This window comes from Gopherus evgoodei, chromosome 7 (assembly GCF_007399415.2).
Source record: "Gopherus evgoodei ecotype Sinaloan lineage chromosome 7, rGopEvg1_v1.p, whole genome shotgun sequence".
NCBI classification, from domain to species: Eukaryota; Metazoa; Chordata; order Testudines; family Testudinidae; genus Gopherus; species Gopherus evgoodei.
Window position 1 is genome coordinate 4,979,819 of NC_044328.1, and position 101,562 is coordinate 5,081,380.

The 101,562-nt window shown below is 42.4% G+C and overlaps 1 protein-coding gene and 1 non-coding gene across 7 annotated transcripts; one reads left to right on the forward strand and one right to left on the reverse strand.

Moving 5' to 3' along the window:
• Positions 1-372: 372 nt before the first annotated feature.
• On the reverse strand, positions 373-89,335 carry NT5C2 (5'-nucleotidase, cytosolic II). Of its 6 annotated transcripts, XM_030569494.1 has the most exons (18): positions 89,286-89,335; positions 61,915-62,035; positions 48,024-48,097; positions 23,037-23,154; positions 20,578-20,673; positions 16,879-16,970; positions 16,565-16,622; positions 14,413-14,506; positions 13,339-13,392; positions 12,012-12,095; positions 11,149-11,190; positions 7,925-8,032; positions 7,469-7,535; positions 6,481-6,651; positions 4,764-4,815; positions 4,316-4,376; positions 3,357-3,533; positions 373-2,393 (listed from the first exon to the last, which is right to left on the reverse strand). In XM_030569494.1, the coding sequence occupies exons 2-18, from the start codon at positions 62,013-62,015 to the stop codon at positions 2,151-2,153; spliced, it is 1,692 nt and encodes a 563-aa protein (XP_030425354.1). In that variant the 5' UTR covers positions 62,016-62,035; positions 89,286-89,335; the 3' UTR covers positions 373-2,150. The 6 variants fall into 6 exon arrangements, with proteins under 6 accessions (XP_030425354.1, XP_030425355.1, XP_030425356.1 ...); XM_030569495.1 differs by lacking the exons at positions 61,915-62,035; positions 89,286-89,335 and adding an exon at positions 54,301-54,431; XM_030569496.1 differs by lacking the exons at positions 61,915-62,035; positions 89,286-89,335 and adding an exon at positions 49,529-49,673.
• On the forward strand, positions 64,544-64,615 carry TRNAQ-CUG. The gene has a single exon. It is a non-coding gene; the product is annotated as a tRNA-Gln (tRNA).
• Positions 89,336-101,562: the final 12,227 nt, after the last annotated feature.

Below are 101,562 nucleotides of genomic sequence, written 5' to 3' on the forward strand. Positions count from 1 at the left end.
CAATGGTGGATGAGGCCAGAATCCATCCCTTTGTATGCAAGGACTTGCTCCCAGCTTACACTCTAGGGTCTGAAAAAATATAATTAAACCAAAACTCATTTCCCACCTCTTTGGGGCCCTTTAATCAATCAAGTTACCATCTTACTTCCCTGAACATGTCTTCTGAGTCTCTTTCAGGAGGAGGCTGGATACTGTCCTCCTTATAACTTAGTGACAAAAGTGCTGGACAACATCTCTGAAAACCCAAACACTCTGATGGTTTCCTGGCTCGCCAACACAGTACCTAGCAAAATCTCTCCCCTTCACCCTGTTCAGCTGTGATGTGACAAGGACACCTTCCAACAACGATGCATAAACAAAGGGATAGGCCAATAATACTAGAACCATCATGGTTTATTGACTTGCAGGCCTGCCCTCCCAGCAATAGCACCTCCTGCTGATTTGTTTTTCACTGTATGTTACACTGACATAAGATCAAATGCAATTATGAGATTGAACCAAAAGGTCTAATTCTTTAAAATCAGGCCCCCTGTTCTGTACCTTTCACAAATGAATGGCAGTTTGGAATAAGCTACACCGTACCCATGACAGGTAGTAAATGGCACTGCACAGTTAACACAGCTGTACTGCACACCACACCTTACAGGGAATTGTAACATACAAGGGATTTGCGTTCAAGTTAACACCAGGTGGAGGTCCAAAGGGCACAGACAGGACACGGAGAACTGTTTGCAGGACAAATGAAGCAGCACCATATTCATTTCTGAAATGGAGGTACAGCCTGCAGCAACTGCGGGTGCCAGCACAGGAACCTGGAGACTACAGCTATCTTGAGCCAAATCTCTTCCTCTTGGCTAAAGATGAAGCATGCATGTTGGGTCTCTATGTGCTACAGCTCCATGTGAAAGATGGGGCAGCTGCCAACTGTATTGTGAAACTGTATGGGTCACACAATTGGACCACCCATGCAATGTGTGTGTGTACACACACACACACCTGTCAGGGACGGTCTAAATAATACTTAATCCTGCCATGAGTGCAAGGGACTGGACTAGGTGACCTCTGAAGGTCCATTCCGGTCCCATGATTCTATAGTATGGGCCAAGTTCAAGCTAGGATGGGTGGCCCACGCACACACTTCCACTCCAAATGCTGTTTGGCTTTTCTATCTTTGGGATATTTTCATGCTTTCCTTTCCTTTCCTAAAGCAGAGCAGAGAAAAAGATATCAGAAATTAGGGAAAAAATAACTAACATTCAATGTAAAGATACAATTTCAAGCTCCTTTGCTAATAATACTGGTTGAAAATATAGGGGGATTTGAGCAGGGGGGATAGATGAGCGCATGGCACAAGAGTCACTTGTTTTATAAATGTAACAGAAATCATGCATTACATGCCAATGATGAAAGAATTAAGTCTTTATCCACCAAGGGGAGGACAACAGACTTTCTGACAAACTCAAAACTACTGAATGCTAGTAAGTACCGCAATCCCACTGAAATCAGATATTGCCAGAGTAATGTAGAACATTAAACCGCGCTTATAAGGGGAAACTTGTGCTTAGCAGAGGGTAAATTCAATGCTGGAAGCCATAACGTTTCCCTGGATACAATACAGTATTTGGTAGGGGGAGAATTTGTATCCAAAAAAGCTGAGAGTTAAGAACAGTGGCACAACTCGCAGTAGGAGGATTCATCAGACCGTTTTGTCTGTTATAGGGCACATTGCATCCTTCCTTCTCTGTGGAGACTGTACAAATTCCAAACCGTTCATAAGACACCGTTCAATGAAAACCAAATGAATTGCACCAATGGGAAGAAAAAGAGAAAAACCATGCAGCATCCCTAATATGTAACATGGGAGGCATTATAGACAACACTTGTGTGCAGTCCAGTCTGAATACACTGTTAGACTCTCCCGTAGTGCAGAATCCATTGGCATTTTGAACTGTCTGCAAAGAGCAGATTCGCAAAATTAAAAACAAGGGGCTCCTTCTGATTAGGTAATTTTAAAAAGTTTTTAGAAACTTTCAAAATGTGCCTTTGAAAGAATCACACCCATTCCCCCTGGAACCGAAAATGGGAATCCACTCCCGCTTATCACTGCCACAATCATGTTTTGTCTTCAGAGAGGCTTCCATTTCTCCTTCCTATTCCTCTTCTTCCTCCTCTTCCTCTTCTTCATCATCATCCTCATCATGGCAATGTGTGATTTCCTGAGGAGTCTGGGGGAAGAGGTTAGGGGGTTTAATCTCACTGACTGACCGGGTCAGTTGATGCCGTTTGTAGTCGGAATCTTTGAAATCCACCGAGGTGCGGTTGCGTGTAGCCAGAGGTGACTCCTTTTCATTAATGTCAACATGAATGTGCTCCACCGTCGATTCATGTGGCATCTATACAAAAACGAGAGGGAGGATTGGACCTGTCTTAACTGTCCCAGGAGAAATGCGTCTGTAACAGATGCTCTCATTATTTCTCCAATATATGCAGATACTAGTGAAAAGCAAAGCATCTGAAGTTTGTTAAGTATGCTGTACTGACATGGAACCCCTGTGAGTGTGACCAGAGAGACAGGCCCCACCATCCTGTGCTTGTAGCATTACAGAACTAATACAAAAATGCAGGCATGCATGGGGGCTTTGGGCTGAAGCTGACCCTAGAGAAATAGTTTTCACTACTCTTTGAAGCACATAACTCCTTACAGAAGAAGATCGATGACTTTTCATGCTATCCATTCAAAACAAATTGGCCTGTTATCACCTGAAGCTTCCTGAGATAGCACAAGCCGGTGACATTGACATCAATATTAACATCAACATCAGTACTGAGGGCCAATAATTAGTCCCATTACAGCTTATGGGACTCCCCCATAGGAAAGCCAGTGTGGAGGACAGCAAAACTGGTAACTAGATCCAGTGTTATCCCTCTGTATGTCTTCTCGCATCACTGCATGCATCCCCAACTCTGTGCTGTTCCAGATGTGATTCTGAGGATGAGCCCCATGTCCTTTATTCTAAGCACCAGTATTTTTCTTTTATAATTCCTCCTATCCCCACTGAGCAGCCATCATTACTGTCTCTGGCTGCGAAGGTGGACAGCTTCTAGGGGCGGCCAATGTCATCCTAGCAAGAGTCCATCACCCTCCACTAAAAAGCTTAGACACCTCCATAACGAGCTTAAGCGCCTCCAAGCCATAATAGGAGAATGTGAGTTTCCTCTCTCTTCTGCACTACAGTAATGATATCCCCGAGTCCTTAACAGTGTTTCTCTGGTTCTGCCAACACCACTCACTAAACAGTTCTAATGGCATTTGCCTGTCAGGACCGCTGCTGGTTTCTCAGTGGGTTACAACTCACCAATACGTGGGCAGCTCTGAAGAGGTAGCTGAACGGATAGTACAGGAGGTTGATGAAAGATGCTGCATAGAGATCTGCATAACGCATCACCTGGCTGGCAAAGAGGGTCTGTCGTGAGCCGCTACGGAACAGGCTTCCCATCATCCCGTAGCACATGTCCATGTCGTGAGTCACTTTCTACAAGCAAAAGGCAGATTAAATGCTCTGGCTGGACAGAGAGCAATGCAAACTCAAACAGAGAGACTGGGAAAAGATTGTCACGTAACTGGGACATTCTGAGTTCCTGGGCTGCTCAGATTCTGCAGGGGTTCAGAATAGAGAGGCACTTAACAGGCTGTGTGTGTTCTAATAGCGAGACCCCACAGAGTCCATATTCATATCTAATGCGGGGGAAGCTGTACTGGAATCAATGACATTTCGTCATAGCTGCAGCCATCCTACCAGGCTGTGATGTCATCTGAACAGGGTTTGCCTGATCAGTAGATGGGAAACTTCCAGGGGACACCAAGAATGCTGCAGGAAGTGGTGACAGAAAGCCAGTAGGTGGCCCATCTGAATCAATATGGAATCAATGCCCCAGAATGGTACCAAGGGGCACTATGCTTCTGCAAGTGCCACCTTTAGATCAGGCATAAAACCAAGGTCTTGACCATGGCATTCTTCCCAACAGTGCACATGCTACCCCAATGTCCTGGCCAAATTCCAACTGGGGTAATAACCTTCTGTCTACCTAAAGCTCCTTTTTAATTTCAGTTGAGTGGGATATACTTTACTTCCCTGCTTAAGAAAGCTATTGTGTAATGCTGCTGTGAGGTAAGCATGCTGTAAGCTGCTGCATTCCACCCCAAAGGTGGCTGCATTTTAGTGCTGAGGAAAGTGATCCCAGTATATGGTTGTGTATCAGACTGTAAAGCACTTTGGGATCCTTCAGTGTGGAAAGGTGTTTTTATAATTGATACCTTAATACGTCTCTGGATGGAACTGATGTCAGGCCGTTCGTTGCTGCTACTGTCCAAATGTCTGATTATAGAAGAAAAATTACACAACATTGTTTGAAAATGTTTAGGAAACTACGAGACTTAGGGGTGTGGTATTTTTTGGTTAGGAAGAAATAGAGGAAAGAAGGCTAGCTTTGTGGGTAGAACCCAGGATTATTAAGATCCAGGACTCCTGAGATCAACGCCTGATTGTAACACAGACTCATTGTGTGACCTTGAATAAGTCATAGCCATTGCATGCCTCAGTTTCCCCATGTGTAAAAAGGGGATACTGCTTACTTAACTTACAGGGGATTTGTTGGGATTCATTATCTAATATTTGCAAAAGTGCATTAAGATCCTCAAATGGCAGCTGCTATGTGGTGTAGGGAAACTATTATTATTATTATATGAACGTTGGAATACTCACTTGTACAGCTCCGCCAAGAAAATGTCCAGACTCTGCAGCTCTTCAAAAAGGGCTGAATAATTCCAGAAGAGAGAAGAAAGAGGGTTAGAGTGCTAAAACTGAAGAAGTGCCAAAAGCAAAAGCATCACATTTCCAGCTCTTCTCATAGGAGGCAGCTGTGGCCAGGAATGGAAAATAAAGCAGAGTGCACAGCTGCTAGGGCTGACGTGCTGAGAAACAGGTGTTTCAGATAAAGAGATGGTTCAGATAAAGAGTTGAATGCACACTGTGGAGGCCAGGCAGGGACCAAGACTTGTTTTCTGGGACTGATCCCTCTTGCTTTAGGGCCCAGACCTCCATGTTTTATATAAGTTCTTTGACATCAGTGGGCAATTTGGTGAGTAGGGCTGCAGGACTGGGCCATTAAAGTGGTTCTACACTGAAGGCAGTTTGGTCCTGTGTTGTGATTCCTGCCACTGTCTGCAGCTGAATGGAACGAAGCTGGGTCTCAAATAAATGAAGTGAAAAATAGAAAAACAAATGAACAAACAAGCTAAATGAAATGAAAACTGGAATGCTGTGAAGGCTGACAGCAGAGGGAGGTGACCCCACTAGTCCAATACTGCAATTAATGCCACGCTAATTCCTCTATAATACTGGTGAGCTGCTGTGTTCCAGCATGGGAGAATCTTTGGCTTATCCTAGGGATTAAACATGGGAGCTACTTTCACCTCAGACATCCCCCTGCTCTGACCTCACACCCCACCTATCACCTGCCTTCCCTGTCCTCATCTGCCCTGCAACTTTACATCATGAATAAGTACACTAAGTCTCTTAAGCTTTTTAGAGCACAGCTGTTCTGCTGTTACTCTGCAGTGACACAATTAAACACAACAAATGAGATCCTCATTGCTACTGCCCTACAAGCAGCTCACCAGCGAAGGGGCTAGCCCAGTGACAGGGGAGATCTGTTAGTGCTCGAGCCTCAGGATGGGATTCAGGCATCACTTTGACACAGATGCCAATGGAGGAAGAGACGTGCATGAGGAAGTGAGCTGCAGAAAGCAGCCCTCACTCTTAATTAACTGGAACTCCCTACAGAGAGGGACCACATCAGTGGATCAGACACCATGATAAGAAGAATATAATCTGCTAACATACTTTTTAATGAATAACAAGCCATCTTCTAACAGGGCTTTTGAGAAGTGACTGTGTGATGGAGGGACGTACTGATCCAGTCAGTGAAAGAGGTATGGCTTATTAGGAAAAAATTACATGGGTTTGGAACACTTTACCCCATCAGATCGCAGCTTCTATCTATGCCATGTAGAGCTTATTTTAATATACAATGCAGCTGGAAATCACTGTGTCCAAATGCAAAAGGCCTAGATCCATCCTCGCTAAGAGATGACAGTGTTACCAACAGTCAGGACTGTGGTCTGAAAGGCTGAGCAAGTATTCCAATCCTTTCCCTCGGGTAACAGGACTGCATCAGCCCCTAACACAGATCCCAAAAGCAAGGGGAAGATCTCAGGAAAAAAAACAAACAAAAGCAGATGCACACTGTCACAGAGCCCCTCCAAACCTTGCCCCAGCTTTTCCCCTTGACAACATACAAACAATACAACCTTGAAAAAACAGCGCTAAAATCTCCCCCCAGTTACACCTGACCAGCCCCAGTGAGGTCAATGTTGCTGCACCAGTGAAGTGACAGCAAAGTGGTTGCCTAGTTTCATACAGCTTTTGTCAGTCCAGACATGCAGCTCCTGGGCTAGTTCGGGAATCACCAGGAAGGTCCTCCAACCCTGACGTTTCTTGGACTTTAGGATGTCTCCAAAGATGTGGTCTCCAATGTATAAAATGTCTTTGCCCTTAGCCCCCAGCAAGTCACAGATTGTATCTGAGGAACCTGCGAGGGAATAAAAACAGGGTGGGTCAGCAATTGTGATCCGCAGGGGAAGATTTCTCACATTTCAGACACTCACAACTCAGGCACATGCCTGTCACTGCAGTGCAAAAACAAGTGTCCAGTAATTGCAGCTACTCACAGAGCATACACTGACAGCCAAGACACAGGGAGCTGTGGGCTACAGACACAGCAAGTTGGCTCTCTCTTCCCAGAAACCATCTTTGCCAAATGTATTGTCTCTGCTGGGCCAGAAAGCAGCATTCTTCAGGGGTCTCCCCAAAGCCCCAGTCTGCTCCATATTAGCACATCACAACAGTAGCCAAGCACTTGCAACTATTTGCACCACAGGAATGCCTGCACAAAGTGCTCTGTGCTGTGGGCAGTATGTGGGGTGGTCAGTAGGGGCTCTCATCTTCCCCTGAAGTGAATGAGCCAGATCCTTTTCATGTGTCAGAAGAGCTGCGTAAGCCATCACCCTCATTCCCATTGCCCTTCCTTTGAAGCAACATGTGAATGGGAGCAGAGGATTTGGGGTGCACCTGGCAAGTGGCTGAGCCTGGCATTGCAGTATGAAAACAGCTGAGAACTCCTGGCCAAGTCCCAAGTGTGTTAAACCAGCCACAGCTCTGCCATGCCCTTTAAAATCCTTGCACAACACTGGATGATGAGCAGATCCACCAGGTTACACTGAAGGACTTGCCTATCAGAAACACTACCACCGATTAACCTGACAACCCCCGATTATGCCAGTAGGGTGAGAAGCTAAATCTCTGTTTAGGCTCGTTATACAATACACATGAGATTGCTCTTGCTTTACCACCAGAATAGACGATGCCATGCTGCAGAGGCCCTGTGTAGGTACCAATCTTCAACTTGCCAGTAACCTGTCCAGAAGAGGAAAGAAATAACTTTAGTGACAGGCAACTGGTGTAGTGGATCTTTTCTGTCCAGTTTTTCCTAATTCTTCCTTCTCTTGGACCCCTGCCTCTCCCTGGGAGACTGGAGGCAGCTTTCACTCACATGGAGGGGTTTTGTGTTTCACTCTTCTCAAAATACACTTGGTTGTATTCTAATTTAGCCAGGAAGGACTAAGTTCTGCCCGTGACACACACAACTCTGATAGCAATGTGGCTGACCGAGTGTAACGAAAAGCAAACTCCAGCCCAATGCCTTCCATGAATTTCAGTGCAGAGTCCAATCTAGAAAAGTTCCAGTTCCAGTTCCTGTTCCAAGCTGCCTAAAGAAACCATGTGGGTAAGTGTGCAGTACTTACAGTGTCCACTTGACGCAATACTGTGCCTTCTCCAAAGAAGAGGGGTTTTCGTGCATCCACGAGGATTAGATCAAAGTATGACTGCCACGGCTGATGAGAGCTCCCAGGCTAGGGAAGGAAGAAACAAGAACCATAAAAGCATCAGCTGCCTTCAGCCTCTTCTTCTCAAATCACTTATACATTTTATGATACAAGGTCCTACATTTATTGCACCTTTCATTCTGAAGGATCCCAGAACACTTTCATAAACTATATATCGAGGAATCACTTCACACACTGCAGAAATGCAGCCACCTCTGGGTCCAACATGACAGCAATTTAACATCATCAAGAAACACTACAGTTTAGAGGAGAAAGCAAAAAATACTGCATCCAAGAGAAATTCCACTGCAGAGGAATTTAGGAAAGCAGATTATAAATAAACCACAGTGGAATCTGACTGGGGCTGATACTGATAATCCTGCAAGAAGTGCAATGGAATAGTTCCTGAAAAGGAATCTATATATTTTTTGTCAAATGGGTAAATCCAATAGGATAGTGCCCTTAGCACCATTCTGTGGTAATGGTTCAGAAGGGAAAGTACTGAATTACCAGCACCACTTCCTGAAGCATTTTACTTTCCTTGGAGGTTTCCATCCAGTACTGACTAAGTCCAGCCTGGTTTGGGAGACTGATGACATAGGCTGAGATGGAATGACTGCACTGAACATGTAAGATAATAGATCAGCTGTTGCAGTGAAGGATACTGTAAATTACATAGCTGCCAGTTTGCATATAAAGGTGACATCCTGCATAGATCCATGCTCACTGGATTATTCTGAGGAAGAGCTCTGTGAAGCTCAAAAGCTTGTCTCTTCCACCAACTGAAGTTGGTCCAATAAAAAAGACATTATCTCACTCACATGGTCTCTCATATCTTAGGACCAACACAACTACAGCCACACTGCACACACTGGATTCTTGTGAAGTCAGTATCTGGCTTTGTGAACATTCTCAAAGATGGTAGGAAACAGCCTGGACTCCTACCCACATGTAACCGCTCTGTACCAAAGCCACGCATCAGAGGCACAAGCACCCATCAGCATTTATCTATGCTGCACACCTTTCTCTGAAGTTTGCTGAAATCAGCCGGGAGGGTGGGATGTAGGCAGGGGTTACCGACAGTCCCTAGCTGGTATTCTCAAGGATGGGAAGTATTTTTAGTGAGTGAAGGGTGCTCGTTATGAAAATAACCCCTGCTTGAATTTATCGACCTTCACAGCACGGCGCAAAGGCACATATTATGAGTCAAAAGATTTTTCTGACTATAGATCGTCACTGAGGAGGTGGCAGCAGTTCAGAGATGAGGCTGTTTGTTTCATTTACTGTGGGGAGTTTAATTTAGCAAATTGGTTTTCAGTTGTGACATGTGCTCAGGTGCAGTGTTGACAGGCACATGAAAATAATTAAGTAACTCCATGAAACAGGAGCTGAGCCATGCATTGTGTGACTGACAAAGTAATCAATTAAGCTGAATGTACTAAGCAGACAAAGGTTTGGAGCTCCTAACTGTTTTACATTTAAACATTTCAGGGCCTACCTCTGCCCTCACTTGTACCAGTGTAAATCAGGACTAACATGACTGAAGTCAGTTGAGTCACACCAGTGGGATCAGTATTAGGCCCTAGATATTCCTTTCCATTTACAAAGCCTTTTTGTGCTCCAATAAGATTTCTTATTGGCATCTAAACTTTGTCAGTTTCATACTGATCTTGACTGCAAAATGCAACATTATTAGATTATGTTATTATTAAGGATTTTTGTTTTAAAACAGCTGACATCATCTCTCTCTAAATGTTCTATTTCTATTTGAATTTGATCCTATGTTAATAAGGAAACTAAGCAGCAACTAGAACAGGAATACTTGTAGCACCTTAGTGATTAACAAATTTATTTGAGCATAAACTTTCGTGGGCTACAGCCCACTTCATCGGATGCATGCAGTGGAAAATACAGTAGGAAGATATATATATATATACACACAGAGAACATGAAACAATGGGTGTTGCCATACACACTCTAATGAGAGTGATCAGTTAAGGTGAGCTATCACTCTCGTTAGAGTGTGTATGGTAACACCCATTGTTTCATGTTCTGTGTGTGTACCTATCTAGCCAGCTAGCTATCTTCCTACTGTATTTTCCACTGCATGCATCCGATGAAGTGGACTGTAACCCACGAAAGCTTATGCTCAAATAAATCTGTTAGGGTTTGGCTACACTTGCAGGTGTACAGTGCTGGGAGTTAAAGCTGTCTTCGTACAGCTGTGTAGGGAAAGCGCTGCAGTGTGACCACACTGACAGCTACCAGCACTGCAGTGTGGCCACATTTGCAGCAGTGTTGGGAATGGTGCATTATGGGCAGCTATCCCAGCATTCAAGTGGCTGCAACGTGCTTTTCAAAAGACAGGGGTGGGGTGGAGTGTGACAAGGAGTGTGGGGGAGAGTGGATTTTTGGAGCCGACACTGTGTCAGCAGCTGCCTTGCAAATTCCGACCACTTCCCCCACCCCTCTCTCATTCACTCTTAAATGCAAATAGCCTTCAGACCAGATAAGCAGCTACTCCTACGGACTCCCTCCCACCCGCAGTGCTGTTTCTCTGCTCAAGCAAACACTAGCTGTGGACATTCCCTGCCTGCCTCTGCTTGAGCAAACAATTGCTGTGTTTGTTTTTTAGATAAGTAGCTCTGGGAGCCCGAGTTCACAACAAAACAAAGAGAGGCATCATAACAAAACAAAGAGAGTTCTTTAGTTAAAAGCATTATGGGAAAATTCCGGAGGTCAGTTACAGCGTAGTAAGATTAATCACTGTTTACTCTGGCACTCCGTTCTCTTTATTCCTCTCGTCCATGTGGAGTACAACCAGCGCTGTAGCCAGGGAGATACAGAGCTGTATGTGCCTTGCCAGTGTGGACGGGGAGTAAGTTGCAGCGCTGTAAAGCCATTACCAGCACTGCAACTCTCCAGTGTAGCCAAGGCCTTAGTCTCTAAGGTGCCACAAGTACTCCTGTTCTTTTTGTGGATACAGACTAACACAGCTGCTACTCTGTAAATAGCAACTGTGTTTTAACTATACCTGCTAATCCTCATGCAGTCTATGAACCAGGATTACAATCCAATAATGCTACACAGAGATAATTATGTGCATTGATTTCTAGTAAAACAGCAGTCCTGGAGTCACATACCTTTGGTCCATGTGAAAAATCAAACAAATAAGTCATAATTTTCTGAAAGACAAAATTAGAAATGATTTACAGGACTTTAAAATATACATTTGTGTAGTTTATAACAACATACTTCTCAGTCTCCACCTTTTCAGACTACAGAACTTTTTTAGTTTCACAATTTACTGCCAGTTTTGGCATTAGATTTATTGCAATTTGGGAACAAAATTAATAAAACATCAGTTGGAGTTAAAACAGTAATTTTTCTAATCAAAGAATAGATTTGCCCTCAAAATCTGCACACTACTTCAAATATATTTTTGAGATCTTTACAATGATCTGTAAGCTTTCTATGCATAATAATGCTGTGATATCTTGCGATTTCCCAGGACTTTCAACAAACGCCTTGCACCACTAAAAAGAGGTAATTTCCAGCTTCTCTCCACTCGGATAAAGCACCAATTTCTAGCCCTCTAGCCTTGATGGTTCAAAAGTTATTGGACTGTCACTTGATCCCAGATTCAGGATTGTCTGATGCCTTCATGTATGCATCAGAACAGTTTGATTATAGGGAAAGTTTTGCATTTTCGGAGCGACTGGTTTTAAAAATAACAATACTTTGCATTTATTCAGCACTTTTCATGTGCTGAGAGACTGAGACACAGATGAGGTAACTGACTTGTCCCAGGTCATGCCATAAATTAGTATCAGAGTTTTAAAGCCCAGTCCTCTGCTTTAATCCCTAAATCATACTACCTCTCACTCAGGAAGTATATATAATACACTCAACGTTGTCATAGTGAAACCAGAAAACGTATGAAAATGAATATCCATTTTTTCTTCGTTAAATTCTACGCAAATCCAAGTATTTCAGCAGCACTTACATCTGTGTATTTATAGTCACTGTTTGTGGCAAGAAACACCTTTCCAACCTCATTCATGCGGCTCAGCAATAATGGCATTTTCCCCTAAAACGACATACAAGGATTACAGACACTTTACCACTGGAAAAAACAAGGCTCAGTTAAAATCATGCTTGCAAGACAACACATTTTAAACTGGCAACAGCATCAGGAAAACTTCCTTGCATGTGGAAATGAAAAGAGTGGAACAAATGTAAATAGGAATCACGAACTGTGTCCACGGGTGCTAGCGGACCCTGAGCTCCCCATGAGGATATTAAATAGTTTAGTGGCACTTCATACACTGTAGCATGCTCACCCACTACCAGCTCCACTTCAGACAGCCTAGATGTGGCCCCGTGGGCTCCTGGTAAATTACCAAAATGAGCCCTTTGGTAGAAGGTTTGAACACCCACGTCTACAGGTAGGGATGTGTCATAATTCAAACACCAAAGTTAGAGTGAGTTTGAGGCTGGAGCTGTTTTTATTAACAAGTTATAAATCCTAATTCAGCCTAATCCTACCCCAAAACAGAAGTTTCCAAAGCAGTTTGCAGACAGGTAACTAGACTGGTTAATTACTTTAAAATGAAACATTGCAGGCAGGCAATAAGTCCATAATGTGGACTGGCTGGTATCAGTACTTTAAACCAAATGACATTCAGATAAGTTTTACTATACATGGGGCCTACTCATGGAGACTGACTGCGGAATGCTCACTTGCAGCTCACACGCTTCCTTCAAAGGCAGTCCCAAAGTAGGAAGGAATGCACAGTTTCAGCTTTCCTAGGTCAGACATTGCACTCACTTTGGAGGGATGTCTGGAGAGATTGGAAGGTTTCTTGAAATTTCCCCTCCCCCTCATGCCTCTTTCAATGGCTGGCTATATCAATACTTCTGTCTGGAAAAGATGTCAGCCTCTTCTGAAGCTGAGGTCAAGAGAGCCGCATCACTGTGGTTTATGATGCTAACAGAACAGCCAGGTAAAAGAAACAGTCCCCTTCCCCACCAGTAGAGTCTGCATGTGCCTCACCAACACCATCACCACCATAATGTGTTAAATTCTCCTCTAGCTTTTATAATCTGTTTAATAGATGTGTGGATGAAAACTAAGCCATGTGGATTACTGGGTTGGGACACAGGCCGGGTCTGAACTTCCCACTTTGTCTTTGGTTATTACAGGAGAAACCACGCTTATCAGTTTTCTAATTCAGTAAAACAAATCAACAGGTTTACTCCTTCCCCCTCCTTCCTGCCTGTGTTCTCAGTACAGTATGTCGCACAGCACAGCAAAGTAACTCCACACTTACATCTTTCACCACATACTTCTCCAGGTTCTCAAGTGTCTTTTCCTTGAGGGTTCCCTGAAATAGAAATAACAGAACTCCATGAGATGCTGGGCTTAACAATCTAACACACATCAGATTATCTCCAACTTCCATGCTGTCAAAGCCCTGTAAAAATACAAACCAGTAATGAATCTGAACAGGTGACTCAGAGAGAGAGCATGAGCTATCACAAATCCTATGAGCCATGCAGTCCCCTACTCTGGTGGTAATTTTAGAGGTGAATATTCCACTTTAAGACCATTTCAACCCTTTCAGGAAAGAATGTGATAGAAACAGAAACTAATATAGGTTGCCATACCAGGTCAGACCATTGATCTCCTACTGAAGCTCTATGGTCACTGCTGGAGACAGAAGGCAAAACCACCACAAAGCACCTGGTCAATTGTGCAAAACTCTATATGAAAAATTCCCTTCTGAATCTTGTAGAAACCAGATGACAACCTGAAGCATAAAATGTGATCAAATAATATGAAAGTGCTCCATCCTACTCATTATGGGACTCTTCCTGGGGTTAAGGGGAGCAGAATCAGGCCTTCAGCTGCCATATTTACAAACGTTATTGATCAGGAAATCAAAATAGCATAGGTATATATGTTTGTGCATATAAAATCGGGTTGCCCGACTATGAAATTCTCCAACCTGCACAAACAGATTCCTAACAGCATGAAGCAATTAATACTCTAGAGTAGATATACACTAAAATCAATATTGCAAAAATTAATAGTCTACAACTTCAATACATGGTATAAAATGCAAATACAGTTCATGGGCAATCTTTAAATCACTCGTTAATTATAGCTAAGGAAAATGAGGATTGGATGAGATAGGACTGAAGGACTCTCCTGTCTAATGAGAGAGATAATCATTGTCCCAAAGGGTATAGTCCTGCACCATTCACATATCTGGTCACTAAATGGCAAAACAAGTTTCTTTTACAGGGATATAGTCACATGTTAACTGCTTCCATTTCAAAGAGTTAAAGACAGGTGTAGCTCAATTAATGACCAATAAAAAATCCCAAGGAGTTCCAATCACCTGGTAATGAACCCAGTCAACAGCATCTCTGACATCCTGGAACATACTCCTGAAGGACATAAAGAGATCTCCATCTTTAAACCCCTTTTCACAGCTATGAGGAGAAAGAAGGGAGATCAGATATGTTAGATAAAGAACAGCAGCCAGTAAGAAGTGTGCATGTGCCACAGGACCCCTGTGACTAAGGAGCAACCAGGGAGACAAGATAGTGCAATATATCTGACAGACAAAGCTCGTATTACCAACTTGTATTCATTGTTTCCTCTTTTATTCCTTCATGTGTGCTGGAATTGAGAGAATGCCCCGTAAATAGTTTCCAGTTAACAGGGTCTATTTGAACAGACCTGGTATATATAGCAGCATGAGAGGTGTTTGTTACGCAAACGTGCTATTCATTCAGAACTTCAGGAAGCAGATTCCTGTCTCTGGATCATGCACCAGCAATGTGGTATTTCAGGTTTTTGTGACTGGGACTCTAGTCTCTCCCTCCTGACACTAATGGAATGGTAAGTACATAATGATTAAGGACGTGGAAAGATTTCCATTTTAGGAGTGATTGATAGACTGGGACTATGGTTTAAACAGCTGATAAATGAGAGGACAGGATAGAGGTATACAAAAAGATGAACGTAATAAGATAAATTAAGTGTTCTTTCATAACCCAAGAAAAAGGAGATATTCAATGAAATTCAAAGTCAACACGTTTAACACTGTTAAAAAGGTAATGTTGCTTTTTTATATCACAGTGCATAATTATCCTGTGGAACTCACCACCACAATATACCACTGAGGCCAAGATTTTACATAAGATAGATTCAAAAAAGAATTTTATACTATATATAAAACTTCATGCCTTGGGGCATAAACCAATCATTAACAGATGCGGATTAAGAAGAAACTCTATTATGGGCAAATTAGTCCATAATTGTCCATTAAAGGGTACTGGCCATTTTCAGAGATAGGATACTGGACACTGATCTGATCTAGAATGGCAATTTCTGTGTCCCTAGGCAAAACTGTATATGTGTTTAACCTTTACTTTCCAAGAGGGTAATATCTGGTATCACTTCATAGCATGTGAATCATTCATGCAGCTGCATCCAGGTTAAAGTTTAAAATGTAACCTATCATTTTAAACATACACCTCTTTGCAAGCCCATGTAAATATTGATATTCTAGCCCCCCAAAATCCCATATGTCTCAACGTTCCTTTTCTAAACCAAAAAGCATTGACAGCACAGCACTCATGGGCAACTCCACGGTAACAGGTGCTGATGCACATACATGATGGAGGAAAAAGAAAACAAGTACATTTCCTGCCTCAAAAAGCTTGCTATGAAAAGTAAATAAAAAATTACTATAAAAATTTGGGAAATGTATCCTTTAAAAGTTATTAAAACCATACTTAGTATTTTAGACAATTCTCTCATTAAATGAATCTGTTGTTTTTTTTAAATCAAACCCATGTCATTAGCATATTTCACTTTTGAGTGAACGAGGTTCTTAACCATGAAAATGTTAAAACTACTATAAGGGGAACCTAAGTGGCTCTGGTAATTGGCCTTGGGAGTTTTGCCTCTAGGTTACTGGTTCAAATAAAAGTCTAACTGATAGACATTGAAAATAGACATCTGAGGGCTGTTTGGTGGCCACTGTGTTTGTAGTAAGTTTGTGGTCTCAGATCACAAACTTCCATGACATCAAATCTCCAACTCATTTGGCATTATTTGTTGGAGTCTTAGCTGAGGCGCCAAGAACAGAGTGGAAATGGAAACTAACCATTCACTCGGTTTGTATCTAGAGGTTGTTTCTCCACAGCAAAGTTGTGGCAACCAGTGCATTGAGACAGGTACACAGTATGGGGGAAGAGCTGCATTGCCAATGTCTTTACTGCATCCAATTGGTCTAAGCCTTCAGTCTCCAGAGATGTTAATAGACACTTCACATCAGCACGGAATTCACTTTTATATTAAACAGCTGAAGAGGATTGATCTTAGCCCCAGTGATGTCAATGGAAAGATTCACATTGACATTAGTGGGAGATTGGGCCTCGGTAGAGCAGCTTTGTGCTGTACCCTGCATCCATTATTTAAAACATATATTCAAGACTGCACTATACCATTAGTTTTATAAAATCAGGCAGCAACCTTACCTAGAATACCTGTCACAGTTAGTAAAGAAATCTACTAGGCAAGCCAACAGGTAGGTCTCTGCAAAGAAACAAAACAGAAATTTAAAACAAGAGAAACATCATAAATTAAAATAACTTTTGGGGTAGGAGTCTGGAGGAAGAGAGGTGTTCATGTAACTCAAAGCACACCAGCGTAGGTCCCAATCTGCTGTCAGGAACTCAATGGCAAAACCCTCATTCATTTCCATGATGAAGGATCAAGCCCTACAGTAGCTAACTACAGGTTTCAGAGTAGCAGCCGTGTTAGTCTGTATCCGCAAAAAGAACAGGAGTACCTGGTAGATTGAACAGCGTGTTCAGAATGTAAAATCTCTCTGTGTCATCCCTTTGAATAAATTTATTTGGGTACTGCTCCCGAGTTTCTGGCCTGAAAAACAAGACAGTAAAGGGAAAAACTGAATAGAACAATAGCATACTCTATAGTTCTTAGAATCTGATCATTAAAGGGCCAGTTAACTCAAGATTCCCTCAAGCCTTAAACAACACCTAGTTTTACCATGCTGAAGGGGAAATTAACAGTGTGTTGGTGACACAAAAGTAAAAACAGAATCCACTTCACATTCCATAGCTGTGTTGGCTCTAGCAGGGCAAAAATATCCATGGTTGGTCAGTAAAGTGAACAAATCTGACACAGGGAAGCAGAATAGTTGAGACCACAGCCTTACCTTAATCCCTGAGCTGATAGCCAGGGGATACTTAAATCCACTGCATTTTCATTGTTTGTTTAAACTAATTAAACTTTCCCCTAGTTTTCATGTGTTTTTTTTAAACACCAACATGGAGCTTTCATCAGCAATGTGCAAGGCTGTTATGCTGCAGGCTACAGTGAGGCTCTTTGCAATTAAACAGCAGGGTGGCAATGTTAAAAAAAGTAATTATTCTCATTCTCTTAAAAGATACTTTTTAAGTGATCGCTGCCAGAATCATGCTATTTGCATTCAAAGCATCCATTATATACATAGCAGGACCAAACTCAGGGCACATTTACACCTATCCAACTCCACTGGAGTCTGTGAAGACTACATAAACGTATGAAAGCTTTGAGCACACATTTGATCTTTCATTTTTTAAGGTTTCTACTTCCTACTGCAGAGACTTGCTAGCTGAGATGAATTTATGAGAAGGCCTGTCTGATGGCCTCTGGGATTCCTGTTCAGTTGCTACTGAACTTAACTGTTCCTCCATTCCATCAACTCTAGCCTCATATTATGGATTTGAGAATTTATTTGGTCAAATTTTGCATCTAGCACTGCACTCCCCCATTTTCTTATTTAAATTTTCTACTCATAGAGGTAAGAAGAATGCTAACAGCTAATGGGGACTGCAGAAAATTACACACAGCTTTACTATTAGAATCATAGAAGATTACGGTTGGAAGAGACCTCAGGAGGTCATCTAGTCCAACCCCCTGCTCAAAGCAGAACCAACACTAAGGTAAATCATCCCAGCCAGGGCTTTGTCAAGCCTGACCTTAAAAACCTCTAAGGAAGGAGATTTCACCACCTCCCTAGGTAACTCATTCCAGTGCTTCACCACCCTCCTAGTGAAATAGTTTTTTCTAATATCCAACCTAGACCTCCCCCATTGCAACTTGAGACCATTACTCCTTGTTCTGTCATCTGGTACCACTGAGAACAGACGAGCTCCATCCTCTTTGGAACCCCCCTTCAGGTTGTTGAAGTCTGCTATCAAATCCCCTCTCACCTCTTCTCTTTTCCAGACTAAATAATCTCAGTTCCCTCAGCCTCTCCTCATAAATCATGTGCTCCAGCCTCCTAATCATTTTTGTTGCCCTCCACTGGACACCTTCCAATTTGTCCACCTCCTTTCTGTAGTGGAGGGCCCAAAACTGGACACAATACTCCAGATGTGGCCTCACCAGTGCCAATAAACGGGAATAATCACTTCCCTCCATCGGCTGACAATGCTCCTACTAACTAATGCAGCCAGATATGCTGTTAGCTTTCTTGGCAACAAGTGCACACTGTTGATTCATATCCAGCTTCTCGTCCACTGTAATCCCCAGGTCCTTTTCTGCAGAACTGACGCTTACCCAGTCAGTCCCCAGCCTGTAGCAATGCATAGGATTTTTCCGCCCTAAGGGCAGGACTCTGGACTTTTCCTCATTGAACCTCATCAGATTTCTTTTGGCCCAATCCTCCAATTTGTCTAGGTCACTCTGGACCCTATCCCTACCCTCCAGCATATCTACCTCTCCCCCCAGCTTAGTGTCATCCGCAAACTTGTTGAGAGTGCAATCCATCCCATTCTCCAGATCATTAATAAAGAAGTTGAACAAAACTGGCTCCAGGACTGACCCCTGGGGCATTCCACTTGATACCATCTGCCAATAGACATCGAGCCATTGATCACAAGCCGTTGAGCCCTATGATCTAGCCAGCTTTCTATCCAACTTATAGTCCATTCATCCAGCCCATACTACTTTAACTTGCTGACAAGAATGCCGTGGGAGACCATATCAAAAGCTTTGCTAAAGTTAAGGTATATCATGTCCACCGCTTTCCTCATATCCACAGAGCCAGTTATTTCATCATAGAAGGCAATCTGGCTTGTCAGGCATGACTTGTCCTTGGTGAATCCATGTTGACTGTTCCTGATCACCTTCCTCTCCCCCAAGTGCTTCAAAACGGATTCCTTGAGGACCTGCTCCATGATTTTTCCAGGGACTGAAGTTAGGCTGACTGGTCTATAATTCTCTGGATTCTCCTTTTTCCCTTTTTTAAAGATGGGCTCTATATTTGCCTTTTTCCAATTGTCCGGGATCTCCCCCAATTGCCACGAGTTTTCAGAGATAATGGCCAATGGCTCTGCAATCACATCAGCCAACTCCCTCAGCACCCTCGGATGCATTGCATCTGGCCCCATGGACTTGTGCATGTCCAGCTTTTCTAAATAGTCCTTAACCTGTTCTCTCATCACTGAGGGCTGCTGACCTCCTCCCCAAAACGGGCTGCCCAGTGCAGCAGTCTGGGAGTGACTTTGCTGCAAAGACTGAGGCAAAAAAAGCATTTAGTACATCAGCTTTTCCCACATCATCTGTCACTAGGTTGCCTCCCCAATTCAATAAGGGTCCCACACTTTCCCTGACCCCCTTCTTGTTGCTAACATACCTGTATACATACCTTCCTGATTACAGTCCTGCATGCTCACGCAATATTTTTATATTCCTCCCTAGTCATCTGTCTGAGTTTCCACTTCTTGTAAACTTCCTTTTTGTGTTTAAGCTCACTGAAGATTTCTCTGTTAAGCCAAGCTGGTCACCTGCCATATTTGCTAGTCTTTCTGCACATCGGGATGGTTTGTTCCTGGCCCCTCAATAAGGCTTCTTTAAAATACAGCCAGCTCTCCAGGACTCCTTTCCCCCTCATATTAGCCTCCCAGGGGATCCTGCCCATCAGTTCCCTGAGGGAGTCAAGGTCTGCTTTTCTGAAGTCCAAGGTCCATATTCTGCTGCTCTGCTTTCTTCCCATTGACCTAAACCATAAGCTACAATAATTCAGCTCCTAGGCTACTTCAATCCTTCACCTCTCTCAAGCAAAGACTGATGAGCAGAACCATATGCAGTTGTTCATGCGATGCAGATTTCTGCCTGTTCCAGAAAGGGCTGACACAATTGAATTATTTTACCTGATGACAGGATGCTGAAACTGAACTATGCCAGCACACGTAAAAAGCCCCACACACTGCTCTGTAGACTCTTCCCCATACCATGTCCTATCTTATTTCCAGTGCTCTAGAAAATATAGGCCTCTGTACTGCACTGATTTTTCCCTAGACTTTGAAATATCATTAACTTCAGAACACTCACAATTTCTTATATATAAACAGACCCTATAAAAATATAAAAGCAGCATCTCTTTATAAACCAATTGTCTGCTATTCCGTATGGTTTATTAAGCCATTTGTCAAGCCAGAACCAATGACCAGTGAATGGCCAGGTTGTCAGTACTCACCCTCTCACAAAGTTAAAGCCATGTGTACACACTAGGAGGTTCCCATAGGCATCGACTTTCAACAGGTTTCCATAAAGTGTATCAAACACCAGACCTCTGTCAAGGAAGGAATTTAAGATGTGAAATCAGAAACATACTGAGGAGTGACCAAATATACCACACGCAGAGCAGGAATCAAAAATCAGCTTGAGTGTGCTTATTTGAAGTAGAATGTTTGAGCCAATTCTTATGTCCCATCCAAAACAGATGTGAACACTGGGGGTGAGGTTGTGCTGATCCAGTCCTAATCTATCCTTCTGTCTGGCTGTGGGACCACCCTCCCCACCCCCAGCACTGCAAGGTTGAAATGTATAATTGACCTGCTCTCTATGGATCTTAAAACAGGATCATTTTACTTAGAAAGCTTAGCTATACGTTCATCAGGAAAGATGTGTAGCTTTCTACACAAGGTCAAGAATTTGGCTCTCGCCTGCCCTAGTGATTCCCTGAGAATTCTACTGGGCTGCAATGGGGAGCTGATTGAGGGAAGCAACTTCTCCAGTACTGTGCATCTCTCTGTTGCATTTAGGCAAGCCAGACATAGCATGTCACAGCTGCAAAAAATGCTGTGCCATTCCCCACTACCGATTTAAGGGCTCTCTCTTTCCTGCCAAAACCACATTACATGTTTCTGCTCATTTATCTAGTCACTAGCCTTTAGGAAAAGGAGATGCCATGACTGCTGAAAACAGTGAGATTCTTCAAGACTGATTGGTAGTAAGGCTGCTGTCAGTTGTCCTCACATGGGCAACCCTTCTTGGTCCTCCCCATGAAGGAGGAGTGAATTCACTGAACATGCTCAACGTAACCTTCCTGACAGCTTCATTACAGGCCATCTTCCTATTATGAAAAAAGAACAGGAGTACTTGTGGCACCTTAGAGACTAACAAATTTATTTGAGCATAAGCTTTTGTGGGCTAAAACCCACTTCATCAGATGCATGCAGTGGAAGATACAGTAGGAAAATATATATACACAGAGAACATGAAAAAATGGGTGCTGCCATGCCAACTGTAACGAGGGTAATTAATTAAGGTGAGCTATTATCAGCAGAAGAAAAAAAAAACTTTTGTAGTGATAATCAGGATGGCCCATTCCAACCATTCTGCAGAGTTGGAATTAATTTGCAAACTAGACACCATTAAATTATGCTTGAATAAAGACTGGCAGTGGATGGGTCATTACACAAAGTAAAACTGGTTTCCCATGTTAATCTTTCCTCCCTACTGTTACTCACACCTTCTTGTCAACTGTTGGAAATGGGCATCCTGATTATCACTACAAAAGTTTTTTTTCTTATGCTGATAACAGCTCACCTAATAGCTCACCTTAATTAATTATCCTTGTTACAGTTGGCATGGCAGCACCCATTTTTTCATGTTCTCTGTGTATATATATTTTCCTACTGTATTTTCCACTGCATGCATCCGATGAAGTGGGTTTTAGCCCACGAAAGCTTATGCTCAAATAAATGTGTTAGTCTCTAAGGTGCCACATGTACTCCTCATTCTTTTTGCTGATACAGACTAACACGGCTACCACTCTGAAACCTTCCTGTTATGGACATGGGAATGTGTGGCAGCAGGCTCGGTGCAGCTCAAGGCAGGAGGAATGAAAGGAAAGGAGCTGCCAGACTGACAACTGGAGCTCATCAGCCACAGTCCCACTGCCTACATTTTGATAAACAATCCATAGAAACTGCCACAGAAGCCAGTAAGACTAGGTCCAGCAAAGGCATGAATGGAAACAACTTTAAAGGTTTTAGGGACACATCAGATTAAAAACCGCCAATCAAACACAAACTTCCATATCTCTGCTACTAAGAGACTCTGAAAAGTGTCAGAATTTTAGAAATTAAATGTACTTTGCACCAATATTTGCAGGCATATTTTCTGCATTTCATTCAGTTTGGACAATTAAACTTAACTAGTCCAGTTTTATTTTTCTTCACAGTCAGTTTCACTTTCAGGACATCTCTTGTGCATGAGGACATTGCTGCAATGTTTGAGTTTCCAACACCATGCAGGAATACTTTATTTCAAAATAATTAAAATATAATAATTTATGCAACATTCCTGCAGGCTCATATTCTGTAAAAATTCATTCTCACAAAACCTAGATTTTAAGTAAAATTTCACATGTTGCTTTAATGTTCTTGCTTTATAGATATTTTGAACAACTTTTTCAGCAGGCCTCTTTTACATCACTCTCATTCTTTGCTGGCATGTCTGTTTGTGCAAAAATTGTGCACAAGTGAAGTCAGTCACTGCAAGTCAATTGGGTATGTTTACCCAAGTTCTGTGCACAACTGCAGGCTTAAAAGGTGCCCTCTGAAAACTTGAAATGTCATGCCTATGAACTTCACAGAACAAACATTCAAAGCCACAAGTAGACTGGATCAGTATCTCTTAGTTATTTACCTGGTAGGGAAAGAAGGATCATAGACAAAACTGAGTAGCTCCTGAGGGTATCCAATGGAAACCAGTCTTTCTACGGTCAGGTCAAATCCAAGAGATTCATACTCAGGGGACTTATACACTGTACCAAGATAAGATTCCAGTTAGAAAATACAAAAATAGCTCATAGTTAAACAAGGCAGTTAAAAATAATTTTTCCATTCTCCCTCCTCCCTCTTCCACACTACAACACTCAGTTCTGTCATTATTTTCCTTCTCTATTTCAAGTTCACTTGCTCCACTGCTTACAGTGATCATGGAATTAGATCATGCTAGAGGCCTTTTGCAGAATGGAAGTGCAGTTCATATTTCAGCAGCAGAAGGCACCAGATGAAATATAAAAGTCAGCACATCAGAGCTCTTTGCCTCAGAGGAAATATATTCCAAACAGCATCTCCCTCTCCTCCCCCACCCCCCGTACACACCTCTTAGAGGCAGAGAATCTGAAATTCTTTACTGCTGTTACACCTGTTACTCTGGGCACAATTCCATAGCCTAATATTAGTGTCAGAAATTCAGCTAGGAAGTATTTATAAGTGCTGTGGGCTATGATGGCTTCCACAGAAGATACAGTAATCAGGTCAGCATATACTTCGTTAATAAAACTATATGGTACTGTAGAAATCTGTCAGATGTTACCTTCTTGCATCAAAATATTATTCTTTTAAACCAGTTTATTATTTTAATATTTCATTTATAAAATATACCTTAGCTCAATACAGGGAAAATGTACTTATTTAACAATTTCATTCAATGATCGTTTGATGGCTTCACTGTATTTCTGTGAACCGTATGTTGAGGTTTGCTGCATGGAAACTGTCACTCTCACAGAATCTGGCCCCAAGATGCACTGAGGTCAAATAATTCCCATCACAGCTGAGATGTATATTTATGTGGGTCCCACTGTACTAATGATTTGGAGGCTGCAAATGTGTGTGTCATACATACGTGCTATTTGCATGGTAAGCTCTTCAGAACACATACATGCTTTTCTGTGAGATGCCTAGCACCTCTGTGGGAGTCATAAAAAAATGCTAAAAATAAATATATTTACAATCCCCAAAAAATTAGTACAGGTAAGAAAATATGCTGTGGAAAAGAGAGACCAAGTCAGAGAGGAGAAAACTTATATGTGAAACTACTGAAAAAAGGTGGAAGAGGAGGAAGATCATGAAGGAAAATCAGGGTGTCAGACAGGACAGATTATAGATTATTGTGACTCATGAGAAATCACATATGTAGAACTGAGCAACATGATTTTTGGTTTCCAGGGGGAAAAAACTGGTCACTTTCTAACCGAAAATGAATTTTTTTTCCTCGACTAAATGAAAAACCAAAAAAAAATTGTTCTGGTCAAATTAAATGCTAATTCAAACTGACATTTTCAAAATAAAATGTGGAGTGGATCTGACATTTTCAAAATGAGTTATGATATTTCCAAAATTTCTGTTTTCAGGTTTTACTTGGCCAAAACTATTGCCAAATTTGACCCAAATTCACAAATAGTTTCAGTTCCCCCCGAAAACTGCATTTGTCAGTGAATTTACTATTTGCCAAAAAGATTTGCCCAGCTCTATAGTAACATATGTCACCCCAAGTATTATCTGACTGACAGAAATCTAAGGGTTCACTATTATTTTTAACAAAGGCCTATTATCACTTAGAAAAGCAACAATTCATTGTAAGTTGAACACACTTATAATACCAACTTACTTAGTAGTAAAGGATACCTAAAAGTAATAATGTAGTTAACAAAATCTTCAAGCTTTTACTATACTAATGGTAAACATATAATAAAGTTATATGACATTTGCTGCATGGGGCCTTCTCAGTGCAATAGAAACAGAAAGGTTGATTGTGTTGTGGGTGAGAATGAGGGGCAGAAATAACTAATATAAATAAGAGAGCACAGGATTGTGCAGGAAATCCTAGGGCGTGATCTAGAGTGCTAGTGAGCAAAAGGAGGTCAGAATAGAAAGAGCACAGTAAAGATCATGAAAGATCAGAGTCTAGAAAAAATGAATTCCCTTGAGGAAGAGCTGCTAAAGGCAAATTACTGAAGGAAACCTAAGAAATATACCTTCATGTATTGTAGATGGGTAAGACAGATGCCCCGAGTTCCCGTTTATTAAAGCAGCATGGGATAAGGACATGCTGAGTTATTCACAGGGGCAGTACTTGAGGGGGTTTGTGGGGGCTATAGTCATCCCAAAATTTGCCTTAGCCCCCACCCAGTAGCCGCCTCTCCCAGTTGCTGGCTGTGGTGGTTCCTTCAGAGTTGGGCACCCAGCCAACAGCCGCTGCGCTCCGGCCGCCCAGCTTTGAAGGCACAGCGGAAAGAGCTGTGGCTGCTGGCCAGGCTCCCAGCAGCAGACACACTCACTTCTTCCCCAGATTCACTCGCTCTCACTTCTCCCTGTTTAGCGCAGCCTGCAAACAGCAACAGCCAGCGGAAACAGACTGGTACCTGAAGACCTCACACACACCTGATCTGCAGAGAGGAGGCTTTAGCCATTGGGCTAGACCGGAGGAAAATCATCATCATCTTCCATTCGGTCCCTTTGTGCTCAGGGATCCCCTGAAAGATTTACAGCCCTGGCTGTGCTGCAGAGATTAGCACAGTCAACTCCTTCGCTGATGCTAGCCTTGGCCAGAGATGTACAGCAGGCAGTACAGAGGCTGTGAGCCCCATTTTTATACTTAAGTCTCTCCATTTTGGGGAAGCTGATCGACGGCTGGCGGGACGCAGGGAGAGCTTGCCTGATGCTAGAGGTGGCCGTGCCTGAGTAGGTCTCCACTGAGCTGGGGTGGGGGGACAGGGAGCCTGTTTGCTGGTGTCTCTGGCTCAGACGTGGGAGTTGCTACTGCACTGAACAAGCATCAGGCTCCTGAATGCTCAGCTTAGAGACAGCGTGATGACACACTCACTCATGAACGTGCAGTCTCTCACACACACTCCCAACACACACCCACAGTCTCCCACGCACTCCCCCCAACGCACACATGCGCACAGTCTCTCTCACACACTACTCCACCAAATACACTCTCCCAACACACACAGTTTCACTCAGTCTCCCGTGCATGCGCGCGCGCACACACACACACACAAATTGTAAAATTATAATGTGGTATGAAACTTGGGTTGGGAAGCACCTCCCGAAATAGCACTCCTGAGGTGGTTGCTGACTGGTGGTGAGGCTTGCCAGAGCATTGTTCGGCTGCAGCCAGCCAGCCCTGGGGAGCAAGCTCAGATCTGCGATGTTCAGCTTGCCTTGTGGGGCTGGATTTATCTGATGAGTCAAGGGCCTTCCTCCCTGCCTGGTTCGCATCCCTAGCATGCAGCTCCCTGCCACAGTGCCTGCTGCAGCTGCACATGCAGGACAGGGCGGGGTCTGGGTAACACTTCCCAGTGCTTAGTTAACCCTCTCTAGCACTGAGGCCCCCTGCTCCAGACTGACCACAGTATCAGTTGTTGTATTACGGCTCTGAGTCTCCAAATCTTCCAAATCTCCTACTTTGCTTATTTCACAGGCTAGACGAAGTTTCAAACCGATGTGTCTGTATATATTTTTATTGCTCTTTGAGGATAACAGATAAATCACACATTTAAGTGCGTATTGTTAAAAAATAAATGTGTGCGCCCACAAGATGTATAGCGCAGCCTCCCCCACATTTTCTATCTACCCCACCTCAGCTCCCTCCCTGCCCCCACCCCCACCAGGAAGAAGCTGGAGCCCTCCTAGTTCTTCGCATAGACCATATAAATTTTTTTTTTTTTTTTTTCACACTGCTGTGCAATTTCTCCTTGGTAATCTGGCCAAATTCCCAAGGAAACTGATTTCTTTCTCTATACAGAACTTTACCATTCCCTTCTTCTAAAAACCCTGTTGCATTATGTTGCTGCTATCAGAACAGTTTGTTAAAAGCCTCTCTCTCTCACCAACAGAAGTTGGTCCAATAAAAGATATCACCTCACCAACTTTGTGTCTCTAGTATCCTGAGACCGATACGGCTATAATAGCACTTCAGACATGAGCAGTTGTCATTTCTGGAGCCCAGAGATGACTGTAGTGACCCCTACATACACATGTACAATCTGAAGAGTACTCTGGGATCCCTTTTAGATAAACAGAAAGGATTTACAATCAATCCCAGTGGTACACTACCAAGAAAGCATGGCTGTAGCTAATACAATGCTGTCTTTCAAATAACACCTTTATTTTTCTAACAATCTTTCAGGGGAAAGGGCAGTGGATTCATATTTTCTATGTGCATCATACAATCCATAAAACACCCTTATTCCATTTTATTATACACTGCACTCCCCTCTCCAATCTACGTCCATCACTAAGACCTCCCTTCTAGCCTAGGAAAGCAGCTGAAAAACCAAAAAGAAAGGCTGTTGCAAAGGACTATATGGTATTCTCAGGCCATGCCAATACAAGGAATCAAATCCAGATCTCTGATTAGGTGGCACGACCACAAGGCTGTCCCTGAACATTTTTAAAATTCACATTCTCACCTATAAACTTTGGACTTTGCTTGCCTCCTTGACCCAGCCTTGTTTAAAACGTAAGCCACAAGCTCATTCAAAGATTTTGTTTGGATGTCATCACTAAAGACATCTGGAAAATAAGAGTCTTCTTCCTAGTGTAAGAAATCAACAGATACACTTGAAATCAGACTCTTGGAGGATGAAAATGGACTATATATAGTGTTCTCCAGTTACTGTGACATTATCCAGGATATACTTTCCTTTAATTAGACAACTGGGAATGGATTCAGAGTTCACCATGCCCACACCCCATTTTGACAACACACTACACCACGGTATGGAGTATATCATCAGTATGAGCTACAAGCTACTGACATTTTCGCACAAGCTGTGCAAATGCTCATTTCAGTTACATGAGCTTCAGGCAAGTGATCCACCTACTTGAGATAAACAGTGTGAACAGGATTGTGATGCTGCAACTGCCGTATCACAACATTGGAAAACACCCACATTATATAATCTCTATCTATATACATATGTGACAAACTGGGAATTTTCGATGATATTTTAATAAAACCTCTCTGTGCCTCAGTTTCCCTCTGCACTTGATATCGGTACCCAGTGGAGGGAAAAGTGTTAAGTCTGCTCATGGAGGCAGGACTGGACATGAGGTTCGGGTGTCACCTTGTGGTTGGGCCATAGTGAATAGGATCATTAAGGAACTGGCTCGAATCCGCTGAAAGCAATCCCACGACAGTGCAGAATCCAAAGAAAGCCCAATGACCAGAACATTGACACCTAGCACACAATGACCAAGAGGAAGGAGCCTCCACCTCCTCTCACCCCAGGAGGGAAGCTAAGCAGAGACCCCAGCTCAAGAACAAAGGACAGACATGATCAGCAGAGGATAAAGTGTGGGATGCTGGAGGAAGCTGGCTGCTCTCTCCCCTGGGACTGACAGAGATAGACAGAGAGCCTAAAATGGAATCCACTACAGCTCTGGCTTGACCAGAATGGGCTATGCTTTAATTTTTATTTCTCTATGCTAACCTAAGGACTTCCAGTGCTGTGTTCCAGTTGACTAATAAATCCTACTCTGCTCTGAAAAGCGTGTTTGGTGTCTCTGCAAATACTTGCTCAGTTGGTTTTCACACCTCAACTGCTAGAACAGGGCCTCATCCTCCCTGATTGAACTGACCTCATTATCTCTAGCTTGCTTATATATATAGCTTATATATATAGCATATATATACCTGCCCCTGGAAATTTCCACTACATGCACCTGACGAAGTGGGTATTCACCTACGAAAGCTCGTGCTCCAAAACGTCTGTTAGTCTATAAGGTGCCACAGGATTCTTTGCTGCTTTTACAGATCCAGACTAACACGGCTACCCCTCTGATACTTGCTCAGTTGCGTTAATCTCTGCAGGGTGGATAAGTCTCTAACTAGGAGTCTGTCTCAATGGGACTTGCTGGACAGAGCTCACGGTGTGAAGCCAAGAGTGCTGGAGCCCAGAGGTTCAGCCTAGGAGGCAGTGAGGCTGGGAGGCCTACCCTTAAGCTGAAGAGTGGGGCTCCTTGGTGCTCTGCCACACTCAAGGGGTTCCTCCAAGAGGCTGTTTAAAAGTTAGGGCATAGTGCCGATCCTATGGAAATGTGGCAATATATTAGTGTACTCAGGGCTGATGTGTTTTTATATCTTGTTCTGCTCAGTCATCTGTGCAGGAATTTAGCAGTAAGGAGAGATCTACAGCTGGATGACTAAAAAAAGAAAAAAGTAATGAAATACTTTCCCCCCAAAGCCCTAGCCACTGTGGCCACAGCTATAGACTTTGTGTAGGATACAGTGGATGTCAAAGATTTAGATGCTTGCCATGCAGAATCCGTTGTACTGTGAACTCCCACACAGTTGACAGTGCCCCCACCTCAAAGCACCCACAAGTGTGTGACAGGTGAAATATGCACAGCCACAAACACACAACCATTCAATTCTCAGTATGTTTTTGTTGGTCTTTTAGCTCTACTTATAACATAGTTACAACAAATATAAGCACATTACAACTTTTTCAAAAAAAATTTTTTTAGTTGACCCCCATCCCTCCACAAACATGTCAGTCCCAAATGACAAAAGGACAAGTTATTTTAAAGGTCTGTGTTCTGCAACAGGCAAATGCTTCAGCAGCTCAGGGCAGTCAGTACATAGTGTTCTGGGGTTATGTAACTCTGGATTGCAAAAGAACCACCAAAGCTTTGAAAACAGAAGCCAGCTGACAGCACTTACAGCTTCCCCTTAACATCATAATTTGCCATCAAATTACATTGTGGAGAGTTAAAAAGCAGTACCACATAAGTGAATGTTGCAGGCTCTAAGTCCGTGATGACTTCCACGGTATGTGTTAGAATGAGCAGGAGTTGTACAGTAAGGTATGGAATTCTCATGCACTTTACTGTGGATTTTGGGTGGTTGGGGTATTTTTGTTTTTTTTCTTTTTTACCTTTGCTGCCAAGACACATACGGTAGCAATTTTATAGCCTTCCTGAAAAAGAAAAAAAAAATCTCTACAGAGGCTCCAGCTTGTGCAAAATGCTGCTGCCAGGATTTTAACTCACATGAGGCAGATGCAGATGCAGAGTGTCACTCCAGTCTTGAAGGAGTTACACTGGGCTCCCCTGTTAAAAAAAAAAATCAAACTGTTTTTAAAACCGCGACAGCGCTGCACCACTTGGGACTTGCGTGTTTGCTGGAGCTGCTGCCGCCGAAGAGATCGAAAGGTAGTCTGCTGGCTATTCCACAATACCGCTCAAAACTGATTTACAGAGGAGGCATGGTTAGTAGTTGTACATCCTATAGGCAAAATTCTGGCCTTAACTTCACAAACCAGTCTCAGATCAATTCAGCAATATTTTGTTGGCATGACAAACTACCCAAGTGTTGCCAAAGTGTTTGAGAGACAGATCCCTCAAGTTTCTATCAGAAGTAGGTATAATCTACTCAGGAACAGCCTTCACACCGTGTTTAGGGTTCTGTCATTAGTGACCATACCTGATCCGGTGGCAGGTTACTATGTAGCCTAATGCCTTTTCTTTTCATTCAAGATATTCCATTCCCTTCACACCCACCACACGTCATCAGGGAAGAATATATGTCAAGAGCCACTGTGTGGCTATGAGAACAAAATTTTGCCCTGAATCTGGAATCTCCTCCCATAGAGAACCTAAAATACAGAGTCTGACTCATGTACATCAAAGCTTAAATCTTACTCTTTACACCTAGGCTTATCTAGCAAGTTTGGGCTTTTCTGTGCAAAGCTTTTTGTTCATGAAAGGTGCCATGCAACCTTACATGGCATTGTACAGTACTGGTTAACGAGCACAGATGGTAAAGAGAATGAGAACTATTCTGCAACTTACAAATATGCACAAAAGAATGAGAAACAACTTGTAAAGAAATTCAAAACAAACACTAAGCTGAATGCTTTTGAACAGGTTTCAAAGAGGGCCCGAGGGTCCAGAGCAGTAAAGTACATACCATTACCAGTAATGCTTTTTTAAAATAATCTTTAAATAACCATTTTGCATGGTTAAGAAAGTTTGATGTGTTATTGGATTTGGTTTGGGGGAGGAGGAGAAAGCTCTTCAAGACCTGCACATTTCCTTCTTTATTCCCCCTGTTGCAGTCTCAGAGGTTCCATGTTGAGACCAAGGTATTCTTTCATTGAAGGTGTGACATGGCTTCTGCCAGAGTCTATCAACACTCCTTATGGGTTGGTCAGAGATGATCATGTGAGAACAGGGAAAAAATGCTTTCTTCCTTGCCTGTGCATAACCTCCACGTTTTGTGCCACTCCATGTGTGCCATATTCTGAAAATTATTTACTGAATTAATTTGCATATTTGTAAACAATTTGTGTTTAACCATAAAGTTCTGTTTTAAAATGATTGTGAGAGAGTTTAGTGCTGGTAAAAGGTGTTGTACTAACAACAGTGACGACAAGTCCTTGATTTCCTATACAGGGTTCTCTGGAGCAGTGGGAACAGTTGCAAGGAAGAAGGTCCTTATTCCTCACACCCTCAGAATAGGAGTGTATGGCTTATGGGGAGCCAAAGGCATCTCTGAGCGAACTCAGGAGTAAGTGTGGGAGCCTGAGGATAGTGCAATTGCTGAACTGCTATGAAGAAAAGAGCCAGGGACTACTGAAGTGAATGATGAGGCGCGGTTACTATGTTGTGGCATTAAACTTTGATCACTCATCCCCAGTGCTCCATGTTGGCGGGGAACTCTCAGGGGAAGTAGAGAGCGGACAGCAGAAGAGGCAGAGTGGTCCCAGGCTGCCTGCTCAGCAGGTGCCACAGCAGCCCCCACCAGGAATATCACCTGCAGCTCAAGCACTCTTGCTTCCTAGAACTCAGCTGAATGCATGACATTCAAATCAGGCTGTGGGAGTGTAAGAAAGGGTGCTGGTTCTGCATGCGAGATGCATTACAATTGACAAGTTTTTTAAACATGCTTGGCTCAGGTGTACCTCCTGCTGAAGTCAATGGGGCTACAGGGCAAAATTGGCCTTCTGACTGCACATTAAGATATGCTTGAAATATGTAGCCCAACAGGCCAAGACTCTGCAACAGGTGACTGTGGAAGGGAGAAGAGCTCTTATGTGGAAACATTAATGCAAGGATCTGGGCTTTAACTTGAATAAATCACTACAATATCAGCTGAAGAGAAACCAGTAGCAAATAAAATAAAACAATAATAATAAATTAAAAATTAGCAGAGTAAATGACTTGTGTGTTTGCATGTGTGGGCCTTCAGTGAAGAATATCAATATAAACTCACTTGCAGCCTAATCCATATTTAGGCACCTAAAAATGGGCCTGATTTTCAGAGGTGCTGAGCACCCAAAAATCCTGCTGAAGCAGTGGATGCTCAGAACCTTTGAAAATCAGGCTGCTCTCATTTAAGGACACAATTCAGCAAAGCACTTACCAAGTGTTTATGTACATACCTATTCAGCAAAGCATAATATCTTAACCAGCTTAACCCTAAGCACATTCTTCAATCTAATTTTTTAAAATTAGGCACATGTTTAAGGACCCTACTGAATCAGGGCCTAAATGATTTGTCCAAGGTCACACAGGGAGTCTGAGGAAAAGTCAGGGGTAGAACCCTGTTCTCTTGACTCTTAGTTTTCCATCTTAACCACAAAACCATAATAATCCTTATTTTATTACTCACATGAAGCTGTACAGAGCAGGATCTCTCATATTTCAGCCTACATCAAATCTGGTTCTCAGAATCCTAAACATCTTCAAATGAGTAATGAAATCAGGTTTTGTTTTATTTTTTTCTTTAACTCCCTGTATTTTCATTCCCAAATGAGAAGAAACTGCAGGGTTATTTATCAATCACTTTCTTTCTTTAACAGGGAAGAAACCTTTTTGCACAGTGCAGTCAGCCAATAAGTGACAAAAGGTCTGTTAAGTATATTTCACCTTATTGCTTTCTATGTACCTTTATTTTCCTCTAGGGAGTATACATTTTTATCCATTAGCAAACAGGCCTTCCGCTGAATCACACGGTGCTTTCTAATACCCACATACATGCCTCTTTGCCATGCAGGAATAGGCAAATCTTGTACCAACCCTCCCTATCCATTAAGAAGCAATGTGGTAACATATACACAGCAGGGCTTTGTATTGTTCCATGTCTATATTGTTTGAGTGCTGTGCATTTCTACTTAACAAAACCCCACCAAAACAATGTTCTTGCAAAGTGTTTTGTCCCAACACTCCTTCCCCAATTATTTTAGGGAAATTCTATGGTCTGTGATATACAGGTTAGTCAGACTATACAATCATAATGGCCCCTTCTGGCCTCTGAATCAAAGAATCTATTAAAGTAATCTTGGTAATGGTCCTATCAAAGGACCTAATGTCACTGAGTTTTGTTTGCTTTAGGCCTGATAAAGGTTTGGGCTTCCTGGCTATGTCTCGCCAGTGTCAGAGCTTGGTAACAGACTCAGCACTTTAAGGTGAAAAGACTTCTCCTCCTGAATAAAAATGTCAGGCTTGAGCTTACATCAGTAATAATAAAGTCTAAATATGTACAGATTTGCATATGGGCAAAAGCCACTTCTTAGTGGCTGCTACTCTGTGGCACCTCTGCATTTCTAGTGAATCCTTCTTTTAACTGGTCATTTTAACAGTCTGAGGAGCATTTCTTAGAACTGGAATAATTTTTATCACTTTCAAAGATTCAAATTAATATATATTCACCTTGGCTTTTATGAGTGTTTGTGTTTATTCCGACATCATGGAAACATTTTGTGTTTAACTGCAGACCTTCCTAACAAACCATCCTACCCAGCTGCAGCCTACTGAGAATCATACTCCTAAACTGGAAACCTCACAGCGTATCCATGGAAACAAACCACCCTACTAAAGTATGGGCTTAGTTCTTCAATAAGGAGTTAAGCAGGGGGAAGAAATGATTGCACAGAAGGCTCATGTTCAAACGCAACTCAATAATATCCAAAAAGAGCAAGGAAAACAATTTAAGATGTAACTGCCTTCCAAATCCAATACCCTACGGCACCATTCATATGCGTTAGCACCTGAACAATTGCAATTTGTTATTTTCCCCACTATTCCTCTGCCCCCTTGAGGCATTGCTCAATCTGTTTCTGGACACAGATTTTAAATTGGATGGAAACAAACGTCTAGTTGGTAATATACAGGAAAGTAAACTAGGAGTTCTAGGTTCTACGCCTGGCTCTGTTAGATTCATCATTTGATGTGGGGCAACTAACTTAGAGCTTGATTTTCACAACTGCATGTGCGCAAACACATGCCTTTGTGTGTGTACAATCAGCACAATTGCACATACAAATCAGAAATCTGCACATGTTGATAAGCAGTTACATATACACCTCTACCCTGCTCTAATGCGGTCGTGGGGAGCCAAAAATCCCTACCGCGTTATAGCTGAAACTCCATTATAGCGAGGTAGGGGTGGCAGGGCTCTGGCAGTGATTTAAAGAGCTCTGGGCTCCAGCCGCTGCGGGTAGCCCTGGACCCTTTAAATCGCCAGCAAGCCCCGCTGCCGCAGCCCCCGGGTAGCAGCAGGGCTCCACCAGGATTTAAAGAGCCCGGGGCTTCCCGCAGCAGCCAGAGCCCTGGACCCTTAAAAGCGTTGCCAGAGCCCCACTGCTACACGCGAACCCGTGTTATATCAGGTCACGTTACAGCTGGGTAGAGGTGTATAACTGGTCAACTGTCTGCTAAAATAAGTGATTTACAAAGCATAATCAGGGAAATTGTGTGTGTACAGTTGTGAAAGTCAAGCCTTCAGTATACTTGGGCCTCTGGCTTCTCTAATTTACAAATGACAATACGCTCCCTATACCACAGTGTGTTAGAAGCATAATTAATGCTTGTAAAGTGCTTTAAGATCCCTGGATAAAAGGCTCTATTACAAGCGGAAAGTATTATCATCATAATTTCTACCAGTCCAGCAAGAATAAGATCCTAACTATTTGGATATTGAGAAGCTGCTGATCAATGTAGGTCTTCAGCTATATTGAGACTGTCAGAACAAAGACCAAAATATTGCAACTTTTTAACCACGTCTTGTACTTTGTGAAGTGCTACCCTTTCAATAGTTTCAGTCTAACATTTGCTTTCCCTTGTTGACCAGAACATAGTGGATGGGTATGAATCGCCCTACACAATATTCTGGATATTAGCCTCTCTCTAATCAACAGAACAGCATTAACTCACCCCCCTCCTACAGTCTCTTTCACTCCTTCCCTTTCCTCCACGTTTTTTCTTTCAGTCTCACCCTCCCTCCCTTTCCCTGGGGTGGGCTGTCTCCCTTATCCCCCTTTCCAATTTCTCCCCTTCTTCCTTCTCTCACTTCCCCACTCTGCTGTACTCCTGATGCCCTCTTCACACCCAGTACCAACCATGCTCTCGCACGTATAATCAAGGCTAAGATTCTGTCATGGTTACTTTTAATAAAAGTCATGGGTAATTAAAAAAACAGTCTGATTCTTGAAGAAATGACACCTTGCAGATTAGCACTTCGTCAGTTGGTGACAAGCAACATGTGCTTTTCCCATGCCTCATTCTCAGTGCCAACACATTACAATCCACAGCTTCAAAGCCCATTGTGCTGTTTTACGCAACTTTCAGTGGTCAACTCTTAAAAGCAGCAATGGAAACAACGCTGACAAAATGGCTATTGTAATGCTACCTGTATTCAACCAACCATCCCAAAGTAGACTAGAAACAGCTTTGAACTGCTTCTAGTTTTAAATCACTAATTGCTAAATTATTAAAATTAGCCTCAAAACCTGTGCCTGCCAAACTGCACGTGCACCAGTGTGAATGCACAAACAGGTAGCACACGTACAATTACCTGATTACATGCACACAATAAATATTAATCTGATTTTGCAGATGCAATTTTGGGAGCACGTTTGCCAGATTAGTTTCAACTGTATCAGTCAGTCTCCCTAGCAACCCCCGTTTCTTTTCCAATATTAATAATTATAATTATATAATCTCTGAAAAAAATCCAGGTAGAACAACCCTGAAATGAAGTTGTACATACCTGTAGAGAGCTGGGTACAAAAACCAATGAAAGGAACTGAACACCACCACAAAACAACTTCACTATTTTCAACTGTTACATCATGATGAACAACAGGGAAACCATCAACGTAAATATCACACTTTTGTCTGAATATTTTTGCTTATGATTGTTATACACACCACCTAAAATTACAATATTTGGAAGAGATTAGAGGAAAAAATATTTGTCTGTAACTCTTTTGTTTAGTATGCATACTCAGCAGCACATTGTAACTAGTCAGTTCACTGTCTTCCCTATGTAATAGCAACACCATACAGCTCTTATATATCAGTTTTCATCTGTAGATCTCAAAGCACTTTACCAAAGAGGAAAGTATCATTAGTCCCATTTTATAGATGGGGAAACTGCAGCAGAGTGGTGATGTGACTTGGCTACAGTTAAGAATTTAGGTCGGCAGCAGAGCCAGGAATATAACACAGTGTCCTAAGTTGCAATCCAGCACCATATACACTGGACCACATTGTATAATGAACCAGTTTCTTCATTTGTATGGGTCTTTGACATAGCCAACATGGGAGAGAAAAGCATTTAAAATATAAGATGTAATTGTAAAACCACAAAAAGTTGAAAGGGAATCTGGGGTAGGTGTAGAACTTAACATTATTTTAAAATGAATTGAAAGTAAACAGATTTCAAACTGGCTGAGGGCAGCATTTTCAAAAGTGCCTAAGTGACTTAGGAGCCAAAGTCGCATTAACAGTCAACATTCTTGGGCTCTTAAATTACTTAGATGCTTTTGAAGGTTTTATCTGGTGTCCCTTACAAACAGATTGGGACCTTTTATGCTATACTGTTAATGGAGTTTCTCTCTAGAAGTAGGTTCTCCTGCATGTAAAAAATCTTTATTCTGGGTATTTACATACCGTATATACTCATTCATAAACCAAATTTCTTTTTTAGTAAAAAAGGGAAGCACCAGAAAAGGAGGTCATCTTATGAACAGGTATAGATAGGGAGAGATGGAACACAGCTCCTCCCCTCAACAGAGGCAGCAAGGAGAGGCAGCACAGCCAGAAGGGAAGAGGCAGGGCCAGAGTCTCTCCACTGTTGGCCACGCTGCTCTCCCCCCAGCCTCCAAAGCAGCTGCAGCTCCGGGGCTGGCTGGCTGCAGCTGTGACGCCCAGCCCTGCCCCCCAGAGCACACTGCGGCCGTGCTGCCCAGCCAGCCCGCCCGGCCAAGCCCGCTACAGTCGTGCCGTCCGGCCCGGCCCACTGAAACATGCTGCGACTGTGCCGCCTGGTCTGGCCCGCCAGAGCAGGCTGTGGCCGCGCTGCCGAGCCTGCCAGAGCAGCTCCAGCCAGGCCAGAGACATCCTCCCCTGGCCCTCCCCAGATAAGGTGGGAAAGGATGGGATGGGGAGAGCGTGGAGGTCCCGGACTATGGGTGGGGTCATGTGGGGTCTGGTCACAGGAGTTACTCCCCTAATCCCCAGCGTCTCTCCCAAAAAAGGTTTCCCCACCAGTTGCTGTCACGGCCCATCAGGGTAAGCACCAGGACACTTTGTTTACTTAGGTTTACCTCCCCTCAAGGTAAACAAACCATCTCGGCCCACCAGCAGCTTATCCTGATGACCCGGGAGCCAAAGTTTGCTGACCCCTGAATTATAGGGTCAACTTATGAACAAGTTAAGTAAAAATGAGAAAAATTTTATATCCATCTTGGGGGGGTCAGCCTACAAATGAACCGCCTTATGATCAAGTATATATGGTATATTAAATATACAACCAGACAGTTTCCTTTCTCCACCGTTCCAGCTTACTGTGTAATATTATAGTTTGAATGTATTTATAAAAAACATGATCAAAGTTCATTGGAAAACTCTATCCTACATGTGTACACAGAAGATGTTTGTAAAACTCCATTAATTTTAATGTATTTTGGAAGTGGGTTTGGAATTGCTCATCTGTGCATACCCCAGTTGCATATTAACTTAAACAACAAATTCAATTTAACTGAGTTACATAAATGTAAAAAAAAAGGGAAAAAAATAGACAGCTTTATGTGTAATGCAACGAGAGTTTGATTTAAACATATGAAACTTTACAGAACATTAGCCTATTATGTAAGTGAGACCCATCAGAGGGTCTTCATCAGAGGGTGTGTGAGTGTGTGTGTGAGATTTAACCTGCTTTAAATCAGATACATACTGTACCAGCTGGTGCAAATTGGCTGTGAGTGCCCCTTTTTGCATTCCCACTCTCAGTTGCTACCAGTCTTCACTGCTTGTGACATTTTAAAAGACAAGTTCATTCAAATGACTAAGTCTCCAATCCATGGGCTAGCCCAGGGACTGGACTATGTTTAGAGTTTTGTCGGCACAGCTATATCAGTTAGGTGTTTGAACAAATCACTCCCCTAACTGATATTGTCATGTTGGCAAAAGCCGCACTGTAGCTGCAGTTATGCCAGCCAAACAGTCCTTCTGCTGGTACAGCATATTTTGTTCAGGAAACTGGTATAAGCTACATCAGCAAAATAATTCTTGTGCTGAAGAGGCAGCACAGTCAGTCTTACACAGAGAACAGAAAGTTGCTATCACCACCTGGTGGGTGTAGATGGGCTCCATAGGAATTCATACCCAGTAAAGAGGCCATTGCTCTGATGTGCCAATTCCAGAGTGGTTGATGGGTGATCAAATGGGAAAGATCTGACATCAAGTATTCACCCTGTAGGAGTTTTATACTGCAAATTCACAAGCTCCAGGGAAAATCAATATCCCATAGGAAACTGTCCCACACTAACCTGAAACACCGCATCCTGTTAACAGGAGTTGATCTTGCTGGTAAAGGGTTAAATGGGGCTCCTGATTTGCTGAGTCAGGAGGCTCACTACTGCAACTGGATATCAGGAAAGTAGAAATAGCTCTCTAGATCTGTAAGTTAAACAATCCTGATGAAGGACTTCATTAATTTTAATGCTTTGTTAATAAAGCCTAAGCCTAGGAAAGGAGTAAGTACCAACGCTACACATAATTGTGTTTTACAGCAGGTTGGGAAAGGCAACTTCTCACAACAACCAAAGAAGTCTCTTCCATCTCTAACATCTGTGGTGCTATGAGAATGGAAGTGTTGATATACCTAACAACTTACAGTGTGAGAACCCCTCTGTAACTACTCTGCAATATAACAAATCTTAGCATTTACTTTTAAGCTTGTAATGCTTCTGGGACACAATCTTAATTCCATCACGGTAATACAGTATTAATTCTTTTCAGCATACTGCACAAATAATGATTTAAAAGTCTCATTTACCATTCAATTTTCTCACTGAAACCAGTTTCACTATTGATGGCAACTTGCTTATCAATTCCCACCCAATACAGAGGCAAGAGTGACTTCAGTACAGGGACAGTTTTCCCAAATGAAACCATCTTGCCTACTATATAATTTATCTCACAGGTATGATAAAACTTTCAACAAGATTAACTATTGAGAGTAAGGTTAGCGACTGAGTAACTGGTCTTTACTAATTCCCTCTCCATCTGCCAATGACTTGGTATGAAATTACAGTCTGTTTAAAACCTTACTTGTTTACCTAAAGTTCTAGCAAGGGACACTTTTCTGTAACCTCATCATGCAACCTGCCCTGTTTAAAATCTAGGGATGCCAAGGCTTCCTGGATTACTTGGATCCAGATCTGACAATATTGCTCAAATGTTTAGCTCACCCTGAGAAGAAAACAGCCAAGTAAAGTTTTGCCTGTCTCAAATTTGCTCTCTCTCACATTTCTAAGTGTCCTTCACAATACTATGTAGGCTCATTTAAATGCCATGCTAATGAAAGTCTGGCAATCTATTTGCAGCTGCTCTTTTATAGGACAGGTCTGATTTTCAGAAGCCGCGGTAGAGAAAGGGTTGTGCATCTTTGGCTTAGACCACCAACTAGGGCAGTGGTTCCCAACCTTTTCGAGGCCAGTAGCACATTCATGTTATCAGAAGAGTGTGGTGGGCGCCAACAATTTTTCAAGGCTTATTTTGTATTTGTACATGAAATAATACAAAAAATCATTTTTAATATTACATAATGTATGAATCCAGAGAGAAGAGAGAAGCCGCGAGGACAGAGAAAACCGGCGCCCACAGCCTGCAGCCCCGGAGTTCTCTGTCCCTGGCAGGCGCAGGGCCGCAGCTTGTCTCCCCTGCTGGGCACTAGGTGGGCCCCGCAACTGCCAGGAACAGAGAACACCGCACCTGCAGCCTGAGTTCTCTGTCCCCGTCAGGGGCGGGGCACGGCTTCTCTCCCCTGCTTGGCACTAGGTGGGAGCGCATAAACGCCCCAGCAGGTTCTGTGGCGCCCGCGGGCACCACGTTGGGGACCACTGACCTAGGGTGTCCAGATGTCATGATTTTATAGGGACAATCCCGATTTTTGGGTCTTTTTCTTATATAGGCTTCTATTACCCCCCACCCCCGTTCCGATTTTTCACACTTGCCGTCTGGTCACCCTACCACCAACAGCATTTTTATTAACCACAGATAGAGATGGTTTTGACACTGCTAAACAAACAGGAAAGAAGGCAGGAACAGAGTAACATTACTACTTATTAGTGTTCTTCTACTAGAGCTGGACTGGATAAGCAGAGATTAATCATTAAAATGGATAAAAGAAACTAATTTACAAAACAAAAAGGAGCTACAAACATAAATCCCCAATTTCCCTAATTTAAGGATTTAAACATAAAGATCTTGCAAAATTACTAGTTTTTGCACCATGTGCTCTCATTGAATGGCTGCCTTTCAAGTCTATTTGGAGATACTAGATCCTGACACTTGTGTAATGTTATCTCTTTGTTAGGAAGGTCGCAAATATAAGAGTTTCTATTGCAGAATTCAGAAACAGTGCCCTAGGATCCCTACTGAGATTCAGAAAGGTCAGAAGGAAAAACTAGTGATTTCTGGGGGGCCGATTACATAACTGATCACAGGGACTTCTGTTAATCTTCTCTAGAAGTAACCACTGAAATTACCCATAGCTCATGCTTGGCCCAAACCCATCAAAGCTTCCAAAAGCTGCTACTTGACCCCTATGCTATATACACAAGCCACAATAAAAACACACTATTGTCCCTGACGCTTAGGAATTTATTCCAAACACACACTCTCTAGCCTGACAAAAGCCGCCTGCTGCATATTATAATGCAGTTCATCAATACAAGCAAAAACTAATGCATAATTCCCTGCAGTGAAAGGAACTGTATATAAATAACCTGTACAGTTAGAATCCTACACAGACATGTGCTCCTGGATACTCCATGGTCGCATGCATATGAACTTAGCAAGATTCTCTGAGTTTCCAGAAATGTGGGAACCCTCCATCTTAGCATGTGAGAGTACTACAGTGATCCTCAGTGGGCAAGAAAGAGTTATAAGTGCACCAACAGTTATTTTGTTTTGATTTACACTCCTGGCAGGCAAATTAACTCTAGTCATAAACACAGTGACCACACATTTTTGAGACGAGAAGGGAAGGCAAATGTACAGTTTCATGTATGATAGCACCAGTTTTTTCTCTGTGGTGAAGGCTGAAATCATCAGGCATCTTGCCTGAAGGAAGGAAAATGTTATTTGCCCATGCAGCCCCTTAGAGAACACAGTGGGTGGAATCATATTTTAGTATAATGTGGCATGATGATATCATGATTATTGGTGACAAATATGTGTCAATCACAGTCATCTCTCAAGTGTTGTTCCTGATAAGGCAATCTTCCTGGTTAGGGAACACATGCTCTCTGCAGTGTAAGTATATTGCAACAGCTACTACAAACTGAAATGGAAGTGCTGTGTTCCCAGTAAAATGAGCTGTATCCCAATCATTAAACTGTACACTGTGCATAGGTGCATGTTCTTGACATTCATAGTTGGAGTAAAGGAGCCGGCCACAGACACGCTATTTTGAACTTGATGGCAAAGCTGTTTAAATAACTAAATTCAAAATGGGTTAAGCTCTCCTATCTTTTTTGGCACTAAGAAGCATCTTGCCTAAAGTCCTCTTTCCTCACTTTGGTGGCACAGGCTCAAAGCCATTGCTTTTGGAGAAGGAAAGAAGAAAATAGTGCGTAGAGTTCTTTCTGCTGCTAATACTGCCTCCTCCCCTTCACAAGATGGACAATCTGGAGGTGTTCTAAAAAAAGAACTCTATTCTCTGGCTGAACAATCCTGAGTTCTCAGCTATCAAAGGCAATGATTGCCAGCCAGGAATGAATGTCATCAATTTACTTCGGACATTGTGGTCCTCAAGGATACAGAATGGAAAAAGGACTCTGCAATCAGTACACCTTGCAGAATCAAGGTTTGAGCATGAGTATAGGCTTTCAGTGCCTCAGTGTCATCTAACACACTGATGAGGGTGTTTGGGATTTTTTTAAGCAACTTTAATTATAAAAGGTAGCTTAACAAGGCCTGTGGTCTCTTCTGGAACTGAAGAGACAGAAGACTAGATGAGTGGCTGATGGACCTGGAGGTGCCACACTCTTCTCCTTCACTTTGGTCAATTTCTTTCCCTGTACAGGCTTTGAAGATGCACAAATTGGGATTCTGGTCAGGAGCCAGCGTACTGGCATGAGGATGTAATTTACTGATGCTGAATCTCAACTAAAACCAAACTTTTTACATTCTCTCTCTCTAGATACAAAGCAGAAGCTGGTGATTGCTTCCAAGTCCATGTGAAGGGGCATGGATTTATGCAAGTGGCTAACTTTTCTTAGCAGGAATACATTAGTTCCTAGAAAAAAGAACAGGAGTACTTGTGGCACCTTAGAAACTAACCAATTTCCTAGGCTATGCACAACAAAATGTTAATATAACCCCCCAAAAATGCAACATCAGTTAACAACAAATGCATCATTTAAAGCTTCTGCCGCAAACAAATAACTAAGTCTACTTATGTGTCATAAGCTGGATAGTGGCGTTCACTGTTTATTGCAAGTAATAGTTAAACAACATTTACGCATGTAGGGAACAAAGGATGATGCTGAAATACAAAAAGATGAATGGATGATATTAGTTTGTCTGCCTGAGTTAAGGAAAGAGGAGTAAAATACTATTTAGAAATTGCCATTCATCACACTTTTCATCATCAAAGTTGTTTACAAACATTAATTAGATTCTCACAATACCCATATAACGGAGGTAAGTAAGGATTATCATCCACTTTGTATAGTTGGAGAAAATGCAGCAGAGTGACTTGCCTAAAGCCACAGAGGGGGCCATGATCAATGTCAAATTTGAAATAAAAATGTCTCTGGTTCCCAGTCCTCTGCTCAGACCATACTTCTCTGTTTTCCATACTACATAGTATCACATCCATTCCAGCTGCACTAGACATAGCATGCTGAAAGTGTCCTTATATCCTGGTTTTGCTAGAATAGTTTCAGTTTTTCATATCGTGTCCCTGAAAATCCTTTGAGGACATTTAAAATGTTCATATTTTTCATTTCATCAATCAAAACTTCATTTTTAAATAACTACATGCTCATTCAAGTCATTTTGCTATGCCAAGTACGATTTGCCCTGCACTTACCAGGAACAGCCCAGTGGAATGAATGTTCTGCGGGATAAACAGTGTTTAGAGTGACCAGTTGAAGGAGCATAGACCCTATCAAAATTGTTCTTTTTGTTCACCATAAATGCTAACAACACTCATTCAATGTTTCACACTAACCTTATTCAGAACACCTGAGTTGGTGGAAAAATCCTCCACACTGAGAAATATCTATCTGTTGCTACTGAGACAAACTGGCAAAAGTGGCACCCACAAACTTTTTTGGAGGGAAAAAAAACTATTTGTTTTTTTAATGACTATTTTTAATTCTAAAAAACACTGCCACAATTTTTTTATTTTGAAGATATGATCACCTTAAGCATGTGACACTCAAGGATTATGGCCAGACTCAACATAAATTATCCAGGAGCCTCTGGAGGCTTTCCTGACCTCAATTTGGCTGCTGGCCTTTGGCTTCTCCAATCCTCAGTGCTGTCCCTGAGGCCTTCCTTGCCACACTACTCATCTGCTGATACTGTAAAAAACGGTTACCCACCTGCTCTGTAACTAATGTTCTTTGAGATGTGTGGCACATGTCTATTTCATTTCAGGTTTGTGTGTGTGCTCAGTTGTCAGATTCAATCTGAGCGATACCTGTCAGGGCGGCATGTGCACACTCCTGCTTCACACCACAACGCAAAGCCACCTTCAACCCCCGTAAGTTCTTTCTTACTGGAAGACTCTGACAGAGAGGGGAAGAAGAGTGGGTCATGGAATGAACATGTGCAACACATCTTGAAGAGCGGGATAGTAACCATTTTTAATTCTTCAAATGATTGCATGTCTATTCCATTTCAGGTGACTCAAAAGCAGTTCAGTCTGGAAGCTAGAATCTATCTGAATAATGACTGAAGGATCACACATCCAAATCTGGCATAATCTCTAGTTTGCCCAGAGATGGCATAATGGGAGGCAAAAGTATACACTGAAGATCAAGTTGCCACTTTGCAAATGTCCAAAAGAGTCAGCTTGGCCAGAAAAGCCACAAAGACTGCGTGAGATCTGATCAAATGCACTAGCACTCAATTCAGTGGCAATACATCAGCCCTGCAGTAGCACAAATGAATACAACAGGAGATCCACAAGGAGATCCTTTGAGGAGAGACGGGAAGAGACTCTGTCTGCAATTGCTACGAACAATGAAGATGATGACCTAAATGGTTTAGTCCTCTCCAGGTAAAATGCTAAGAATTAGGAAAGGAAGTTGATCAATATATTGCCTGATTGATGTGGACGTGAGATACCACCTTAGTGAGAAACTTCGGATGAGGGTGTGGGAATACCCTGTCCTTGCAAGAGACCATATACAGAGGTCCAGAATCTAGTGCTTCTAATTCGCCCACTCTCCTAGCTGAGGTAATTGCGACCAAAAAGTCTGTCTTTATGGAAAGATGGAGCAATAAACAGGTTGCCAATGGTTCAGAGGAGGACCCACTAGCTTTGTTAACACCATATTTAAGTCCCAGGAGTGACCAGAATCTTGTCCTTGGGGGTACATCCGGTCCAAAGCCTTCAGAAATCTAACTGGCATAGGATTGGAGAAAAATTATCACCACTTGGTGGGTGGGAAAGCTAAGATAGCTGTTAGATGGACCTTGATGGAACTAATGGTAAGACCTCGCTGTTTTGGGTATAACTAATAGTCCAATACACGATGGATTGAAGCGTGGGGGTAGGGGAGGGGGCACTTTTTTGCTGAGGCAAAATGGAGACTCCCACTTTGCAATGTAAGTAAACCTAATAGAAGGCATTCTACTATTTACAAATGCACCTGGAACCCCCTTTGAACAAACCTCATGAAGCCTTAGCCATGGAGCATCCAGGCAATCAGAAGGAGAGCCTCAGATTGGGGTTGGAGGGCGACCATGGTCCTGAGAGAAGAGGTCTGCATCCCACAGTAGTGGCAATGGAACTGTGTATGAGAGGATCAGCAGAGTGGAAAACTAATATTGCTGAGGCCATTTTGGAGCTAGGAGTACGACTCTCAGATCCTGGGCTGCAGCATAAGCCTCCAGAGTAAATGGTACTAGGATAGTCTCCTCTACTGTTAACTAAATGGAGCCACTTCAGGGGCTGGTCTCAATTATGCCAATGCCAATGCCAGAGTCAACAGTCCCTCCTGATTAGATGATTGCCTCAGAGACCTCCTCAGCCTCATGCACACTCTTGTATCCTTGTCCACATGCTTGCTGGACTTTGGTGCCAGGGACCCTGATCTATCGGATACTAATCCCTTAGATGCCATCTTTCAGTGCCTCTCCCTCTGTAGCGGGGAGGGTGACCAGGCCTGAGGGTCGGTCAAAAAACAGAGGAGCACTTCTGATGGACGCTGATGTGCTCAGTACCTTCTCTGAGTGGAAAGTCTCCAAGGGGGAATGCAGGACCATCTCCAGCAGAAGAAACTTAAGCCCAGCCTCCCTTTCTTGCTTCTTGGCTTAAAGTTATTGCAAATTTGACACCAATACTTGACATGAGTCTCCCTGCAACACTTCAGGCAGCTGGGGTGCAGGTCACTCACTGACATTGGCTTCTTGCAGGAATGGCAGGGATTGAAACCCAGTGACCAAGACATGCCCCGCCACCAGTACCCAGCAACAGGAACTGAAGTGTTTAAAAACACTTTAAAATACAACTTATTTCTATAACTAACAAATAGTCTAAGGCATTAAAACTTCTGAAACAAGTACCAACTATCTACAAATATGAAGGGGGGGAATATTTCAGTAGCTAGATCACATGTTCCATCCACCATCACAGGCAGTAAGAAGGAACTGAGGGAGGGCAAGGGTCGGCTCTGCCTTTCATATTTTCAAGCTATGGTGCAAGGCAGCAGAGGGTGCATGTGCCACCCTGACAGGTACCACTCAGGGGAAAATCTCCAACAACTGTGCACAAGGCAGGCGCACACCTGAAATGGAATGGACATGTGCAATCACTCGAATAACTAAATTACCAGACTTGACCTCCTGCACTGACCCATTTATCAACCAACCTTGACATTTTAGCTTCCATTTCTCATCTTGAACAGGAGTATAGATAGCAATTATGAATTAAAGTACCCAGTGTAGTAGAAACGCTATCATATACCTTATATCAATGACACTGATGGTGGTGGGAAGAGAGGATAGAAATTTGTGCAGTGCCTATTATTACAATATATACACTGCAATACAAACCTGGGAAATGAGCAATGGACTTTTTATCTTTATCTTGCATAACAGGAAGGTAATATATTATATATGTATTTGACAAACAGTTTTATTTCCCATCCTCCACGTTGAGTTTCAGATCATTTGCATTCCTTGTACTTGGGCAATGGAGAAGTAAAGCATGAAAAATGTTAAAAGCTAAAAGGTATTTAATAGCCCCTGCACAAGATACATCTGTACAGAGACGTACAAAGCTTTCTAACTAGCTTGTTCAACGGAAACATAAAATATTCCCTATGCTTTGACCTTTATTACACAGGCTCAGCCAACTGAGGAGTGAGAGATAAGGAAACTTAGTCACAATTTAATTAAGATCTCTTTGATGGTGATTCTCACAGGAATATTCTCCCGCCATGCTGGGTGATTGTACAGTCTTATCTTCACAGCATAAAAAACAAAATCAGTTTACCACTTACAGTCAGGTTCACATCATGGTGTACTTTTAAGCAAACAGGCATTTAGGACAATGGCTCTCAGTCTTTCCAGAATACTATACCCCATTCAGGGGTCTGATTTGTCTTGCGTACCCCAAGTTTCACCTCACTTAAAAACTACTTGCTTACTACATCAGACATAAAAATATAAAAGTGTCACAGCACATTATTAATGAAAAATTGCTTACTTTCTCATTTTTACCATATAAATTATAAATCAATTTAAACATAAATATTGTAATTACATTTCTGTGCAAATATCTAGATGAGCTGATGTATCCCCTGGAAGACCTCTCCATACCCCCAAGGATATGCATATCCCTGGTTGAGAACCACTGATCTAAGACACCAGTTACATCCAGTGTAAGCTTTGCTCTTTCTGAGACCCCAGATCATTTGAAATTGCACTAGGGCAACATATTTTGGGACCAAATATGGTTTCAAGATAGTTGATCTAACTGAAACATCTGAAATGAAAATACTCTGAATAGGTGGCACTTCAGCCTACTGAGCAAGCACCTCCTAGCTAGAGTGGCAGCAACCAATTTCTATTTTTCTCTTAACAAGTGAGACACAAAGCACTGATCAGAATCAGTTATAAAAATCAAGAAGGAACTCACCAGCAAGTGTGTAATCCATATCAAAACCAAAGCACTTTATCTTTTCCATTGCTAAACTTCTGTTCACGAAGACCCTATAAAGAAGAGAGGAAATAAATCCATAGGGATAAGCATTTCTGGAATAAACTTATTTGGGAGTAAACTTATTTCTCTTATTATCAAGTGACATGTGATCTACCATACCCAAACTATCCTAAATATGTAAAAATCAGAACTCACCTGAAAAATGAATGCACAGATCAGCTTTACCTGTCAGTATGCTTCCAACAAAGCCATGACTTTTCATGGTTATTCTCAAAATTAGTGTGTGTATAAACATACACACACCCTAGTACAAGTCCTGTAAAAATTCCTAAACACAGGAATGCAAGATTTCTTGAACCCAGGCTCACACACAAGAGGAAACTGGATGAGGAGGAATGATGAAGTTTGCCTGATTAAAATAAAATATGACAGAAAGGCAAGAAGAGAGGGAATGAGATTAGCAGTTTCCTGGATAAACATTTACTATTTGACCCGCTTTGAATGAATCTGAAAACTCAAGGAAAATTTAAAATGACTTCTCACTGAAATCTGACCAATACTATTATTAATCACTTAATATAACACCACAAAACACACAGTAAAATACATTCTCATCCCGAAGAGCATAGGGGAAGTTTTTACATTATTTGTAACAGTGTTATTTTCCAGTTTTTATTTTTATTATCAAAATCTTGTTGCAATGAGAATCTATTCTGTATATTGCTCGATACTTCGATTTCAATGCACTGCATTCATTTAATCCAAAAAACAAAACAAACAAACAAACAAACCCACCCAAGATGATAAAATAGGTCAGAAAACACAAAAGAAACTGCATTCTGCTTCAGCTATTACATTAACTAATCCAGTTAAATTTCCCACATAATTTCCACCATATAACTGATCTGTCGTTCCTCCTGATTTCTAGCCAGGGTTGGTCTCATCTGAGAACTAAAAATTAGAGTTGCAAACAGCAAAGCCAAGGATTCCACTGTAGGGAGAAATCTTAGCTTGTCGTCAACAAGGCTGATGTTGGCCAGAAATTCCAAGTATTGCTAGAGATATCATGCCAAGAAAAAAAAACTGCCTAGAAATGTCTGCGAAAGGGTAATAGTACCCAAGCATTCGGCTGCACTCTGGACTCAGTAAGGTTATGTCTGGATACAAGCACACTGCCCTCAGCAGGATGCCAACATAATTAGCCTTCTCTGAGGCTAATTCAGAAACACTTCTTTGTGAAGGTAACGTAATGGGGAGAAGGATACCATAAACAGTGACAATGGTAAGTGCAAAAACAAACAGACACCAATTCCGTGAAGCTTCTAGTTTCAGAAGATCCTGAGATTCTTCTTCAGACTTATGGCCTGTCAGGCAGCCTACATAACATGCCAGTTTAACTGTGTGTCAATTTACTGAATCTAAAATTTAAACAGCAAACTTGTCAAGATCAAACTACCACACTTCCATGCCAGCAGCCTTACCTCATCTCTCATAGATGTTCTTCTTGCAAAGTGTGTAGCAGTCTGATTCATATACTCATCTGAATCACATTACGCAAGTCCTTACAGGCTTCTCTATGACAAATGCAGTTTTGCTTGAATCTGATTTTACTTTAGAACATCATTATATCTGAACCAAGCCCTAAGATACCGTATGTCTTCTTGAATAGTGCTAGGGAAAACACATCTGTGGCTAACTTAACTAGTCATTGGATATCATTGTTGTTCCACACAGATCCACTTGGAATAGAGTTTCTTTGGCACTAGTATAACTTTATCCCTAACCTTCCATGCTCGCTCTGGGACTCATAATTTCCTGGCAAACTGCCCACCTCTGACAATGAGGCATGTAATGGGACTGAGGAGTTAACAATGACATTCTTTGCTGACAGAAGTATGTAATATCTAAACAATGATATATTCAGGAAAAAAAACTATGAATAGAAATCCCTCTTGAAAATATCAGAGGAGATCATAAACTTACTCAAGCTTCACTCTTGAAATAAAGAAATCAGCTCTCTCAGCTGTGGTGAGACAAAGTGTCCAAATCAGCAGCATGAACCATGGGTGTTTTTTAAAAAGAAATTTAGATATCTCAGATTTAGAACAGGCCAATGCTAGATACTACATGAAGAAAGAAGCCTTTGTGTGAAGGAGATGCTACGTTCTATTGCTTCTGATACCAAGAAATGCTTCTAAATATCTAATTCAAGTACATTGGTAAGCAGAAAATATTTCTGATCTTAAGTTTGTTCAGTTTGCTTTCTAAACAAGGAGGAAGAGATGTGCAGAGGGGATAACACATTTCTGGGAAAAGTCAGAAATAGTTTTTGCCCAAGCGTGACTGGCCCTGCAAGAGCTGAATTGAGCCAGATGGGCTAATTAGCTAATTAGGCTTCAAGCAGGGAAGCTTTAGTCTAGAGGCAGCTAGTTAGAGAGAAGTTCAACTGCAAGGGACAGACAGGACTTCTACAAAAGACAAGAAAACTGGAAGAAGAGGGGACTGCAAGGAAGCAGTCTGTGGTAACTCTCTGTGAAGAGGGAGGTGTGTTTGGGGGACTGCAGAGCTGAGTTGCCTAAAGTTATTCCCTGGAAGGGAGGAGTAAGGAGACTGGCACGCCCAGAGGAGTGGGGAGGGCATAGATATGGAAGCAGCTCAGGGAAAGGCAGCAAGGTGCAGGAAATGGACTTGGGCTGCTGTGTAGAGGGTCACTGACCAGAACCCAGAGTAGCAGCGGGCCCAGGTTCCGCTGCCAGCCACTGCGGGAAAGGCACATTGAGAAAGTGAAGCAAAAGACTGCCTGAGACAGTTGGACAGCAGGAACTTTGATACTCCCGTTCCCAGAAGGGGAAACCACAATAGTGATTTGGCTGAAGGGCTGAGTCACAGAGAATGCTGGGGCTCCTGAGAGCGAGAGAGGGGCAGCAGAGGAGAAACTGGACAGGTGTAATGACAGCTGGAAAAGGCATCAGCCTCACCAAGCTAATCCCCAGGACTGCCAGAAAGCAGTGCCATCCAATGGTGAGTGGGGCAACCCCGTCACACCAAGTAACAGGGCTTGATTTTGTACATTCTTTGAGCCTCATTCCCTGGAGGAGAGTTTGCCTGCTAAGAGGACTGAATGTCTGCCACATTGACGAGGAGGGAAGGGTTATGAAGAAAAATTAGAAGAGCCTCACAATTCTGAAGAGGGTTTCAATTATGGTTACAATGGAATTGACCAGAAAAGATGGAAAGTTCCTTTTAGCCTTCAACATTCTTTTCATTAATCTGCTTAAGAATGCTCAACAAAATATTAACAAACAGCACAGTGGGTTTAAGATAAAACCTCATGTTGGTACTGGAGATAAAGCATGTTTTTTCTAGCGGCAATTACCAACACTGGCCAGGAAACCAGAATTAATAACTCTATTCTTGTGAAAGCCACTAATGACCTTTAATGACTCTACAAATGTTCAAGACCTTTGTTTTAAATCCCAATTAAAACATAACATCTCCCGTCCATGGTGCCCACCTATATACCATAGAATCATAGGACTGAGAGGGACCCTCAAGAGGTCATCTAAGCCAGTCCCCTGCACTCATGGCAGGACTAAGTATTATCTAGCGCAATACTTCTCAAAGTTTGGCCGCCGCTTGTTCAGGGAAAGCCCCTGGCGGTCCGGGCCAGTTTGTTTACCTGCCACATCCGCAGGTTCATCCTATTGCGGCTCCCACTGGCTGCAGTTCACCGCTCCAGGCCAATGGGGGCTGCGGGAAGGGCGGCCAGCACATCCCTCGGCCTGCACTGCTTCCCGCAGCCCCCCATTGGCCTGGGATGGCAAATCGTGGCCAGTGGGAGCCGCGATCAGCTGAAGCTGCAGACATGGCAGGTAAACAAACCGGCCCAGATCGCCAAGAGCTTTCCCTGAACAAGCAGCGGACTGGCTTTGAGAAGCACTGATCTAGACCATTTCTGACAGGTGTTTGTCTAACCTGCTCTTAAAAATCCCCAATGATGGAGATTCCACAATCTCCCTAGACAATTTATTCCAGTGCTTAACCATCCTGACAGTTAGGAAGTTTTTCTTAATGTCCAACCTAAACCACTCTTGCTACAATTTAAGCCCATTGCTCTTGTCTTATCCTCAGCAGTTAAGAAGAACAATTTTTCTCCCGCCTCCTGTTAACAACCTTTTATGTACTTGAAAACTGTTATGTTCCCTCTCAGTCTTCTCTTTTACAAACTAAATAAACTCAGTTCTTTCAGCCTTTCTTCATAGGTCATGTTTTCTAGACCTTTAATCATTTTTGTTGCTCTTCTCTGAACTTTGTCCACATCCTTCCTGAAATGTGGCGCCCAGAACTGGACACAATACTCCAGTTGAGGCCTAATCAGCGCGGAGTAGAGTGGAAGAATTACTTTTCACATCCTGCTTAACAACACTCCCGCTAATACATCCCAGAATGATGTCTGCTTTTTCTGCAACAGTGTTACACTGTTCACTCATATTTAGCCTGTGGTTCACTATGACTCCCAGATCCCTTTCCACAGTACTCTTTCCTAGGCAGTCATTCCCCATTTTGTATGTGTGCAACTGACTGTTCCTTCCTAAGTAGAGTACTTTGCATATGTCCTTATTGAATTTAATCCTATTTACTTCAGACCATTTCTCCAGTTTGTCCAGATCAATTTGAATTTTAATCCTATCCTCCAAAGCGCCTGCAAGCCCTCCCAGCTTGATATCATCCACAAAGTTTATAAGCATACTCTCTGCCATTAGCTAAATCATTGATGAAGGTATTGAACAGAACTGGACGCAGAACTGATCCCTGTGGGACCCCACTCGTTATGCCCTTCCAGCATGACTGCGAACCACAGATACCTACTCTCTAGGAATGGTTTTCCAACCAGTTATGCACCCACCTTATAGTAGCTCTGTGATAAAGAAAGTGGGGAGATAGCTCCATTTGATGTACTCCCAGCCAGCCAGTTAGCTGTAAAATCCCTCTTGGTAGCTGTACTTTACTTCCTTTACTTGTAAAGGGTTAAAAAGTCCCCCAGGTAAAGAAAAAAAAGTGAGCACCTGACCAGAAGAGCCAATGGAAAGGTAGAACTTTTTAAAATTGAGAAAGAAACTTGGCCTTTGTCTTTTGTTCTCTGGGCTGGAGGGTCAGAGCTGCCATGCTATAAGAAGCTAAGCCAGGTATGATTATAAGTCATCTGATCATGCCTAGAACTACTTATCTGACTCCAAATGTGTAAGTAGATCAGAATGTTTAGCTAGACACAATTAGGGTTCTTTTATTTCTTATTGGCTTGTGTACTCCTCTGCGCTAACCCCAGATGCTTTTGTTTGCCTGTAACCTTTAAGCTGAACCCCCAAGAAAGCTATTTTGGGTGCTTGATTTTTGGAATTGCTCTTTTAAAATCTAGCAAAAGCCTAAGTTCCAAATGTATTTTCTTTCTGTTTCTAATAATAAAATTTAACTTTTTAAAGAACAGGATTGGATTTTTGGTGTCCTAAGAGGTTTGTGCATATTGTTTAATTAGCTGGTAGCCACAGCTAATTTCCTTTGTTTTCTCTCTCAGCTCTTCTGGGGGGAAGGGGTGTGTGAGAAAGGGCTTGAGGGTACTCCACAGGGAGGAATTCCCAAGTGCTCCCTCCTGGGTTCAAAGGGGTTTTTTTGCATTTGGGTGGTGGCAGCATTTACCAAGCCATGGTTAGAGAAAAGCTGTAACCTTGGGAGTTTAATACAAGCTTGGAGTGGCAAGTATTACTTTTTAAAATCCTTGCAGGCCCCACTTCTGCACTCAGAGTGGCAGAGTTGGGAAATCAGCTTTAACAATCTCCACAACCCAGACAAAAATAAACACCATAACTGGCCCCCCCCTTTGGCTTGTCAGCATGGGGGAAGGCGCATGCAACAGTCTCTGATGGCAGTGGATGTCGACACTGACCCACAGGCTGGATGGCCCGCTGAGGTGACACCCCCCACAGTTTGAAACCCTCTAGTTTAAACAGTCAAGAAGTAAGTCTGAAAATAAACTCACTGAAAACTTTTTCATGCCAAGAGATCGGAGCTTGTAACAAACACCTTTCTTCTTCCTCAAATCAGACAGAAAATCTTGATTTCACCTCCATCAATTTTGGCCTTTTCCATTAAGCAAATGATGTTTTGTTGTTTTTTTACCAGAGTACTGGTGTTAAAAATCAATAAGATATGGAAGCGTAATAACACGGAGTAACAAAACAAATCAGATCGTACTCACAGCATATAAACATCTTCTGTACCAGAGCAGCAACAACTGAAAATCATTCTCTGAGTTGACTTGCAGGGGTTATTATTATTGACTCCTTAGCTCCACCTCTCCACTCTAGGAGTGCATTTTCATAAATATAACCCTCTTGTCTTACTTCTTTCCTTTCCCCAGGGATATAACTGTGAAGGTTTTCTGTAGTTTTGCATGCCCTGAAGGGAGTAGGCCAAATGTGCCCACCTGTCTTGTAGGATGATGGTGTCCCCATCACTTTAAATAGCCCCCAGTCTTCAATGTTCTCCTTTTAAAGGACATTAACATGAGGAGCTTATCTTCCTTTCTCTGTAATAAGATAGCAGCAATAGAGAAAATGATGATTGGAACTGAGCTCCCGTCAACCACTGTTTCCACTCTCTTCTCAAATGCTCAGCTTCCTCACGTGATGGAAGGTCTAATAGTCAAGGCCACCTTTTCTGGTGATACATTGAGGTGTCAAGGAACGGAAAAGAGAGAGGAAATTAAATGCACTTAACCCTTCTTTATACATATTAAAGTGTTTACTTCTACTAGATGACAGTACAGAATCAGCTAATTGCCCTGATCCTCTTGAGAACTGTAGGTCATTTGCCAGAGCACAAAGACATAAGGGCCCCGCAAGTCCTGTAACAGCACTTAACTGGAAACCACCATCTGAGCTACTTGGTTTCTGAGCTACTAGTGTTTGAAAGATGGGCCACAGCAGAGAAGAAACTGAAGCCTATAACTGTTTCAGGCAACAGACTGCGAAATGCTTGCCTAGCTTAGAAAAGGGGGCTCAGAATGAGCTGGAGGCTGTTGTAAAAAACAAAAGGGAAAAATTGCTAGCCAGAAAACACAGGAGGCGCAAATTTACCCTGAAGTTTTGTTACAGTAGAATATCCTTTAAAACAGTGACCATACTGCTTGTTTCCCTTTTAAGCTCTAAAATTTACCCTGGGTAACAGAAAAATACACTACATAGTAGGGGAGAAAGGAACCACTGTACATGAAGGTGAATCTACAATGACCTCACTTTCATCATAGCACATTTCACAGCAATTCGCTGTGCTGTAAACCATTACAAAGGAGGTGATCTTGTTTTTGCAACAAATTAATGATTTTTGAGTAATGTGTCTGAATACAAACTCTCATATCATAATAGAAGAGCAGCTCTGCTTACTAGAAAGGAAATTCAGAATTGGCCTCATTACACTAGAAAAGGAATGCCTAGACAACTAAGAAGAATCCTGTTTATTTTATTTAACCAAAAGCTCAGAAGCAATCATGAAATAAACATGAAGCATTCCTGTACCATGACCAGTGAAATATACATGTATTGCACAATTGAGAAGGGAACTTGGCATGTCGTCCAATGCCTAGGAGCAACAAAAGAGAATAACACAGTGGGGGCAGGGAGGTAGTCTACTTGCATAACCTTATTTTTAAACCATGTCAGAAAATGAGCAAAGTGAAGGATAAATATTCTTTTTAAGCAATGTTTATTTAAAGTAGTGATTTTACTGGGATTACACTTGTGGCGAGTGGTGGCAGGGGAGGGACATTTTATATTTCTACTTTAAAAAAAGACTGTAGTGATTAGTTTTGGCTCAACACATCCCAGAAACAGGGGCTAGCCAGAAAATTTGGATCTGGATTTCAATTTCCTCAAAGTTTGGATACATCTTTATTTTAAATACAAATATCTTCAATGATCAGCAGAAGTGGCGAGAAAAGTTAAGGAGAGACAAGCAGCAGCTGAATGGATTTGTCTTTTTCAGTGTATCAAGCCTAACAGCTTCCCCCTCGCTGGCTTAAAAGGGGTGACGACACTGATAAAATTAGTGCCTGCTGTACCATTGCTTTTTTGTGACCTTGGTGTACTTTTATTGCTGGAAAGCTAGTCCCGTGGTATCTTGTGGCTGGTGGAGACATAGAAATGATGCATGCTGCTGTCAGAAGTTACCAAACAGCATTTTGTCTCAGCAAAAACAGCGACCTCCAGAAGCTACAGTGAAACTAGATTAACCTGTGACTGAGGTCAGACATATTTAATGGAAATATGCAGGTTCCCCAAAAACATTTATGTGAACCAGCCTGTCTTTTCTTTGGCATGCTGGATGCCTTGGCACCTGCCTTAAAAGGATTAATGCAAAACTTTAAAACTACTAATGTCAGTGGAGAGACAAGGTAGGTGAGGTAATATCCTTTATTGGACCAACTTCTGTTGGTGACAGAGAAAAGCTTTCGAGATTACACAGAGCGCTTCTTCAGCTCTGTGTAAGCTTGAAAGCTTTTCTCTGTCACCAACAGAAGTTGGTCCAATAAAGGATATTACCTCACCCCACCTTGCCTCTCTAATATCCTGGGACCACCATGTCTACAACAACACTGCATAAAAATCAGTGGAGTCGTACTGGGTTTTGCTGGCTCTTGTCCTTTTTGGCAGGTATTGACCATTCCACACATCAAGGAACTTATTTTCTTACATTTAACTTTCTTCTTTTGGCACACTTAAATTAGCAGAGTTCTATTTTATTCCATCTTCAGCCTAACAAAGCCTTTATAACTGGTTTCCATGTTTTTAATAATTTCTTCTGGAGATGGTGTTTGGACTTGGGTCAGGTTTAGGCGGAGGTAAGGGGTCAGATAAGGGGCTGACGAACAAGTCAAACTGGACAACACCAAAATCTCACAACCTATTCTCACAACATTTCCAATATCCGGGTTTGAAATCTCAGAGAGCTGACTGTTGTTGCAAACTGGAAAATTTGGATCCCAATTGAATCCAAATCCTGGTAGGTCATAGCAAGGGCAAGGTTAAGAGCCAGAAATATGAATATGAACTCTTTCCTCTGAAATTCAAAGGAATTCAGAGTCAAGATTCTAGTTTTGTCAATTTTTATTCCCATTGTTTCGGTTTTCTTCCTAAGTGACAGCTAGATGCTGAGCAGCTAACATATGACTTCAATCCCAAAATAACATCCATCTGTTCCATGGAACTATTAAAGCTGGGCATCATGGAACATTTTCAAATTGAGTTTCTTTCTTATTATTAATTTGGCAGTTGCACTGTTTTGTCATATTAATATGATATACTACTTTCTAGTTGAGGATCTCAAAGTGTGTTACCAGCATAAATGATTTAGTTCAGTGGTTTTCAATCTTTTTTCATTTGTGGACACACCAAAATTTTTTGAATGGAGGTGGGGACCCCTTTGGAAATCTTAGATATAGTTTGTGGACCCCTAGGGGTCTGCAGACCACAGGATGAGAACCACGGATTTAACTCATATGACTTCTGTGACATATTATACAGGTAAACTGAGGCAAAGAACTATGAAGTGACTTGTCTAAGATCATATTGTAAGTCAGTGGCAGAAGTAGGATGTAGAATTCAGAAATCTTGGCTGCCAGTTCCCAGCCCTAACCACTAATTTAAAATAAACTAACTATACTCTGGCTGACAACTTTCAAAACTAATGACAACCCAGTGTGATTCAATATCTTTTGCCATTTTGAACTCCCAACATCTGTATTTCTAATGAAAGAGCCACCTCAGTCTTACTGCTCAGGTAAACCACAGCCAAAATTACGTAAAATAAAACAGTAGCAAATACCTGACTGCTGTTTCTTGGTAACTATCAGTGACAAGAGTGGGTGAAACCCCAATTTTTTCCATTATTCAACTTCAGCCAGTTGTGGACATTGTTGAAAACTCCAAAGAACTATATGTGGAAATCCAGAAGTGTTCGCTCCAAGTTTAAAAAAAAAAAAAAAAAAAAAGACACTAGGGCAATTTGGTGGCTCACGGTCACTCAATCTAGTTGTTGTCTAATTGCAATCACGCTAAATGACAGTACTCAAACAGAGGGATTGGCCTAGAGGTTATTCTCAATCTGGATAAGTCACCAAATACTGGATAGGGAAGGAGGCCTTAAATGTGCACACATTGAAAGAGAGCTTCCTGGTACTGACACATCAATTTTATTTTCACATTCAAACTTATGGTACCAATACCAGCTTACAGTAATGCAGCATATTCTCAGTCAGAAGCTAGATGTAATTCTGTCTCTATGTTAATTCATTTTAAGGCATCACTTATTAACAGGCTCCCACAACATCATATAACAAGGCTTGTAATTGATATTAACACTAACAAAGGTGTTTAATCGGAAGATGAAGAGCCACTATTGGCTTTGATAGTTCCTTATGTTGCTGTTTTATAGCATTCTTGTGGACTTTTATGAGTGCTGAGAATGAGAGAGTACCTGATGTCTTAGATACAACCATCTATGAAACTAAAGACAACATTTCATGCAGATTCCTCATATTTTGACTAAGACTCAGAGGTGGGGGGGCGGGAGTATTTTCCTTCAGGTTCCCTTAGGGTTTAATGTTTTCAAGCTTTTCTCAGTTTACTCCAGGGTTCCCCACTAACAAGTGGTGTTATCGAGAGGTGTCACCACCGAATTTCTGTGGCATTTCGGCAGCGATGCCTTTCGATGATGCCACTTGCTACCGACAAGCGACGTCATCGAGAGGCGTCACCGCTGAAATGCCGCAGAAATTAGGTGGCATTATGGCGGATGCTCCACCACCGCCACGGTCCTTCGTCTAGCGCCCGCCAGACGAAAAGGTTGGGGACCACTGGTGTATTCTGTAAAAATTATGTGGTAACGTCATCCAGAGGACTGGAATTCCTTGAACAGCTGTACAGATCAATTTAATAACTAAGCAAACTTTTTTTTGGGGGGGGGAAGGATGGCGGGGGTGTAGCCAAGTTTGATTTTTGAGCATTCTTATCTGTGGAATTTAGGCCCACAATCTTCTAGTCATCAGGCTCTTAGTCATATATACTGCACCAATTAAACCAGTCTCAAGAGTGGAATTTCTGTCAATATTAAATATCATCAATCAGAGAGTGATATAACCCAAAAAGTGCAGCATCTGAAATAGTTGATTCCAAATGTTATGGTAAGATAGAATTTAAAAGGGATAACTTCAAGTTACAATGAAAATGTAGGCTTAAATTTAAAAACTAATTTTTATGAAGTCCAATATTAATAAAAAAAATTCATTTTTATGTCAATGATTTTGTTTGCGCTGGAATGTTTGAAGTCAAATATTGCAGCTTCATCCTAGTTCATGAGAACCAGAAAGCGTACCTGGTCTATTTCTTTTGTCCTAGATGGATGAAATGCATGAAGTAAACAAACAATATAAGTGGTGATATGCAAATTTGATTTTTAACATTCTTTCAGATTTAATAAAATCAGGTATTATTGGTAACAGGTTAAAAAAACAGAGTTGTTTTTATTGTTGTTTTTTTATGAGTGTACTTTTAACCCAATATGGAGCCTTCATGCTGTATCAAAACTTAGTATCAGTTATCATACTGAGCTCCAAGCTGGCAGGCTTGTCACATTTATAGTATTACCAACCTCAAACATTCAAAAATCATAAGTCAGACCCCCGAAAAATCAGGAGAATCAGTTAAAAATAATAAAATTTAAAAAAAAAAAAATTTTGGGATTTTTTTTATTTTCCTTCTGGCATTCTCTCTTTTAGTATTCATGTTTTAAAGCTTTTCTCTGCAACAACGGGGGCTAGAAACTTACTTTTAAAAAAAAGAAAATCTCAGCTCTTTCTATCTGCCACATCTCTCAAGCAACTGGGTCTTTACAAGAAACACCAAATATCACAAGATTCACAATAAAATTGTGAGATTTGCTACAATGCATTTAAAAAGGAATGAAGAACTTAAGGATTCATATTTTATTCTTGATATTTAACTTTTAGGAAATTGCCAATAATACTGATGTTTTTCAAGAGTCAAAAGCAAAGTAGATCAATGCTAAAATAATTTTAAACAACTGGAAGTAAAAATGGAAGCAACAACATGGCAAACAATTGTGATAAATACACTTCATTTATACAGCAAACAAACCACCAGAAAAATATACAGTAAAGCCAGTGGGTGAAATCCTGGCCCCACTGAAGCCAATGTCAAAACTCCCAGTGATTTCAACAGGGCCAGGATTTCAACCCATAAAGTTATGCAGTTACAAACCTGGTGAAAAGGAACACCAGGCCCTAGAGCTATATTTGCACCATCATGATTTAGTTACATTTATTAGAAAAGTTTGATTATGATATAGTGATTTCCTACTGTCCATAGGAACCCCAGAAGACAGTCCCTCACATCTTGACCTACCAGCTTGCACAGGGAGTCCTAACTAAATTCTAATGCCTCTGACTCAGCCAGAAACCAAAATATATTTAATAGTAAAATGCAGTGTTTCAGAAATTCACCTTGGGCTTCACGATTTTGCCTTTACATGTCTCACCTAGCAAACTTTCATAGCACAGTAAGGTATTTTCCTCCATTTAGAGAATAAAAGATGTATAACCTGTAAAACACCTTCTAGGAAGTCACACCCTACATGAATCACAAATGAAACATGACATTCAAGTATAAAATATCAATTGGGATACTTGGTATTTGCATTTCCTTTATCAGCCCTATATCTCCCTCCAAGACACTGTCACAACATTTGTTTTATTTTCAAATTCTGATTCCTTTACTAGAATTTTAAAAAACAACTGATTTCACTCGTGCAAAAAAGGGGTACATATAGTCTCTTTGAATATGATAAAATAATTACATGACTGATTAAAATTACAGTTAAAATTTTTACACATACCTCCCTCAAACAACAAAATTTGTCACAGTCATTACATTAAAAAAAAACCACACTATAATTCTACTTCTATCCAGTTAAGTCTTTTATTAGCACACAGAATGCATCTTCCTCTAGAAAGGAAAGATGATCTTGAGGTCAAGGCACTGAACTGTGCCTCAGAAGATCAGGATTCAATTCTTAGCTCTGCCAGACATCCAGTGTGATCTTGGGAAAGTCACCTAATCTCTCTGTGTCTCAGTTCCCCATCTGCAAAACGGGGATAATATTTCCTTTATTTCATTGTCTTCTTTAGTTAGAGTATAAACTCGTCGGGGCAGAGGCTGTCTCTTTCTGTGTTTGTACAGTGTCTATCACAATGTGTCTACCTGATCTGAGTTTGGGCTTCTAGGTGCTACTGTAACAAGGATACTAATATTATAAGATATAATACTAAAATAAATAACCTCTGTTTTTGTATTTCACTTCCCCCATACTTATATTTATAACCTTCAATGTCTAAATAGTGTCTATTCTTTCCCACTTTGCATTGGACTAATATGGAAGAATTGGAACAATTACTATGACATTTTTGCTATTGGCTATTTATCAACTTGAAAAAAAATGAATGGTAGTTTCCACTGCAAAATTTGGCCTGAGATTAACCTTTCCACTGCAGTAATAAGGGTTTACCATTTGTATCTCAACTGTTTCATCTGTAAATTCTTGCAAGTAGGAATCATGTTGACCTATATGTTGTATACCAATAGCATTCTATTGGTGCTCAGTAAATAACTCGAGAATGGGTGAGGGGAAGTCATTTTCAAGTCTCTGCCAGTGAACAAGATGCAATCAGAAATTTGTTTTACATTTTATTTCCCAAACCCTACAAAATATGGGCACAGTTTACATTATGTGAAAAACATACCGGTGATAGGCTTCCCGACGGTACTTTTTCAGAGCATGCCTATCCATGTTCGCAGGAAGATCTGCTGCATTCTGGAGTCTGTCACTCCATGAGGTTGTCATTTTTAAATGATCACTTAATTCTGGAAGAGAAAAAAAGAGAAATGTGCTTAACCTGCAACATGTTTCAGGAGAGTATTGTATAGCAGGGGTCTCAAACACGCGGCCCGCAAGGTTATTTTCTGCGGCCAGTGAGCTCCTTGCGGCCCCCCTACCCTCCACCAGTTCCCCGTTCCAGGCCAATGGGAGATGCTGGGGGCGGTACCTGAAGCAACGGCAACACATACACCCCTGTGCCCCTGTTCCCCATATTCCAGCCGCTTCCCGAAGCAGCACAGGGGCAGGGCAGACAGGCGGGGAGCCTGCCCTGCCCCCGGTGCGCGCTGGGCCAGAGCCCAGCCCCCGAGCCCCCCCTGCAGTTGAACCCCCTGCCCTGAGTCCCTTGCCATACCCTGCACCCCGACCCCCTGCTACACCCCTCCTGCACCCCAACCCACTGCCCTGAACCCCCTGCTACACCCGACCCCCTGCTGCATCCCGCATCCCTCCTGCACCCCAACCCCCTCCCCTGAGCCACCTGCTGCACCCCGCACCCCTCCTGCACCCCAACCCACTGCCCTGAGCCCCGTTGCACCCCTCCTGCACCCCATCCCCTGCCAACCCCCTGCCACACCCCATCCCCTGCCACACCCCACACCCCAACCCACTGCCCTGAGCCCCCTGCCGCACCCCTCCTGCACCCCAATCCCTTGCCCTGACCCCTTGCCACACCCCTCATCCCTCCTGTACCTCACCCCAACTCCTTGCCCTGTGCCCCTGCCACACCCCACACCCCTCCTGCACCCCTTGGGGGCAGGGAGGGGCGGAGTTGGGGTGGGGATTTCAGGGAAGGGGTTGGAAGAGGCAGGGCAGAGACAAGGCTTCATGGAAGGGGTGGAGTAGGGGTGGGCCTGAGGGAGGGAGGTGTCAGTAATGCGGCCCTCGGGCCAATGTACTAGTCCTCATGTGGCCCTCCTGGTCATTTGAGTTAAAGAGCCCTGGTATAGCTGTTTCCTGATTACAAAAGGATCTTAGAGTACTAAGAAAATTCGACATGATGCATACTGTAACTACTTGTGTTTATAGGTCGAACTTGTAAAGGAAGTGACTGGAGATGTCTAAGTTCTTATGTGTTTGCACTTCCAGTCATATGAATCCTAGAAAATACACTTTGCTCTGGATGCTATCACCAAACACAAACTAAAAATATCAAGCCCAATGTCTGCTCCAAATGTCTTTGAAATACCAATTTAACTTTACCATATATCTCATCTTGCATACAAACTGCACCCCAAAATGTTTTCCCAGAGTTAAATAATGCGGTTTCAGATGTCAATAATAAATATTAGCAGATGGAGAGAGAAGCTGAGACATCTGGGGAAGGGAGAAAAGAGATGTTTTTAGCTGAGATTTCAAATGAGATGCAGTCAGTAAAGCAGACAAATGCAGTGTGGCAACTCCAGAGGGCCGAAATTCCAGAGGTTTTCCATACATGCATTTAGAAACAGGCCTTGTTTTTGCTGCTAAAAAAACAAACAGACAGTATTTTTTTACCTCAGGGTAATTAACACACAAACTATCACAGGGTAAAAACACACAATAGACAAGGCACTGTAGTTTTACAGAGAGGTAAATGAGGTGAGGTCAACCCCAGGTGGTGGTCTGGTGCTGATCTTGCCCAGAAGTTTTATCTTGTGTTTATACCTTGGGATAGGCACACACTTCAGTTACCCCAAAGCATAAATACACTTTTTAACAATGAAAACAAGGCCACAGAAAAGAGGGGCACTGTGCAAGTAGAGGGAATGGGAGAGGAGTAGAAAGAAATGACTGTAATAATTTACACTGGTATCATTTTTCAACTTCACTCAGGTAATATATGGGGCACATTTGCAATATTAATGAGTCAAATATTAACCATCTCAACTCTCCAGTAAAGTAGGTATTTACTGCCCTCCCCTTATAGCTAGGAAGCTAACACACAGAGAAGTTAAATGACTTTCACAAAGTCACAAACAGGGGTGATCATCAGAGCTAGGTTTAGAACTTCAGGCTTTGGTTCCCACTTCTGGGCTCAAACCCCTACACCAAAATCTATAGATAGTTTTAAAAGGGAAGAGGACAGTTTTTATTGTGACAGTCTGTGTGTGTTTATCTAGATTTTATTTGATTGCCATGAAATAAACAATATAAAAATCAAACCAAGGACAAACAATTTGGTTACAAAAATATGTCCCACACTCAGCACTCTGTGATCACTTTCCAATTACTAAAAAGCAAGATTTAACAAATGAATTTGCACCACATTCTGAACGCCACCAGGCTTTGGCAGACAGCCTGAAGAAAAGCATTCCAGAGCTGAGAGCTCTCTACCAAGAATTCCCTGCTACGCATCCAAGAGGTCAAACTCTGAGGAGCAGACAGCAAGAACATTCCAGTCAACTGCAACTTCCACAACAAGGCACATACGGGGAAAGTGTTTCTGCCATAGCCCATTCCCAGGCCATTTAGGGCTTTATAAATAATTACCAACAACTTCAACTGCACCAGCAGGTTCCATGGTGTAATGGTTAGCACTCTGGACTCTGAATCCAGTGATCTGAGTTTGAATCTCAGTCGGACCCAAAGGCAAATGGATGGCAGTGCACAACACAGGGCATTCAATTACCAACCCGGCCTGCTTAAAAGGCAATGCACTTTGCACTAGCTGAAGCTGAGTAATCACAAGCAGAGAGCATTGCATGTCTTGGGCTCATAGGCACTATGGTAATACAAATAATCAACAACAATCATAATTGTAATAGTCCAGGAAAGAGGAGGCAAACATGTCTGTGGAGAGAAAGGAAGGATCAAGAACTCCAGGTCAGGTGATGTTTAGAAGGTGCTTTGGGACCTTAGAAGTAGTGATGGATCGAATTAAGACCCCGAGACTGCAAACCACAAAGACTAAGGGCGGACATGCGGTCAGCAGATGGAACAGTCACAATTCCTCAAGAGCAGGGGTTCTCAAACTGGGGGTCAGAACCCCTCAGGGGGTCATGAGGTTATTACATGGGGGGTTGCAAGCTGTCAGCCTCCATCCCAAGCCCCACTTTGCCTCCAGCATTTATAATGGTGTTTAAAAACACTTTTGTATCTATTTATGTGTAAGGGGGGGGGGGGTCGCACTCAGAGGCTCTCTGTGTGAAAGGGGTCACCACTACAGAAGTCTGAGAACCCTTGTTCATGAGGCTTCAACATACCTAACGTACCAACATCACCTCTGTCTTTCCTGGCTTCATCTTCAAGCAGCTATCTTTCATCTATGGATTAGGACTCTGCAGGAAATAAATATGGCCACTAAGTGGTAATGATCACTCAAAAAGATCTCATGGCCACTGGGGCTCTGTGAAAGCAACGTCATAAAGGAGAGCATTTGGATTCCTTTTCCACATGAAGGCAGTCTGAATCCATCAACCTGCCAACCATTCTGAACATTTTCACTCGTCTACCTTTTCAGATGTCTCCATCACAACACAAAGACATAAAAAACGATAGGCCACAATCAAAGTTAGAAGACTTTTTCCATTACTTTAGCCTCATCTTGTCACTTCAACTGCCTCATGCCATTTTTGTGCCATCTTGAAAAAAAGATGATGATACAGTGGAAAGATGCATCTGAGTAGGAGTGCATTACAAAGGCCAGCAATCCCATGGTCCAAAAGTTGGATAGTATCATTTCGAAAAGAATTCCAGAACACAGTGGATCCATTTGTTTCTCAGATGGTGGGAGTATTTTAACTGTTCTCCTTTAATCGCAACCTTACATGAATGAGGAGCCAATGGAGGTGGTTGAGGTCCTGGGAGATGTGTCTGGTTTTGTAACAACATGTGAGAAAGCAGTCAGCATCATTCTGTGCATGTTGGAGTTTGAAAAGCTGAGATTTGGAGGAGCTACAGAAATCAGAGCTGCAACAACCAAGGCAAAAGGAAATAAAGGCATAAAGTAGGAGGAATTTTCATTAATTTTATTTAGAAAACATTGCATGATGATAAATCCTACCAATGCAGCAATGTTTGATAATCATGTAAACGCTAACAGGCACTTCACCAGTTAAGTAGGTATTGCTCATATAGCAATGTACCTGCTTTGAGATAAAATATTAGGAACAGATAAAAGACACAAGGATTGCAAATTTGTGGCCCCAATCCTGAAAGCCTTATTCACACAAACACCCCCACCTGACTTCAATGGATCTACTCTGGTAAATTGGAGTAGTGGATTCAGATTACTTGTGCGAATAAGAGTGAAAAGATCTCACTCTAGGTTTTCATTTTTTTTCTTTTCTGAACACAAGATCCTCTTTAAATTGATGCCAAGGATAGTGACTAAAAATATGATGGGCTAAACTACTCCATCCATTTGTAAGTTACTGGGATAAATATCTATCTGAGTGGGCAGGTGGCCACTCAAGACTTTCAATTCTGAGCAAATGAAATATGATGCATCTTTCTTTAGTTACAAATCTATTTTTGAGATTTATCATCTGTACATAACTCCACAAAAAATAGAAACTTTTGCCTAGATAAGATGCTTTAGAAATATCTCCCTATGATTTATTACAATTGTGTTCCTGTTAATGCAGTCATAATTAAGCGCCTTAGTGTTTCTGATACAGAGCTAATTTCGGAGATGTATTTTAAAAAGCTTGCTGTGAAACTCTGATCCAGGCTAGCACATGACACACAAGAGTGTCTGGAAAAGAACAATGGGATTTTTAACACAAATTTTGAAATAAACTGATTTCCTTCTTTGTTAGATAATGCCTTATTTAGAGGATTATCCATCGAAAAGTTTTGCAAATGTTGGCAAAACATAGAATGGCATGCCATTGACATTCTCCCCTTCAGGGGGACTTTTACTGGCTATTTTTCTTTCATTTTTCAGCAAATGGTTAGAAAATTCTGCATCCCAGATTAATACATATATATTTGGCTTCAGTACACTATCCTTAGTTCAGCTGATTTTGTTTTTAATACTTTGACCAAGTCAGTTCATAGGATTACATGCCAAAAAAGTACAAATAAACAACAGCAGTGACAATCCCACTTGTCTAGTACATTCTCAGAGAGTTTACACAACAGAAAACAAAACCCGCACTACACCTCTGTGTTTTAAGATACTCACAAGAAGTTTACCAAGCACAGTTTGTCTGTTTGGGGCTCATGTATTCAGTTTTGATATCCCTAACATAATTGTCAATACTGCTGTTAGGCATTCACACCATGGACAGAATCATAATACTTTACCTTGATTCTCTTTAGCACCTGGCATCACAGGCTCTCAAAGCCCTTTACAAACCTTAATTCTCATAACACCCTTGAGACAATTGGTGTTGTTATCCCCATTTCACAGATTGGAGACCTTGGGGCACAGAGAGGTGAGCCACATGTCACTGAAGTTAACTGAGGTCATAAAACAACTCAACAGCAGAGGTGGCACCTGAAGCCAGGAGTCCTGACTCCCAGTCCTTTGCACTAATCATTATATTGCACTCCCACTGTGAGTGTTGTAATACCCAAAGTGGGGCTAAACATCTCTCATATAATTGTGTGACATTATAATGTGTGTTCAAGGGTGCATGAGATATTTTAATATGTATTCAAGCACACATGTATTCTGATTTTAATATTTAGCATTGGTTGTATTGTATGGAAGTTCAATTCTGTTAAAAAAGTGACAGATTTATTTAATACAATCTCAAACTTCTATAGCTATGGAGTGCTGCTTGCCAAAATAATATTTAGATTGACTCAATCTTAGCAGGTTCATTAACAAGGCATCTTGTAATCGCCACACAACTCCAGCGCTCCCTACTTTTCTTCCCTTTTCAAACTCTGCACTGACCTTTAGTTATCCCCTATGTTCCAACAGCGCTCCCAGCCTTTCCTACTTGTTTGCCAGCTTCAATCATCTCAGTCCCTTCTTCAATGCAGAGTGTGGTACCACTACAATGAACTCATCCACACTGAAGTCCTCTTTAAAGGCCCACCTCTGCAGCACTGCTTACTGTGACTCAAGATAACTTATACATATTGGGTACCTCTACATACTGCAGCTAAACACCAATGGCTGGCCTGTGTCATCTGATGGGCTCTCAGGGCTCAGGCTGCAGCAGTGTAGATGCTGCAGCCTGAGCCCAAATGTCTACACCACAATTAAACAGCCCCTCAGTCCAAGTCAGTTGACACAGACCAGTCACTGGTATTTAATTACAATGTAGATATACCCAAAATGCCTATTGTTATTCCATGTTCCCTAATTTCTATATCTAGATTGCTAGTTCCTTACAGCAGGAAGCACTATTTTTAAATATTTGGGATGCACCTAACAGGTGCTACTGTAAATAAATAAATAAAGATATTAGGACCACTGACAATCACCTGGATCACTGGTCCGAAACCTTTTTCATCACTGTTTTGGAAGGATTGCACTAATTCCCTTAACTCTTCATTTACACATTTCTTGGGTTTTTTTGTCTAACTGTAGGGTGCCAATTCAAATCATTCTCAGCTTATCAGCCAATAATTTTGTTTATCAGCCAATCACAAAATCATTTCTGAAGGGCGTTTTAATTACTGCTACTTTTGAAAAAATAGAACATCAATTACTTTAAAACTCTAAAAAGCAACAGAGTCCCGTGGCACCTTATAGACTAACAGCATTCACCCACGAAAGCTTATGCTCCAATAAGTCTGTTAGTCTATAAGGTGCCACGGGACTCTTTGTAGCTTTTTACAGATCCAGACTAACACAGCTACCTCTCTGATATTTAAAACTCTAGCAATTTTGTGAAAGCCCACAATTTCCAAACGTAAGCATAGAAGACTGTAAATGACCTAAACCTGAAGAACGCAGTGTAGTTTGAAAGCTTGTCTCTCTCACCAACAGAAGGTGGTCCAATAAAAGATACCACCTCACCCACCTTTCTCTAAACCAGAAAATTGTTATTTTGGTATTTTCCCTGCCTTGTGCCTTGAGTAAATTCCTCATTTTAAATCATTTTTCTCCTAGAAGGCTGCCTCTTTGAGAGTATTTCTTAACTCTTTTGATGACAGCAAATAAGATCCTCTTCCTGGAACAATAATTATTTTCAAGGGATACAGTTAGCACAATCTCAACTTATGGCAATTAGTTAATGTTTTTAGATGGCTCTGAGCATGAAAAATGCAATATAACGGCTAAACAGTATTAACGGGCAGGAATTCTTGTTCATGCTAACTGGAGATGTGCATGAATTGAATTGAAAATACGCCCTGCAGTTTGCAAGTTATAGTAAAAGATATGATTGGATTCATAATACTGCACCTGCGCCCCATTAATTGCACTGGCTTCACATCCATTTCTTGGTGTCATTTAAGATCTATAAAGACCTATATGGTTTGGGTCATGTCTGCCACAGGGCCTCTCTCTCTTTCTCTCCCTGTGCACCACTGCAATGGCTGAGATGTTTTTTGCCAACAGTCCACAGGGAGCTGGTCAAACATTTCTTGTTCATGCATTTATTTGTTATACTTTGGTTCACAGACTATAGTCTCCAACGGGTTATTTCTAGATAGGTGTGGTAGTAGAAGGAGAAGGCTGTTTACAGGGTCTATTATGGACAGTGATTTAATTTCTGGCCAAATAGCCTCTGTGTAGTCCACACAGGTGCTATAGTAATTGCTGCATAATTAACTATTAATTAAACAAACCAGTTTTTGTTAATTTGGATGTCTTTTCTAGACACAATGTGTATTGACACTCTTATGCAAAGTATTATTAATTATTTGTATCACTACAGTCATGAACCAATATCCACTGTGCTAGGAATGTACAGACCCAGGAAAAAAGACAGATCCTCCCTCAAAGTGCTTACAATCTAAGTGTCAGAAAAGAGACAACAGATGGAAACAGCAACAGGGGAGTACAATGAAATAAGGAGACAACATTGATCAGCATGACAGGCAATGGTCTCAGCACACCAGAAGCATAACCCCTTGTCAGGTTTTTTCATTCATCGTGGGAAAGGAGAGTTTTGAGGCGGGATTTGCAGGAAGATAATGAGGAAGCTTTGCAGATGTTTAAAAGGACCTCTTCCTAGGCTTGAGGAGCAACATGGGAGTTGCATTTTAAAACAAGCAACAGGTGGGAGATGATGGCTGGCTTCACTGACAGAGGCAGGTGAGAGAGGGGTGGAGGAGAAGGTGTTGAAACATAAGCTTCTTGTCTTCACTTTTATGTGATTGAGGAGGAGCTGCCAGTGGATGGATGCAAAAAGAGGAGTGACATGGTCAAAGCTATAGGCTAAGAACATAAACCATTCAGAATGTATCTGGAAAGACTGCGTGATGCAAGACTGTATTTATCAAAGCCAGAGAAAAGGGCATTGCAGTAATAGAGACACAAGATGAGGAGAATGTGGACAACATTTTTAGCAGTGTGGATGGCTAGAAAAGGCCGTATCTTAGAGAGGTTATGCAGAAAGAATCAGCAAGATCAAGACATGGTCCTCTCTCTAGGTCCTCACATTCAGGCTGAGTAAAAGATGATAAATGGGTTACACCCCTGAGTGACAGGCAGGACAGTGGTGTTGACCACAGTGATCAAAAAAGGAAGGAAGGGGGAGAGCTTGTGAGAGGAAGATTAAAAGCTCTGTTTTAGCCATATTGAGTTTGAGCTGATGGCTAGATATCCACAAGGAGATATCAGAGAGACCAGCTGAAATTTTACTTGGATCAGAATGAGAGGGGTCTGGAGTAGGGAGTTAGATCTGTGAGTTGTCAGCACAGAGTTGGTAGCTGAATTGGTGTTTGTGGGTGAGATTACCTGGAGATAAGGTGTACAGGGCAAAGAGAAGGGGATCAGTGACAGAGTTCTGTGGAATCCCTGCAGGAAGTTGGAGGGGAGATGAGGAGAAGCCAATATTAACATTTTTACCATCACATTTTATATTCTTCTGTCACCCATAGAAGTTAAGCAATTTGCATAGGGTCAAAGTGCAAAACGTGTCTCAGTTGGGATTAAAATTCAGGAGTTCCTTGTTCCTAAAGTGAGTGTTCAGTCCTCTAGATCCTGCAGCTTCATAGACTGCCTTGGTTCTCTCCATCAGCACCAGCTATAGCATTTTTTATTGTTTAGATATACTGTTGGTAGTCCATCACTGATGATGACAATATTGTCACAGTTCTCGCCTATGGCTACACATAGGACTCCTAAGTCCTGATGCACAGAGTCAGCCGCACTGAGGGCATGAGAAGTCTGTATCTATGATGTTTGATGGTGCAGCTCTTTCACATGGCGCCTTTCACGTGAAGCATGGAGATGATTTTGTCAATCCTGCTCAAAACTGTTACATGCTGATCTTTTCAGAGACCACCAGTGAGCCATTTGCTCAAGTTCTTTGGGACTGATTCCAGCCCACTGGAGACTGCTCTTCAGATTATCTTTGAAGCACTTATATGGATGACTCTTCTTTCTTTTGCCCTGACTCAGCTCCCATGCAAGATCTGCTTCGGGAGACAGTGGTCCTCCATTCTGATGACATGTCCGATCCACCCAAGTTGTCTTCTCCGTAACATTTCCTCAATGCTGGTTGTGCTTGCTCTCTCAGGGACCTTAATATTGGTCACACACCCTGCCAATGAATGCTCACTATTGAGCGGTAAGAGCACATGTAACATTGCTCGAGCAGTTTAATGTGATGTCTATAAAGAGTCCACATCTCTTTCCATACAGGAAAGATGTTAGAACCACTGCACTGTAGAGCTTCAGTTTGGTGGAGAGACAAATTTTGTGTAGGTTAAGGACTTTTGTTCAGAGTCAGCCAAAGGTCTGGCTGGCTTTGCTAATTCTGGAGGAAATTTCCTTATCAAGGGAACTGTCACTCAAGATAGTGCTGCCCAAATATTTGAACTAATCCACATTTTTCAGCTGTGTGCCTTGGATGAAAATGGCTGGCACTGGGGCATTGGAATGAGGTGCTGGTTGGAACAAGACCTCTGTCTTCCTGAGACAATGGTGAGGCCAAAGAGCTGAGATGCTTCAGAAAATCTATCAATGATGATGATATAAAGTAATATAGGACCAGTACACCATACATCTGACCAGCCAGCGATGGTGCTTCTAACAGTACCACCGGCAAAGCCATTAAGAATAGGTGATCTGGTCACAGAAAAGGATGAAGTCTTATGGAGACCCTACATGATTTATGAATAAGGCCCCATAAACACAGGGCCAGCCTTGCAACCATATGCAGCCTTTAAAATGGGTATCATGGAACTCCAACCTGGGGAAAATAAGAAAATTAGAGGCGAGCTGCCACGTATTGCTGAGCCAAACAAAAGTCGATACATCTGTACCAACACACACAATTATTTTTTGTAATTAATCTCTACAACACAAAGTGCTGTGAGGCTTGATTAATTAATGTCCATAATGTGTGCCGAGATCCTCACAGAGAAGGCACTATAAGCAGAGTATTAATAACATCCATAGCTACCAGTTATAACAACATTCTGGCATATTTTTAATAAATGCTACTTGTGTTTCTTTTATGTTACCTTTGTGGAGATAATTAATTCTTCATAGCATCAAAGATATCAATTAAATCAAAGGGTTTATTATTAACCTAAGACATTTTGATTTTTTTAATACTACATATGATGCATGGATAAAAACTAACATTCTTTGCTTGCTAATAATAATATAGTAACTCCTCACTTAAATTCACATTTTTCAAGAACATAACTACAACGTTAAGTGAATCCAATTTCCCCATAAGGATTAATGTAAATAGGGGTGGTTAGGTTCCAGGGCAGCTTCCCCTACTCTGCAAGCACCAGGGGCGGGAGGCTAAACCCTCAGCCCGCCCACTCCACCCCTTCCCCCAAACCCCCACCACCCTTGACTCACCTCTTCTCCCCAACTCCTCTCCCTTTACTTTGCACTGCATCCTGGCTCCTCCCCCCTCCCTCCCCTCCCTTCTAAATTCCGCAAGCCAGCTGATTGCCATGTTCGGGAGGGAGGGAGGAGGTGCACAGAGTCTTCCCCCGTCCCTCCTGCCCAGGGAAATCTGCTGGCTTGCCACGTTCTGGAGGCAGGGGAGAGAGGGGGAGCCTGCGTGCCAAGTCCTTGCTCCTCCTCCTTCCCTCTTGCCTCCAAAACACCCCAAGCCAGCTGATTGCCGCTAGCAGGAGGAGGAGGGAGAAGGCGCTGATCCAGAGGGTCTGCTGACGGGTGGGAGGCGCTGTGAGGGAGCACAGGGAGGCCGCCAGCTGTGGAGAAGGCAGGCAGCCAAACAACATAAGAGTGGAACATTACACAACTTTAAATGAGTATGTTCCCTAACTGATCAGCAACATAACGAAACAACGTTAAGCGGAGGAGTTACTGTATTTAGCATTTCTTTAGCAATGCCTAACCAAGGAACTTTCATTAATTAAGGCTCCCAACAGTCCTGTGGAGTAGGCATGTATTTTATCTCCATTCTACAGATATGGAAAATGAGGCAGAAAGACACAAAGTGATAAATGTGAGGTCACAGCATGACTCAATGCTTCCAGCCAGGAAAAGAAATCAGATCTCCTGGCCCTGTGCCTGAACCACAAGACCACCCATACTCCCTCAGATAGTTGTCACATCTTTGTCTGTCTTGAAACAGGAGCCGTGAGCCCTCTAATAAGTTAATTCACATATTTTCCAGTCTTCATAGAGCTTCTACATCTCCATATCCTCTGCAGAATTGCTGTACTCTAACATCAATGCTGGCTTTATCATTCTCAGCTGACAAACTTATGCCTCTTACCCCCAGTGTACTGTTAATGTAACACTAATTTTCTGCTCTCTCTACCATGCGTGCACAGTACTGTCATACATCTAGAAACAAAGAATACAGGTCATACTTGCAAGATGGGAGACTCTATTCTGGGAAGCAGTGACTCTGAGAAGGCCTCGCAGGTCATGATGGCTAAGTGTGATGGTGTGGCCAAAAGGGTAAATATGATCCTGGGCTGTATAAACAGAGGAATATAAATTATATTTCTTTTGTAATTTGCACTGGTGCAGCCACTACTGGAATACTGTGTCTAGTTCTGGTCTCCACAATTCAAGAAAAATGTTGATAAACCAGAGAGGGTTCAGAGAAAAAACACAAAAATGATTAAAGGATTGGAAAACATACCTCATAATGAAAAATGTAGGAAGCTCAATCTGTTTATCATAACAAAGAAAAGGTTAAGGGGTGACTTGATCACAATCCAAATGTACCTACATGGGGAACAGAAATCTGATAACAGAGGGCTCTTCAGTCTACAAGACAATGGTATAATAAGATTCAATGGCTGAAAGCTGAAGCAAAACAAATTCAGACTAGAAATAAGGTGCAAATTTCTAATAATGAGGGCAATTAACCACTGGAACAACTTACCACAGGTTGTGGTGGACCCTCCATCACTGGAATTTTGTTACTCAAGACTGGATGTTTTTCTAAAGATATGCTTTAGTTCAAATAGGAATAAAATAGGGAAGTGTTATGACCTGTGTTAATCAGGCTAATTGATCACAATGGTCCCTTCTGGCTTTCTAATCTATTAATAATGGGAACTCCTGCCCTCTACAATGATACTAATTGACCACAAAACTAAGGCAATGCTTTGAAGTTGTTAATACAATGTCAGTGTATGGACAAAAGGTTGCTTTTGGGAACCTCAAAGTGCACAAAAACCTTCCACTCACTGTAAATGAATGGTTACAGTACAATACAAGACTTAGTCAGAGCCCTCAATACTGCACCTATTCTACTCACTCAATTAAGAGCTAATGCAATCCTGGGATGCATAAACAAGGGAACCCTGAGTAAGAGTAGAGACGTTATTTTACTTCTCTATTAGGCCCCAGTGTGACCATTACTGGAATAAGGTGTCCAGTTCCAGTGTCCACAACTCAAGAAGGATGTTGATAAACTGGAGAGGGTTCAGAGAAGAGCCTCAAGAACAACTAAAGGATTAGAAAACATGTCTTATAGTGATAGACTCAAGGAGCTCAATCTATTTAGCGTAACAAAGAAAAGGTCAAGGGGTGACTTGATTACAGTTTATAAGAATCTATATAGGGAACAAATATTTGATAATAGGTTCTTCAATCTAGCAGAGAAAGGTATAACACAATCCAGTGAGTGTAAGTTGAAGCTAAAAAAATTCAGACTGGAAATCAGGTGTAAATTTTTAAATGATGAGAGTAATTAACCACTGGAACAATTTGCTAAGGGTTGCTGTGGATTCTCCATCACTGACTATTTTTAAAACATGACTAGAAGTTTTTCTAAAATATATGCTCTAGGCAAGGTGGATAAAAATCAATGCTTTTTTTTTTTAATCAAAGAAATTCAGATTTTTATTTAAAACAGATTTTTTAATAAAAAAAATTTTCTTCAAAAAGCAATCTAAAGAGTTTTAATTAAGATACATTATAGCTCAAAGATATCTCAACATGGAATAGGGATTATAAATTCTAATTCTTTAGTATGAGACAAATATATTCATGTAATGTCTAAGAAAAGTTTTGTAAATGAGTTCCAACAGTTCATGGATTAGGGACCCAATCTTATAGGGCTCCAGGGACTTCTGTATAGATCATTTAGGTTAATCTTTCCATCTACCCATTGGGACTCACTGCTCAGTCTAGAAAATACCATGCTTAGTTTTGCAGTTCTCAAACTATGGACGTGTGTCTCCAGAGATAACATGCTTGTTAACAGCAAAAATATTTTAAAATAAATAATATATAGAGGTAAGAAATAACAGACCTCAACCCTACTGTCCCTCTGCAAATTTGTGTACACAGAGTCAATCCCTTAACTCTCTCTAAAACTGCAAAGTTTCAAAAAGTTCAATGAATAGAAGAGGGAGCGGAATAGATCTGGACAAGAAGAAGTAGTCTGGAGATAAATGTGAGAAGGGCGGGACAGCCAGCAGAAACATTCTCTCACTAGAAGGGAAAACCTATGATGGCAGCAGGCCATAAGAGAGACCCAGTTGGCAATATTTTAATGAAGTTCCAGTGAGTAAGACAGGCGTGTGTGCAAAATGCAAACAGTGCAACAAAGAAATGCAGGGCCTGGTTGCCCAAATGAAACAACATCGTGAGACGTGTTCTTTCTCAGGAGGAAGCTGCGTTGAAGATGATGAAAGGAACATGTCTGAACATGCAAGACCTTCAGGTTGATAAACTTTTTTAATTTCATACTTCTTTCTTAAGGACTGCCTATCTTCCTTCTGGACTATTCTTGAATTCTCATGTTTGAGCAAAAAATATAGTTGTTACTCTATGGTACCATCATTTTAGATGCAGTTGTAAAAAAGGATCAACTGAAACAGACAGATCTTCCTTTTACAATTTCACCTTTAAAGTAGTACTGAGTGTCAGTGAATGCAATGAGTAATATTAAATGAGCAGTGTGGTAATAATAATTAAATAACTGCATTGACTTATTTTGTTTAGGAGAATCCATCCTCAACATACAGGATTCTGAAGACTATCCACCTTCAAGATCACCATCACTATCTATAGTTTCAGAGTTATCTGCCAATAATAGTGTTTCAGTCACATCATGTATGTCACATAGCAACAGAGTGTGTGTATATATATATATCACCTGTAGCAAAAAGAAGAAAAAAATCTCCATTATCCAGAAACAACCACAGATAAGTTTGTGATAAGAACCAGCAGATTACAAAAAGAGGTAATTGATGAAAAAATTGCCTGGTTTGTTTATGCAACAAACTCTCCTTTCTGTAGGACTGAGAACCCACACTTCATTAACATGGTTCAGTCATTAAGACCAGGATACAGTCCACCCAACAGAGCTGACGTCGCAGGCAAATTACTGGATAAAGTGTATCAAAGAGAAATTGAGCAGCATGCAAAAGGTCTAGAGGGTAAAATTGTCAACCTGAGTCTTAATGGGCGGAGCAACGTCCACAATGATCCTGTTGTATGAAGTGTGGCAACAGAAGAAGGGAATGTCTTCCTTACAGAAACAATTGATACATCAGGAAATGCACACACAGCGGAATACTTACAAGTAAACTGTGAAAAAAAATTCAAATGTCTAGTATGCAGCTTGTGCACAGACAATGCTGTAAATATATCCAAGATGAGAAGAAATTATTTAGAAGAGAGTCCTCAGCTAATAACATATGGTTGCAGTGCTCATTTGATGCATCTCCTAGCCAAAGACTTCAGTGTTACAGAAATAAAGGCTAACGTTGTTGAAATTGCAAAATAATTCCGTAACAACCACTTTGCAGCAGCTGCTCTGAAAAAAGTGGGAGGAACCGAGCTAACTCTCCCACAAGACATGTGATGGAACTCAGTAGTGGACTGATCTGAGCACTGTATCAAGAATTTGATGACAATTTGTGAACAAAATCGTGAAAAAATAGATGGCACTGTCACAGTCGAAGTTCTCAACACTGGGCTTAAGAGAAACGTTGAACACATGCTGAGTACCCTGAAGCCTATTTCTGTAGCCTTGAACAAAATGCAGGGAAATGGCTATTTTATTGCTGACACTGTTGAAATCTGGAAGGAACTGAGTGAGATCTTGGTGAGTTAAATTATAAGCATTAAAAAAAAGCAAATGAGACAAGTCCTATCCCCAGCTCATTTTCTTGCATATATTCTCAATACCAGGGTCACACCTTAACTGCTGAAGGAGTTGGCTATGACATGGACATCCAACAATTATCCCTCCTTAATGCCAACTACAATAATCTTCAGAGTTAAGGGTGAACAACTCAAGAAATATATGTTTACTGATGTTTTAAAGAAAGTCACACCAGTGAACTGGTGGAAGTCACTCAAGCACTTTGATTCAGAGACTGTTGAAGTGATAATCTCACTTTTAACAGCAATAGCTTCTTCTGCCGGTGTAGAAAGAACATTTTCTTCCTTTGGACTAATCCATTCCAAATTGAGAAATCGTTTGGGACCCGAAAAAGTAGGAAAGCTTCTTTTTCTTTTCCAGATTATGAACAAACAGGAAAATGAAGGTGAAGATAACCAAGTTAGGTGTACAAGCCAATATTTTAAGTTTCTCATGTTGACCAGGCTGACAGTCAATTTAATTTTTGGTTTTTTGCTTTTAAATATTTCATTTAACTATTTTAGTTAAAAATAATTTTAACAAAAAGAAAGCTGATTTTAAAAAACTTGAATGTTTAAATTCAAAAATTTATATGCTTGTTTTGTTAAAATATTGTATGTTTGCTGTTGAAGAAAAAAATCCAGACTATTTAACATTGTTGTTTTAGTTAAATAAAACAATTTAAATGTCTGTCTGGTGAGGTTGTCCTCCTAATACAGCATGGAAAGAATATCCTCCAAATATTAATGATTAATCGGTTGAATTGGAGATAGTTCACCTCCCAATGACTTCATAAATATCTGCTTCAATTACCTTTGGTGAATGAAATAACCAATCATTCATTTTCTGATATAGCTGTAAAACTAATCTGAAAAGTTTTCAAAATAAATCACTGATTAAAAACGTATAGTATGTACCTTCTAAAAATGAAACCTACATCTATCTCTGAGTTGTGAAGAATATGTATTAAGGTTATAACAACCAACAAGAATGCACTTTTATGTAGAAATTCATGATTAAATCGAGTCTTCCTGACTAGGGATTTAAATGAATTTGATTTAAATCAAATCCACCCTGGAGAATTCTCTCTTTACTATAGTTTCAACCAATCTGCCTGGTACTGAAGTTAGACTTACCAGCCTGTAACTGCCAGGATCACCTCAGAAGCCTTTTTTCAAAATGGGTGTTATATTAGCTATCCATCAGTCATCTGGTAAACAGGCTGAATTTTACTTTTCTATGCTACAGATTTTATACAACAACTTTGTCCTGGAAAAAATGCAGGACATCCACCTACACTTTCACGTGGCTGCTCTTTGGTAATAAGCTCTATAAACATGTACTATGCAAAAAGCAGCCTTCATGTACATACAGTGGTCAGCATCCCAAGCTGATCAAATAACCCTGAGCTGCACTGCCAAGTTAATTTTGTATTTAAAATGATTTTTTTTCTGTTTATATTTTACATAAGAAATAGCAAGATGCCCACCTCTGATCTTTCCTGGTTTTACTAGAAGACTTTATGGGAGTCTCAAAGGATGTACATATTGTGACTTCTCACACTTTAGTAAATGGCCCTGGGGCATTGAATTTTTGACAAGGACATCATCTGTTCAATGGAGAAAGGATGGACTTGTGGTTAAGGCACTCACCTAGAATTCAAGAGACCTGGACTCAATAACCAACTCTGACACAGCTTCCTGTGTGATCCTGGGTATGTCCCTTAATCTCTTGTGCCAGAGATAATACTTCCCTACCTCACAGGGGTGTTGTGAAGATAAATCCATAAATAGTATAGTAACCAGATATGATATGGGCGCCTGTTGGATCTCTTTTTAGGGAGTACTATTATTTATACAGCACCAAGAGCACAACAGGCACTTAGCTTACCGTCAGTCTTCTGGGGTTCTCCTTTTTGCACTTATTTTTTATTGCAACTCTTCCCTCCACTCCACCCTCCCAAAAGCTCTGTATTATGGCCCCAGCCTTTCACCTGACAATGGCAGGAGCGAGCTGCCTCCACCCTAAAGTCAATACCACTCCTGGATTAGCCTTCGAGAACCGGAAACGCTCCCTTAGCCAAGGGAGTGAGCATGCTACCTCTGCAATACTCTCAGCCTATCAGACTGAGGGTCTCAATACATGCCCCATAGATATAATCCACTTTTCTCATCCACCCTCTCCCCAAATGAAGGGTGACTGATTAAAATATCTTTGTATCTTATGTATCATTCATTATATGCTAACAGTGAATTTAAACAAAATACATCTCCTGAACTGTGTTCAAGCCTTAATTGCTCAGTCCACTCTGGTAACCCTGCAGCACTTTACCTGTGATAAGAAAGCCACATTGACCTATCAGTTGAACAAACAGGAAGATGAGGAAACAGGTAAAGTGACATTCATATCTGTGTTTAACTGCAGTTACAGCATTTTGTTTCTATAGATAAAGCGAGCACCATTAATTTATTTTATTTTCTGATCTGTTTTTTCAGTCAGTGGTGGGCTGGACTGTCACATGATCTGCTCTGCCCCCTTTCCCTGGGAACTTCTGGGGCTGGTTCGCTGACTGAGTCAACCCAGAACACACCAACTAGACTCACCTGGGTTTAGGGATTATGATATATGCTAAACTATCAGTTGAGTTTAAAAAACTGACTGCAAAACTGAGTTATTTTTGCTAGTAATTAATGGAGCTGGATGGATCAATTACCTCACTGCGATTGTTATGGATAGCACTTTCACAGCATGTCTTCACTTGAGGGTTCCATTTTTTTCCACTTCATTAAACCCTCTAAGAATGTTTTCATATATAAAGTGTTCCACACATTACACAGATGTCAGTGTGGAGAACTACAAACATCTAGGCCAAAGCCAGCTAATTCAAGGGCCTGCTCTTTTTGCTTTCTTAAGCAAACTGTGAAAAATGAGACTATTTCACAGCATTCTGTAGGAGCGCCTAAGGAAAGCTACATCTTTATTTTTCCTTTCCCCACCCTACAATCTTCCTATTAAGTACACACTCAGTATAAGAAGTCTCTGTTTTGAAATATTCTGAGCATAACTGGGAGCTGTAAATATTATTCCTGCGGTTAGATAACTAAGTTACACCTGGACTGTGAAATGACTTCAGGACACAGCTGGACACAATGGAACACCCCATCCCCTTCTTTTTTTTCAAATGAATTTGTACTGGCAAAAGGCACCAGATTGGCAGTTTGGGAGGCTGAAGTTATCTGTTTAGCCACAGAATGGATAAAGCACAGGCAGTATTAGTGCAAGAATCCACACACTAGACCCAAGTCCGTCATGCTGGTTCTGGAAAGAACATCTTCCGGGCTCTTCAAAGCTTGTGCCTTTGTCTTCTACCTGATTCCCACCCCAAGTTAGAGAAGCTGTGCTCAAACATTCATATGTTTGATTTAAAAACCGAAACAAAATGCGCAAATAGCAATATTACATCTACCAATATTTCACTACTGTAACCTTCATTCCCCCATATCTCTTCCTCCACCTTTGTTTATTCGTATCTTTGCTGTGTTAAGTCTGATCTAGCTGGTAAGATCCACAAGCTAAGGACCTTTAATTTTAATGGCCTAGGTGCGCATCAGCAGCACTGTATAAACAAATATAGGGGAGAAAGGATTAATGACCCGTTTAGTCTTTGGTCTCTACCAAAAAGGGAAGTATTTCCTCACACAGTGCACAGTCAACCTGTGGAACTCCTTGTCAGAGGATGCTGTGAAGGCCAAACACTAATAGGGTTCAAAAACTCATGGAGGACAGGTCCATCAATGGCTATTAGCTAGCATGGGCAGGAATGGTGTCTCTAGCCTCTGTTTGCCAGAAGCTGGGAATGAGCGACAGGGGATGGCTCACTTGACGATTACCTGTTCTGCTCATTCCCTCTGAGGCACCTGGCACTGGCCACTTTTGGAAGACAGGATACTGGGCTAGATGGACCTTCGGTCTGACCCAGTAGGGCCGTTCTTACGTTACATATCAGCAATTGTGACAGTGAGTTTTGCAACAGATGTACCTATATAGAAGAAACTTGACTGAGGCCTGGTCTACACTACGTGTTTAAACCGAATTTATCAGCATTAAACCAATTTAACCCTGCACCCGTCCACACAACGAGGCCCTTTATATCGATATAAAGGGCTCTTTAAACTGGTTTCTGTACTCCTCCCCGACGAGAGGAGTAGCGCTGAAATCGGTATTGCCATGTCAGATTAGGGTTAGTGTGGCCGCAAATCGACGGTATTGGCCTCCGGGCGGTATCCCACAGTGCACCATTGTGACCGCTCTGGAAAGCGATCTGAACTTGGATGGACTGGCCAGGTAGACAGGAAAAGCCCTGCAAACTTTTGAATTTCATTTCCTGTTTGCCCAGCGTGGATCTCTGATCAGCACGGGTGGCGATGCATTCCCAAATCCAAAGAGCTCCAGCATGAACTGTACAGGAGATACTGGATCTGATCGCTGTATGGGGAGACAAATCTGTTCTATCACAGCTCCGTTACAGAAGACGAAATGACAAAGCATTTGAAAAAATCTCCAGGCTATGACAGACAGAGGCCACAGCACAGTGCTGTGTGACAAGCGTAACGGAAAACCAAAGAATCAAATGGATGCTCATGGAGAGAGGGAGGGAGGGATGGAGGGGGTCCTGAGGACTCCAGCTATCCCACATTCCCCGCAGTCTCCGAAAAGCATTTGCATTCTTGGCTGAGCTCCCAATGCCTGTAGGGTCAAACACGTTGTCCAGGGTGGTTCAGGGTATATCTTGTCAATTTACCCCCTCACTCCCCCGTGAAAGAAAAGGGAAAAAAATCATTTCTTGACTTTTTTCAATGTCACCGTATGTCTACTGCCTGCTGCTGGTAGACGCGGTGCTGCGGCACTGAACAGCAGCATCCTCTCCCCTCCCCTCCCCTCCGGCAGATGGTACAGTATAAAATGACTGATAGCCATCCTCATCATCCTGTGAGTGCTCCTGGCTGGCCTCGGTGAGGTCGGCCGGGGGCGCCTGGGTAAAAATAGGAATGACTCCCAGTCATTCCAGCAGATGGTACAGGATGGCTGGTAACCGTCTTCATCATGGCAACTGGGGGCTGAGCTCCACCAGCCCCCCTCCCTTTCATGTTTAAAGAAAAGTTTCTGTACTGCCTGGACTATCATAGCAGCTGGAGGCTGCCTCCCCCTCATTTTATCTCACTAAAAAATCAGTGTTTCTTATTCCTGCATTCTTTATTACTTCATCACACAAATGGGGGGACACTGCAACAGTAGCCCAGGAGGGCTGGGGGAGGAGAGAAGCAACAGGTGAGGTTGTTGAAGGGGCATCTCCTAGAATGGCATGCAGCTCATCATTTCTGTGGGATCTGACACGGAGCGGCTGTGCTCTCTGGTACACTGGTTCTCTAGTACACTTGCCCCATATTCTAGGCAGGACTGACTATTTTTAGATAAAACAAAGGAGGGAATGACCCAGGGAGTCATTCCCATTTTTGTCTTTGCGGCCCCGGTCAACCTCAGCGAAGGCCAGCCAGGAGCACCCATGATAGCAACAGACGGTACAGAATGACTGATAACCATCATCTCATCGCCAATTTACAATTGCATGGCAGACGGTACAATAGGGATGGTAACCGTCTCTGCTACCTTGCAAAGGCAAATGAATGCTGTTGTGTAGCACTGCAGTACCGCCTCTGTCAGCAGCATCCAGTACACCTACGGTGACAGTGACAAAAGGCAAAACAGGCTCCATGGTTGCCATGCTATGGCATCTGCCAGGGCAATCCAGGGAAAAAGGGCGCAAAATGATTGTCTGCCGTTGCTTTCACGGAGGAAGGAATGAGTGACGACATTTACCCAGAATCACTCGCGACACTGTTTTTGCACCATCATGCATTGGGATCTCAACCCAGAATTTCAATGGGCGGGGGAAACTGCGGGAACTATGGGATAGCTAAGGGATAGCTACCCACAGTGCAACGCTCCAGAAATCGACGCTAGCCTCGGTACATGGACGCACACTACTGAATTATTGTCCTTTGTGCAGCCGCGTGCACTCGACTTTATACAATCTGTTTTACAAAACCGGTTTATGTAAAATCAGAATATCCTGCGGTGTAGACATACCCTAAGACTGTCAATATCTGTTGAATATCTTCATCAACGACTTAGATGTTGGCATAAAAAGTACGCTTATTAAGTTTGCAGACGATACCAAACTGGGATGGATTGCAACTGCTTTGGAGGGCAGAGTCAAAATTCAAAATGATCTGGACAAATTGGAGAAATGGTCTGAGGTAAACCAGATGAAGTTCAATAAAGACAAATGCAAAGTGCTCCACTTAGGAAGGAACAATCAGTTTCACACATACAGAATCGGAAGAGACTGCCTAGGAAGGAATATGGCAGAAAGAGATCTAAGGGTCATAGTGGACCACAAGCTAAATATGAGTCAACAGTGTGATACTGTTGCAAAAAAAGCAAACGTGATTCTGGGATGCATTAACAGGTGTGTTGTAAACAAGACACGAGAAGTCATTCTTCCACTCTACTCTGCGCTGGTTAGGCCTCAACTGGAGTATTGTGTCCAGTTCTGGGCACCGCATTTCAAGAAAGATGAGGAGAAATTGGAGAGGGTCCAGAGAAGAGCAACAAGAATGATTAAAGGTCTTGAGAACATGACCTATGAAGGAAGGCTGAAAGAACTGGGTTTATTTAGTTTGGAAAAGAGAAGACTGAGAGGGGACATGATAGCAGTTTTCAGGTATCTAAAAGGGTGTCATAAGGAGGAGGGAGAAAACTTGTTCACCTTAGCCTCTAATGATAGAACAAGAAGCAATGGGCCTAAACTGCGGCAAGGGAGATTTAGTTTGGACATTAGGAAAAAGTTCCTAACTGTCAGGGTGGTTAAACACTGGAATAAATTGCCTAGGGAAGTTGTGGAATCTCCATTTCTGGAGATATTTAAGAGTAGGTTAGATAAATGTCTATCAGGGATGGTTTAGACAATATTTGGTCCTGCCATGAGGGCAGGGGACTGGACTCGATGAGCTCTCGAGGTCCCTTCCAGTCCTAGAGTCTATTAATCTATGAGTCTAAACTAGCAAGAACTTTTAGTCACTGCCAATGTACGTCAGATTTTAACAAGTGACATGGCAGTAGAAGGCTTTGCTCAGGCACAGAGACATTCAGTACTATACTTAAATAATTGGGTGCACTGACTAAGTGTCTGGGAACTAATACTCAGGACAATGCACAGGAAATCTACTACAGAATGTATTATAGAGTTATACATTCTACTACATAATATGGTAGTCATAAGTCTGTCTATATAAAAGTGATTATGGTGCTTCGCAGATGGGCAGAATGACTTAGGCAGGGTAAGACAGGAGCCTATCATTTGAGGCAAGATATCACTGCCGATATATGTACAGTCCTTAACTTAGCCCGTTGTGCTAAAATATTTTGCATAGTACCAATCTGACCCTTCAACATACAGTCTGAAAATGAGGAGTTTGGGGCAGAGTGGTTACCCTAATTTAGACATATTTAGATAATAAATTGCTCATGGCAGCCACCTTAAATAACAACACTGAACTTTTTGCAGATATTGCATCAGTTCTATTTATTGTACATTCTGAACTTCCTTTGTGGTAATAAAAGAAAAGAAAAATAAACTTGTGTTGAGTGCTCTCTATTGGCAGGACATAGCCTAACATTTTAGGAATCATTCCTATGAATTGTTATCCATAACATTAAAATAATACAAGCCACTAATACTTGGATCTTAGCCACAATGCATAATAATGTTTTTTTCAGTAGCACAGAGTGGGTCTTTTACATAAAAAAAATTTACATGAAAATTCATAATATGGAGCTATCCAAAGAACAAGTTATGCCTAGACACAGAGTAGCCAATTATCAAAGACTAATACTTTGGATTTCTTAAAAGATGCCAGTAATTCAAGTATTTTTAAAGTGAGCTTTATGCTGATAATTCACACCATCACAAATTAGGGGAAGAACAGATACAGGGCAGACAAAGTGGAAACTCCCTGACACTGCCTTACTGATGTGTCTCAGATCTAACAGAGAGTGAAGACATTGAGGAGTGTGACAGGAGATCAGTCCCAAAGCCCATTCAATCCTTGTTCTCTTTAACACAGCCAAGCAGGGAGCCTGTTAGGATGTGGAACTTGCCATGGGAAACTGGGCTAAAACCACTCATCATTCACTTCCGGGAAGGCCAAAGAGCTGCCAGATGATAACAGCTTTGGGTCAAGTATCAGAGGGGTAGCTGTGTTAGTCTGGATCTGTAAAAGCAGCAAAGAGTCTTGTGGCACCTTATAGACTAACAGACGTTTTGGAGCACAAGCTTTCGTAGGTGAATACCCACTTCGTCAGGTGCATGTAGTGGAAATTTCCCGGGGTAGGTATACATATGCAAGCAAGAAGCAGGCTAGAGATAACGAGGTCAGTTCAATCAGGGAGGATGAGGCCCTCTTCTTTCACACCCCAGCTACTCCAAAATGTCTGTTAGTCTATAAGGTGCCACAGGACACTTTAAAGCTTTGGGTCATTACACAGCTCTGCTAGATTTTAACTGACGGTCAAGTAGCAGTAGGCTCTGCTGTATCAGATCACCCATGTCCCACAGCACTCTATGATATAAGGCCGCAGAACTGACTAGGCAATTTAGCTCCCATTGCAAATCATCAATCAGGGAAGAGCTGCCAACAGTCAACCTTTCTCCCATGCACATATTCTGGAGCAGTTTATCTGTTACTCCTGTAATCTCAAAACTTAAGCTGAGCCTGAGCCTGAACCTGAAAACTAACTTGTGAGCACTACAAACCTACTCCATAACCCAGTGGTTCTCAACCAGGGGTACACATACCCCTTGGGGGTACACAGATGTCTTCCAGGGGTATATCAATTCATGTTGATATTTACCTAATTTTACAATAGGCTACATAAAAAGCAATAGCAAAATCAGTATAAATTAAAATTTCAAACAATGACTTGTCTATACTGCTCTACATACATCTGAAATGTAAGTACAATATTTATATTCCAATCCATTTACTTTATAATTATATGGTAACAGTGAGAAAGTAAGCATTTTTTCAGTAACAGTTTGCTGTGACACTTTTGCATTTTTATATCTGATTTTGTAAGCAAGTAGTTTTTAAGTGAGGCGAAAGTTGGGGGTACACAAGACAAATCAGACCCCTGAAAGGGGTACAGTAATCTGGAAGGTTGAGAGCTACCGCTATAACCAATCCCCTGAGCCATCTCTTCCCTAGACAGTAGTTTCTATTACAAGCTACATTTTATTAATCAGATTAAAAATCATACTTAACAAGCCCACATTTCCTTTTCCATGTTATTTGAGATTGTCTCCCCAATACATTTCATTTGTCTCACCACAGACATGAAAACTGATTTATTTTCACTTTTGTTTCTTCTGATTTTTTAAATAAAGCTTACTTTTGAGGTTTTCCCAAAGAGCATAATGCTTCAATGTTCAGGTTCCAAACATTAAGGGCGACTTTTTTTTTTTTTAAGAGAACTTCAAGTTGAAGTTTGAAAATAGCCCAGTGTAAATATTTCTAGTGGTTTTAGGTTTTATAAATCTTATTTTTCCAAAACCTAAATTTGAGTTGAATCCTAAATTTGAAGACATCCTTCACACTTTATGTAAACAAGCTTTATTTTAAAAAATTGCTTTTAAACTGAAAAGCTGCCTGACAAATTTCAACTCAAATTGATTTTTAGCAAATGCCTTATAATAGTAATGCTAGAAAAGCAAATATATTAGCACAATTTCTGATCTCAAACCTCAGCTGAAAATTTTTCTCTTAATCAAAATTTTTCACCACTGTTTATCTTTGTAATTGTATGCAACTCCATGGAGCATTTTGGAATACAGTGTATTTAGATGATAATATACAAATAAAAGTTGTACTGTAGTACATAACAGAATTACATCTATGCTCAGACAACTCCAACTTTTGTTATAAATTCCCAGCTGATCTTTTGACCTCAAGACTAGCTACAGTGGAGTTCTGCTCTAGAACATAACTATTAGGATTGTTTCTCAAAGATTTCCATAGCAAAAGTGCTCAGTTGAAAATACAGTAAACTCCACTGCAAACTCAATATGGAAGTCAAAAAAAAAAATCAAGCTACGTTCTCTTTCTAGCTTACAATAATCGCAAACAACAAAGATCCTGAAAATCAGAACATATGCCATAACCCTGCAAACATTTATACACATTTAACATTACTCATATGAGTAATGTGAATAAGTATTTGAAGGATCAGGCCCTTAGTTAACAATCCTAGTAAGATGAGCACCATAATACATGACCCAGAATAGAACATAACTCCCTCTCCCAGAGCTAACAGGTGTAAGAAGCAGCAAAATATATTTTAGTTAATGACAAGATATATTTTTCACTTCAAGTGGGGTTGAGAAAGAAGGTGCCATTTTTACATAGTCATTAACATGAAACCCAGAATGAACAGGCCAAGTACCATCCTGGAGCATCCACATTAGAACCAATTAAATGTAAACACCTTTGGAGAATTTCATCATCTCCATATTTTTATAAGAGCCTTAATCAGATAAAAGAGAGATGGACGGGACCTATTAAATCCCTTAGTATATCAGCAGCTAAGGCAGAACAGTTTCCCCGGTGTACATTTTGCAATACAACATTGTCAGAAGTAGCAGCTTTCAAAAAAGCTGCAGGTAAAATGAGAGCAAACCTGATTTTAATTTGGTTCCCACCTGCCCCATCTGGGTTATCAGTTCAAGCCTGACACAGACCCATTTGCCAAGGCCAACTCAGTTCAAATAAAGCGAGTGATAGTGAACAGATTTCTGATGCAAGGCTACCCTGAAAACACTTTGCATCCTGCCAGGCCAATTGCTTTCTTCTCTACAGGGCATTACCCCGCTCAATCCCCAGCCCCAGGACCAAGCGAGGATGAATTGTCCAGCCACAGTCTGGTTTGCTGGGGTGCTCAGCACAACATCCATGAGAGGAAATAAACCACAGGGTGTTCGCCCAGCTCAGTCAAGGGGCCCACTCTTCACCCAGAAGCCAGGCTCAGCCTGGAGGATGCAGGGAAGACAGCCTCAGGGGCTACCTCGATTTGGAGGGAGGAAGGTCCTCAAGCTGGTCTCTAGCCAGTCACTGCCTGGGAAAGGGGACACCACTCCTGAGGTGGGGGGCCCCACTCAGTAACCGCCCTGAAAAGACCCCCCCCCCCGTCACCTGTGGGGAGCAAGGATCTCCTCGGGGATAGCACAAGGGAGCAGCTTGACTGGGGCAAAAGGGGGCACCCCCCAGGACAGCAGGGGGGGCTGCCCACGCAAGAGGGGGAACGTGGGGGTCCTGCCGGCCCGAGGGGGAGCGTGTGAGAGGGTCCTGCCCTGAGGCGCTGCCCGCGCGAGGGGGGGGGAGACGTGGGGGGTCCTGCCCTGAGGCGCTGCCCGCGCGAGGGGGGGGATGTGGGGGAGCTGCCCGCGGACACTCCCGGGGGGCAGGTTCTCGCAGCGGCGGGTTCCCGACCCCGAGCTCCCCCCAGCCACACTCACCTTCTGCCGCTCTGCGAAGAAATAACCCGCACCCCAACTGCAGCGCAGGACCCGCCACACTGCGCAAGCGCGAGATACTCCCCGCCCCTTAGCCAATAGACCGGGGACAGGGGGGCAGTGTGCCAGGGACCGGGAGAGTGTGCAACCCCCCAACACAGCCGCACACGGATCCTGCCAGGGACCGGGAGAGTGTGCAACCCCCCAACACAGCCGCACACGGATCCTGCCAGGGACCGGGGCGAGTGTGCAACCCCCCAACACAGCCGCACACGGATCCTGCCAGGGACCGGGAGAGTGTGCAACCCCCCAACACAGCCGCACACGGATCCTGCCAGGGACCGGGAGAGTGTGCAACCCCCCAACACAGCCACATACGGATCCTGCCACCCTCTGGCTTAAAGTGGTTTCCATCATATACAGCATCTGCACTTTGATCCAATGGCTCTCAACACCCCCACTATACAAATTGTTCCAGCACGTCTCCTGGAGACACCTGGAGGGTGATCTAGGGAGTGGCGCCAGGATCAGCCCCAAAGTGAATGGGGGGTTGGGGGCTATGTGCAGAAGACAATGTAATGCATTCAGCCCTTTGCAACAATCACACCCTTGGTTCACACAGTGCTTGGAGAACTCCACCAGGACTAAAGGTGCCACTACACCTCTGCAGTTTGATTAGTCTTTTGCTCAGCGTCTGCTGAATAGTCTCTGCTCCTTGCAATGGATGCCCCCCCCCATAACTGCAACAGGAGTGGTAGTGCAGGGTGCCCCTTCTCAGTGACATTAACAATCAGAGCTGGCGATACCAGTCTCCCCGTCCCAATGGCTTTGCAACCAGGGCTGATGGTGCCAGGCTGGCCGCCCCATTGCACTGGAATCAGGGACAATCATTTCGCCAAGCAGCTGTAGAGCTGGTTGGTTCTTTTGTGCACGAGAGATGCTGTAAAATATCAAAAGCTGCACGATCTCTGGCCTGGATGAAAGATGCAGCTGCCTGTTGGAGTGATTATGGGGGAATAGATGACACAGTAGCATGGGGTAAGTGGAGAAATAGCCGATGGGGTTGGTTAGCACAGGGGGTGGCTATATGTTTATCTGAGGGCTTGTCTACACTACAAAATTAAGTCGACTTTATCTAATTCGACCTTGAGCCTCCGAATTAATTAAGTCGATTGTACGTGGCCACACTATGCTCATTGTCTCCATGGAGTGTGGCCTCACTAGCAATGCCTGCATCGATGCACAAAGCAGTGCATCATGGGTAGCTATCCCAAAGTGCAACTTCCCACAGTGTGTTTTGGGAAGTTTGTGCAATGCCTCTTAGGATCAAAACATTGTCTCTGGGGAGAAGGGGAACATTGCGTCGGCATCCCGTGTTGCACTGTGCTCGATGGCAAACAACCCAGTGGTTTTCGTGCCTTAAAACCGCTGCACATACGCCATAACCCCAGTAGCATGGAGCCTGCTCAGTTATGCACACTTGCTATGAGCATCTCAAACATCACACGCCTTCTCCTGCAGTATTTCCAGAGCCGAAGTAGGGTCCGACGCGCAGAACATAGCGATGTCCTACAAGCCATTGAATAAAAAAATTCACAGTTACTGCTGGCAATCACAGAGCAGCTGCACACTGCAGAGGGCCGTTTCTGGTCCTGTGAAACAAGCACTCACCGCTGGGACCGCATTGTTTTGCAAGTATGGGATGACGAGCAATGGCTGCAGAAATTTCGAATGTGGAAGGCCACCTTCCAGGGACTTTGTGCAGAGCTTTCCCCTGCCCTGCAGTTCAGCAACACAAAAATTAGAGCTGCTCTGACAGTGAAAAAGAGTGTGGCAATCACTGTTTGGAAGCTTGCAATGATAGACAGTTACTGGTCAGTGGGAAATCAATTTGGAGTAGTTAAATGAACTGTGGAAGCTGCTGTGCTCCAAGTGTGCAAGGCCATTAATCAACTTCTGCTATGAAGGGTAGTGAGTCTGGGAAATGTGCTGGACATAGTGAATGGTTTTGCCGCAATGGGGTTCCCTAATAGCGGTGGGGCAATAGATGGCACGCTTATCCCCATCTTGGCACTAGATCAGCTTGCCAAAAAGTACATAAACTGAAAGGGATACTTTTCAATGGTGTTGCAAGAGCTGGCGGATCACAGGGGGCATTTCACTGACATCAACGTGGGATAGTCGGGAAAGGAGCCTGATGCTCGCATCTTTAGGAGCTCGGATCTGTTAAAAAAGCTGAAATCTGGGACTTTCTTTCCAGACCACAAAATGAACATTGACAACACTGAGATACCTAATAGTTATCCTGGGGGACCCAGCCTACCCCTTACTCCCATGGCTCATGAAGCCATACACTAGCTGTCTGGACAGCAGTAAGGAATGGTTCAACTATAGGCTCAGCAAGTGCAGAATGGTGGTTGAATGTGCCTTTGGTCATTTGAAAGGGCACTAGAGAAGTTTACTAACAAGGCTGCACCTTAGTGAAGAGAACGTGGTTATTATAGCTGCCTGCTGTGTGCTCCATAATATCTGTGGAAAAAAGGAGGGAAATTCTCCGCAGAGGTGGGCAATTGAGGCAGATCGCACGGCAGCCACTTTTGAGCAGCCAGACACTGGGACAAGAAGAAGAGCACAGCAAGGAGTGCTGTGTATCCCAAGGCTTTGAAAACCCATTTCAATAATGAGTCACAGTAATGTGAGCTGCTTGTCTGCATGGTGCTTTCCCAAACCTTCATCTGCCTTGTATCATTGTCCCTGTAAAGCCAACCCCCTGCCTAAGCCCACTGCTTCTACTCAGTAAAGAACATTTATTTCTCAAATCTATTTACTTTATTTAACAAACATAAGAAAAGAGAGGGGACAGAGAAAAAAAAGGTAACCTTGGGGAAAAGAGGTTGTAAAGTTGGAACGGGAGAAACTTTTTCAGCTGTGTAACATAACACCGCATTCCAGACCATCAAAGGTCTGTGAATGGTGCCTTCTGTTCCTTATACCTGCTATGGTCCAGGTGCTGCTACTCTGTGCCGGGCAATGCTGGCTGGCTGTCCACCAGGGTCTGCAGAGGGACTCTACCCTCCTGCTTCTGTTCCTGCAGTTCAACCGGACACCTCAACATGTCCGCTTGGTCCCTCATAAGCCAAAGCATCTCATCCTGTGCTGCACACTCTTGCTCATTGGAAGCTTTCCTGCTCTTCATGTCCATGTCTAACTTCTCGGACAATTAAATCCTCCATGCTTTCAGCTCTGTGTCAGCTGTCCCAGAGGCATTCATTATCCCAGTGAACATTATCCTCCCACGTTCTCTTTCTCCTCCTTCTAATCAGCAAAAGTCTGCTTTCAGGTGTTGATGACATGCCGAAGGACACATCTGCAGCTGTCACTCTGGGAAAAAATATAAGGAGCCATTGTACATTAATAAAATGTTTCCATAGCAAGGCCTTATTAATTAAAAAAAAACAACAAATCCTTATTACAGTAGGTGCAGGCCGTAACATAATCAGAATGTAACTCTTCATTGTGCCATCTTGCTGCTCCAGCCATGGTGACAAGTATCAGAGGGGTAGCCATGTTAGTCTGGATCTCTGAAAGCAGCAAAGAATCCTGTGGCACCTTATAGACTAACAGACGTTTTGGAGCATGAGCTTTCATGGGTGAATACCCACTTCATCAGATGCATGTAGTGGAAATTTCCAGGGGCAGGTAATTTCCACTACATGCATCTGAGGAAGTGGGTATTCACCCACGAAAGCTCATGCTCCAAAACGTCTGTTAGTCTATAAGGTGCCACAGGATTCTTTGCTGCTTTCACAGCCATAGTGAGTAGGCCTCCCCGGGTCATGGATGTGACGGGTTTGGTCACAGGGACCCGCTTGGGACTGCCTCCTGATGCACTGAGACGACCTCTAAGCCTCTTTTAACTGCCAGCTTGGTACTTCAGTGCCCTGTTTTGCTGAGACAGACATGCTATCCTGCTGCAAACACCGACCTAGGTATGAACCACGTCCCCCACAAGCTACAGACGTCATTGAAAACAGCTTAAGAAGTGCTGCTGTCTCTAGCAACCAGACACCCAGTTCCCAATGGGAGCCAAACCCCAAATAAATCCGTTTTACTGTGTATAAAGCTTATACAGGGTAAACTCATAAATTGTCCACTCTCTATAACACTGATAGGGAGATATGCACAGCTGTTTGCTCCCAGGTATTAATCACTTGCTCTGGGTTAATTAATAAACAAAAATGATTTTATTAAATTTAAAAAGTAGGATTTAAGTGGTTCCAAGTAATAACAGACAGAACAAAGTAAGTTGCCAAGCAAAATAAAACAAAAGCACGCAAGTCTAAGCCTAATACATTTAAGAAACTGAATCCAGGTAAATCTCACCCTCAGAGATGTTCCAATAAGCATCTTTCACAGACTAGACTCCTTTCTCATCTGGGCCCAATCCTTTCCCCTGGTACAGTCCTTGCTCCAGTTCAGGTGGTAGCTAGATTTCTCACGGCTGCAGCCTCCTTTGTTCTGCTTCACTCCCTTATATAGCTTTTGGCACAAGGTGGGAATCTTTTGTCTCTCTTAGTCCCCATCCCTCCTTCTAAATGGAAAAGCCCCAGGTTTAAGATGGACTCCAGTACCAGGTGACATGATCACATGTCCTGTGAGACCCCAAGCCTTCATTCTTCCCGGCCTGAATCACAGGAAGGCTTGCAAGCAAACAGAGCCATCCACAGTCGATTGTCCTGGTTAATGGGAGCCATCAAGATTCCAAACCACCATTAATGGCCCAAACTTTGCATAATTACGATAGGACCTCAGAATTATATTTCATATTTCTAGTTTCAGATACAAGAATGATACATTTATACAAATAGGATGAACATACTCAGTAGATTATAAGCTTTGTAATGGTACCTTACAAGAGACCTTTTGCATGAAGCATATTCCAGTTACATTATATTCATACTCATTAGCATATTTTAATAAAATCATAAGGAGGGCAACGTCACAATGGATGATTGCACTTTTAATGAAGTTTATGGCAGGCTCATGTCAGGAGCAGAGGTAGCTAGTCGAATAACAGCCCTTCCCCATAGCACCACAAATGGGGCCGGGGGGGGGAATGTTTTCACTCCCAAATTGTGGACTCTCTCATATGGGGCCCCAGTCTCCTATCAGCCACTTTAAACTACTTGATGACCCATGCCAAGCACAGTAAAGACACATTAGCAGCCGCGTGGTTTGGCAATCCGGAATGTGGGGGGCTGGGTGGGTCTACATACCCTTTTTTTCTTGTAAGAGCACTTTTAATGACAACTTCCTCAAAGCGACCCTATGTGATATCAGTTTCCTGAGGGTAACAGAGGCGAAAGGAAGGAGATGCTGCAAGCATCTGGGTATAGACCTGGTCCTTATGCTGCTATGCCGTGTACTGCAATGATGCTCGCAGAATTAATTTGGGAGTTGCATGGGAAAGTGTCCTACCATAGTGAAAGAAATAAAACTGTCCTGCCCAGAAACCTTTTGCAAAGGACTGCAGAGTACCTCCATTGAAGTTTCCTAGAGATATCCATGGAGGATTCCCAGGCTATCCCAGTCCACATAAACAATCTTTTCTGGGGGCCACCCTCTGCATAGCTGGAGCAGCCTCTGATAAGCAGAGAACCACAGCTTTTTCTTCACAGTAAATATGAAATACCACCGAATGTGGGTGCCCGCTAAAGTTTAACTGGACTTTGATTGTAACTGTATACTCACCAGAGATGCCTTCCCCAGCATCACGATCAGCCACTGTGACGTCCTGCGACCCACAGGGCTCCAGGGTTAAAAATATTTCCTTGCTCTTGAAGAGAATGGATCCATCGCTCACCTGTCTCCCATTCTCTTCCTCCTTTTCCTCATCCACCAAATCGTCGTCCTTGTTGTCCCTAGACTCACACACCTATGAGGTATCCACGTTGCTCATGGGGGTGCTGGTAGGGTTGTCCCCAAGAATTGCATGCAGCTCATTGAAGAACCGGCATGTGCGAGGTTCAGTTACCAGAATGACTGTCTCCTTTGCTTTCTGGTACACTTGGCAAAGTTATTTTATTTTCACATGGCACTGCTGTGTGTCCCTCGTATAGCCCTTCTTCCCCATTCCGCGAGCGATCTTTGCATAGATGCGAGTGTTTCTTCTGCCAGATAGAAGCTCTGCCTGCACAGACTCTTCTCCCCACACAGTGATATGGAGCACGTTTAGGGCGTGTAGTCTCCATGATCAGCTATGCTCAAGCTGGCATGTTCCCAATGCTGATCAAACAGGAAATGGGAAATCAAAAATTCCTGGAGCTTTAGCAGGGGAGGAGCTGTTTCCTGTGTGCCTGGCTGCAGTGCAGCAGACTTGAGAACAATCTGCTGAGCGGTCACAGATAAGCATTGTGGGACACTACCTGGAGGCCAATTAAGTCGAATTACCCAACGCTGTGTCTGCACTACCTCGCAGTTGACCCATGAAAACCAAATTAAGAGCTACACCTCTCACAAAGGTGGATTACAGAAGTTGACATTAGAGGTGACTTAGGTCGGCGTAAAGGATCTGGTAGTGTAGACACATACATTAACAGGTTGATGTAAGGTGGCTTCCTTCGACCTAACTTTTTAGTGTAGACCAGGCCTCACTAGTGTCGGAGAGTGAGGCTGGTGCAAGCAAGGGAAGTGAAACAGGAAATCACAGGGCACTAAAAGACAGAGGGGAATCCTGTGTGTGTGGCAAAGCTGTCTAACCACTAGAATCTCTCCACTGAGCTGTACCCCTTTGTTTTCAGTTTTAACTGATTTTTACTGAAAAAAAATCCCACGTTTTACAAAAAGTTATTTTTTCTCCAATTTTCACCTTACATTTGTATCATTAAAATAAATATAAAAAACTTGTTTTATTGGGAAAATACAATGCATTGCATGAGATATCTGTATTACGATAATACTTTCGTCTGGGTATATGCAAAGCTGCCTGTTGAAGTAAGGCTATGTATTAGTCTAGAAGATACACACAATAAACAAACAGGGACACATGCAAGCTCTGAAGTGCATACACATCTGAACATACTGATGAATCTCATGCCCACTACGTACACATTTCAAGCTGTTAGCAGACAACGGTTTAAAGATTTGACACACTAAAATGGGAAGAAAATGAAAATCTGTCCTTCCGTCCACCAAAATAAACCCTAATATTTACCCAGAAAAATTAATAGTTTTTTGCACCCATTTTCAACTGTTTTTGTTGTTGTAGTAATAAACACTGAGCCCCAGACCTGCCGCTTTCACAACATGGTGCATGAAATACTTAGCAAAGACTCCTCCAAGCACCTCACAGACTACAGTGGATACTTCCCTGGAGCCTGAGACAGAGACCCCTGCCATGAACACCGGAGGGGGAGGAAGGAGGGCAGCAGAGGGGGTGCCACAAGCCACGACCTGTTTGAGAATCTTCTGCAGTCTAGTCAATTCCAGCAGCAAGCACAGGGGAGTTTAACTTGACTTTGATTGTAATTGTATACTCACCAGAGATGCCTTCCCCAGCATCATGATTGGCCACTGTGATGTCCTGCGACCCACAGGGCTTGGGCTTGAAGGAGCCTTGGGTAAGCATGTGAATGCATTTTTCTTTACAATGTTTAAATTTAGAGACAGCGCCTAGCCCACCCCCAGGCTAACAAGACATAGGTATTGACTTTTCCTTGTTTTACTCTTACAAGAAGTAGTGGTACAACAAACTGAGGTAGAGTTATCTGCTTTCCATTCTCTCACTGGGTTTGGCGGGGACCGGGGAGGCCATGTGGAGCAGTTTGTTTATGTACACAGGGCTGTCCCTTGAAACCTTCTGAGAGATCTTGATGAAACTTTCATGGAGACACTCTGCAGTCCTCCCCGAAGGTTTCTACGGATGGCCGCCTTATTCCTTCCTCCTCAGTAGGGCACTTTCCCATGCCACTTTGCATTGAATTCAGATGGCATCATTGCAGTAAACAGGCTAGCAACATATGGGCCTGGGCAGCTTTGAGACGCCCATAGTAGTGGGCTTTCTGTGCCCTGGTTATCCTCCGGAGTAAGATATAAGCTCAAATAACCATTGCCGGTGCAAATAGTGCCAATGTTTACTGCCATGCAACTGAAATTCCTTCCCACCACCACCCTGCCCCTGGCTCACTGTACTCACCATGGCTGGGGCTAGAGAGGGATGCTGTGTTATGGCACTCCAAAGCTCTCATGTTAACAAGCATGTCTTATTCAAAGTTTGATAGGAACATGCAAAGGGAGTTTTGAAACTTGTCTTTCCCTTTCTCCTGTGACTATAAATCTAGTGATACATCTGTCTTGTTTTATCATCTGAGGCTGATGTTGCAGCTCTGCAGGGTGCCCCCTCCACCCCTGCAGAATACCTGACCCTGGGGAGGAGAAAGAATAGGAACTCAGGATGACGTGTTCAGTGAGATCCTGCAAGCTGGTGCTGCATCAGACTGCGACCAAAGGGCCTGGGGTGCCGACATGTCAGCATGGAGAAGGAGACAGCAGACAAGAGAAAGGCCCAGGAAAAGGAGGAGGAGATGCACCTGAACATAACAGGTCTTCTCAGGCAGCGAACTCAAATGCTGCAGGCCCTGGCTGACCTACAGGTCCAAACATTCCAGACTTCCCACCCTTTGCAATCCTCAAAGGAGTCCATGGTATACACCATGGGACAGCAAGGAAGCTGCGTCATTGGGATAACAAGGAAAGCAGGCATAGCATTGCAGGTCATCCACACAAACGCCAGAGCACTGCACCAACTACCTTAGTTGCCTCACATCCATGTGGAACAGAAGGGGAGACAGAATGAGCCCTGAGACAGAGCCCCACACAAGAGAACCTGTGGGGCAGATGAGCAATTGTGTATACGTGTGATTTGGTGTGTGCGACTCTGGGTGTGTGCGTCTGCAAGTTTCTGTGTGTCTCTGTTTGTGTGCCTGTCCCTTTGTGTGCTTCTGAATGTGCCTGTGAGCTTTTGTTTGTGTCTGCATGGCTTTGTGCATCTTTGTATGCGACAATCAGCGCCTATGTAAGTCTGTGTGTTTAACTATGTATCTATAACAGTGTGTTTGTATATGTGTGTGTGTGCGTGTGTGTCATTTTGTATGTTCATTTGTGTTATCCTTATCTTTGTTTCCAGTATCACCGAGGCACTAAAGGTTTTGCTTCTCTTAAAGACAAACCCCAACCTTTCTTTTCCAAATGGCGTTGCTCACTTCTATCTGAGCCACTGGAAAGCTGCTGGCAGCAGCTGAGCAGACACTTTCTGCCTTCATCACTCGCCAGTTCTGCAACCAGGGGAGGCATTCCCTTCCCACGTGACTCTTTTGCACTGAAGCCAGGTGGTGAAACATGTACCTAGAGCATTTGTTTAATGGTGTGCTGAAAATTGTATGAGACAAGCATGTCCCATTTGTGGTATACGTAGCTAAGAGGCAGGTTGTCTTTTCATCACAAAACCAGACACTGAGCAGAGCCAGATGGATTGCAGCTAACAGGACAAACAGTTTAACAGGTGGACCTTGTACAATGAGGATCATAAAGATTTAAGCTACATCTTGTTTCTGCATTGTGAGGTCCAAAAGAGATGAGACCAATTCCATCCCTGGTGCAACTCAACAAATCTCTCCAGTGTATTTAGCAAGATAATGGTTATACTATTGTTCTATGCATATTGCACTTTTAAATCTCTAGGATTCGGCTGTCTATAAGGGCAGGAAGCTGCTTTGTGTTCACTTTGGTGCAGACTAGCATAGAGGAAAAGGGGAAGGACAGGTGTCCAAAAATATACTTTTGGATGCCATGGTGGGTGAGAATGCTGGGAAAGGACTATGTCACTCACCAAAGAGATCTCTGGCCCAATGGATCTGCAATCCATTCCCAACTCTTACCTCCATTTCAGCTAATAGCTGCTGTTTTCCCAGAAACAGCTGCATTTCAGTGGTGGGTGGAAACAACCCCAGAAACAGCTGCATTTCAGTGGTGGGTGGATCCATTTATATTGCATATCACTTCCCTCCCTCACTGGGGTATTGTGAAGCTCAGCTAGTTACTGCTGGGAGATCTTCAGATGGGCTACAGAAGGGCAAATAGATTTATTTGCAAAGAGATGTTATCAGCAAGCAATTCAAATCAGGAATAAGTCAGCCTGTGAAGCTCAGAAGGTAGCAGTTATTCAGCAAAGGAGAAATCCAGGGAAAGAGCCCGAAGCCTAAGTAACTGGGTTGTGAGATCATCTATAAGCATATGGGGCTGAGCAATGGAGTCCTCAGCCCCAGCCCACAGCAGCTGCATGGGAAAGGTAGAAGTAGCAGCCACCCTCTGCATGGTTCACAGACCCACCAGCCATGCTTCCAGCCTGTCCCATCACACCTCCTCATCCCTCCTGTGTACAGACTGCTGCTGAGCTGTGCTCCATGATCCAGCTCTCCCCAAACTGACTATTCCGGGCAGTAGTGATAGGCTTTCCCCGGAGTTTGGGACCATCTGTGTCTGTGGAGGTAACACCAGGATATGGCCCACAATTGCTGAGGCAATAGCCAGTATTCACTACCTTCCTCTAAAGTTTCCAATAACGCTTTGCTCATATTAGCGCTTTGGCACAGGGACCTTCTTATCGTTACATGTATGGACAGTGCCTAGTGCAATGAATCCCCTGTCCTTGCTGCAATACAAACAAATAACAATAATAACATTAGGCAGCTTTTATGTGGGGATCTCAAAGATGATCTGAGCTTTTCACACTTGGACTCTGAGCTTAGAAGAACCAGTAGCTTGTTTTCCATTACAAACTATGCTGCTATTGCTCTAGCACTTTCCATCCCAAAGCACTTTATACATGTATTGTGATCCTGCTCCTGCAATTATATCCATTAGTGTGGACCCCTGCTGCCATTTAAATCAGTGGAGCTCAGTGTGTGAACATAAGAATGGCCATACTGGGTCAGACTAATGGTCCATCTAGCCCCGTAACCTGTCTTCTGACAGTGGCTGGTGCCAGAGGTTTCAGAGGGAATGAACAGAACAAGGCAATTATTATGTGATCCATCCTCTGCCATCCAGTACCAGCTTCTGGCTGTCAGAGGTTTAGGGTCCTTGAACATCTTGTCGAATAGCCACTGATGGACCTATTCTCCAGGAATTTATCTAATTCTTTCCTGAACTGAGTTATACTTCTGGCCTTCACAACATTCCTTGGCAACGAGTTCCACGGGTTGACTGCATTGTATGAGGAAGTATTTCCTTATGTTTGTTTTAAACCTGCTGCCTAATAATTTAATTGAGTGACTCCTGGTTCTTGTGTTATGTAAAGGAGTAAATAATACATCCTTATTCACTGTCTCCACACCATTCATTATTTTATAGACCTTTATCATATCTCCCCCCACTTGTGGCATCCACGCTGGATGATCTAATTACAGGGTTGGGACTTAAATCCATACAATGCCAGTAAAATGCAGCCACCACTGGGGTGGAAGGCTGTGACTGGCACACTGCACAAAAGGGAGGAGAAGGGGGGAAGGGGAAATTTTGGTCAGGTACAACAATGCAAACCACTACCCTATAAAAGTCTCAGGGGAAACTGAAGGTCCTATCTCTTCTGCATAGACCTTAATTTGTAAGACTTCAGCTGTGCATTTTAACATATTTCTTTCTCCAGACTGCAAAGATAAGTAACACTTTCAAAATTGTTTCTTCATCAGATTCAGACATGTCACATACCTATTGATATTTCTACATCTACCACCCAGATATACATACATCTATCTGTTGTTGTTGCTACCTACTAAGTAACTACATATTATTTTGGCATTATATATAATGGAAGAAAGAATTCCTATATGGGAGATTCACCTGTCAGAACGCTTGTCTGCCACTCCCTCCTCAGTCAATCCTGTTTATTACAGAAAAATCCTTACAAGAATATTCTGTAGAAAACACAGATTTGCTCATTGGCATCAGCTACAGTTTTTACATTGAATGGACACTTTCCACCCTTTAACTCCTACAAGCAACATAGAGCCAAATTAATCACGGGGTTTAACTCCATTGACTTCCGTGGGGTGCTGCCAAGGATGAATTCAGCACAATATGTGTGTGCAACACTAAGCAACGATTCTGGAAAAATTCCAGCTGTTGATCAGCGTACATGGATGATGGCAAAGGTGATTTTTAACGTGTTTCTTTTATATGTGCTTATAACTGACTAATGCAGGAGTTACACAGTTAACAGAGT

Bases quoted from the DNA above. Each gene is read 5' to 3' on its own strand.
- NT5C2 (XM_030569494.1), bottom strand. From the start codon at position 62,015: ATGACAACCTCATGGAGTGACAGACTCCAGAATGCAGCAGATCTTCCT. The intron at 7,536-7,924 runs GTAAGTACTGCA...TCTTCTGGACAG, and splicing joins TATTGCGTCAAGTGGACACT to GTTACTGGCAAGTTGAAGAT. The intron at 4,377-4,763 runs GTGAGTATTCCA...TTCTATAATCAG, and splicing joins TTCTTGGCGGAGCTGTACAA to ACATTTGGACAGTAGCAGCA.